The 138,147-nt window shown below is 44.3% G+C and overlaps 2 protein-coding genes and 1 long non-coding RNA gene across 4 annotated transcripts; all 3 read left to right on the top strand.

The window, feature by feature from the left end:
- The first annotated feature begins 4,627 nt into the window (after positions 1-4,627).
- Positions 4,628-44,305, top strand: LOC110492633 (plasma membrane calcium-transporting ATPase 1-like). 2 transcript variants are annotated; one of them, XM_036951841.1, is made up of 21 exons: positions 4,628-4,713; positions 22,117-22,556; positions 26,585-26,782; positions 27,527-27,784; positions 27,996-28,121; positions 29,211-29,447; positions 32,551-32,577; positions 34,389-34,535; positions 34,669-34,883; positions 35,028-35,270; positions 35,569-35,810; positions 35,920-36,157; positions 36,380-36,559; positions 36,652-36,739; positions 36,846-36,952; positions 37,090-37,281; positions 37,465-37,678; positions 40,634-40,845; positions 40,949-41,056; positions 41,178-41,366; positions 41,519-41,890. In XM_036951841.1, exons 2-21 carry the CDS (start codon positions 22,358-22,360, stop codon positions 41,888-41,890), a joined length of 3,792 nt encoding a protein of 1,263 aa, XP_036807736.1. In that variant the 5' UTR covers positions 4,628-4,713; positions 22,117-22,357. The 2 variants fall into 2 exon arrangements, with proteins under 2 accessions (XP_036807736.1, XP_021422738.2); XM_021567063.2 differs by lacking the exon at positions 4,628-4,713 and adding an exon at positions 17,406-17,877 and having other exon boundaries at positions 41,519-44,305.
- Positions 44,306-52,156: 7,851 nt separating this feature from the next.
- LOC110492612 (cadherin EGF LAG seven-pass G-type receptor 1) lies at positions 52,157-133,814 on the top strand. Its single transcript, XM_036951766.1, has 35 exons — positions 52,157-56,011; positions 101,936-102,607; positions 105,841-106,063; positions 107,122-107,237; positions 107,840-107,928; positions 114,757-114,914; positions 115,539-115,702; positions 115,812-115,937; positions 117,212-117,378; positions 117,635-117,820; positions 117,973-118,086; positions 118,228-118,402; positions 118,531-118,672; positions 119,102-119,222; positions 119,344-119,527; positions 119,631-119,732; positions 119,975-120,069; positions 120,179-120,388; positions 121,375-121,558; positions 121,854-122,003; positions 122,210-122,450; positions 123,300-123,467; positions 126,125-126,251; positions 126,358-126,558; positions 127,037-127,211; positions 129,678-129,790; positions 129,882-129,961; positions 130,054-130,180; positions 130,388-130,513; positions 131,464-131,591; positions 131,883-131,989; positions 132,125-132,268; positions 132,426-132,641; positions 132,894-133,233; positions 133,342-133,814. Exons 1-35 carry the CDS (start codon positions 52,492-52,494, stop codon positions 133,364-133,366), a joined length of 9,216 nt encoding a protein of 3,071 aa, XP_036807661.1. The 5' UTR covers positions 52,157-52,491; the 3' UTR covers positions 133,367-133,814.
- On the top strand, positions 57,879-66,518 carry LOC110492624. Its single transcript, XR_005037374.1, has 5 exons — positions 57,879-61,164; positions 61,356-61,590; positions 63,512-63,785; positions 63,889-63,951; positions 64,068-66,518. It is a non-coding gene; the product is annotated as an uncharacterized LOC110492624 (long non-coding RNA).
- Positions 133,815-138,147: the final 4,333 nt, after the last annotated feature.

Here is a 138,147-nt window from a genome sequence, read left to right as displayed (position 1 = left end):
CAACTGTGTTTACCACTAACTGAAGTCTATTTAGTTCTTTATCTGGTAGCCGGAAAGTAGAGCATTGCAGTAGTCTACTCTTGAAGTGACAAAAGCATGAATTTACTTTGCTGCATCATTTTTGGACAGAAATGTTCAGATTTTTGCAATGTTACAAAGATGGAAAAAAGCTGTCCTTGTAACAGCCTTGATATGTTCAGGGTCCAGAGTAACACAGAGGTCCTTCACAGTTTTATTTGAGATGACTGTACAACCATCAAGATGAATTGTTCAGATCCAACAGAAAATATTTTTGTTTCTTTGTACTTAGAACTAGCATCTCTGTTTTGTCCGAGTTTAAAAGTAAAACATTTACCGCCATCCACTTCCTTATATCTGAAACAGTCTTCCAGGTAGGGCAGTTTTGGGGCTTCACCATGTTTCATTAAAATGTACAGCTGTTAACATTATGTTTCCGAATGACATCACCAAGAGATAAAATATATAGTGAAAACAATAGTGGTCCTAAAACAGAACCTTGAGGAACACCGAAACTTACAGTTGATTTGTCAGAGGACAAACCATCCACAGAGACAAACTTTTCAACAAAGAAATTGAGCGGAATGGGAGATTCGATATAGGCCGATAGTTTTTTTTCTTGGTCAAGGTTTATCTTTTTTATGAGAGGCTTTATTACTGCCACTTTTAGTGAGTTTGGTACACATCTGGTGGATAGGGAGACATGTATTATGTTCAACATAGGAGCGCCAAGCAAAGGAAGCAGCTCTTTCAGTAGTTTTGTTGGAATAGGGTTCAGGATGCAGGTTGAAGGTTTAGAGGCCATTACTATTTTCATTAATGTGTCAAAATGTATAGAATTAAAAACCTTGAGTGTCTCCCTTGATGCTAGGTCCTGGCAGTGTTGTGCAGACTCGGGACAACTGAGCTTTGGAGAAATACGCAGATTTAAAGAGGAGTCCGTAATTTGCTTTCTAATAATCATGATCTTTTCTTCAAAGAAGTTCATGGATGTATCACTGCTGAAGTGAAAACCATCCTCTTGGGGAATGCTGCTTTTTAGTTAGCTTTGCGACAGTATCAAAAATACATGTTGGATTGTTTTTATTCTCCTCAATTAAGTTGGAAAAATAGGATTATTGAGCAGCAGTGAGGGCTCTTCGATACTGCACGGTACTGTCTTTCCAAGCCAATTCGGAAGACTTCCAATTTGGTGTAGCACTATTTACGTTCTAATTTTCTGGAAGCTTGCTTCAGGACTCTGGTATTTTCTGTATACCAGGGAGCTAGTTCCTCATGACAAATGTTTTTTGTTTTTAGGGGTGCAACTGCATCTAGGGTATTACGCAAGGTTACATTTAGTTTCTCAGTTCGGTGGTTAACCGATTTTTGTACTCTGACGTCCTTGGGTAGGCGGAGGGAGTCTAGAAGGGCATCAAGGAATATTTGGGTTGCCCAAGAATTTATAGCATGGTTTTTGATGATCCTTTGGGATTGGGTCGGAGCAGATTATTTGTTGTGATTCCAAACTTAATAAAATGGTGGTCCGATTGTCCAGGATTATGAGGAAAAACATTAAGATTCACAATATTTATTCCACGGGACAAAACTAGGTCCATAGTATGACTGTGGCAGTGAGTAGGTCCGGAGACATGTTGGACAAGGAGAGGCCTCATTTAACACAATAAATTCATCAGGCTTAAGCCATGTTTCAGTCAGGCCAATCACATCAAGATTAAGATCAGTGATTAGTTCATTGACTATAACTGCCTTGGAAGTGAGGGATCTAACATTAAGTAGCCCTATTTTGAGATGTGAGATATCAAAATCTCTTTCAATAATGACAGGAATGGAGGAGGTCTTCATTCCAGTGAGATTGCTAAAGCGAACACCGCCATGTTTAGTTTTGCCCAACCTAGATCGAGGCACAGACAAGGTTTCAATGGGGATAGCTGAGCTGACTACACTGACTGCTAGTGTCAGATCCCACTAAGACTCCACTAAGCTGTCAGGCTGGCTAACAGCCTGTTGCCTGGCCTGCACCCTGGCAGCCTGGCCTGTAACCTGGCAGCCTGGCAGCCTGCAATCAACGTAAGCTAAATATGATGTGCCTGTCCATGGTTCTGATTTCTGTGTGCGTGTGTGTGCAAGTAGAACATATGTTGACTCACCCTACTTGTAGAGATATTCCAATGCCATCCTCCTCACTTTCATGTTGACGAAACAGTCTATCACTCTGTCATACAGTACACACTTGTATTTTTTGTTGTCATAGGTTAAAATGGCTCAAATGCTTGCTCGCTAGCCTAACTTCCATTCATGAGCAATGCTAGCTAGTTAACATTAGTATTTTACATCAAAGTACATATTGAACTTCCATCCTCTCAGGCCAGGGGCACAATGTATGAATGTATGGTTGGATCAGAATCGGCGTTATAATCATTGGCTAGTACAGAGAATTAAGTAAAACCAGAAGTCCAAACCCCTATCTTCCTCCATGGCTAATTTAGGAAAGGACCAATTTTAGCTAGCTGGCAGGCCACCGGAGGACAACAACACAAGGAGATGCAACAATTCAAGTTTCTATCAATGACGTACAGTATGCTCTCAATGCGGTTATATAGGAGTGACACCAAAAATTGTCAACTTAACTCTATTTCATGAACTGCATTGTTGGTTAAGGGCTTGTAAGTATGGTCTACATCTGTTTTATTCGGCTCATGTGACAAATAACATTTGATTTGACATCCAAGCTGGCTTCCCTTGACACTTTTTTTGGGTGCACCAGGACCATTCACAGTTGAGTTCGCTCAGTTTTTGGCAATTTATTTTGGATACTTTTTTCGTCAAGGGAAGCCAAATGCTTGTGCTTCCCTTGTATTGCATTCAACGCTACGGGCGGCAACAATGTCATACTCGTTTGGGCCAGACGGTATGAAATAGATGGCCTACACGTAGAGAGAGGGCGCTGTATTGCTTGCTAGGATGCCTTATCCTGTAACGGTTCTCTTCGGGTGAAGTAGAGGCGGACCAAAATGCAGCGTGGTGGTTATTCATGGTTTTTAATGAAGACGCTACACATGAACAAACTAACGAAAACAATAAACGTGAGAACTCAAAACAGCCCTATCTGGTGCAAACACAAAGACAGGAACAATCACCCACAAACACAGTGAAACCCAGGCTATCTAAATATGGTTTCCAATCAGAGACAATGACTAACACCTGCCTCTGATTGAGAACCATCAGGCCAGACATAGAAATAGACAAACAAGACAAACAACATAGAATGCCCACTCAGATCACACCCTGACCAACCAAAACATAGAAACATACAAAGCAAACTATGGTCAGGGTGTGACAGTACCCCCCCCCCCCCCCCCCCCCCCCCCCCCCCAAGGTGCGGACTCCGGACGCAAAACATGACATATGTGACATATCCGGTGAGATGCATTCAGCCTCTTGCGAATTGAAGGAAAATTATGAAACATAGAGAGGCAAAAGATCAAATATTTGATGTCTAAAAAATATTGGTCAATTTTTTGGGGGAAGCCTGGCTTCTCTTGGCATCCATGAATACACACCACTGGTGATGGGGTTGGCGACGGCAGTGATGAGGACCCAGGCCCAGCGAGTGCATAGGTCAAAAGGTGGTGTACCCTGAGGTGAGAGCCCAGATTTTATGCATTTCCTTCATTTGCTGTTATTACCTTCAGGCAAATCTTGAAATGACCTCAATGTATCCGAATAGGAGCAGGGGCATTTTTAATCGACACCAGATCGATCGTCAGCCATTTTCAGTCCTTTTCTTCTTCGTCTGTCATCTAACTAAAAAGGTGAAAAAGTTATGAAACGGTATGAACATTTCATATCACGATTATAGTGACCAAAATTATCCCGGTTATCAGTATTATCGCAGTATTGTTAAAATGTGCTGGGAATGTTCAAAAAGTACTGATACACACACTGAAATCATTTAGTCACGTTTACTATTGAAAATCAACAACCATCAAATTAAATTATTAGCACTATGCACTTTGTGTGCATTAACATTAAATTAATAACATTAACAATGAAGATGACACCATGTGGCCATGAGAGGTAAAAGTTTCCCTAGTGCAGCTTTAATACACTATAAGTGAATTGGTCAGAATACGTGTGACTTATTCAAATAGGGGGATTAGATACATGAAGTGCTTTCACTTCTAAACGGTGAAACAGATATGTATGGAAATAAAGGTGACATTATCTACTGTCACCTCATATGAAACAGTTGATCTGAAATCCAAAATGCTGGAGTACAGAGTCACATTTAAAATGTTAGCTTCACTGTCAAAATAGATATGGTGTGGACTGTATACTCAATACAATCTAAATCTGATACCTCACTGTCTGTCTTTTGACTGATACTGCTTTTTAAACTGGTCTGGTCAGTCTACTCAGATATTTGTACTATACATGTTTCTATCATCAAGCAATTCTTCAATCATTTGTCATCATTAATAATGATACACCAATTATGTATATATATGGCAGGCTTCAGGACACTGATGTATCTGAAAATGTTGAAAGAATATATATTTTCACCACCAAAAGAATAGCAGTGTGGTTTTAATATGATTTTACTCTTTGCAGGCTGTCTAGTCACAGAGGAAGGCTGTGCTTCTCTGGTCTCAGCTCTGACGTCAAAATCGCTTACACCTGAGAGAGTTGGATGTGAGTAACAATGACCTGAAAGATTCAGGAGTCAGACTGCTTTCTGCTGGACTGGGGAATCCCCACTGCAGACAGGAGAAACTCAAGTATGTAGAGTTGTGTCCAGTGTGTGTGTGTGTGTGTGTGTGTGTGTGTGTGTGGACACAAACACACACAGGACACAGTGGAAAACACACATCGGACATACACACACTGGACACACAGGACACACACTCAGGACACACACACACACACTGCGGTACAGGTACAGGATGGCAACAACAACTGCCCGAGTTACACCAGGACTGCACAATCCCTCCATCAGTGCTCAGACTGTCCGCAATAGGCTGAGGGAGGCTGGACTGAAGGCTTGTGGGCCTGTTGTAAGGCAGGTTCACACCAGACATCACCGGCAACAACGTCGCCTATGGGCACAAACCCACCGTCGCTGGACCAGACAGGACTGGCAAAAAGTGTTCTTCACTCACGAGTCGCGGTTTTTCCTCACCAGGGGTGATGGTTGAATTCGCATTTATCGTTGAAGGAATGAGCGTTACACCGAGGCCTGTACTCTGGAGTGGGATTGATTTGGAGGTGGAGGATCCGTCATGGTCTGGGGCAGTGTGTCACAGCATCATCGGACTGAGCTTGTTGTCATTGCAGGTAATCTCAACGCTGTGCGTTACAGGGAAGACATCCTCCTCCCTCATGTGGTACCCTTCATGCAGGCTCATCCTGACATGACCCTCCAGCAATGCCACCAGCCATACTGCTTGTTCTGTGCGTGATTTCCTGCAAGACAGGAATGTCAGTGTTCTGCCATGGCCAGCGAGGTAATCTTTCTCAACAACCCAGCCTTTCCGATACCGCTGTGGGGGTGTTGGTGGTGGAGGTGCTGCTGGTGCTTTGTGGTTCTTCCCTGACTTGTGCAGCTGCCAGCTTCAAGGCCTCCTGGACACAGCTGTCAGTGTTAACTTTTGCAGCCTCAGGCTCATCTGAAAAGCTCCTTTTGACATAGGGGTCAATGTAACAAGCCATGTGCATGACTCTCTTTGCCTTCTCTGTTAAGGTCTTCTCTCATTACCCTTTTTATCTCCTTGGTCAGGGATGGCTCCGTATCCTTCTCCACCAGAACATCACGGGTGATGTGGTCCAGAACAGGCTTGATGGCTGACAGTGTCACTCGTGTCTCTGAGGCAAGTGCATCTGTAAACTTCAGAGGTTCAAGTAGCTGGCACAGTTGCTCCATGACACTTATGTCGGAGTCCTTGGGCATCAGCCATGTTCCTCTTTCTCCAGCCAGTGTCGCACAGACTGGCTGCTGTTGGCTGAGGAAACACTCAAGCATCTTGTGTGTAGATCCCCCATTGGGTTCCCACATCATGGATCAGAGCTTTCTGTGGCATGTTGAGGGTAGCTTGCTTTTCTCTCAGTTCCCTCCTTCTCTTCCAGCTCCGTAAGAAGCCTTGGACCAGATGATGGCAGGCCTTGACTTAATTTTCAGAGCCTTTGAGATGGCCAGGTTCAAATGATAGCCAAAGCACCCAAGAGCACCCACAGATCGAAGAACTCTTCAAAAGCCTTGATCATGTTTGTTGCGTTGTCTGTGGTAACGCAGACCAGGTCATTCTTGCAGGTCATATTCTCAAAAAACTCTGATGTTGTGAGCTGAGTGATTCTGGGAAGAACTGTGTTTTCTAGGCAGTTTGATTCCAGTTGCCAGTCTGGGGTGAGGTGATGGATAGTGAAGCTGATGTAGGGTTGACCAGCCCTGCTTTCACTGGTCCAGAGGTCAGTAGTTGCAGCAAACCATGTGCCTTGAGCCAAACTTTTCCCAACATCAGCTTTAGCCTGGTTGTACAGGTTTGGGATTTCAGTCTTGGAAAATAATGTCCATAATGGCACTTTGTAGTGAGGCACGGCAACCTTCATCAGCCTCAGAAAGCCAGGACTCAACCATTTGAAATGGCATCATGTCCTTTGCAATGTAATATGAAAGGGCTGCAGTGAGGTCTTGAGCATTTTTTTGATGTGGGTGCATAAGCAGCCTACCTTTTAAATTCTTGCTTCGGTGCCTGTGTCACAACTGTAGATGAGGGACCAGTAGCATCACTGGGTTTGTCTGCTGCACACCCAGTCTGTAAACAAGGGAATAGCGACTGTATTATTATTATCATCATTATTATTGGTGTTGTTACATTATAATTATTATTAACTCACTTCTGTGTTGCATTCGAGTATATGCAATGGCTCCATGCACAATTTACATAAATACAAATGAGTCTTAAGTAGACAGTGATAGTAATTTAAAATGAGCCCAACAATTGACATAAATACAGGAGTCTATAGTGTTTCTCCTGTTGGATCACTTTTACAACCAAGTCGAGGACTGCCGGATTTTAAATGAACAAAATATGTTGGTTGGGTGGATTAACTACATAAACGTGTTATCGTGTGCAATGAGCGAATAGAGTCTGCAGACACACAGGACACATACAGCAGCAGCAGAACAACGCTTCGTGTTTTTACAAGAGTAGGTAACACTGAACGCTTCAGTTTACATTATTGACAAGCTATTAGCAAGTTAGACAGACAAACCATGACGTTTTCCACCCATTCCAAAGTCCACACATCATGCATTGAGCTAAAAGATAACTTACCTTGCATTCGCTATAAAGTAGTGGTTTGTGGTCACGAAGATGACTTGAGAGATTTGAAGTGTTGCCCCCTTTCGCAGCAATTTACTTTTGCATGTTCTGCAGACAGGGTGGCCATCTTCGATTAAGTTTCTCTCAGCACTCTTGTAAAACCCCAAATACGACCACACTTCAGATTTAGTCTTTTTAGAAGGCAAAAATCTCCCATGTTTTCACACCTGCGACAGACTGTTGCTAACTTTGGTTGATGCTGGACAGTACTTACCGTGAGTTTTTCAAACCGTGGTCATCAAACACGGTTTCAATGATAATTAAAATTTGAAACGGTAATACTTACCGTCCGGTAACCGTTTCATCCCTAGATATCACAACAAAAGTTACTAGGCTATATGACCCTTCCCGCCCTATATGACCCTTCCCGTCAAGAGAAGTGTCCACTAATGCTGTTCGGGACACACGTTTCAAAGCAACCCTCATTCCAAGTATTAAAGGGAAATAATATTTTAAATAACAATTTTTCAACTTCCTCATCTCCAGCACCACTCCAATATCAACATACAGTATGTGAAAATGGTGCATTTCTATGTTTTGTAGTAAAAACAATTGAGGAAGATAAGTTTTTCCATTGACATCATCAGTATTATTTTGGTTATTTTAACCAATTGTGAGTAGGCATTGCCTACTAATTGGCTGCAAATTGTCTACTAATTGGTTGATGATCGAAACACTTATCTTTATCTTTTTTTACTACAGAACATAGAAACACATTTTCACATATGTTGATGTTGGGGTGGTTTTGGAGATGATGAATATGAAGTGGAAAATTGGTGAAGTTTCCCTTTAACGTTGAACTCCAGCAGTGGCGGCTGGTGGGAGGCGCTATAGGAGGACGGGCTCATTTTAATGGCTGGAATGGAACGAATGGAACATTATCAAACATATGGAAACCGCATGTTTGACTCCGTTCCATCAATTCCAATCAAGCCATTACAATGAACCCATCCTCCTATTGCCCATCCCCACCAACCTCCACTGAACCCCAATAAATAACATTATCTTATGGCAAACGATGCAGGAATTCCATACACAAAAGGGGCAAAAAACTTTGAAGTAGGGAAACAATTTACCACGCCAGTAAAGTTAATGGCTCTCTTTGTTGTGATGAATGTTACTGTTTTCCTCTAGGTTTAGGAAATATTCAGAGCCTCATATGTATTCCATTGCAACATAAATTGTGGCCTAGGCACTTCTCGCGAAAATGTTTTACAATTTTAGAGAAACATTCCAGGTGTTCAACCATGGCCACAAGTAGGCAGTATCACATAATATTTGCCAGTATTTTGTGAGGTCAATGTATTTGATTTCTCCCAACACTGCATGCAGATTGCATTTGATTTGAGAAAGGATGATTGAAAGTAAATGAAATCGATATATTCTCCCTAAAACACAGTGCAACAATTGGATGCAGACACTTCTTCTCTAGTAGCCTACGGTGTACTATGTAAACAGAAGCAGTAAGTACCCTTCGTCAAAAGTCATTTAGCAGACTCTCTCATCCAGAGTCCCTTTAAAGACTGTGGTGTAGACATTAAAAAGCTGTAGTGAGTGCATGCATTTTTATACTGGTCCCCCATTAGAACTGAACCCACTACCCTGGCATTGCAATCACCATGCCCTACCAACTGAGCTACACAGATTATAATGTGTTAAGGGTGAAACATCCCTTTAAAGACTGTGGTCCAGACATTAAAAAGCTGTTCCTCTCAAAATACAAACAAACATGATTTGTCCACTTACCTTGGCTAAAATGTATTGGGAAATTCTCATTTAGATCCTGATGGAGTGATTTTCAATACATTTGCTGAATGACAGAATTAGAGTGAATTGAACCCCCCCAAACCTGGTGATAAACCATCAAATCCATTTGACCGTTGATCTTTGCTCTCCCTTCAGCACATTAGTTATTCAGCTCCACATTTTGTCAGTTTGAACAGCAACAGTTTGAACATGTACAATAACGTCAGAAACGCGATCCTGTTCTCCTGTTACCTGATGAAACATTGGCTTTCACTGAATGTTAATGAGACGTTTCTAATGCCTTTCACACCCTCTAGTCATTACCTGGACTGCAAAACTGGACGGCAAACATGTGTCCATGACCAGTTCCTTTGATTAGCAGACAGGTTGAGTGGGTAAGGTGTGGATTCATTTGATGCCATGGTTGCCACCATACAATGTGTGTTGCCTAGTGATGCTGTGTGGGGGCTAATTTGTGTGCATATGTCCCTAAAAGTACTGATGCTGTTTTCCTCTAAAATTATTAATCTTCTTCAATGGCTTTGTGTGTGCGTGTGTGTGTGTGTGTGTGTGTGTGTGTGTGTGTGTGTGTGTGTGTGTGTGTGTGTGTGTGTGTGTGTGTGTGTGTGTGTGTGTGTGTGTGTGTTAGTAGTGCTTCTGGGGCAGACATGAGTGCTGCAGCTTTGTGCCAGAATATTTACTTTAACTTAAAGACAAGCTATGGATTTGTAATTGCTAACAATCCTTAGTTTTAAGCTAACAACAGCTTTAGGCTTCCACAAGCTCCATGTCCGATGCACGGACAAAGATTGGTTGACTGGCAAGGTAGGGGAGGTGCGTCTGTTAGATTTAATGACATGCTTGCTTACCCACATATGACCATGTTTCGTGTACACAGACATACTCCACACTGACCAGCAGGCCATGAATTCTGCATGCCTAAAAAAGCATGCATCTTCAGTCAGTCACTTGGTATAACACAATATGGGGAGCCAACAACCAATTATATTCACCTGAAGAAAACTGAAATCACTCCCAATGGGCCAATGAATACCTAGTATGCCCTTGAAAGTAACGCTTTCCTGGCTATAATACCGGGGCTCGCATCCATTTCCTAAATGCTTCTCTCTTTAGCTCACCTGAAGGAAGTAGGTGTTACGAAATCACTAACTAATTTACTAAACATATGAAGACTAAGGGATTCGTCTCTGACTTAGGCGTCTGTTAGTGGGGAGAGAGTACTCGTCCCCCTAGATGTTGCAAGTTTGGGTCTTGTTATCGGTTTTTGTGTTTGCTAAAAGCTAACTACTTTCTGCTCTGCTTGTGTAGCTAATGTTTCCTTGCTTGGGTAAAACCCCACTACTTTCTGCTCTGTGTGTGTAGCTAATGCTTCCTTGCTTGGGTACAATTTGTGTTTGCTAAAACCCCACTACTTTCTGCTCTGTGTGTGTACCCAAGATGGCCAGTGGTAAGAGTAATTTCAAAAAGCAGAGTTTGAACCTCTGACGTGCCCTATTTTTAGGAAAATTAAAGATGGCTTTGAGTGCTGTGCTGTTTGTCCTGAAAACATGCTAAGGAGGCTTTCGCTCATGAGCCAGTTTCGCCAACAAGGTTGTTTGGCTCAGCTATGAAGTCCTTACAGGCCTGTTTCGAGGAGAAACAAAAACAGGACGCAGCTCTTCGGGTCCTTTTTCTCATGAAAACCCTTTACGGGGGCTGCCCGGCAGTTCCTATTGTGCGAAGGGTCCAAGCCAGAGGCGGGTTGGGGTTGGCCAAGGGGGCGGCTTCAAGGAGAGTTTTTGACCATCTTGGTGCTTCTGGGCAGCGGGGGACTTCTTGGCACGGACACTGTGCTGGGTCAAAGGAGCGCGAGGTGAAAGCTGATTCTGTGCACCGCGGGGTAAAGACCAGACCTTTGCATACATAGCAAGAGGCCGGGAGAGTGGGCGTGTTCTCAGGGTGCAGTTACACCATGGGAGATGAGGACGCTGACGAGGGTGTATGGTCTGCAGTTCGCTGTGCATCCTCTTCCTGCTTTTTGTGGCGTGATTACATCAATGGTCTTCCTGAGTGACGTAGCGGTCTAAGGCACTGCATTGCAGTGCTAGAGGTGTCACTACAGACCCAGGTTTGATCCCTGGCTGTATCATAATGGGCCGTGATTCGGGAGTCCCATAGGGCGGCACACAATTGGCCCAACATCATCTGGGTTTGGCCAAGGTAGGCCGTCATTGTAAATAAGAATATCCCTGTTGTGCCTACAGGTGTTGTCTCCTTGAAAGGACCCGTGACTGCTGTTGCAGGGGGTTCTCATGGTCTGAGAAGTGTCCCGCTGGTTGAACACGACAGATGCTTCCTTACTGGGATAGGGAGTGCTGTGTGTGGGTTACTTGGAAAAGGGGTGCTGAATATCAATTACCTAAAGCAGTGGTCACCTACCGGTCGACCGCGCGGCGTTTCTAGTCAATGAACAAAAATGTCTGTAAAAATCCACCAATAAAGCCTTGTGTTCCAATTTTTTTTATCATCTCGCACTATTGTTGGTAGGTGCAACCGATTCAGCTGCCGTTTGCACCAGGTAGGGGAAGTGTTCGGATTTTGAAAAATGTCATGTACCTGAACAAACTTTGCCTCCCTGGTTGGCCTTAGAGCAAATCGAGTGCACTTACCGCTGGCCAATCGGATGGCTCAGATTACCGTGTCTGCAGTAACATAGCTATGAGATTTAAAAAATGTTCAACCATGACAAGAGACAGTTAACGAATACAGAAAAGAGCTGCTGGTTTTATGAGTGAGTTCAAATTTGTCAACACTTTTTATTTGTAACAAATGTGCTGAGAGTCGGGAAGCAAGTACAGGGAGTGAGTGTTTAATAAATAAATGGAACATAAAACCATAAACACGAACAACACACTGACATAGAACAGTTACTAACACCTGAGTAAAAAACCAAGGAGAGTGACAGATATATGAAAGGTAATCAAGGAGGTGATGGAGTCCAGGTGAGTGTCATGAAGTGCTGGTGTGTGTGGCGATGGTGACAGGCGTGTGTAATAATCAGCAGCCTGGTGACCTAGAGGCCGGAGAGGGAGTATACGTGACTCCCTCCCTGATGCGCGACTCCAGCCGCAGGACACTGACAAAAGGGACAATCCCGGGGATCAGGAGCGGACTGGTCACCTCTGCTGAAGCGCGGGAACCTGCTGAGCCGGCTGGGGCGTGGGAGCCCGGCGACCTAGAGCGCCGAAGAAGGAGCAAACGAAACAGTACCCCCTCTGCGATGCGCGACTCCAGTCGCAGGACGCCGACCAAAGGCACGATCCCGGGGATCAAGAGTGGACCAGTCGCCTACACCGAGACACAGAAACCTGACAAGCAGCCTGAAGCGCCGGAGCCTGGCGAGCCAGCTGTGGCATGGGAGCCTGCCGAGCACACCGAGTCTTGAGAACCTGACGAGCTAGCTAAGGCATGAAAGCCTGACGAGCTAGCTGAGGCATCCTCGGTAGACTCGGAAACAGACGCTTGAACTGCCAACTGAGTCTAGACACCTCGAAGTACTGGCTGAGGCATGAAAGCCTGGTGAGCTGGCTGAGGCATCCTCATTTGCTCCGGCAGCAGAACCCAGACCAGACATGTGCTGGAGTCCAGGTGTGTGTCATGAAGTGCTGGTGCGGTGACGATGGTGACAGGTGTGCGTAATAATCAGCAGCCTGGTGACCTAGAGGCCGGAGAGGGAGTATTCGTGACATTATTCAACACTTTTATAAGACAAAATGCACATTCTCAGGTTAAACGAGTTTCACCTTTTCAGAGGTCTTTGGATTTTGATGTTCTTGCAAGAGCTTTTTAAGCAGGGCCTTTCTTTTCCACATTAAAAGGTTTATATGGCAGCCATCTTGGCGTGTCATGTAGGGATTGACGGCTCTCTCGGGTGCTCCCGAGTGGCACAGTGGTCTAAGGCACTGCATCTCAGTGCTGGAGGCATCACCACGTACCCTGGTTTGATTCCAGGCTATAGCACAACCGACCGTGATTGGGTGTCCCATAGTGCGGCACACACTTGGCCAAGCGTCTTCCGGGTTTGGCCGGGGTAGGCCGTCATTGTGAATAAGAACATTGTTCTTAACTGACTTCCCTATTTAAATAAGGTTAAATAAATAAAATAAAATACCCTGGGGTCTCATCTTCTGGTGGAGCGGTTCCTGAAAGGTTGCGTCGTCTCAGACCAGTGTCTAAGCCTATGCTACTGACCTAGGACCTTGGATTTGGTCCTGGACACTGTGTGAGCCTCCGTTTTAACCATTGGAGTCTGTGGACCTGAAGATCCTTTCCTACAAGACTGGGCTACTCATGGCCTTGGCGTCGCCCAAACGCATTGGGGATCTCCGCATTATCAGTACACCCTTCCTATTTGGAGTTTGCACCTGGCGACTCCAAGGTGATGCTATGTCCTAATGCAGCGTTTGCTCCCAAGGTTATGCCTATGTCTTACAGGTTCCTGGCATTCAAGCTGTTCCCTTTCTAACCTACTCCATTTGTTCCAGTAAACAACGGAGGTTGCATGGCCTGTGTCCGGTGCGCGCTTTATGCACGTGTTTGGATAGGTCCAAGGATATCTGCATTTGTGACCAGCTTTGTGTCTATTTCACTAATCTAGATAGGGGTAGGGCTCTTTCTAAGCAGCGTGTTTCTCATTGGATTGTGGAGGTTATCTCCCTGGGGTATGAAAGCAAAGGACAAGGGTTCTCACTCCACTAGGGGTGTGGCAGCTGCTTGGGCATTTTGCAGGAGTATGGCAATGGGTGATATCTTTGCTGCAGTTGTATCACTTGGATGTAACTGCTCCCACGGTGTCTCATAGTGTTTTTATTGCTGGGTTCGGGAGTGGGTGTTAGGCAGCCCGCAGGTTGCACATTTATTTATTTATTATTTTATTTATTAAAAAAAGAAAATGGTACCCCTTTTTCTCCCCAATTTTGTGGTATCCAATTGGTAGTTACAGTCTTGTCTCATCACTGCAACTCCTGCACGGATTCGGGAGAGGCGAAGGTCGAGAGCCGTGCGTCCTCTGAAACATTACCCAACCAAGTCGCACTGCTTCTTGACACAATGCCCACTTAACCCAGAAGCCAGCCGCACCAATGTGTCGGATGAAACGCAGTGCACCTGGCGACCATGTCAGTGTGCACTGCGCCCGGCCCGCCACAGGATTCGCTAGTGCATGATGGAACAAGGACATCCCTGCCGGCCAAGCCCTTCCCTATCCTGGACGGCGCTGGGCCAATTATGCGCTGCCCCATGGGTCTCCCAGTCGCAGCCGGCTGCGTCAGAGCCTGGACTCGAACCCAGAATATCTAGTGGCACAGCTAGCACTGCGATGCAATGCCTTAGACCACTGTGCAGCCTCCGCATTTAACCCGGGTTACCACAATTCCCCGACTCTGATCGATGCTATGCAGTGCCTTAGACCGCTGTGCAGCCTCCGCATTTAACCCGGGTTACCACAATTCCCCGACTCTGATCGATGCTATGCAGTGCCTTAGACCACTGTGCAGCCTCCGCATTTAACCCGGGTTACCACAATTCCCCGACTCTGATCGATGCTATGCAGTGCCTTAGACCACTGTACAGCCTTCGCATTTAACCCGGGTTACCACAGTTTTCCGACTCTGATCGATGCTATGCAGTGCCTTAGACCACTGTGCAGCCTCCGCATTTAACCCGGGTTACCACAGTTTCCCGACTCTGATCGATGCTATGCAGTGCCTTAGACCACTGTGCAGCCTCCGCATTTAACCCGGGTTACCACAGTTTCCTGACTCTGATCGATGCTATGCAGTGCCTTAGACCACTGTGCAGCCTCCGCATTTAACCCGGGTTAACACAGTTTCCTGACTCTGATCGATGCTATGCAGTGCTTTAGACCACTGTGCAGCCTCTGCATTTAACCCGGGTTACCACAGTTTCCTGATTCTGATCGATGCTATGCAGTGCCTTAGACCACCGTGCAGCTTCTGCATTTAACCTGGGTTACCACAATTCCCCGACTCTGATCGATGCTATGCAGTGCCTTAGACCACTGTGCAGCCTCCGCATTTAACCCGGGTTACCACAGTTTCCTGACTCTGATCGATGCTATGCAGTGCGCGTGCGTGCTTTACTAATTCACGACAGGTGTTCCGTCGTTTTAGACTTGGGGTTCCTTGTACGAGTTCTGACATTTCAGACTCTCAAGGTAAGTATTGTTCTTGGAACTGTGGGGTCTATGGACTTGGACCCTATGGTCAGGGCGCATAGCCAATTTGCAGCAGGTTCTGGTTCCCTATATGGGGGTCTGACAGTTCAGGCTTCTCGGTAAGTATTAGGGGGAAAAGGTGGCTTCTGTAACTCGTTTTTGGAGCCAGTGGAACCTGTGTGTGCTTGGGCTGCCACGGGCCTCCTAGATTGGTACCGTCTGAGCCCGCCTGGGGTGGGATTGTATTTCCCCATCGTATGTTATGCCGACTGAAAGGAAACGTACAGTTATGAATATAACTACTGTTCCCTGAATGAAGTTACATTTTTCAACCATTTTCCATTTTCAAAATTATTGAGGTGAACAGATGGAAACGGGGTCTTAGAAAACATCTACCAGAAAAAGTCTTAAAAGGTATCAGAAATACATCAAAACACAATAATGTTGACATAAAGACCCCTGCCAACATATCAAAATGTTGTTTTGGAGAAAATTAATTGTAAGTTTAAGTAATATTGCCTTGTTGCTTGTAACTCTGTTATCAAAAACCGCATGAGGAGGAAGGATAATGAAAGTTCATAGAGGTAACAAGTAATGGTATCAATTAGTTATAGTGATTTAATTTATAGCAATTTTGATTATTAATAATGAAGTGATTCAAACTCATAATTCCATTAGCAAATCTGAACCTATCACAGACATTTGTTTCACAAGTTTGGGTAGCGCAGTACAGTACAGTACAGTACAATACAATACAGTGAGTAGAGCACAGTAGAGTACAGTATAAAACAAGTACAATACAGTACTGAGTACTGTACAGCACAGTGTGTAGAGCACAATATATTGTACTCTACTCTGCTGTGCTGTATTGTACTGCACTGTACTCTACTGTGCTGTGCTTTGATGTCCAAACGTGAAACATGAGGAGAATGACATTCGTATCCATAATAATGCATTTCTGTGTGGTAGAGATCAGGGGCCCATGAGGTAAATCTGTTACCGTAACTCAGTTATCAGGTGTAAATCTACTTCACTTGCTGTAGTTCAATAACCGAAAGAGATTTTTCTTTTCAAACTCAAGGTGCCATGTCATAGCTGATACCCCATTCTTTATGCAGACATCATCTAATCAGAATTCGGAGCAGGTATTTAACGTTTTTGGAAAACGTGGTCACATAAAAATGACCAAAGTTTGCATCTGGACAGTTCTCCCACTAAATTAGTTTTTGTGTATAGACTTGCATGGTTTGTTGAACTTTGAAATCAATGTTTTTTGTTTGGTATGCATTTTCACGTGAAAAACTGAGGCAAAGCGGCATTCCGTTACTGTGGAATTGCCCTTTGTCTAAAGGATCGAATACCTAGGAGCCACAAGCAACAAACAATCCTCTCAGAAAGAAGCTGACATGGTAGAGAAACGCAGCCTGGTCGCTATGCTTTTCAATGGCTCGTCACTCTTTGTGGTTGCCCTGGGCGAATGTCAAGTTAGGGTAGCTTTCAAACAGGGTCACTCACTGGCAGGGAGGGTATGGTATTATTTGGAGAGATTGCATTAAATAATGTCCTCTTCCTCTGCTGCCCTACATATCAGATCTGCACATTCTGCAGAGGCAACCGGGTCTGAACTGCATTGTAATCTCTCTCTCTATCTGTCTCTTTCTGTGTGTGTACTTGTGTGTGCCTCTAATCCTGCTGTCTAGCTGCAGTGTATGTGTGGGTGTGTGCATTTGTGTATAATCCTTCTGTGCCGTGTGTATATGTGCGTCTGTAATCTGGCTGTGTGTGTGCATGTGCGTAGGTGCAGTGTAGTTTAATCCTCCTCTGAATGTGGGCATCTGTGCACGGAAGGGTGTGTGCATGCATGTGTGACATGTGCACTGCATTTCAGTATGTGTAAAACACAGCAGTAGTGAGGTGAAATGAGGCCTTGATCATGGGATACTTGGCTTGATCTCTTAATTGGGGAGTTGGGGGCGTAGTGAGAGGCAGGACTCTGTAGAACAAAGGGGACGGGAAAGGAGTCTGATTAACATAATCCCCTGCCCATCACTCCCAAAATCCCTTGGAGCTATAGCTAACCCAATGACTGGTGGGTGAAGTAGGGTGGGGTTGAGTGAGGGTACACAGGTTTAGTCGTTTACTCCACAAGTGTTTAGCGTTCTAGTGCTACAGAGTACCACACAGGCAAAGACTGAGCCACTGCCACGCAGCAGCCCCTGGACGGATATGCATGCCTATTTATAGCTAATCCTGTTTCGGTGAGGTCGTGCTCTCTACTGTCCCTGAGACGGAGCAATCGGAGTTAAGCGCCGCTGGCGTGCTGTCGTCGTGCAAGAGAGGGCTGGCAAAGGATGCAGCAGACCGGGCTCCATTTGTGTGTGTGACCGTTGATGGACAGATAGACAGGGCTCTTCTGGATGTTTCTGACATGGCGGATTCCCTTCACCTCGGCACACGAGCCCTGCCCCACCGGCGGGCTCCCTCTGTGGCTCACCTGTAAGTGACTCCGCCTTGACATGAACTATCACATCAAACCAACATAAACAATCATGTGTGGGCTCTTGGGTGATTTCTTGGATCTCATTGGATTTGCAGATCATTTTATTAGAACGACTTGTTTTTTAGTAGAATTCTGAAATTATTCACTTTTTTGTTGGTCAAAATAAGACATTTGCATTACCAGTTGTGAGAGCTTTTTAGAGTTAGAATAGAATTTTAACAGCTTTACCAATTGTTTATTTATCCTTTTGTTGCATGTTATTTGCTCTGTCACGCTAACAACCCACGCACATGCTCACACTGTGTCGTAGCAACACATACAACCTTATTAATATATTCTCTGTCTGAGAATGCATTTACGGGAGGATAGGTAGGTACCACCATAATAAGATTAGGCATCTATGTAGCTGGAAGCAACATGACATGGCTTAAAATGTTGCCATGTCACCAGCTGTTTGAATCGACGTGTTTCCGTGAACCTTAACGCTGTTTTTTACGGAATTTAAAATCAAAACATTTCCATTTGATGACGTATCGACGTGGGAATTGTTGTCTTTTTAAGTATTTTTTTATTTATTTTTACAAATGTATTGTAGTGAAGTCATCAAATAAAGAAGGGAGATACAGATAGAGGGGCATGCAGACAGAAAGGGCTCTAGTGAGAATTTAACCCCTGCCCAAAGGGGCTGGATGTGTGATCGGAAGTCATTAGCGGTGCCATTAGACCCGACTCAGGACTATAATTTCAAATAGACTTCAGGATTGTGCCTGTTGTTGTAGTATTGATGGCCTCAGCCGAGAAGGAAAGCTGTCCAAATGAATGACTTAATAACCTCCCCAACTTTGACCTTTACAGCAGAAATCCATTGACTCATTTTCTCCTGTTGTCTTTGTTGTTATGGAGCGCTTTACTTCTTCATCCCTTTTCCCTTTGATGTGTCATCGATTCATCATACTTTAATGCACACACACACACACACACACACACAAACCCGAGAGCACACACTACGAATGCACATCGCACACATTGCATCCAGGCACGCACATCGCGCACACACAAACACACACACATTTGTGTTTATCCAGCCTCCATTCAGCATTAAGACAACAGAAAAAGATCATTGACGAGAGAGTCGGGTTTTTTTTGTGCTTGCCTTTACAAGGTCTTTCAATCATTTTCATAGTAACTGAGATTCACAAAGACAAACGTGTAATGGATGGAAGAGAAAAACATGCATGCTCATCAGCGGGGTCATGAGGCTACTTTCATTCTGTTGAAATGCAACTAACATCCGCACATGTTTATGGCTGAATTCTTTCTGCGGGCAGTGTATGAATTCAAAGGCAGAGAACGCCATAGACAGAGATCCTGGGGGAAGGTCCAAACTGATATAAAAGGTCCTGACATTAAAGAGCAGAATGCTTCCAGCCAAAATATATCTTAGGTCAATGCTCTGTATCCTGTGAGTCATTTTTATAGAAATATTCATATTTTATATTGTTCACATTATTGCCTAGGTACGACACACATTTTCTAATGACTTGCTCCCTGAAGTTGTAGCGTGTCCCGAAGTTGATGAATATAACTTAATCAGCTTCGGTCCGCGATTTGGCATTATTACACTTGCAGTGTCACTAGATCAAGTGGAAGGGGGTCTCATCCCGCAGGACTACATTGCAGACCGATGCTAGATCTTACAACGCCTGGATAGGTATTTAACACATACGTTTACCACATCTTATCATATAGCAATCTGATGCCTAACTGCACAGTTGATGACGTGGCACGCAACAATTGGTTGCCGCAATGCAACGCCTGCCCATCTAGACGGGCAGGAACTAATCCATCACTGTATGTTACAGGTGACCCTGTGACGTTATGTTTGTTGTTGTATTGTGGCCCAATTAATCTAGGCTATTTAGGCTAGAATGTGCTCAAACCATTTGGTTATAACTCCACGGCTCTAGTTTGTCTTGTAGTGAGATCTACATAATCAAAACGTTTCACCAAAAACAAACCTTTCACCGGTACGAGGCTGTGAAAGAGTATTTAGTGGTGCAATTTCCTTAATTGAAAAGAAAGTGCAAACCTGTTTGTGCTTGAGGGCATAAAGTAGACCTCAGAAAATAATCAAAATTGTCAAGAGAAGATTGTGTTCCACGGCCATTCGGTGTCAAACAGAAGTGAACAAAAAACACCTGGTGGCCTGTGTTATCTATCCAGTGTACCTCCCTTGAGTAGGAAGCTCAGTCTACCTGTAAAGGTTTCAACCAAGGACGGGTACATTCCAGAACACGGTACATTCCCTGGTTGTGATTGTAAGATATTCATCCTAATTCAGTGCTTTTTAATTGTTCTCTAGTCCGCATTTTGACAGATGTAATTCACCACAGGCAAAGTAGAGCTGAATGGACAGTGGTAGTGAAAACGCTCGTGAAAAATATGGGGTGGCTGTGTCTTCACTTTTCCACAGTGTCTCCCCATCACAGTGTTAGTGGCTCTCTCGGGGAAGGCAAGCAGTGACTGTAGAGCGCACCGATGCCACAGATTGTCTAATTAGATTAAGGAAGAAGCTTTCCTGAGATAATCATTGAGCGAGCCTTTTTCCCTCTAATGAAGCCTGCGTCGGTCGAGCGTGTGCACTGAAGGTCAAACCTTGATTTTCAAAGGAAGAGTTGCAATTTGGACGTAACCCTGAGAAGGGTAACTATCTGGATACCCTCTGAGAAGTGCTGGTAGATGTTCCTAAGGGGATTATGGGGATGTTTCTGGAGTTCTATGAAAGACACTGCCTTCCCTAATCGGACCTGTGGTCTTACCGTCATATACCTCCTGTTGCTATGACGATAGGAAAAGGGTGGATTTCTAGTAAGTACAGTCAATCTTTTGGTCAACGCAGAGGCAATCTCTAAAATTAATAGTGAGTGTCAGTATTAATTGTTGTACGGAAAATGTGTCATGTCTCTTTAATAATGCTCAAACTGGTTCCATCTGCTACCGTTGTAAGGCGTCGTCCAGTGTCACTTGTTAGCCATGCTTGCACGGTGTCATTCCCCGAAGGGGTTATACTTCTTATTGCTCCGTGTGGATACAAATAAGAGAGGCCTGATGTCTGGTGTTTGAGTCTGGGCCTGCTAATCTGGTCTCCCTCCGTCACAGACACTGTCTGATCAGCTGTAAATTACAAGACTTTCTCGACCACCAAATTGACTGCAAGGATCGATGTTTTCAGGCGTCACAGTTTTCATTGCAAGGCACACCCCATCGTGCTGACAATTAGTTGCACCCTGTGTGTTATTATTAGCCCCACTAGGCTTAGATGTGTCAGTAAGGATGAGCAGATAGGTCCTCAACATCTTTGGGTCCTTTTTCCAGCGTTTCTTTCCAAATTTCACAAAATCACAAAAGTACACAAAATCAAGTACACTTTGCCCAAAGCTGATCATTTCAGGGCCAACGTGTCAGTTTTTTTTTTTATGTAACTGAACTAATTTGTGCCTTTCCGGTCTTAAATAGATTTCGCAGGGCCTTGTGTTTAAAGCCGGCTGTCGCTTTGTGTACTGGCCAGTGGGTGTGAGTGTCAGACAGGCTCACCCCTAACAGAACTCTCACTTCAAGTTGATTGAGTCAAAAAAACGATTGATTGATTGACTGAGATGGGATGGGATGTCTAGAGCTATACCAGAGACCATCAAAATGTCCTCATCATTTCAGGAGAAGGGGAATGATTTGATGGTCATGTCATCGTAGAATTCTGGGTGAATTCTTCCTCAAATAGCTTTTCTATACAGAGGCTGTGCAGAAGCTTGGCATAAACATTGCTAACATTGCTTTAACAGACGTGTGTTTCAAATGGTAGATTCCATATGTGGCTGGGAGATCCTGTGTGGCTCATTTGCTAGAGCATGGCACTTGCAAAGGCAGGGTTGTGGGTTTGATTCCCACAGGGGACCAGGATAAAACAAATATGAAAATGTCTGCACTCACTACTGTAAGTTGCTCTGGATAAGAGCATCTGCTAAATGACTGACATGAAAATGCAATATAAGATGTTTACTGCAAATGTATTGATTAGTGTACCTAAATGATTTGGGGTTCAATGTTATTCTTTATTAGTGTGACATTACTAGATAGCATTTCAGCCATATGCGGGATCAGGTTCCTCATGTCAACATGAATGACTTCAGAGATAAACAGAAAGACCTTTAATCAATATTTTTTTTTTGTCTTTTCAGATGTAGCCTTGTGAGGACTTAAGTCAACATCAACAGCCAAGATGAGAGAGTGGGCTTACAGGAATCAAATTAAAATGGCTTTCTACATGTCCAAGTCATGCTCTAAGGAGTCAAGCGACGTACACCCCTGAGAAATAACAGCAGTTTATGGGAAATACCGTATTTTGCCTCTGAGGATTTTACTTGCCTTTTTGGGAAAGCCTCTCTCCACCACCCTTGAGTGGTGCGCTGTAGAGGAGACATGGCCAGCAACTCGTTCCGTGGGTCAAAGCGTGGTCGACATGCACAGGCCAATCATGATGTTGGAGACTTCAACTGCTCTCTCAAGGAGCTGCGGTCTCTCATGGAACTCAGGGGACCTGAGGGAATAGCTAGAATCCAGGAATGTTACGGAGATGTCGAAGGACTATGTACCAGACTAAGAACATCACCTATCCATGGTAAATATGCTGCTGAGCATCTTGCTTTGTATTTTTGTTCTTTTTTTCATGTCTGGTGCTTCAGACACCAATTCTCCTATTACTCATTGGGGATAGGCTTAACTCCAATCAGCCTTTTGGGGGCCATACGCCTTTTGGGGGCCCTAAGTGAGATTTGGTTGGGCCCCCCTGCAGCGAATTGTAATAATTTACAAATTGAAAACCCCTAATTGAAGTAATGGACGTATTCAATTTATGAGTAGATTGCCAATTCATCTGGTGGCTGAAATTGACGTCAACCCGACCACCCCCCCCCCCCCCCCCCCATTACAAGTTTGTGGTTACATTTTGAATACAATAACAATTCAAAATAGCATCTACAACTGCCATGCAGAATGATTCTAGATACTGCATTCCATTGGAGTTGTCATGAGTTGCTCCTCCTACGCCAATCTCAAGCCTTTTAGCACAATGTCTTGTTGAGTTTATTGAGGGGAACTGGTGTGGGCTACGGTTTGGGCTCTGAGTGGAAGGCACTCTGCAGGGCCCGGCTGTCACTTCTCTACACATGGGGATAACTCACACTTTTCACGCAGCACCGATGACAGCTGTGAGTCTCTCTGGGTAAGGTTCTAACAGATTTCCCCACCTGGTTTGTGCAACATTTGCCCATTTTATTATTTTCAAATTTTTTCAAGCGCTTTCAAATTGGTTGTTGATCATTGTTAGACAAATATTTTCAGGTCTTGCCATAGACTTTCAAGTAGATTCAAGTCAAAACTGTAACTTGGCCACTCAGGAGCATTCGCTGTCTTCTTGGTAAGGAACTGCAGTGTAGATTTGGCCTTGTGTTTGGCCTAGGTTATTGTCCTTCTGAAAGGTGAATTCATCTCCAAGTGTCTGGTGGAAAGCAGACTGAACCGGATTCTCCTCTAGGATTTTGCCTGTGCTTAGCTGCATTCCGTTTTCTTTTTTATCCTGAAAAACCTTCCAGCCCTTAATGATTACAAGCATACCCATTACATGATGCAGCCACCACTATGCTTGAAAATATGGAGAGTTGTACTCAGTAATGTGTTGTATTGAATTTGCCCTAAACACAACACTTTGTATTCAGGACAAAAAGTGAATTGCTTTGCAGAATAGATTTTTTTCTGCACAAACTTCCTTCTTTTCACTCTGTCAATTAAGTTAGTATTGTGGAGCAACTACAATGTTGTTGATCCATCATCAGTTTCCTCCTCTCACAGCCATTAAACTGTTTTAAAATCACTATTGACCTCATGGTGAAATCCCTAAGCGGTTTCCTTCCTTTCCGGCAACTGAGTTAGGAAGGACCTTTGTAGTATCTTTGTAGTGACTGGGTGTATTGCTACACCATCCAAAGTGTAATTAATACCTTCACCATGATCAAAGGTATTATTTTTACCCACCTACCAATAGGTGCCCTTCTTTGTGAGGTATTGAAAACCTCCCTGGTCTTTGAGGTTGAATCTGTGCTTGAAATTCAATGATCGACTGAGGGACCTTACAGATAATTGTATGTGTGGGGTACAGAGATGAAGAAGTAATTCCGCTTTGACATTATGGGGTATTGTGTGTTGGCCAGTGACCAAAAATCTCAAATGCATCCATTTTAAATTCCGGTTGTAACACAACAACATGTGGGAACTGTCAAGGTGTGCTAGTAATTTCTGTTGGCACTGTACATAAAATTAATACATTAATTTGTATACATGTATAAGCATTAAAAGCATTACAACTAAAATCCTTTTTATAATTCAGAAATATGCATTGATACACATTTACTTGCAATTATAATGGCTTTTTCATGTATGTTTTTGCTAGTTGTAGGCTGTTGGGAAACAGGAACCAGCTTTACTCAGACCAAGCCGTTTTATAAATCCCTATGTGGATGGAATGATGTTAGATGTTGTTTGGCTAACATGTTGTTTGGCTAACATTCATTGGCCATGAACCTTTTCCCATGTCGATACTGCTATGCTTGTGATGATGCCCTGTTCTGCTCCAATCTATACCTGAATTTGTCAGTCAAGAGCACACATAGCGTACACAGGCCAAATTGTGACAAGCCTTTCAGTGCTGCTTCTCCATTGTCCTTCTGCATAATCCCGTTGGTGACCTTTTGGTGAACTCTTAGGGAATGGGATTTGAATGGGATTCTCAGATTACAAAAAACATTTCTAATCCTGCCGCATACATGATTCCCAATTTAAGACTATATAAGAAAAGGAGTACAGTTACAAATCTATGTGACACACACACACATACATTTTTCACTATAAAATGCAAATGGCAGGTGCTCGTATAAAGGCACCCACATACTAGGTTTGGTTTGCTCCTGGCAGAACTCGGCTAGGCGAAGGGAACGTCTGTGCCTCGCATTCTCCCTTAAATGAGAAAAGAGTGGCAATATAACTGTTTGTCCTTCTTGAGACGCCATAGCAACAAGTGCACCTCCTCAAAATAGTCCAAATGAATCGAAGATAACTCCAGAAATCCGTAATTCGGTGATAGGGTGAAGAATCACGGCAGGGTTTTTTTTTTCTCCCTGAGTTGGAATCTAACCTTAAAGCGTCAGAAGAAGCAGCATTGCTTACAGGGATTTAGAGGGAATAGGCATACTAACCCAACTCAGGTCAGAGAAGGCCAATGCTGTGCTGCATGGAGTCACAAAAGCAGCCATTTGACCCCTACTGCAGTGACAACAATGACGTCATCAGCTCTCCAGGGGGAACGTAAGATAGGTCACGTCTCATGATATTAGTTCAAAGAGCTGCACCCTTACTCTTTGATTACAATTAAAGTTCAGTCTAATTTAGTTACATCTACCAGTCTCCTGGAGCATAAACAACAACATATAATATACATATATATATTACTCCTTTTCTCCTCAATTTCATGGTATCCAATTTGTTACTTTTAATTGTTTTGTCCAGACCTGTTTTGTGCGGCTCATATGATCAATTGTAGACCATCTCTCCTCACTCGATGAACTTTCCCGGTTTGTTACTCTTCATTCCTTGATTGATGCTTTGTGCCCGCAAACAGCAATGCTTGTCATCTGGAACTGCTAAAAAAAAACATTTAATCCAGATGTTTGCCACAACAGAGAGCAACGTCTCTGTTACGCACACCTCGTTGGTGGCTCTGACCGTTTTACTCTTTAGGTACGTTAAATACATACACACTCAGGGCAGAGTTGTGACTTCTATGTTCATGTGTAACTCACATGATCGCAAGGCTTTCTTCTCTTGTCTCTCTGATGTGTTGTTATCGTAGAGCCACTAGTCATCTCTGTTAGATGGAATGAGAATATACGAGGAACACACGCTGCTCGTGGTGGGACGTCTTTTGCCGGGTTGCCTGTCCACATAGCTCAGAGATTCATTTGGCTTGCTTTCTGAATCAGAGCGGCTCAGAGGCTGAGTCACATAATGGAAATGTAGCTGTTTGTTATTCATAACTTTGTCAGTGATTAAATGTAAAGAAAAGTACAGTGTCACACAGTGAGGAATTCATCGATGAAATCCTTTCAGCGAGAATACATGTCCAACAAAAAGGTTTTGGTGTGGTTTTGGGGTCGTTTTCTTATGACACGTGCTATTTACGGACTGTCGAGTATGCTGTCTGAGGGAAGATGAAGGCTTGTGCATTTTGAAAGTCATTGATTCCCTGCTGTTGACCTCGAATGCCTGTGCTGACGACCCTCGTGGCAACGCTTCACGGGCTATATTCACGGCCCTCTTTTGTCATGAACACAGCCCCATGCAGAGCCACCTCAAAGGTCTGAAGCGTCAAGTTGGAAAGCCTCCAAAAACAAGCCAAACTTACCATTCTCGACAGGTTCTGTCTCTGCCGTTCCGTCTGTGAACGTAGAACAAATCTAAACACAGGTCTGCACTGCGTTGCTCTAAAAAGGGAGCTCAGACAGGAGAGAGTCATGCATGCATTTGCTCATGTTTGAATTATAGACAATGCAAATGCCTTACAGTTGTTCCTGATCCCTTTCCCTCTTTTGTCTCTAGGTTTAGGAGGCCATGCCGACGACATTGCCAGGAGGAAAGAGGAGTTTGGGCAAAACGTTATACCTCCAAAAAAGCCAAAAACATTTCTTCAGTTAGTGTGGGAAGCGTTGCAAGATGTGACACTAATCATCCTCGAAGTGGCAGCCATCATTTCATTAGGCCTTTCTTTTTATAGACCTCCAGATGCCGAAAGGGAAAGTAAGTATCTCCTCTCATTTGAAATGCCATGTATTCTAATTGATTTATCACCAGATCATGAATATTTACTCAGTCAAATACAAAATGATCAGATTGTTGCTACTTTGCACCTGTAAACTTCATGCATGCAGTCATACAGTTTCCACGTGTCTGGTTTGTGCACTTCACTTTCTGGCGATTGTTTATTGGACAGATACTTTGGAATTCGTCGGAGGCCAAAACAAGTAGCCTAGATCTAATTTCAGATGTTTTACTGCGTCTTCCCGAGGATGTTCACAAAGTTTTGTTTGATCTCATGTCTCTGACTTTATTGGCACAAAGAGATATCAATTGGTACAAAATGTGAGTAGCCTGCCCATTGAATAATCACACAGGGATTTAGTCTGATACTCTTGATACACTTCAATCAATCCATAGTCCCATTCTTCAAAGGACTCTTTAGAGGCATAGTGGGTAGCCAGTTTTACTTCCTGCGATCAAGACCGTGATACTTCCTGTCTTATAATCATGGTAGGTTACTTTTGTAGGCTACTTTCTGTGGAACTCACTGTAGCTGTCCCTTTGGGTAATCACTAGATGGCCATGCTACCAACGACAACATTGGCAATGTCGTCAGAATGAATTAGCCATTTGTCCTCGATTTAGGGTTAAGGCCTAGGCTTAAAAACACAATTCTGGAGGGATTGCATTGTACTTCTGTTCTTTGTAGCATGTCCAGAAGGTGACAACTGTCCATCTTTTCAGATTGTGGAAAGGCAGCTGGAGGGGTGGAGGATGAGGGGGAGGCAGACGCAGGCTGGATTGAGGGTGCAGCCATCCTCCTGTCCGTCGTCTGTGTGGTCCTGGTGACAGCGTTCAATGACTGGAGCAAAGAGAAGCAGTTCCGCGGGCTACAGAGCCGCATCGAACAGGAGCAGAAGTTCACGGTGGTCCGCGGAGGCCAAGTCGTCCAGGTCCACGTGGCTGAGATCGTAGTCGGCGACGTTGCACAAGTGAAATACGGTATTGGTCCTGAAGGAAGAGTGACCTGCGTATGTATGTGTGTGTGTGTGTCCGTGAGAGCTTGCCTTAAAACCAAAGAGCATCTACCATCCTACGTTTGATATAACTTTCTACCCGACTTTTTCCACTACTCTGAATCTGGGTTAAATGAGCTAACTCACCCAGCTGGGCTGTCTGATGTTCATGTATGGTGTGTATGTTTTTTTCCCAGGTGACCTTCTTCCTGCTGATGGTGTGCTGATCCAGGGAAATGATTTGAAAATCGATGAAAGCTCTCTCACCGGGGAATCCGACCATGTCAAGAAGACTTTGGACAACGATCCAATGCTGCTGTCAGGTAATGATGATGAGCCTTCCTCTCTTCATATAACATGGCTGATGTCTAGATGCAGAGCCAGTTTGGATCGAGCTGGGCATCGCCCAGAGGCATCGCTTCGTTTGTTCTTTCCACTATGAATTAAGGTGGTGGTAGTGGTGGAAAAAGTACCCAATTGTCATACTTGAATGAAAGTACAAAATACCTTAATAGAAAATGACTCAGAAAATGATACTACTTCAGTAAAAGTCTAAAGTATCAAAAGTAAATTGAATTGCTAAAATATACTTAAGTATCAAAGTAAAAGTATAAATCATTTCAAATTCTTTATATTAAGCAAACCAGTCTGCACAATTTTCTTGTTTTTTTAAATTACAGATAGCCAGGGGCACTCTCCAAAACTCCGACATAATTTACAAACAAAGCATTCGTGTTTAGTGAGTCCGTCAGATCAGAGGCAATACGGATGACCAGAGATGTTCTCTTGATACGTGCGTGAATTGGACAATTTTCCTGTCCTGCTAAGCATTCAAAATGTAATGAGTACTTTTGGGTGTCAGGGAAAATGTAAGGAGTAAAGAGTACATTATGTTCTTTAGGAATGTAGTGAAGTAAAAGTAAAATATGTCAAAATATAAATAGTGAAGTGAAGTACAGATTCCCCCCAAAACTACTTAAGTAAAAAATACTTTAAAGTACTATTGAAGTACTGTACACCACTGGGTCCCTTTTCTTTTCCATTGTTGTTTTCATTTGCTGTTTAGCCTGGCATCTTATTACTGTCAATCAATCTTCATAAGAGCGCCTTGGAGTTAACAACTACTTGAAACAGCATGATCTTGCTATTCCTGCATAAATACTGTTAGGCCATACTCATGTAATTAAATATTTAACGCATACCCCTCTTCACTTTTCAAAAAAATATAATCAAATTTTATTAGCTTGCTCCCCTCACAAAATGTTTATCCGTTAAACATTTAAATGCATTTGTATGGCCTTACTTGTAAAAGAAAGAAATATATTTTACTGTACCATTTTAGTTGGAGAAATTATATTTGTCAGGTTCCTATGACCATGTCTCAATGGCTGTCCATGTTTGTCTTCTGTCAGGTACCCATGTCATGGAGGGTTCTGGGAAGATATTGATCACAGCAGTAGGTGTCAACTCCCAGACCGGCATCATTTTCACCCTGCTCGGAGCCGGCGAAGACGAAGACGACGACGAGGAGGAGAAAGCAGAGAAGGAAAGGAAAAAGAGGGAAAGGGAGGAGAAGAAGAAGGAGAAAGAGAGGAGAAAGAAAGAGAAGAAAGAAAAGAAGGACAAGAAGGACAAACTGGACAAGAAAAGTATGTGGAACTAGATTAAACTTTTAGTCATCTGTTACACAACATTTGTAAAAAACTCACCTCATCTCTATTGTATTTGGTTGAGACTCACCATCATAGGAGTAAACGTAGAATCTAATTGTTTTGAAAAACCCTTTCCAACAATATGTGTTATAAGATATTCCATGATGCTATCCTATAGGGCCTACAGATGCTATTACATTACAATTTGCCAGTGGCATGACATAAAGCTATTTGCCACCATAGACGGTGTCAGACAAGGTTATTAAAATGAAATAAAATGTTATTTGTCACATGCTTTCGTAAACAACCGGTGTAGACTAACAGTGAAATGCTTACTTACGGGTCCTTTTCCAACAATGCAGAGTTAAAGATAAAGATACAAAATACACAGGGAATAACAATAACGAGTAAAAAATAACATGGCTATATACAGGGAGTAGAAAATAACAGGGCTATATACAGGGAGTACCAGTACCCAGTCGATGTGCCGGGGTACGAGGTAATTGAGCTAACTATGTACATATAGGTAGGGGTAAAGTGACTAGGCAACAGGATAGATAATAGACAATAACAGCAGCTATTGTGTTGTGTAAGTATGCATATAGTGAGTTGGGGTGTCAGTGTAAGCATGTGTGAGTGTGTACAGTTAAGTGTGTGTGTGCATGGAGTCAGTGCAAGAGAGCTAGTGCTGAGCAATTAGTGCTTTTTGAGGTCGTTTCGGTGGTTGACTTGACAAACGCTGGTTGACTTGACAAACAATACAAACTGGCAACAGACAAACAGAGGACACAGGTATAGGTACCCAGGGGATAATGGGGAAGATGAGCGACACCTGGTGGGGGGTACAGACAAGCACAAGGACAGGTGAAACAGATCATGGCGTGACAATTACTGCTTACTAACCGTAATTTATTCACATTACTTTACTTTAATAAAATATTTCAGTTGTTGTGTATATTACATTTGTTTTATTTGGTGACTTTATTATTTCATTCCAAGTCAACATCTCATCTCCATTGAGCTGCTGTTCTTCAAAGTAAATAAGGCATACTTTTATGAATGCTGAAATACCAACTATCACTTAGATCATACATTTTCAGGTAGAGATACCTCGTGAAGGAACTGCTCTCTATCCCTCTCGATCGTACATTATTTTGGCTCCTCTCTCTCTCTCTCTCTCTCTCTCTCTCTCGACAAGTACGAATGGATTGTGGTCATTGTAGTTAATTAGCACGTTTTCTGCGCTAAACTGATTTATCTCAGAAACTGAGCTCACAGAAGAAAAGAAAATAAAGGAAATGGAATTAAAATAATGTAACCGATGTTGGTCAATCAGTTGTTTAACTGAAATGTTATGTTTTATCTTCTTTTTTTTATCGCTCAGCACTAGTTAGTGCAAAAAGGATCAATGCAGATAGTCTGGGTAGCCATTTCATTAGCTATTTAGCAGTCTTGTTTGTCAGTCTTATGGCTTGGGGGTAGAAGCTGTTCGGGGTCCTGTTGGTTCCAGATTTGGTGCACTGGTACCGCTTGCCATGTGGTAGCAGAGAGAACAGTCTATAGCTCAGGTGGCTGGAGTCTGACATTTTTTGGGGCCTGCCTCGCCTGGTATAGTGGTCGTGTATGACAGGGAGCTCACCACCCTCTGTTGCGCCTTCCGGTCGGGTGGCTTGCAGTTGCCATGCCAAGCAGTGATGCAGCCAGTCAAGATACTCTCAATGGTGCAGCTGTAGAACTTTGAGGATCTCTGGCCCATGCCAAATCTTTTCAGCGTCCTGAGGGGGAAGATGCACTGTCGTGCCTTCTTCACAACTATGTGGGTGTGTGTGGACCATGTTAATTCCTTAGTGGTGTGGACACTGAGGAACTTGAAGCTCTCAACCCACTCCACTATAGCCCTATTGATGTGGAAACGGATGCTCACCCCTCCGTTTCCTGTAGTCCACGATCAGCTCCTTTGTCTTGCTGACATTGAGGGAGTGGTTGTTGTCCTGGCGCCACACTGATCTCCTCCCAAGAGGCTGCCTCATTGTTGTTAGTGATCAGTCATACCATCATCGTGTCGTCAGTAAACATGATGATGGTGTTTGTCAAACTTGCTGAGCTGTACTCAATGAAAAGCATTCTTACATAAGTATTCCTTTTGTCCAGGTGGGAGAGTGCAGTTGGAGTGAAACAGAGATTGCGTCATCTGTGGATCTGTTGGGGCGGTATGGAATTTGGAGTGGGTACAGGGTGTCTGGAATGATGGTGTTGATGTGCTATGGAGGACTGTTGCTTGGTTCAGTGTTGCTTGCCTTGGAGTACGCATCGAAGGAATTTAGCTCGTCTGCTAGGCTAGCATCGGTGGACATTTCGCGGCTGGGTTTCCCTTTTGTAATCTGTGACAGCTTGAAAGCCCTGCAACATTAGCTCCGTATTAACTGAAGGGTTCAAAGAATAATTCCTGAAAGTAGTCAAATGAAATGATGCTTTTTGTTCAACGATCTTGAGTTGTATGATGTGTCTGCCAGTGGCGTGAGAGGGACATGCACTTTCAACACTCCCACTCAGATGCTGTGCCAAATAGAGGAAGTTCCCACCTTACACCACAATACACATAGAGTATCTGCAGCTGAATCTTGGTGCAGGTTAATTACGGCATGTAAGAGCGCTATAGAGGTTGCTGACTTATAGACACAGTTGGTTAACATCTCAGTTAGTTAACTGACTGCAGATGGGTCCGTTGGACTAAGGACGTTACTTCTCCTGACATACCAGGGCTACAAAAAAACGTTACCGCCTGTGAATTAACCAACCTGGTGCATAGCCGCTAATTGTGTTAGGGGAGTGTTTTGTTTACATTTGTCGTCGCAATATCATTGATCAGGGGATTCTCAGAGTGAGTGAGGACTGTATTAGGAAGTTAAGACAGAAATGTCAGAGCATTCACGCCTCATAGTTTCCACTTCAGTGTCTAAGGGCTAGCCGTCAAGGGAACTCACATCCAAGGGAACATATTAGAACTAAAAGTGTTTTGCCACTCTGCAATAGTGAGATGCTCTTTGCTGATGTGTAAATGGACAAATGATTAACTGCAGTCGTTTATTTTTTTCCACAGATAAAAGAGATGAGAAAAACAAGAAAGGTAAGTTTGTCAATGAGTGCGTTTAAATCCACAGTAATGATTTGATATTAAACGGATTATGGCAGTAGGCAGATTATGCAATAGTCATGTAAAACGCCTTACTTTGCTGATCTTAGAGCGGCCAAAGGTCAAAATCGCAGTAAGTATACGCCAATTTAAAACACCTGGTTTTCCGAGTTATCTTTCAAATTATTGTGACATGAAAACAGCTTAATTGGCGTTCCAGCGGTGTGTTTGATCTGAAAAAACACATGCTTTTTTATACATGCTTTAAATGCTTTGCAAAAATAACGATTTCCTTAATAATATAAAGTTTGTATGTGAAAACTACTTCTAAGACCAAACATTCAGTATGTTCCTAGGAAAGACGCCAGTATCTTTGTAGTGACTGTGTGTATAGAGACACCATCCAAAGGGAAAATAATAATTTCACCATGATGAAAAGGATATTAAATGTCTCCTTTTTTTTTTTAAATGTTTTTTTAAATCCACCAATAGGTGTCCTTCTTTATGAAGCGTTGAAAAACCTCCCTGGTCTTTGTGGATGAATCTCTGTTTGAAATCCACTGCTCGCCTGAGGGACCGTAGACATATTTGTATATGCGGGGTACAGAGATGAGGTAGTCATTCAAAAATCATGTTGAACATTATTGTTGCACACAGAGTGAGTCCATGCAACTTATTGTGTGACTTGTCAGGCACATTTTTACTCCCGAACGTATTTAGGCTTGCCATAACAAAGGGGATGAATACTTATTGACTCAAGACATTTCAGCTTTTCATGTTTAGTTAATTGGTAAATATTTCTAAAAACACAATTCCACTTTGACATTATAAAGGTTTCGTGTGGAGGCCAGTGACAAAACAAATCTTAAATTGAATCCATTTAAAGGCCGTAACACAACAAAATGTGGAAAAAGTCAAGGGGTGTGAATACATTCTGAAAGTGCTGTACCCCACTAAGTCCTCAAACTAGATTTGTAGTATATGGCTCAGGTTAGATCTGAAGGGTTGACCAAACTAAATTCATAGTATAGGGCTCCGGTTTGTGCATGAAGTGTGTATAGTCTGAATGTGGCCCTGTGTGTCCCTGACGCCATATGGTCATGTGTGTGTTCCTGTGGTCCGAGCAGCAGGTGCTCTTGACTCCGTTCATGGTGATTAGGACCAAGGAGATTACAGCTCTTAAGCTCAGCAGCTGATTCTTCCCCGTGCCTTTCTTCCCTTAGCTAACAACCTTTATGTACTGTTTTTGGATCAACACACTTACAGACACACATACTGTACACACTTACAGACACACATACTGTACACACTTACAGACATACATACTGTACACATTTACACATACTGTTCACATTTACAGACACACATACTGTACACACTTACAGACACACACACACTCACTCACACATTTGCCTGGATGAACAATGTCCCTTTACTTCACTTTTAAAAGTTTTGAGCATATAGGGTTCTGGTGCGTGTGTGTTTGTGCTATTACAGAACGTGGGCATGTTTTGGGATGATGGTGGAAGAATTTGTTTGTAAAGAATCTCAGCCTAGAAGGAGCCATAATCCCCAGTCTCGGATTAAGGACTGTCAACCAAACACCACAGCGTCGTGCGGTGTATCACACAGAACAGCACCCCCTATCTGTTTCCAAGCAGTAGCAGTGCCATCTCACGATGAACCCTTACACACCAATGTACTATTTTCCCGACTATTTTTCCCATTTCATGCTTTTTTTTTATTCGGCTGCATCAACAATCCTTGTTTAAATGTCTTTGGACTCGTCCTCTCCTCTCCCTCAGGTAAGTCTCAGGATGGTGCAGGCGTGGAGATGCAGGCCCTCAACAGTGACGACGAAGGGGAGGAGAAGAAGAAAGCCCACCCGAAGAAGGAGAAGTCTGTGCTCCAGGGGAAATTGACCAAATTAGCGGTGCAGATCGGCAAAGCGGGTAAGACCATCACAAGGGAATTCTGAATGTTGAAAAGTGTGTTTGATTTCCGCAGCAGCTTGTCCCAGCTTGTCATTATTGCAAATATTTATCTCATTGTGTACAGTGCACTACTATCTTTTCCTCTGTCCAGGCCTGTTCATGTCAGGGTTGACAGTCATCATCCTGATAACTCTGTTTATGGTGGACACCTTCTGGATCCAGGGCCTACCGTGGATCGCGGACTGCACGCCCATCTACATTCAGTTCTGCGTCAAGTTCTTCATCATTGGTGTTACCGTGCTTGTGGTGGCCGTACCCGAAGGTCTCCCCCTGGCCGTCACCATCTCACTTGCGTATTCTGTCAAAGTAGGTATCACTACTTTGTCACTACTATATTACTATAGTATATATATATATATATATATATATATATATATATATATATTACAGACAAGAGCAATTAGGAAAATCATTGCCAGATCCCAAATCATAGCCTCCTCTCTTCCTCAGAAAATGATGAAAGACAACAACCTGGTGAGGCACCTGGATGCCTGTGAAACCATGGGCAACGCCACAGCCATCTGCTCTGACAAAACGGGGACGTTAACCATGAACAGGATGACCGTGGTCCAGGCTTATCTGGGAGATAGGCACTACAGGGTGGTTCCTGAGTCTGACCTCATCCCAGGCAAAGTCTTGGACCTGCTCATTATGGGCATCGGAGTCAACTGTGCGTACACATCCAAGATCATGGTAAGTGAACATACTTCACTTGAGACTACGAGTTGAGGTTTTCACCTCTGTCAAACAGAACACAAAGAGATGTGCAATACAGCTCTTTTCATAGCAATCGTTCATTGACATCTGAGCAAATACGTTGAGTGCCAGGTCAGGGATTTCAAGCCAGGGCCAAATCCTCTTGAAATCTGAGAACTCAGACTTTCATTTAAATCATGCATTGATATAATGGGACATTGTCGTACAAAGTATCAGTTATGTTAGTTGATTTGAAGTTTGGAACTGACCTTAACGTGTAAATGGTTTGTCTCAGTCTCCTGAGAAGGAGGGCGGGCTGCCACGCCAGGTGGGCAACAAGACCGAATGTGCCTTGCTGGGCTTTGTCTTGGAACTGAGACGTGACTATATGACCATCCGCAATGAGATCCCAGAGGAGAAGCTCTTCAAGGTCTACACTTTCAACTCAGTCAGGAAGTCCATGAGCACAGTGCTGAAGAACGCAGATGGGAGCTACAGGATGTTCAGCAAAGGAGCCTCCGAGATCCTCCTAAAGAAGTAGGCTGGCACTTTCAGTTTCTTGCTTTCCTGCAAATTAACTCGGTGAACTCTCCCAGTATTATTTGTCCCGAAACCTAATATAGATTTCCTCTTTGTCTCATCGCAGGTGTTGTAAGATCATGACAGCAAGCGGGGAGGCTAAGGTCTTCAAGCCCAGGGACAGAGACTATGTGGTGAAGAATGTGATCGAGCCCATGGCCTCCGAGGGCCTGAGGACCATATGCCTGGCCTACAGGGACTTCCCCCCGGTCGACGGCGAGCCTGACTGGGAAAACGAAACTGACATCCTCACCGGCCTCACCTGTTTGTGTGTGGTGGGCATCGAGGACCCTGTGCGGCCAGAGGTAAAAGGGCAAGCGGGATATGCCCAATCAAGGTCCTTGTTGCAAAGGTCCAATTAATTCAAGGAGGTAGATGTTTGTGGTGATATAACCCTCAACAATGTACATGTATAATTCCCCTGAAGGGGAGAGCAGGTCTTTCTGAGTGTGTCTTGGGGTGTTAGATTATAAACAAAACACACATTTCCATAATCGGAAAAATAAAGTATTTTTCTTCCACACTAGGTTCCTGACGCCATTAAGAGGTGTCAGCGCGCTGGCATCACGGTGCGCATGGTCACAGGGGACAACATCGACACGGCTCGCGCCATTGCCAGTAAGTGTGGCATAGTGCACCCCGGAGATGACTTCCTCTGTATAGACGGCAAAGAGTTCAACCGACGGATAAGAAACCAACTGGGAGAGGTAATATTCCTATCTTTCGCTCACAAAATGAATCTGTTTCTGTGAAAAAAAATGGTGATGATAGAGTGACCCAAGAAACAATCTACTTCCAGATTGAGCAAGAACGCATTGATAAGATTTGGCCTAAACTCCGTGTGCTTGCAAGATCCTCACCCACTGACAAACATACTTTAGTAAAAGGTATGTTTGGGGGGTATTTTTTCATTTATCACTACAGATACATTTTTAGGTCTTACATATTATTATTATTATTATCTATCTAGATGATGCTTGCCTCCGTTCACAGGTATAATGGATAGCACTGTACTAGAACCAAGACAAGTTGTTGCTGTAACAGGAGATGGCACTAATGACGGCCCTGCCTTGAAGAAAGCGGATGTTGGATTTGCCATGGTATGGTGTTTTTATACTTCAAGATCTGGCGTATGTTATACCCCATCAATATTTCATGAGTATGTTGTCTCTCTGATTTGACCAGACGGGTACTTTTGGTCCTGCGACTAATGCGCTGTGACATGCTGTGCCCACAGGGCATTGCAGGCACGGACGTAGCCAAAGAGGCCTCAGACATCATCCTGACAGACGACAACTTCAGCAGCATCGTCAAGGCGGTGATGTGGGGGCGGAACGTCTACGACAGCATCTCCAAGTTCCTCCAGTTCCAGTTGACAGTCAACGTGGTGGCTGTCATCGTGGCCTTCACAGGAGCATGCATCACACAGGTGAGACACTGTATTGCTGTCATGTCCATCCTTCCCATCTTCTTTCTGCGTGAAAAGGGGACGCATCGGTCAACTAGAGAGCGGCTGACTCACTATAGGGAGTTTTTCTAATCAACTCTACAAGTTACAACGGTCTTTGAAAAGTGGGGGGCTATACATAAACCAAACTACATCTCCCCCCAGGACTCTCCTCTCAAAGCTGTCCAGATGCTGTGGGTGAACCTGATCATGGACACCTTTGCCTCCCTGGCCCTGGCCACTGAGCCCCCCACCGAGTCTCTGCTGCTGAGGAAACCGTATGGCCGGAACAAGCCCCTCATCTCCCGCACCATGATGAAGAACATCCTGGGCCATGCTGTCTACCAGCTCACTGTCATCTTCACCCTGCTCTTCACTGGTGAGTAGTGTTGCAAAGGGAGGGTATATTACTGGAAAGTTTCAAAGTGGCCCTTTTGGGTAATTCAGATTATCACAGGTGTCTGTAATTATGTCTGGCCCTATCTGTGGCCTAATATATATAAAATAATACAATTAATGAAAACATTATCCTAAGAATAAATAGTGAATACAATTGGTGTTTAAAATGAAGGTTTCAGCAAGCCTGTTCCTGGAGAGCTACCGTCCTGTAGGTTTTCACTCCAACCATCATTTTGCACACCTGATTCTAATAATTAGCTGGTTGATAAGGTAAATCAGGTTAGTTACAGCTGGGGTTGGAGCGAAAACCTACAGAAGAGCAGCTCTCCGTGAACAGGGTTGGAAAGACCTGGGCTATAGGCTAGTCCTGGAGCAAGAGTTTTTGGCCTAGGCCAAATAAATAAGTAAAATATTCGGAAGAAGCCTTTGACTCTCCTCCTGAACTGCCACTTTAGGCCTACACAGCACCGCCATTGGTTAGGCAGCACACAAAAATGTTTTTGATCAGCCAGAACAGAGCAAGCCCGGGCTCAGGGAGTAATGGGCATAATGCAGCCTAGTTGTATTTGTACCATCCCAGCAGCTATATTAGAAATATAACTTTGCTCTGTGCCTCTCAGAGGATGCACTTCGTAGCCTATAGCCTATTGATATTGCCCGCCCAGCAGAGAATCAGAGATAAGGGGCAGCATCAAGCACACAAAGATAAACAACTCAAACACTGAGAAATATTGAGATTTTATCAATGACAAATTACATGACCATCCCCTTGACTAGATAAAAAAATAATATTAATGGATTTCCTTGATTGAAATTCAAAAAGCATGACCCTCCCCCATTTTCCTCCAGGTAACCTTTCTCTATATTTCGATCCATCCCTAGACAGTGGTTTAAAGTACTTAATTAAATATGGCGGACTCACTAAACACAAATGCTTTGTTTGTAAATTATGTGTTTTAGTAGGCCCCTGGCTAACCGTTAAAACATAAAAAAAATATTGTGCTGTCTGGTTTGCTTAATAAGCTCAGCAAAAAAAGAAACGTCCCTTTTTCAGGACCCTGTCTTTCAAAGATAATTAGGTAAAACACATAACTCCATAGATCTTCATTGTAAAGGATTTAAACACTGTTTCCCATGCTTGTTCAACGAACCATAAACAATTCATTAACATGCACCTGTGGAACGGTCTTTAAGACACTAACAGCTTACAGACGGTAGGCAATTAAGGTAACAGTTATGAAAACGTAGGACACTAAAGAGGCCTTTATACTGACTCTGAAAAACACCAAAAGAAAGATGCCCAGGGTCCCTCCTCATCTGTGTGAACGTGCCTTAGGCATGCTGAAAGGAGGCATAAGGACTGCAGATGTGGCCAGGGCAATAAATTGCAATGTCCGTACCTTGAGACGCCTAAGACAGCACTACAGGGAGACAGGGCGGACAGCTGATTGTACATGCAGTGGCAGACCACGTGTAACAACGCCTGCACAGGATCGGTACATCCGAACATCACACCTGCGCGGGACAGGTACAGGATGGCAACAACAACTGCCCAAGTTACACCAGGAACGCACAATCCCTCCATCATTGCTCAGACTGTCCACAATAGGCTGAGAGAGGCTGGACCGAGGGCTTGTAAGCCTGTTGTAAGGCAGGTCCTCAATAGACATCACCGGCAACAACGTTGCCTTTGGGCACTGTCCACTGTCGCTGGACCAGACAGGACTGGCAAAAAGTGCTCTTCACTGACGAGTGAAGGAATGAGCCTTACACCGAAGCCTGTACTCTGGAGTGGATTGATTTGGAGGTGGAGTGTCCGTCATGGTCTGGGGTGGTGTGTCACAGCATCATCGGACTGAGCTTGTTGTCATTGCATGCAATCTCAATGCTGTGCGTTACAGGGAAGACATCCTCCTCCCTCATGTGGTACCCTTACTGCAGGTGCATCCAGACATGACCCTCCAGCATGACAATGCCACCAGCCATATTGTTCGTCTGTGTGTGATTTCCTGCAAGACAGGAATGTCAGTGTTCTGCCGTCACCAGCGAAGAGCCCAGATCTCAATCCCTTTTAGCACGTCTGGGACCTGTTGGATCGGAGGGTGAGGGCTAGGGCCATTCCCCCAAGAAATGTCCGGGAACTTGCAGGTGCCAAGGTGGAAGAGTTGAGTAACATCTCAGAACAAGAACTGGCAAATCTGCTGCAGTCCATGAGGACGAGATGCACTGCAGTACTTAATGCAGCTGGTGGCCACACCAGATACTGACTGTTACTTTTGATTTTGACCCCCCCTTTGTTCAGGGACACATTATTCAATTTCTGTTAGTCACATGTCTGAGGAACTTGTTCAGTTTATGTTTCAGTTGTTGAATTTTATGTTCATACAAATATTTACACATGTAAGTTTGCTGAAAATAAACGCAGTTGACAGTGAGTGGACGTTTCTTTTTTTGCTGAGTTTATAAGGAATTTATACTTTTACTTTTGATACTGAAGTACATTTTAGCAATTCCATTTACTTTTGATACTTAAGTATATTTAAAACCAAATACTTTTAGACTTTTACTCAAGTAGTATTTTACTGGGTGACTCACTTTTAACAATTGAGTACTTTTTCCACCACTGCCCTTTGATATAAAAAGTGTATACTATATATGAATACATTTTTTATACTCAAGTATAAATTACCATAGTTAGCATAGATTTCCATAGATTGCCAAAGATTCCGGTAACTTTGGTAAATTACCAATAGCTTTGCAACCCTACCAGGTGAGTACCGCCTGGGTTCAAATTAGTTAGTCGTGCCAATTGGACATCTAACTTTGTCCTTTATGAAGATATGAAAGCAAATGTATTGATCTAATAAATGACTTGATCCGTATTGCTTGTCTCCAGTGGGCCTTGTTATTATGTACCTGTATGTTGCCACCACAGGAGAGCAGATTTTCGACATTGACAGTGGGAGGTATGCGCCTCTCCATGCACCTCCCTCGGAACATTACACCATTGTTTTCAACACCTTCGTCATGATGCAGCTCTTCAATGAAATCAACGCTCGCAAGATCCACGGCGAGCGCAACGTCTTTGACGGCATCTTCAAAAACATGATCTTCTGCTCCATTGTGTTCGGAACGTTCATCATCCAGGTGAGCTAGCCTTCGGATCCATACAGGATATCCACACAGAGGAGATTTCATATTGGACAGAAAATAACATTGCTCTTGAATCACCCTGTGTTTTGTTGTTCAGATTGTGATCGTTCAGTTTGGAGGGAAACCTTTCAGCTGTGTGGGCCTCAGCATCGACCAGTGGCTCTGGTGTGTGTTCTTGGGCTTTGGATGTCTTCTATGGGGCCAGGTGAGATTCTCACAGGTTTCTAATGTCTTCCAATGATCTACTTGGCTGTTATGAAGCTTTGTCACAAATGTTTTGTCACAAATTAGTGACAACATTTGAGTTCCTGTCTGTTCATTTCTAGGTGGTCACCACTGTCCCCACTAGTCGGCTGAAGTTCCTGAAGTCTGCAGGTCATGGTACGCAGCAGGAGGAGATCCCTGAGGATGAGCTGGAGGAGATGGATGACCTGGACGAGATCGACCATGGTGAAATGGAGATGAGAAGGGGGCAGGTGCTCTGGTGCAGAGGCCTAGGCAGGATCCAGACTCAGGTTTGTTTGATCAACTCTAAGTTATACATCTCAGCTTACAATCATCCCTCAGCTTTACACCAAACCAAGGATTCAAACTCAGGATTGTGCTTTAACTTTCGATGGGGACTCAATACTAAAATTTTGACTGTCTTCATCCCCAAACCATCCAGATCCGTGTAGTGAATGCCTTCCAAGACACTTTGTCCCCCTACGAAGGCCTGGAGACCCCTGAGTCCCGCAACTCGATCCACAACTTCATGACCACCCCGGAGTTCCGGATAGAAGACTCGGAGCCGCAGATCCCCCTCATCGACGACACAGAGGGGGAGGACGATGCTCCCACCAAGCGCAACGCTACACAGACCCTGCCCCCACCCTCGACGCTGGCAACCCTTCCGTCCACGCCCAACCAGAACAATAATGCTGTGGACAGGATCATCCCCTTATACAAAGAGAGCCCAAAGACTGGCGGGATCCACCAGAGTGCTGCGCTGCCGCCGCGCCCTGGGAGCCCGCTGCACAGCCTGGAGACCTCCCTCTGAGCTGGGCTCTAATACCAGTAATTACCCACTCACCTCAGCCCACTTAACAATATGTGGAGAGAGAGGGCTTCTGGAAGCCTCATGGGTTTCTGTTTTTACTTATATGTTTGGTTCCTAAAGCATTTTTGGGTCTTGTATCGAGGAGAGGTGCACATTTTGCGTGGTGCACATTTTCATTTTTATTAAATGAACAGGGAGACTGGTATGCATTGCTGTACATCAGCAGTACTTGTAAAGAATTCACGCATTGGCTATTTATATTTTTATGATTTCATTCATGTTGTGAAAGCAACCCTGTTTACACGTTTGTGAAACTTTGACTGTCCGTGAAAAACCAACGTTATAATATGTACAAAGTGGGGCTGCATACTGCAAAATGAAAAAATAAATAACGTATTTTAGATATTTCTGTCTTTTAGGAGAAAAGTAAGGTTTCTGTTGAAACTGAACTAACATGCCTGCAGGTACTATTTGGTGTGTTTTTGTCTAGGTACATAGAAATATCTAGCGAAGTAATAAGAAATTGGTTTTAAATGTTTATAAGAAGACAGGAAAATAACTGGGAAAATGTCCTCAAATATCCATGTTCACACTTCCACACTGTAAATATTAAAAGACACGCTCCGGTACTTTGGTGACTAAGAAATAGTTTTTTAAACCTCCAGCTTTGGGCTGGATGTGTCAATATGTAGTACATACCTGCATAATCTATGAGCATAATTACTGTCTTATCTCAATTAGCCAAGAAATCCTTATTTTGAAAGTGGTTGTTTTCTTGAAGTTTTGCACTGCAATTTTCCCAACATCCCCCCCCCCCCCCCCCCACGTGGGTCACCCCCATAGCAATTCAAGTTCTAGCCAATGAGCTTCAACATTTGAGTGACAGCTAGCAGGACGCCTGCCCAGTGTTATCCAATGAAGTTGCAGGGAAGGCCCAACAGCTCAGTGGACACGGGGGAGAGAGAGAGGGAGAGAGAGAAATGACATGGTGCACATTTCCATACATATGTGACGTAGTAAGCAATCTTCAGGGACCACTTTCGGCTCGTGAGTGCTGCTACTTTCAGAACTACTGGCTAAAAAAGTATACAAAAGTACCGGGGAATCTCTTTAACGTTGTTCCAAAACTCAATTTCATGACTACTGGAATGTGGTGGAGCTCCTATTTGTGTCCTTAGTGCTTTCAATCTAGACCACTGATCATAAGCACTGACCACTGATCCATTGAAAAGGCTCCTTATGAATCCAGAATAAGACCCATACGTTACAGAAAAAGAAAGGAGAAACCTGTTGCTGTTTCAGATGTTTCCCTAGAGAACATTTTGTAAAGCGAGTAGATTGTTATTTTTAGGATTTTGAAATCAAGAGAAAGTTGTTGTTTGATCAAAAATAACCTAATTCAAATTATTGAACGGTTTTAAGGACCTGAGTGGTATTTCACCAAATAGTATCAATGGGTTTGTCCAGCTAACTGAAATAACTTGATTCTCCGTATCGTTAACATGTACAGTACGAGTTGATTTAGTGATAGTCGTTTCCAGCTTCGTTTGACTAACATATCGAAACTGCTTTGTGAAATGACCCTCCAGGAAACAGAAAATACTCAAGACACAAAAGATTTTCGACTCTCAGCACAGAGTACTTTATTGCACTAAACCTCCTTTAGGGAGACTTACATTTTGTAAAATATAGCCTAGCTTTGTATCTTCTTAGAGAGAGCTAAGTAGCTTTCATCTGTCACAAAAGTCAAGGTATCATCAGTTGGGAGAGGATTGAAAATGATTCAAAACATTTTGCAAGCCTAAAGTCAAAATACCCTCATACTGTCATTGGAAATAGCCTACATGTTTACCAAGTGCTATAAAAAAAAAGCTGAAACCTAAAAAAAAAAACAGGAACGCTAAAACAAAAAAAAGAGGTCCTGAGCAGTGGAGAACTGTATTTCAAAAAATAGTTTTGTTACATTACGGTCTAAAAATGATTAACTTCGTTACACTTTTTTTTATGCAACTTTTCACAGTACAGGACCAATTTTATGTTTGTGGAATCCATGTCAGGGTCACAGTTAATTTGACTACATATTTACTTTGGATTTCTTCCTTGTGTTGCAATTACAAACTGCATGTGAAGATGGGTACAAATCCAAAGAAAGTGCTTAGGTGGTAAAAATGGGAGAACGTTTCCGTAGGTCACTTTTGTGTTTCTCTGTAGTTTCATTCCACAAATGGGAATGAATGCTTATCAATCTCTTTATGGATTAAACATTTTTATATCTCAATATTTGGTTTTAAAAAAAAGTACTTAATGTCTGTTTAATTTGAGCAGTGTAAATGGTTCTTGTGGTTGATATTTATTTTTGAAACTTATTGAGTACTGTGTATGGTTTTTGAAAATAAAGGATTCATATTTAGCTTACCTAAAAATGGTATTGAATCTGTTCTCTATTTTCTCAACTGTCAGTCATTGTTGCAACATACACAATGGATTGAAGAATGCTGTTGAATTTGGTCATCAGTGTCATAAGAAATGTAGGTGCAGCAAGACATGTCACTGAAAAAACCCACACCACATGTCTGCCTACTGGTATGTGGTCCTCCCAGTTGTTTGCAATGCCAGTATAACAATACCATATTATAAAAAAAAAAAACATGAGTAAAAGTACAAAAATATATATTTTTTAATGTAGTCTAAATAAAGTTGAATGCTGTAAATCAAAAAACCTGTATAATACAATGGAATCTTTGTTGGTCCATATACACGTACAAAATACATTGGTTCATTTTTGGTGTCACAGCACCACACAACTATACACGACAAAGTGGAGCAGCATGGTCAGAGCAGCGCCCCTGGAGCATGTTAAGTGCCTTGCTCAAGGGATGATCGGCAGTTACTGGCACGGGTGATTGATGCCATCTTAATTGGGGAGGACTGGCTTGTGGTAATGGCTAGAGTGGAATAAGTGGAATGGTATCAAATACCATGGTATCAAAAGCATTCGGAAAGTATTCAGACCTCTTGACATTTTCCACATTTTGTTACGTTACAGCCTTATTCTAAAATGGATTTAATATTTTTTTTATTCTCATCAATCTATACACAATACCCCATAATGACAAAGTAAAAACAGGTTTTTAGATTTTTTTTGCAAATATTTAAAAAAAAATTGGGGAATATATAACATTTACATAAGTATTCAGACCATTTACTCAGTACTTTGTTGAAGTACATTTGGCAGCGATTACAGTCTCAAGTCTTCTTGGGTCTGACGTTACAAGCTTGGCACACCTGCATTTGGGGAGATTCTTCCATTCTTCTCTGCAGCCCCATTCAAGCTCTGTCAGGTTGGATGGGGAGCATCTCTGCAGAGCTGTTTTCAGGTCTCTCCAGAGATGTTCAATCGGGTTCAAGTCTGAGCTCTGGCTGGGCCACTCAAGGACATTTAGAGACTTGTCTTGAAGCCACTCCTGCGTTGTCTTGGCTGTGTGCTTAGGGTCGTTCTCCTGTTGGAAGGTGAACCTTTGCCCCAGTCTGAGGTCCTGGGCACTCTGGAGCAGGTTTTCATCAAGGATCTCTCTGTACTCTCTGTACTTTGCCCCCACCTTTCCCTCAATCCTGACTGGTCTCCCAGTCCCTGCCAGGTTTCCTCCATGCGTGACGCTTGGCATTCAGGCCAAAGAGTTCAATCTTGGTTTCATCAGTGTCACGACTTCTGCCGAAGTCGGTTCCTCTCCTTGTTCGGGTAGTGTTCGGCTGTCGACGTCACCGGTCTTCTAGCCATCACCAATCCATTTTTCATGTTTTATTTGTTTTGTTTTGTTTTCACACTCACCTGGTTTCAAATCCCTAATTACATGTTGTATATATTCCCTCTGTTTCCCCATGTCCTTGTCGGGAATTGTTTATTGTAAGTACTCGTGCTACTGGTGCGCTATGGGTTTTGTACCCATGTGTTTGTTGTTTTATATGCCGTTAGTTTTATATATTAAACTGCTCCGGCTATTCACCAAGTCCTGCTTTCCTGCGTTTGACTTCCCTGCCACCAGTTACACACCCCTTACAATCAGACCAGATAATCTTGTTTCTCATGGTGTTAGAGTCCTTTAGGTGCCTTTTGGCAAACTCCAAGCAGGCTGTCATGTGCCTTTTAAATGAGGGGTGTCTTCCGACTGGTCACTCTACCATAAAGGCCTGATTGGTAGAGTGCTGCAGAGATGGTGGTCCTTCTGGAAGGTGCTCCCATTTCCACAGAGGAACTCTAGAGCTCTGTCAGAGTGATCAATGGGTTCTTGGTCACCTCCCTGACCAAGGTCCTTCTCTCCCGATTGCTCAGTTTTGCCGGGCGGGTCATGGTGGTTCCAAACAATGATGGATGCCACTGTGTTCTTTGGGACCTTCAATGCCGGATACGTTTTTTTGTACACTTCCTCAGATCTGTGCCTGGACACAATCCTGTCTCGGAGCTCTACAGACAATTCCTTCGACCTCATGGCTTGGTTTTTGATCTGACATGGACTGTCAACTGTGGGACCTTATATAGACAGGTGTGTGCCTTTCCAAATCATGTCCAATCAATTTAATTTGCCACAAGTGGACTCCAATCAAGTTGTAGAAACATTTCAAGGATGATCAATGAAAACAGGATGCACGTGAGCTCCATTTTGAGTCTCATAGCAAAAGGTCTGAATACTTATGTAAAAAAGATATTTCAGTTTTTAATTTTTTCAAAATTTGCAAACATTTCTAAAAACCTGTTTTCGCTTTGTTATTATTGGGCATTGTGTGTAGATTGATGAAGACATTTTATTATTTAATCAATTTTAGAATAAGGTTGTAACGTAACAAAATGTGGAAAAAGTCAAGGGGTCTGAAAACTTTCCGAAGGCACTGTATTCTTTTGTAAATATATATAGATTTTAAAAATATACATTTTCCTTTATTATTTTCCCCTAACCCTACCATACCTCCCCTTGGAGACTAATGGACAACAACACTTAGGCTTATACTTCCAGCGTATGCATAGTATATACAGTGGAAAAGAAAAACAAATCCAGAAAATCACATTGTATGATTTTTAATGAATTTATTTGCAAATTATGGTGGAAAATAAGTATTTGGTCACCTACAAACAAGCAAGATTTCTGGCTCTCACAGACCTGTAACTTCTAATTTAAGAGGCTCCTCTGTCCTCCACTCTTTACCTGTATTAATGGCACCTGTTTGAACTTGTTATCAGTATAAAAGACACCTGTCCACAACCTCAAACAGTCACACTCCAAACTCCACTATGGCCAAGACCAAACAGCTGTCAAAGGACACCAGAAACAAAATTTTAGACCTGCACCAGGCTGGGAAGACTGAATCTGCAATAGGTAAGCAGCTTGATTTGAAGAAATCAACTGTGGGAGCAATTATTAGGAAATGGAAGACATACAAGACCGCTGGTAATCTCCCTCGATCTGGGGCTCCACGCAAGATCTCACCCCGTGGGGTCAAAATGATCTCAAGAACAGTGAGCAAAAATTCCAGAACCACACGGGGGGACCTAGTGAATGACCTGCAGAGAGCTGGGACCAAAGTAACAAAGCCTACCGGCAGTAACACACTACGCTGCCAGGGACTCAAATCCTGCAGTGCCAGACGTGTCCCCCTGCTTAAGCCAGTACATGTCCAAGCCCATCTGACGTTTGCTAGAGAGCATTTGGATGATCCAGAAGAAGATTGGGAGAATATCATATGGTCAGATGAAACCAAAATATAACTTTTTGGTAAAAACTCAACTCGTTGTGTTTGGAGGACAAAGAATGCTGAGTTGCATCCAAAGAACACCATACCTACTGTGAAGCATGGGGGTGGAAACATCATGCTTTGGGGCTGTTTTTCTGCAAAGGGACCAGGACGACTGATCCATGTAAAGGAAAGAATGAATGGGGCCATGTATCGTGAGATTTTGAGTGAAAACCTCCTTCCATCAGCAAGGGCATTGAAGATGAAACGTGGCTGGGTCTTTCAGCATGACAATGATCCCAAACACACCGCCCGGGCAACGAAGGAGTGGCTTCGGAAGAAGCATTTCAAGGTCCTGGAGTGGCCTAGCCAGTCTCCAGATCTCAACCCCATAGAAAATCTTTGGAGGGAGTTGAAAGTCCGTGTTGCCCAGCAACAGCCCCAAAACATCACTGCTCTAGAGGAGATCTGCATGGAGGAATGGGCCAAAATACCAGCAATAGTGTGTGAAAACCTTGTGAAGACTTACAGAAAACGTTTAACCTCTGTCATTACCAACAAAGGGTACAAAGTATTGAGATAAACTTTTGTTATTGACCAAATACTTATTTTCCACCATAATTTGCAAATAAATTAATTAAAAATCCTACAATGTGATTTTCTGGATTTTTTAAATTAATTTTGTCTGTCATAGTTGAAGTGTACCTATGATGTACCTCTCTCATCTTTTTAAGTGGGAGAACTTGCACAATTGGTGGCTGACTAAATACTTTTTTGCCCCACTGTACATTTTAAGGACACAGTATATTTTACAATATTTTGTTTGACATAACTTGGCAGTGGTCTGGGGGTCCTCCCATTTTTTGGGTGGCATCTAAAGCACATTTGCTGCATTTCTACACAATCTAATATGACCCATGGCCCTTCTAGCTATCTCTATTTAAAACAACAAAAAGTAGGCAAAAAGGCACACACTCATCAAGCTAGGTAAGAGATTATGAAATATGTTTAAGTGATTGATAAGACTGAACTAGATCCATGATAATAGAATAATCAATATTGTGTGGCACCTTTAACTAATAGCCTAACAAATGAACAACTGAAAAGTAGGGAATTAGCTTGGGAAACTGACAGATCAATACCGTTACACTGACATACTGACTAATACACAGTGGCATGCCATCAAAGCCACTACACAACACAACACTAAGCAATACATTACAACAAGAAGGTGGCGCAGTGTTCCTTCATGGGCAAATTTGGTCATCAAACTTTGTCATCAAAGTCTGGCATTCACTGGATTTGTGGTGCTTTCAAGACAACTGGAAACTCGGAAACAAACGTCAGTGATTTTCAGGTCGTAGCTCTAGAGGTTCCCTGAGTTCCTGACTTACAATTCCGAGTTGGATGACCATTCAAAACGTATTTTGAGCGCGGCAGAAATCATGCTGAATTGACAGCATGGTCAATGTTAATCATTTTAAGCTTGGAAAAGAGACCCTTAAACCCAGAATTGGGACCACACACCCACTCCAGTGAATAGCAGGCTAGTGATTGCTTTGTAATGCTTGCAGTTAGCCACTGATTCCTTCCAAACCACTTGAATTTGCAATTTCCAACTTGTTGTGTAATGTTTAGGTCCAATGGCCAATGAGCACTGATGCGTTTTATCTATAATTTCTCTTCATTTGACAAGGATTAAACAGGATTTGCAAGTACTGTAGATTGTCGACTTGATTCAGAATGATAACTGCTAGCTAAGATTTTGAAAGTATGGTATTGACAGTCCAATCAGAGCTACTGTAGGTATAACGTGATTTGAAGTCATTTTATCTGTGGCCAGTGACCTTGAGCCTTCTTGTCATGAGGTCTCATGAGATATGCATGTATGCATGTTATATTTTCGACAGGTCTTTGATGGTGCGTCCAAGCAGATCAGAGTGTATGAGTCAAAAGGCTCTTGCCAAGGCATCGGGTCAGAGGGTCTAGACTTGCTGGGGTACCTCAACCCTCTCCATGCTTCAATTCCAAAACACATGGGTGATCATGGTTGTAGTATATTAACCTTTTACCCTCCTGGGAATTGGCCTATATGGATAGGGCTAAATGTTTATGTTTCTTACAGAAGAAATATGAAATGCATAGGCACAACCATGGCAGCAATTGAAAGGTAACGGTTTGGAGATTATGGGAAAATGATTAGACCAAAGGTTAGGACACAACAATAGCAGAAGCAGAAATATTAACGAAATCTGAAAATACTCTGGATACAATCAGTAACATGATAAGAATATTCCTGGAAAATATGAGGTAAGTGCAACATAAGACAAAAACAATTACAGACAACAAAACATTTGCAGAAATTTCTAGGTAGGAGTGTAAAGGGCAACATAACAAAATCCTGTATTGTGACAACTGGAGTCGTTGCCTGCTCCGTAAGTCATTGCCTTATTTAAATATCAATCTGTGTGTTCCAGGTTCTGAACAAAGGGTCTGAATGAAGATGTTCAACTCAATCATATTGTTTCTTATGTATTACAGATGGCAGAACTCGAGGTTCACGACCTTGTGGTGGAGACAGGAACTTGATGAGTCAGCGTTGTGGCACCTTCTTCGATACCATGCTGCGTCTCTGGCAGAGCATGCGTGACGAAGATTACATACGACAGGTCAGTCAATTCGAAAAATGTCAAGAACTTTGAAAGTTTCTTCAAGTGCAGTCACAAAATCAATTGAGCGTTATGTTGAAACTGGCTCTCATGAGGACCGCCACAGGAAAGGAGTACCCAGAGTTATCTCTGCTGCAGAGGATAAGTTCATTCGAGTTACCAGCCTCAGAAATTGCAGCCCAAATAAATGCTTCACAGAGTAACAGACGCATCTGAACATTAACTGTTCAGAAGAGACTGCGTAAATCAGGCCTTCATGGTCAAATTGCTGCAAAAAAACACTACTAAAGGACACCAGTACGACTAAGAGACGTGCTTGGGCCAAGAAGATGAGCAATGGACATCAGGCAGGTGGAAATCTGTCCTTTGGTCTGATGAGTCCAAATTTGAGATTTTTGGTTCCAACCGCTGTGTCTTTGTGAGATGCAGAGTAGGTGAACGGATGATCTCCGCATTCAACTCACACTTAACCAGCATGGCTACCACAGCATTCTGCAGCGATACGCCATCCAATCTAGTTTGGGCTTAGTGGGACTATCATTTGTTTTTCAACAGGATAATGACCCAACACACCTCCAGGCTGTGTAAGGGCTATTCGACCAAGAAGGAGAGTGATGGAGTACTGCATCAGATGACCTGGCCTCCACAATCACCCGACCCCAACCCAATTGAGATGGTTTGGGATGAGTTGGACCACAGATTGAAGGAAAGCATGAATTAATATGATACTTTTTAGATTGTTACATACAGGTTTGAAAATGGAATATATGAATGCAAATGGATTACATCAACTGGTATGTGAATTCAATACTGTTCAGTGGATATGTTGTCAGGATCGAAATGAACACACGTCATTTTATGTATCTTTTTTTCTGCTTACAGTTGATTGACCTGAGCTGTCCCCTGATCAAATGGAGTCTGGAAGACAAGAAGATAAATGCCTTAAAGGATGCACTCCTGATCAATTTATCCTTTTCAAAAATATCATTATAGGGCTACATTTGAATATTTTCTGTACGTGTACATTGATTCAACTAGCCTTCCTGCTCTCTCTTGTGCCTATACCACACACTAGTGTCATGTATACGGGTACAACTCGTTGTTGATGATCAAGGATCAAGGATCATTAGAAAAGGAGATAGTGATTTACATCCAGACAGTTCATATAAATACTATGCAAGAAACCAATCTGATTTATATAATAGAATGGCACTGTACCTTTTACTTTTTGTTTGTTGCCATCTTGCTGCTCTTTGTGATGATTTAAAATGTTGAAATAAACGTTCTTAATTTAAGTTATTGTAATGCCGAGTCTTGTAAATGTACTACTGGTCTGGTAAAACGGCCAGAGAGTTGACCTGTCTGCTCACTGCTATCAGAGAAGGTATAGCCCACTATTGTCTCGCCACCCAGAAGTTTGACCTCAACTGAAGAGCATCTCCTGCCAACAGACATACACACACAGTCAGAGATTTTCTCGTGCTCTCATAATAAGGTATCATACACTTGTACATTTGAGCAAATACTTGGTATAAGTTTATTGAAAATGTTAATTAATGTGCTCTGTCAAATGTGAGGTATATTAAAGTACCCTTGTGTATTTTGGTAGAGCATCTGATGGTAAATACGTGTGATCTATCTACTTGTCTGCACCAAGAATGATCAAATGTATAAAGTTATATCAAATGATAATGTCTAAAGTTAGATCGTTTGGAGTGGATGGATACTTAGGCCACATGATTCTAGACACTTCCTATAGTTAAGTTTGTCCACTAGGTGACAGCATTTAATGAAGTTGACATTTTCTGAGGATTTTGTGGGGATTTTGATACAATGAGGACAGGCTTTAAATGTTCATGTAATTGGCAAACCTAAGTCTGAGTCGCCCCAAAAACAATAGCATTGCGCAAATAAGAGGTTTTTGGAGATTTTTGGGAGAATCACTTCATGGTACATTGTGGTCAGCTGCTGAGATTTTGGGAATCTGCATTTGCCTGACAAACAATCCCCGGGGAGAAGGGTTGCTATCTGAGGAAGGGCAGTGAAAGAGCGAGACCACTTTGAACTATTTCATGTGCACGCTGTACAGCACTCCGCAACATTTTAACTAATCATGGAACGGGACAGGACAGCGAGCACCCGGGAAAAACTTCAGTGGACTTTATAGGTGTTTTTGACCGATTTGTTGGATGCCATGCGTTTTAAACCATGGAATTACAAATTATTTGGCTATGGACATGTTTTCTATCACACATTCCAGTGTTTGCATTTTTTGATGTACACGTTTCTGATCATTTTCAGCCTGGAGTAGTGCTCGGAAATGTCTCTCTTGGACGGGGTTGGATCTATCAAATAGACAGGACTTTAACTCCTAAATACGTGAGACACATTTTCAATATTGAAAGACAACATGGAATTGTATATTTCTCAGGAAAAGTGAATTGTGCGAAGTTGCCGAAGAACCCAGCGCCGCTTTACATTCAGATCCAATCCATTACCTCGGAAAACTTTATTTTAATTAACTTCAATACTTTTGTGCATGGGCAAAATTGTTTAATTAAATATAGGAGTAAGAGCGCCGAAGGTAAGCCCGAGATTTACATGAACGTTCTCTCAAAAGTGTCGACTTCGCCATGCGTCTCTACCAGTATTTTGCTTTTGAACATTTATGAACATTTACCACTATTTACTCGACAACCTCACTCTTATCGTTCATCATGTACGGGAGGGAACTGGAAAGCCGTGTTTGATAACGGGAGTTTTTCTCCAAACTGTCTGCAATTCAATGAGCGGAACGAGTTGGATTTACTCTGCAAGGTGCAAAATCTATGGAATTACACCACTGTCCGTGTAAAATTGCGATTTAATTCTCTACGTAGTCATGCCATGTTTACAGACAGGGATTTGGGGAGACTGGATTCATTGACCAAACGTAAAAAGAGAAATGTGAATACCGCTCCCCAGTTTCAACTGCCCAACTATCAGGTGTCTGTCCCGGAGAACGAACCCGCGGGAACTCGCGTAATTACGCTCAAAGCACTGGATACCGACAATGGAGATGCTGGTGAGGTTGTATATGATATGGAAGCGCTGTTCGATAGCAGATCCAATAATTATTTCCAAATCAACTTGCAGACCGGCAGCATCACAACTTTGCAGCCTTTGGACAGGGAGGTCAAGGATACACATGTATTCAAAGTTATTGCTACAGACAATGGCATCCCTAAAAGGTCGGCCACTGCTTACCTCACCGTCACTATTAGTGACACTAATGATCATGGGCCTGTGTTTGAGCAGACAGAGTACAGGGTCAGCATTAGGGAGAACGTCGAGGTAGGCTTTGAAGTGTTGACTATAAGGGCGACAGATGGGGATGCCCCATCAAATGCCAATATGATCTATAAGATTGTGAATGAGGAAGAAGATAATGCTGGTTTTGAAATCGACCCTAGAAATGGATTAGTCAAGATTAGGGTTCGGCCTGACAGAGAAACCTTGACCCAGTATCTGCTGATAGTGGAGGCCAATGACCAGGGTAAAGACCCAGGCCCCCGCAGTGCCACGGCTACAGTGTATATCTCTGTGGAGGATGAGAACGATAACTACCCCCAGTTCAGTGAGAAAAGGTATGTAGTCCAGGTGCTTGAGAGCGTGGCAGTGAACACCAAAGTGGCCCAGGTGAAGGCCACAGACAAAGACGAGGGCAACAATGCAAAAGTCCACTACAGCATCGTCAGTGGTAACGTGAAGGGCCAGTTCTACATCCATTCCCCTACAGGTGACATTGAAATAATCAACCCTCTAGATTATGAGATCATCAGGGAATACAATCTGAGAATAAAGGCACAGGATGGGGGAAGACCACCTCTGATTAATGGCACAGGGATAGTTGTAGTGCAAGTTGTGGATGTCAACGATAACGCCCCTATGTTTGTTAGCACACCCTTTCAAGCCACAGTATTGGAAAATGTGGCTATTGGTTATTCTGTGATTCATATTCAGGCTATTGATGCAGACTCCGGTGACAACTCTCATTTGGAGTACAGACTAACAGACATGGCTCCAGGCTTCCCCTTCACCATAAACAACAGCACAGGGTGGATTACAGTCAGTGTAGAGCTGGACAGGGAGACCACTGACTTTTACACTTTTGGCGTAGAAGCAGTGGATCATGGGTTTCCTGCCATGTCTTCCACGGCCAGTGTCAGTGTGACGGTGCTTGACGTGAATGACAATGTCCCCACTTTCACTCAGAGATTGTATAGCCTTAAAATTAATGAGGATGCTGTGGTGGGTACCAGTGTACTAGCACTCTCTGCCATAGATCGGGACTCCAACAGTGTGGTAACATACCAGATCTCCAGCGGCAATACGCGGAACAGGTTCGCCATCACCAGTCAGACTGCTGGGGGAGTTATCACCCTGGCACTGCTGCTGGACTACAAACAGGAGCGTCAGTTTGTCCTGACGGTGACCGCCTCAGATGGCACACGCTATGACACAGCACAGGTCTTTATCAACGTCACCGATGCCAACACCCACCGGCCCGTGTTCCAGAGTGCCAACTACCAGGTGATGATCAGCGAGGACCAACCGGTGGGCTCCACCGTGGTGGTAATCAGTGCCACAGATGAGGACACTGGAGAGAACGCCCGCATCAGCTACGTCATGGAGGATAACGTGCCACAGTTCAAGATCAACCCTGACACAGGTGGCATAACCACGCAGATAGAAATCGACTATGAGGATCAGGCCTCCTACACGCTGGCTATCATTGCCTGCGACAACGGCATCCCTCAGAAATCTGACACCACATATGTGGAGATCATCATTCTGGATGCTAACGATAATGCGCCACAGTTCCTCAGGGACATATACCAGGGGACTGTGTTTGAGGACGCAGCTGTGTACACCAGCGTCCTCCAGATCTCTGCCTCTGACAGGGACTCCGGGTCTAATGGGAGGCTTAGTTACACCTTTCAGGGTGGGGATGATGGAGAGGGGGACTTCATCATTGAGCCGTACTCTGGCATCATTAGAACAGCCAGGAAACTGGACAGGGAGAATGTGCCTGTGTACAACCTGAAGGCCTTTGCTGTGGATAAGGGGGTTCCGCCTCTTAAGGCAGCCGTGGACGTCCATGTGTCCATCCTGGACATCAACGACAATGCTCCTGTGTTTGAAAAGGACGAACTGTACGTCTGTGTAGTGGAGAACAGTCCTGTGGGTTCTGTCGTAGCCCGCATCACCGCTACAGATCCCGACGAGGGAACAAACGCGCAGATCCTGTTCCAAATAGTGGAAGGAAACGTCCCAGAGGTCTTCCAATTAGACATCTTCAATGGGGATCTTATCGCCCTTACTGATTTAGACTACGAGTCGAAGATGGAGTACACAATCGTCGTCCAGGCAACCTCTGCACCGTTAGTCAGCCGCGCCATCGTGCACATCCGCCTGCTGGATGTCAATGACAATTCCCCTGTCCTACGTGACTTTGAGATCATCTTCAACAACTACATCACCAACAGGTCCAACAGCTTTCCGGCTGGGGTGATTGGGAAGGTTCCAGCCCAGGACCCAGATGTGTCAGATAAACTCCACTACAGTTTTGTGGAAGGCAACGAGCTGAGTCTACTCATCCTGAACCAGGACACAGGGGACTTGAGGCTGAGCAGAGACCTGGACAACAACCGGCCCCTTGAGGCCACCATGAAGATATCAGTCACAGGTAATGAAACTGTGTTAATTTGAATGCAATAGCCTTTTATATGCACCTCCATATGCATGGCAGATATTTTTATATTTATTTTGTCCTTTATTTTGTACTTTATATTTATTTTGTCCTTTCCACCTCCTCTCTCTCCATTCTTCTATGCGTTTGATGTGGTTGCTGTTGTCTTGCAATGAGACCTCTACTAATTGTGCTAGTTGTAAATCAGTTTTATTGCTGGTACTTGCCTCTGCTTAGAAAAGGGAGTCTGTTGCATGTTTATTACGGTAAGACTGGTGTTTGAGCCTAAATCACCACATTGCCCATTACTGGCTGGCTGTCTACTAAAAGATCCACAAAATGTTATCCAACAGCATTGTTGCCATGACAACTACCCCCCTTTGTTCCCATTGGTGTGATTTGCACCCCTACTCTTTGTAACCCCTCTGTCCAAAAAAAGGAGTCACGACAGCATACTCGAGATGAGACCAGGCTTAGCTGGATTCTGTCTGTCTTCTCGTTCAACTTTTAAACATATGGCTTGACTTGAGGTTTTCACCATCAGTGCTCTGTGCTGTGCTTGTAGCAGAAATACAACGGCATTGCATGAAGTTGTCCAAAGACCATCCTCAGTCACAGTGCTCTTTGATCTCATGCTATTTCATATCTTGTGACAGTAGTTACCATGTTATTGTTTGCGTCTCTTCTAGAGAAATGGCTTTCCTGAAGCAGTTGACACTAGTTTTTGTTATTCATTCGTTAATTTATTGTCAATTTTGGCAACTTGTTTGTTGTTTTCCCAGAGAGCCCCATGCTATTTATTACTTGAGCGTGTTGTATTGGTACATTTGCAATCTGAAGAACTAAGATGGGACTCTTTCAAAGTTGAGGCACTTGTTACCAGTAGCAGTGCATGTGTAAAATCACTGGGGAAGCCAAGCCTATGTGTTGTGATAATTTGTTGTTTGCTCTTTAACCTGTTAATTCATATGCCTTGCGACCTTTTATATACTGTATAGGCCTAAAGGCCGAGTTACCACCAGTCGCAAAGTAAACTTCCATTCATGGGCAACGTTAGCTAGTTAACATTAGCCTTCTACATCTGGCTACATATTGAACTTCCATCCTCTCAGGCCAGGGGCACAATAATGTATGAATTAATGGTTGGATCAGAATCGTCATTATAGTATTTGGCCAGTACGGAGAATTAAGTAAAACCACAAGTCCAAATCCCTATCTCCATCCATGGCTAATTCAGGAAAGGGCCGGTTTTAGCTAGATGGCTAACCACTAGAGGACAACAGCACAACAAGATGCAACAATTTCTGTTTTTCTGTCAATTACTTATGCTCTCAATGGGATTTGATAGGAGTGATGCCAAATCCAAGCTTTTCATGAGCCAGGACCATTCACAGTTGAGCTCTCTCAGTTTAGGTCAAAGCTGATTGGAATTTTTTTATACTTTTTTTGTCAAGGGAGGCCAGATGCTCGCCGTCTTCCCTCGCCTTTAATGCTACTGGCGGTAACAATGTCATACTCGTTTGGACCATACAGCATCAGATAGATGGCCTACACGTAGAGAGATATAGGGGAGGTGTTTGGCTCACTCTGATGCTTTCTCCTGTGAGATACATTCAGCTTCTTGTGAATTGAAGGACAATTCTGAAACACAGAGAGACGGAAGATAAATAATTGTATGTTTTCATATATAATTAAAAAAAAAAATGTTTGGTGAAGCCTGGCTTCCCTTGGCATCCATGAATATGTAACGGATGTGAAACGCTAGCTTAGTTAGCGGTGGTGCGCGCTAAATAGTGTTTCAATCAGTGTTGTCACTTGCTCTGAGACCTTGAAGTAGTAGTTCCCCTTGCTCTGCAAGGGCCGTGGCTTTTGTGGAGCGATGGGTAACAATGCTTCGTGGGTGACTGTTGTTGATGTGTGCAGAGGGTCCCTGGTTCGCGCCCGGGTATGGGCGAGGGGACGGTCTAAAGTTATACTGTTACAAATGCACATGACTGCTTGTACCACAATTCTGTTTTAAAAAGCAAACCTAAAAGTTAATTTAACTATTTTATGATAAAGACAGGCGTTGAAGCACATTAGAGTGACTACCCCTAAAAACCATTGAATGGGGTTCTGCTGTTTCATCACCCCCAACGCGTTTAAAGGATCACAGACGTTTTAGACTGAAAAGCCCTATACGGACTGACCATGCAATGCATGCTTCCAGCAGGATGCACAGCCAACTGGTTTGCATGCCCTGCCGAAGGACTAGGTGGTTGGAGTTCGTTGGTGAGTATACCGGTAGCTAGGTGATAGACTGCTGGTTATGTATCAGGTTATGTATATTTTGATCATCGTTATCGCTAGCATAGTAGATGCTAGTTACCCTAACTAGCTAGATGGCTGGCTAACATTAGCCTACCTCAATACAACTTAGTCGAAGAAACACGAGAACATTTCAGATGTACGCAAATCCTTTATAGGAAAAACTTTTTTCAGAATTGTGATGTCACCAGATTAACTGTGGATGCAGTATAACTTTAGCCAGGTAACTAAGATTGAGGGGACCACCATATTTTAGTTAGCTAACTTTAGCATTGCTAGCTATTTTTTACTTACATTGCTAGTAACAGTAATTGCTATCTCTCTAAAGTCAATTGACAACATCATAATATGTGACTCGTTTCAGGAAACTAGGGGTATACGTCACTATTTCACAGGAGAGCCAATTGAATTTAAACGTTGTTTTTTTTAGCAAAATGTGTTTTATGGCAGAAATGAACTTTCATGTGCCTTAATAACAGACTTGTATGCCATCTGTAAATATGAATCAAATTGTTAAATTATGAGCCTAATTGGTTTAACCACAGAAAAAGAAAGGATCCTTACCTCTAGCCATGATTGGCTCAGATAATGGATGGGCTGGACATGCCGAGCCATGAGTTCTGATTTTTCTGCCATGTAGGACGCTTCTGTCTATAACATGAGCTGGTCAGTATGTGTAGGTATTCCTTTATAACGCTGCTTTTTTGAAAGATATTACGTAGTAGAACTGCAAAAGTGTTGCTCTCCACTTTCTGGAGGGCCAAGATTTGAAATCAGTGGAATGCCCGGTGGAATTAGAGTATGATAGCTAAGGAGATGGAGAAAATGCTGGCATTTGATGGCAAATATGCAAAGGGATCGAAAAGAGAACACCTATCTCCGGATTACATCTTCAAACTAAGGGCAACCATGGGATCCGTGACAGAGAGGGAGAAGCGTCCATCCATGTATACGGGTAAGAGAGTCTAGCTAGCTACATTTTCAGATATTATATGTTTCTAATTTAGTCAGAAAGTAGTTTTCATTTCACGTTAAAGCATACTTTTAGCTAGCTAGCCAACGTTAGCTGGCTGACTCGTCAACTAACGTTATGCTTATGATCTGGGTAGTAATATTATTCATATTTGAGCCATTTGCATTACTAGTTATAGCCTAATGTTAACTAGATAGCTAACATGTAACTTGGTTGGTTAGCTACCTGCAGATTCATGCGGGGTAGTAATGTTATGAGTTCGGATAATTGTTGAGCTAGCTATGAGCTATGTGTCTAAACAAAATGATATCACTGCGACAACTGTCGATACACATAGTATAAACCACCTTCTAGTCTTGAAATCGCCTCATGTGAATATTTAAAGAGATGGGTGGGGCTAAGGCTTAAGAAGGTGTGAACGATGCTGAATGGGTGTAGAAAAATGAAAGCTCTCTAGGTTTCTAGGTTTACCAAAACATTCAAGGGAAATTTTCTCAAAAGTTTATCAATTTTCAAAGCAGAATTACTTTCCCATTGTTCCTCAACTGTAGTGTATAATATACAATTTTCTAGCTCGGAGTTTCTACTTTTATCCAATGTAAAAAACACAATTTCAAGTTTTGCTACATAAGATCGAGCCAGTTGGTCACATATGGCAAAGTTGTTTCCTACTAATTATTTGCCAACTTTTGCATGTCAACATATATCCATGCCACTCTAAATTAGTGTCATTTAGACAACAGTCACATTAGCCTCTGAAGTGCAACCCATGTTTAGGGCACACATAAATATTGGATGCAACTATGGTGGTACCATCTAACTTATGTATGTACTAACTAGCAGTAACAAACCAACCCAGGGCCATAGCAAAACATATGACAGTTGGTTGCATACTGTAACGGCGTCACCGGCCTTAATCTAATCTGGGTACCAGACTGATCCCCTGGTCATGAACAGATGCCGGGACCTTCCAGAAGGAGTGAAGGTGGGTATCATATAGTGCTGAGCGATTAGTGCTTTTTGAGGTCATTTCGGTTTGATTATAAAAAAAAATGTTTTATCATGAACTGTTGACATGAAATGCAGTATGCATTATGTGGGTTGAAAGCTGTAACAACACAGAATACAACTATTAATAAAAGTCCCATGATGGTAGTGACTGCCCATTACTGTAAATCACTTATTAACCATTCATATTGCACATTACTTAAACATTTGTTTAATTTGATGACTTTATTATTTCATTCCAAGTCATCATATCATCTCTATAGAGCTGCTCCCTATGCCATCTGACAAAATCACAATTTTAGTAGCTCTTCAAAGTAAATAAGGCATACTTCTATGACTGCTGAAAACCAACTATCAATCACTTGGATCATGTATTTCAGGTAGACATACTTTGCGAAGCAACTGCTTTCTATCCCTCTTGATTGCACATTCTCTGTTCTGTCAATTTCTGTGGGTCTCAGTGCTCCACACAGACCAGTCAAGTAGGTGGGCACGCAATGGATTATCGTCATTGTAGTTAATTACCACGTTTTCTGCGCTAAACTATGTAGAATTTTGGCCTGTTGAAAACTACAACTCCGTTAATTGCTCAGCACTAGTATCATAACATGTCCAGCAATGTGATTCAAATGGTTTAGCAATCTCCAAAAAGTATTTTATTCACTGTTCACTTGCTATTTTCACAGCTTGTCAAACATTTTTTAAAAACTGTGTCATGTGACACAAGTACCCTTCTGACACCTCCTCCGTTGTTGCCAGAGTCTCCCTCGATTGCTATGAAAAGGACACGCCATCATGAAGCCTCTGATAGTAACCCGAGTTACTACCCTGATGACACAGATAGCTTCATCAACAACGACAGGTAATGTCTGTTATGTGAAAAGTACTATTAAAAAATACCTAGCTTGATAAACTAGTAAGCTAATTCCCCAGCCAAACAAATACAGCTAGTTTTCATTTTGGTTGCGAAGTGCATTAGCAAAAAACTTTGTCATTTCTTTAGAACAAAATGCAATTCGCCACTTGGCAGTCAATTATATCACCCTGTCACAGGCTCTTTCAGTCAACACCACCTCATAAGATTGCCTGCTGCAGTTGTTCGAGAGCTATCTAGTTTGCCGCCAAAAATGCAGCATCGAAAAGACCAGCAAGTGGGCTGTCATCAGCATCATGCAGACATGACCTCGCTGTGAGCATTCCTATGAATGTTGACAAGTATCCGGCCAGCAACATTCACCTGTCAGCAGCAACAGCTTTCACAGGCTCATCATTTGTACAAATGCAGAAGGTAACCCACTTCATTACATTGACACGTTTGATAACCCAATTGTGAAACATAATTTATTGAAACTGACATTATTTGTTGCTTATTTTCTACTTAGATGCATATAATGTCCAGAGCATAACCTAGTGGAACCAACTTGATTCCTGTTCTATTTCACTGTACATTTTATGATAACTGAAGTGAAATAGAAAGGTGAACGCAGCAATCAGATTGTTTCCATCAGGCTATCCATAACCACCATCATTAATAATGTACAGTGCCTTGCGAAAGTATTCGGCCCCCTTGAACTTTGCGACCTTTTGCCACATTTCAGGCTTCAAACATAAAGATATAAAACTGTATTTTGTTGTGAAGAATCAACAACAAGTGGGACACAATCATGAAGTGGAACGACATTTATTGGATATTTCAAACTTTTTTAACAAATCAAAAACTGAAAAATTGGGCGTGCAAAATTATTCAGCCCCCTTAAGTTAATACTTTGTAGCGCCACCTTTTGCTGCGATTACAGCTGTAAGTCGCTTGGGGTATGTCTCTATCAGTTTTGCACATCGAGAGACTGACATTTTTTCCCATTCCTCCTTGCAAAACAGCTCGAGCTCAGTGAGGTTGGATGGAGAGCATTTGTGAACAGCAGTTTTCAGTTCTTTCCACAGATTCTCGATTGGATTCAGGTCTGGACTTTGACTTGGCCATTCTAACACCTGGATATGTTTATTTTTGAACCATTCCATTGTAGATTTTGCTTTATGTTTTGGATCATTGTCTTGTTGGAAGACAAATCTCCGTCCCAGTCTCAGGTCTTTTGCAGAATCCATCAGGTTTTCTTCCAGAATGGTCCTGTATTTGGCTCCATCCATCTTCCCATCAATTTTAACCATCTTCCCTGTCCCTGCTGAAGAAAAGCAGGCCCAAACCATGATGCTGCCACCACCATGTTTGACAGTGGGGATGGTGTATTCAGCTGTGTTGCTTTTATGCCAAACATAACATTTTGCATTGCTGCCAAAAAGTTCAATTTTGGTTTCATCTGACCAGAGCACCTTCTTCCACATGTTTGGTGTGTCTCCCAGGTGTCTTGTGGCACATTTTAAACAACACTTTTTATGGATATCTTTAAGAAATGGCTTTCTTCTTGCCACTCTTCCATAAAGGCCAGATTTGTGCAATATACGACTGATTGTTGTCCTATGGACAGAGTCTCCCACCTCAGCTGTAGATCTCTGCAGTTCATCCAGAGTGATCATGGGCCTCTTGGCTGCATCTCTGATCAGTCTTCTCCTTGTATGAGCTGAAAGTTTAGAGGGACGGCCAGGTCTTGGTAGATTTGCAGTGGTCTGATACTCCTTCCATTTCAATATTATCGCTTGCACAGTGCTCCTTGGGATGTTTAAAGCTTGGGAAATATTTTTGTATCCAAATCCGGCTTTAAACTTCTTCACAACAGCATCTCGGACCTGCCTGGTGTGTTCCTTGTTCTTCATGATGCTCTCTGCGCTTTTAACGGACCTCTGAGACTATCACAGTGCAGGTGCATTTATACGGAGACTTGATTACACACAGGTGGATTGTATTTATCATCATTAGTCATTTAGGTCAACATTGGATCATTCAGAGATCCTCACTGAACTTCTGGAGAGAGTTTTCTGCACTGAAAGTAAAGGGGCTGAATAATTTTGCACGCCCAATTTTTCAGTTTTTGATTTGTTAAAAAAGTTTGAAATATCCAATAAATGTCGTTCCACTTCATGATTGTGTCCCACTTGTTGTTGATTCTTCACAAAAAAATACAGTTTTATATCTTTATGTTTGAAGCCTGAAATGTGGCAAAAGGTCGCAAAGTTCAAGGGGGCCGAATACTTTCGCAAGGCACTGTAATCAGTGCTGTGTGTGTGTGTGTGTGTGTGTGTGTGTGACCGAACAGTAACTTTGATGAGGGGCCAGGGACTGATCTACGCTGCCATGCCCATCAATGGGGTGCTGGCAAAGACCTCACCCCAGCCTCACATCTTGCCTGCTCACCAACGGGCGTCGATATGGAGAACAGACTTCAACGTAGTATATATTTGTGTGTCAGATATCACCTATCCCTAACTCACGTAGGTAATAGAACAGTGACTGTGTGTGTGTGTTCACAGATGCATGAGATGCAGAGAGATCTGGCGCTCAACACAACCACTCAACACATCCACAATAAGGTGATCACTAATAATACAATGCAGCACAAATGTCTAGTAATAGCAACACCCTTTTCATTCCATGTGCCACTGAACTCTGCCTCAATTCTGCCTATTTCTACAGATGGACTGGAGATGCTTTTGCCAGACGGCAGCCTCAGGTGTTTGATCGGGAGACCATCATTGGGTAGGTTTGATCTGACCTGTTCGAACTTCAACATATTACCTGTTTGTATGTCAGATATCACCTATCCGAACTGCCATTGGTAATAGAACAGCGACTATGTGTGTATGTGTTCCCAGAAACATATATGGAGCCAGCACATGGAGACTTGCAAGATGATGTGATGAAGTCCAGACTGACAGACGGGCTTGTTACTGATGTCTCTGAATGAAGAGAGATTTGGTATAAAAGTTTTACTAGACACAACTTTTACTTGTATTGTCTTTTTTCAAGTTTTTTATTGAATTGAATGGTATCAGTCGATATGGGGAGGTAGAAACCCTTTGTATTCTGCACCAGGGTCAGGCAACTCCTGTTGTATACGGGACGCCACACAGGAAGGTATGACCACTCTTGACATGTTTGCCAAGGTAGCCTCATTACCACTAGACCGGATCCGTATCGGCTGGGAATGACAATGAAAGAGGAAAGATTGTTATATTAGTAGAACACTGCTTCTGTGGTATTATGGAAAGGGTTGTTTATTCTACATGGGCCTGTTTCTACATTTGAAAGTTATTAAAACCCTGTAAAAACAACACATTTCCCTGCACCTATTTGGTGTATGTGACAATAAAACAAGGGCACACCCAATTAACACCCACATCAAACCACACCCCTCAGCCAACTCACATTTGGCTTCCGTAATGGCTGCCAGTATTTCTTGAGGAGGATGCCCAAAAAAAAAAAAAGAGGCCAAATCAGCGGGTGCAGTTCCTCTTTAAAACCAGCATAAACAAGTAATAGCAATGTAGAGAAAATCTGTGAACTCTTTTCAGCTAACCAGACGTTCCTTTGAGGCCTACATTGTAGGCATGCTCCCTACACATTCTGGCTTGCAAGTCCTGCTACTACTATATAGAAACAAACAATTCTGTCCACTTTTTGCTCATGTACTCTGTTCTCTTCCAAAAATGTGGGCTTAGTTATCTTGAATCTGTGGGCATTGCTTCTCTAACCATGAGAATTGGATTAGCCGTCCATGCCTAGCCTAGAATACTTGGCAGGTCTTAGTGTCTGGGTTCACTGGACCTCTCTCTATTAGACCCAATGCCCCCCCCCCAATTCAATTTGGGGAAATTACCAACAGCATGCTCTGCTGCTTAGGACATGGTCCTAATGCAAATCAATGGCCTTCATTTCTAAAAGTGGGTTTGACAGCGATGTGGCAGACAAATGTATTTTTCCAGAGTTTGTTTTGCAGACTGAGACAAACCTCACGCAACCTCATGTTGACTTTTAAACTAATTGGTGATTATGTTTTGTCCTGCGATGTGATTTGAGAAAGGGAGCATTGCGATTGTAGGACCATAAGCAAGGGAAACATCAAGGGTTCTTGCAGTGGCTCTGAGTACTCATTAAAAAAAATGTGGTTATTGAACTGTTTTCAGCTTGCTGTGGCGTTTGATAACATAGCCTTGTGGATGCATGATGCCCACTCAGCCAGCAAGTAGGGACTTAAACTCAGACTGGGTTGTGCTAATTTTGTCCACTCTACAAAATGTGTTATTGGACGTTAGGATGTTACCTCGGGTGAAATCTTGAGAAGGTCGCTGTCAGCTACACATTTATCCTCTGACTTCACACTGAGTGGCAAAGGAAATGTGCCATAGAGAATGAACAATCATGACTGTGTCACTGTTGAAACATTTGTTTACAGTGGAGATTTAAGATTTCCTTGATCTTTTTTGACAATCCCTGAAGTGAGCCAATGCCGAAAAGCAGGTCATTGCATATTCGCACAATTTGTCATGCGCTCGCTGTAATATGAACAATGGTGGTGTACATGTACTAGCCAACAAAAGCATGTCTGTTTGGAATGTACAGATGTCGCCACAGAGGTTACCTCATTTTGTGGGTGTCATTATGCTGTATATCATTCTATGTTGGAATTTGTTTAATGTGATGTTGGCTGCCCAGCGCTTCGGTCATATTTTATTCTCACTGGGATCATTAGCCTAAGTAGAGAACAGTGTCTCCATGTCTTGTTTGTATGCATATCCTGCCTGCAAACCACATTTCCGGGTCACCTAAATCCAAACAGTGTAATTATTATTATACATTTTTGGGGGATGGAAAAATGATTAAAGTGAAAACTAAAACAACTAAACTCAGATATAAATGTAGAAAACATAATGGACTTGTACACTGAGTGTACAAAATATGTGCTCTATGATCCCTTATTGATGTAACTTGTTAAATCCATTTCAAACCAGTGTAGATGAAGGGGAGGAGACAGGTTACAGAAGGATTTTTAATCCTTGAGACAACTGAGACATGGATTGTGTGTGTGTGTGTACCATTCAGAAGGTGAATGGGCAAGACAAAATATTTAAGTGCCTTTGAAAGGAGTATGGTAGCTGGTGATAGGCACACCAGTTTGTGTCAAAAACTTCAACGCTGCTTGGTTTTTCACGCACAACAGTTTCCCGTGTGTATCAAGAATGGTCCACCACCCAAAGGACATCCAGCCAACTTGACACAACCGTGGGAAGCATTGGAGTCGACATGGGCCAGCATCCCTGTGGAACGCTTTCGACACCTTGTAGAGTCCATGTCCCGACGAATTGAGGCTGTTCTGAGGGTAAAAAGGGATGCAACTCAATATTATTAAGGTGTTCTTAATGTTTTGGACACTCAGTGTATATTTCTTAATAATATAATCTTTAAGAACTAACAATCACCAAAATAAAAGCTAGACTGGGAGAATTGAAATTCCAAAAAACAATGAATTAAGCAGTTTTCATATATTTGTATTACACAGGATACAAGTAGAGACTCATGGTAGCTCATACACTGCAGATGAGGAACAATGGGAAAGTGATTCTGCTTTGAAAGTTAATACACTTGTAACCCCACTTTTGAGAAAATGTGACTTGAATGTTTTGGTACGCCTACTGGAGAGCTCTTCTTTGTCTACACCCATTGAGCTTTGTTCACACCCTCTTAATTAAGCCTTAGCCCCTTTAAAGATTCGCATGAGGCCATGTGCTAAACAACCAAAGATTAGAAAACTAAATTATGGTTTATACTAAATCTATCTAAAAATATCATAACTGGTGTATTTTAACACCAACCAACCCATCTGTTTAAAAATGAATTTAGGGCCTCCCGTGTGGTGCAGCGGTCACTACAGATCCTGGTTCGATTCCAGGCTGTGTCGCAGCGATGGGACGATGGGACAAGACTGTAACTACCAATTTTATACCATTACATTTGGGAGAAAAAGAGGGTGAAAAAGATCTAATAAATAATGTCAATCTAGCAAACCAGGCAACTAAAAACAACGTTCTAAACAATGTTTTGGTTAGTTTCTAGCTTGTTAGCTAACGTTAAGTTAGATGGCTAGCCAGTTCAAATAATGACCATATCATGCAAAGTTTTGAAACACATAATATCTGAAAATGTAACTAGCTAGATAGACTCTCTTACTGTCACGTGTGCTCCCTCTCCGGCTTCTAGATCACCAGGCTGCTCATTATGGCGTACACCTGTCACCATCGTTACGCGCATTATGACACTCAGCTGGACTCCATCACCCCCTTGATTACCTTCCCTATATATGTCACACCCTTTAGTTCCTTCCCCAGGCGGTATTGTTTCTGTTTCATGTCTGTGTGCTGTTCAAGTTTCTTGTTTTGTATTATGTTTCGTTTATTTATTAAAACACTGACACTTTGAACTTGCTTCCCGACTCTCAGTGCACATCTTTAAACTACAGTCATGGCCAAAAGTTTTGAGAATGACACAAATATGAATTTTTCACAAAGTCTGCTGCCTCAGTTTGTATGATGGCAATTTGCATATACTCCAGAATGTTATGAAGAGTGATCAGATGAATAGCAATTAATTGAAAAGTCCCTCTTTTCCATGCAAATTAACTGAATCCCCCCCCAAAACATTTCCACTGCATTTCAGCCCTGCCACAAAAGGACCAGCTGACATCATGTCAGTGTTTCTCTCGTTAACACAGGTGTGAGTGTTGACGAGGACAAGGCTGGAGATCACTCTGTCATGCTGATTGAGTTTGAATAACAGACTGGAAGCTTCAAAAGAAGGGTGGTGCTTGGAATCATTGTTCTTCCTCTGTTAACCATGTTTACCTGCAAGGAAACATGTGCCGTCATCATTGCTTTGCACAAAAGGGCTTCACAGGCAAGGATATTGCTGCCAGTAAGATTGCACCTAAATCAACCATTTTCCGGATCATCCAGAACTTCAAAGAGAGCGGTTCAATTGTTGTGAAGAAGGCTTCCGGGTGCCCAAGAAAGTCCAGCAAGCGCCAGGACCGTCTCCTAAAGTTGATTCAGCTGCGGGATCGGGGCACCACCAGTACAGAGCTTGCTCAGGAATGGCAGCAGGCAGGTGTGAGTGCATCTGCACGCACAGACTTTTGGAGGATGGCCTGGTGTCAAGAAGGGCAGCAAAGAAGCCACTTCTCTCCAGGAAAAACATCAGGGACAGACTGATATTCTGCAAAAGGTACAGGGATTGGACTGCTGAGGACTGGGGTAAAGTAATTTTCTCTGATGAATCCCCTTTCTGCTTGTTTGGGGCATCCGGGAAAGAGCGCTACCATCAGTACTGTGTAATACCAACAGTAAAGCATCCTGAGACCATTCATGAGTGGGCTCACTCACAATTTTGCCTAAAAACACTGCCACGAATAAAGAATGGTACCAACACATCCTCCGAGAGCAACTTCTCCCAACCATCCAGGAACAGTTTGGTGACAAACAATGCCTTTTACAGCATGATGGAGCACCTTGCCATAAGGCAAACGTGATAACTAATTGGCTCGGGGAACAAAACATTGATATTTTGGGTCCATGGCCAGGCAACTCCCCAGACCTTAATCCCATTGAGAACTTGTGGTCAATCCTCAAGAGGCGGGTGGACAAACAAAACCCCACAAATTCTGACAAACTCCAAGCATTGATTATGCAAGAATGGGCTGCCATCAGTCAGGATGTGGCCCAGAAGTTAATTGACAGCATGCCAGGGCGGATTGCAGAAGTCTTGAAAAAAAAGGGTCAACACTGCAAATATTGACTCTTTGCATCAACTTCATGTAAATGTCAATAAAAGCCTTTGACACTTTTGAAATGCTTGTAATTGTACATCTGTATTCCATAGTAACATCTGACAAAAATATCTAAAGACACTGAAGCAGCAAATGTTGTAGAAAAATGAATGTGTGTCATTCTCAAAACTTTTGGCCACGACTGTACATTGATAAACACTTCTCCCTCTCTGTCACTGATGGCATGCATGGTTGCACTTAGTTTAAAGATGTAATCCAGAGGCAGGCGTTCTCTTTTTGACTCCCTCCGTGTAATGTTTGCAATCAAACGCCAGAATTTTCTCCAGCTCCTTAGCTATCATACTCCGCTTCCACTGGGCATTCCATTGATTTCATAAGTCGGTCAACTTCTTTGTTGCAGTTCTTCGTGATATCTTTAAAAATCTGCGTTAGAAAGGATTACCTATACATACTGAGCAGCTCATGTTAAAGACAGAAGCATGCTACATGGCAGAACAATCTGAACTCATCTCTCGGCATGTCCAGCCCATCCAATCCATTATCTCAGCCAATCATGCATAGCGGGACAGTTCCAGTCTTTTTCCATGACTAAACCAACTATGCTCAGAATTTAACAATTGTATTTGTATTTACAGATGGCATACATGTTTGTTATTAAGGCACATGAAAGTTCACATGTTCCAGAAGGCATTTCTGCCAAAAAGAAAGGCCTTCTGATAAAACATTTATGATGAAGTAAATTTGCCTCTCCTTTAAAGTAGTGATGAGTGACATAGGCCTAGTTTCCTGAAACTACTCACAAATGTGTAGAATTGCAAGAAATTTACTTTAAAACAGCAACAAACCAAAAAAAGTTCCATGAAGAAATGTGTAGAATTGCAGAAAATTGGCTTAAAAATTCCCCCCCAAAATTATACAATGCCAAGATGAGGGAGTCTCAAATGTAGCTGCGCCAACGACTGGTGGCTGCTACGTCAACCACCTAAGACCCTTTTTGATCCAGAAAAAAAAAACTGGACTGTAGGCCTATATCATCAAGCATAGGCTACATTACACATCTACAAGCACAACATATACATGACATATTGGCTTAAGCTTAATGAGTGTGTGAATAAGAGACTCAGTCACATACTCAGAACTAACTGGACTTGTTTAATGTGAAATGTATTGTATTCAGAGCATTCAGATTTCAAAGCTTGCTTGTTGTAGCTATAGGAATAAATGTGAGTTGGCTTTTCATAGCCGATCATTAAGAGTATCTCTACCGCTCCTGCTGTCTCTAGAGAGTTGAAAACAGCAGGTCTGGGACAGGAAGCACGTCCGGTGAACAGGTCAGGGTTCCATAGCCGCAGGCAGAACAGTTGAAACTGGAGCAGCAGCACGGCCAGGTGGACTGGGGACAGCAAGGAGTTAACATGCCAGGTAGTCCTGAGGCATGGTCCTAGGGCTCAGGTCCTCCGAGAGAGAGAAAGAAAGAGAGAATTAGAGAGAGCATACTTAAATTCACACAGGACACCGGATAAGACAGGAGAAGTACTCCAGATATAGCAGACTGACCCTAGCCCCCCGACACATAAGCTACTGCAGCATAAATACTGGAGGCTGAGACAGGAGGGGTCAGGAGACACTGTGGCCCCATACCATCAGCCAACGTGCAATCATTGGATAACAAAATAGATGAGCTCTGATCAAAACTATCCTACCAACTGGACATTAAAATCTGTAATATCTTATGTTTCACCGAAATCTAATATTAAGGAAGTCTCAAGGTTTTGCTCACCCGAGGTAAAGGATCTCATGAAAAGCTGGAGACCACACTACTTACCAAGAGAATTTTCATCTATATTTTTCATAGCTGTCTATTTACCATCCCAAACCGATGCTGGCCCTAAGACCGCACTCATCAAGCTGTATAAGGCCATAAGCAAACAATAAAATGCTCATCCAAGGGTGGCTCTCCTAGTGGCCGAGAGCTTTAATGAAGGGAAACTTAAATCCATTTTACCAAATTTTTCCCAGCATGTTACATTTGCAACCAGAGGAAAAAAAACTTTATACCACCTTTAATCCACACACAGACACATACAAACCTCTCCCTCGTCCTCCATTTGTCCAATCTGACCATAACTCTATCCTGTTGATTCCCGCTTACAAGAAAAACTAAAGCCGGAAGTACCAGTGACTCGCTCAATAAGGAAGTGGTCAGATGATGCAGATACGAAGCTACAGGACTGTTTTGCTAGCACAGACTAGAATATATTCCCGGGATTCTTCCGATGGCATTGCGGAGTACACCACATCAGTCACTGGCTTCATCGATAAGTTAATCGATGACGTCGTCCCCACAGTGACCGTAAGTACATACTCCAACCAGAAGCCATGGATTACAGGCAACATCCATACTGAGCTAAAAATGGTAGAGCTTCCGCTTTCAAGGAGCGGGACTCTAACTGGGACGCTTATAAGAAATCCCGAATAATACACTACACCGGCTCCGAAGCTCGTCGGATGTGGCAGGGCTTGCAAACTATTATTGACTACAAAGGTCAAGTGTCCAGTGAAACAAGCCTACCTGTTATGGTGCGTGAATGAGGACCCAAAAGCGAATTAACAAACAGAGTACTTTAATGACGAACATACGTGGGCTCAGATGGACAGGTAGATTCCGACAGGACAGGACAAGGTTGCAGCACACACGATGATAGTCTGGTTCAGGCATGAGACACACAAACAAACAAACAAGAATCCGACAAGGACAGGAGCAGAAACAGAGAGAGATATAGGGACCTAATCAGAGGGAAAAAGGGAACAGGTGGGGAACGGGGTGAATGGGTAATTAGGAGGAGACAAGGCACAGCTGGGGAAAAGAGGGGGAGAAAAGGTAACATAACAACGACCAGCAGAGGGAGACAGGGTGAAGGGAAAGGACAGAGACAAGACAACATGACAGTACCCCCCCACTCACCGAGCGCCTCCTGGCGCACTCGAGGAGGAAGCCTGGCGGCAACGGAGGAAATCATCGATCAGCGCACGGTCCAGCACGTCCCGAGAGGGAACCCAACTCCTCTCCTCAGGACCGTACCCCTCCCAATCTACTAGGTACTGATGACCACGGCCCCGAGGACGCATGTCCAAAATCCTACGGACCCTGTAGATGGGTGCGCCCTCGACAAGGATGGGGGGGGGGGGGGGGAAGACGAGCGGGGGCGCGAAGAACGGGCTTGACACAGGAGACATGGAAGACCGGGTGGACGCGACGAAGATATCGCGGCAGAAGAAGTCGCACTGCGACAGGGTTAATGATTTGAGAAATACGGAACGGACCAATGAACCGCGGGGTCAACTTGCGAGAAGCGGTCTTAAGGGGAAGGTTCTGAGTGGAGAGCCAAACTCTCTGACCGCGACAATATCTAGGACTCTTAGTTCTACGCTTATTAGCAGCTCTCACAGTCTGCGCCCTATAACGGCAAAGTGCAGACCTGACCCTCTTCCAGGTGCGCTCGCAACGTTGGACAAAAGCCTGAGCGGAGGGGACGCTGGACTCGGCGAACTGAGATGAGAACAGCGGAGGCTGGTACCCGAGGCTACTCTGAAAAGGAGATAGCCCTGTCGCAGACGAAGGAAGCGAGTTGTGGGCGTATTCTGCCCAGGGGAGCTGTTCTGACCAAGACGCAGGGTTGCGAAAAGAAAGACTGCGTAAGATGCGACCAATAGTCTGATTGGCCCGTTCTGCTTGACCGTTAGACTGGGGGTGAAAGCCGGAAGAGAGACTGACGGAAGCCCTAATCAAACGGCAAAACTCCCTCCAAAATTGAGACGTGAATTGCGGACCTCTGTCCGAAACGACGTCTGACGGAAGGCCATGAATTCTGAAAACATTCTCGATGATGATTTGTGCCGTCTCTTTAGCAGAAGGAAGCTTAGCAAGGGGAATAAAATGAGCCGCCTTAGAGAACCTGTCGACAACCGTAAGAATAACAGTCTTCCCCGCTGACGAAGGCAGTCCGGTGACAAAATCTAAGGCGATGTGAGACCACGGTCGAGAGGGAATGGGAAGCGGCCTGAGACGGCCGGCAGGAGGGGAGTTACCGGACTTAGTCTGCGCGCAGACCGAACAAGCAGCCACGAAACGACGCGTGTCATGCTCCCGGGTGGGCCACCAAAAACGCTGGCGAATGGAAGCAAGCGTACCCCGAACGCCAGGGTGGCCGGCTAACTTGGCAGAGTGAGCCCACTGAAGAACGGCCAGACGAGTAGGAACGGGAACGAAAAGAAGGTTCCTAGGACAAGCGCGCGGCGACGGAGTGTGAGTGAGCGCTTGCTTTACCTGCCTCTCAATTCCCCAGACAGTCAACCCGACAACACGCCCCTCAGGGAGAATCCCCTCGGGGTCAGTGGAGGCTACTGAAGAACTGAAGAGACGAGATAAAGCATCAGGCTTGGTGTTCTTAGAGCCCGGACGATAAGAAATCACGAACTCGAAACGAGCGAAAAACAGCGCCCAACGCGCCTGACGCGCATTAAGTCGTTTGGCAGAACGGATGTACTCAAGGTTCCTATGGTCAGTCCAAACGACAAAAGGAACGGTCGCCCCCTCCAACCACTGTCGCCATTCGCCTAGGGCTAACCGGATGGCGAGCAGTTCGCGGTTTCCCACATCATAGTTACGTTCCGACGGGGACAGGCGATGAGAAAAATACGCGCATGGGTGGACCTTGTCGTCAGAGAGGGAGCGCTGAGAAAGAATGGCTCCCACGCCCACCTCTGACGCGTCAACCTCGACAACGAACTGTCTAGAGACGTCAGGTGTAACAAGGATAGGAGCGGATGTAAAACGATTCTTGAGGAGATCAAAAGCTCCCTGGGCGGAAACGGACCACTTAAAGCACGTCTTGACAGAAGTAAGGGCTGTGAGAGGAGCTGCCACCTGACCGAAATTACGAATGAAACGACGATAGAAGTTCGCGAAGCCGAGAAAGCGCTGCAGCTCGACGCGTGACTTAGGAGCGGGCCAATCAATGACAGCTTGGACCTTAGCGGGATCCATCTTAATGCCTTCAGCGGAAATAACAGAACCAAGAAATGTGACGGAGGAGGCATGAAAAGTGCACTTCTCAGCCTTCACAAAAAGACAATTCTCTAAAAGGCGCTGGAGGACACGTCGAACGTGCTGAAGATGAATCTGGAGTGACGGTGAAAAAATCAGGATATCGTCAAGGTAAACGAAAACAAAGATGTTCAGCATGTCTCTCAGGACATCATTGACTAATGCCTGAAAGACAGCTGGAGCGTTAGCGAGGCCGAAAGGAAGAACCCGGTATTCAAAGTGCCCTAACGGAGTGTTAAACGCCGTCTTCCACTCGTCCCCCTCCCTGATGCGCACGAGATGGTAAGCGTTACGAAGGTCCAACTTAGTGAAAAACCTGGCTCCCTGCAGGATCTCGAAGGCTGAAGACATAAGAGGAAGCGGATAACGATTCTTAACTGTTATGTCATTCAGCCCTCGATAATCTATGCAGGGGCGCAGAGACCCGTCCTTCTTCTTGACAAAAAAAAACCCCGCTCCGGCGGGAGAGGAGGAGGGGACTATGGTACCGGCGTCAAGAGCTACAGACAAATAATCCTCGAGAGCCTTACGTTCGGGAGCCGACAGAGAGTATAGTCTACCCCGGGGGGGAGTGGTTCCCGGAAGGAGATCAATACTACAATCATACGACCGGTGTGGAGGAAGAGAGGTGGCCCTGGACCGACTGAACACCGTGCGCAGATCGTGATATTCCTCCGGCACCCCTGTCAAATCACCAGGCTCCTCCTGTGAAGAAGAGACAGAGGAAACAGGAGGGATAGCAGACATTAAACATTTCACATGACAAGAGACGTTCCAGGAGAGGATAGAATTACTAGACCAATTAATGGAAGGATTATGACAAACTAGCCAGGGATGGCCCAAAACAACAGGTGTAAAAGGTGAACGAAAAATCAAAAAAGAAATGGTTTCGCTATGATTACCAGAAACAGTGAGGGTTAAAGGTAGCGTCTCACGCTGAATCCTGGGGAGAGGACTACCATCCAGGGCGAACAAGGCCGTGGACTCCCTTAACTGTCTGAGAGGAATGTCATGTTCCCGAGCCCAGGTCTCGTCCATAAAACAGCCCTCCGCCCCAGAGTCTATTAAGGCACTGCAGGAAGCTGACGAACCGGTCCAGCGTAGATGGACCGACAAGGTAGTGCAGGATCTTGAAGGAGAGACAGGAGTAGTAGCGCTCACCAGTAGCCCTCCGCTTACTGATGAGCTCTGGCTTTTACTGGACATGAAGTGACAAAATGACCAGCAGAACCGCAATAGAGACAGAGGCGGTTGGTGATTCTCCGTTCCCTCTCCTTAGTCGAGATGCGGATACCTCCCAGCTGCATAGGCTCAGCTCCCGAGCCGGCAGAGGAAGATGGTAGTGATGCGGAGAGGGGGGCAACGGAGAACGCGAGCTCCTTTCCACGAGCTCGGTGACGAAGATCAACCCGTCGCTCAATGCGAATAGCGAGTTCAATCAAGGAATCCACGCTGGAAGGAACCTCCCGGGAGAGAATCTCATCCTTTACCTCTGCGCGGAGACCCTCCAGAAGACGAGCGAGCAAAGCCGGCTCGTTCCAGCCACTGGAGGCAGCAAGAGTGCGAAACTCAATAGAGTAGTCTGTTATGGATCGATTGCCTTGACATAGGGAAGACAGGGCCCTGGAAGCCTCCTCCCCAAAAACAGATCGATCAAAAACCCGTATCATCTCCTCCTTAAAGTCCTGATACTGGTTAGTACACTCAGCCCTTGCCTCCCAGATTGCCGTGCCCCACTCACGAGCCCGTCCAGTAAGGAGAGATATGACGTAGGCGACACGAGCAGTGCTCCTGGCGTAAGTGTTGGGCTGGAGAGAAAACACAATATCACACTGGGTGAGGAACGAGCGGCATTCAGTGGGCTCCCCAGAGTAACACGGCGGGTTATTGATTCTGGGCTCCGGAGATTCGAAAGCCCTGGAAGTGGCCGGTGGATCGAGGCGGAGATGGTGAACCTGTTCTGTGAGGTTGGAGACTTGGGTGGCCAGGGTCTCAACGGCATGTCGAGCAGCAGACAATTCCTGCTCGTGTCTGCCTAGCATCGCTCCCTGGATCTCGACGGCTGAGTGGAGAGGATCCGAAGTCGCTGGGTCCATTCTTGGTCGGATTCTTCTGTTATGGTGCGTGAATGAGGACCCAAAAGCGAATTAACAAACAGAGTACTTTAATGACGAACATACGTGGGCTCAGATGGACAGGTAGATTCCGACAGGACAGGACAAGGTTGCAGCACACACGATGATAGTCTGGTTCAGGCATGAGACACACAAACAAACAAACAAGAATCCGACAAGGACAGGAGCAGAAACAGAGAGAGATATAGGGACCTAATCAGAGGGAAAAAGGGAACAGGTGGGGAACGGGGTGAATGGGTAATTAGGAGGAGACAAGGCACAGCTGGGGAAAAGAGGGGGAGAAAAGGTAACATAACAACGACCAGCAGAGGGAGACAGGGTGAAGGGAAAGGACAGAGACAAGACAACATGACACTACCAGATGAGCTAAATAACTTCTATGCTCGCAACACTGAAGCATGCATGAGATCATCAGCTGTTCCAGATGAATGTGTGATCACGCTCTCCGTAGCCGATGTGAGTAAGACCTTTAAACAGGTCAACATTCACAAGGCCGTAGGGCCAGACGGATTACCAGGACGTGTACTCCGAGCATTTTCAACCTGTCCATGAATGAGTCTGTAATACCAACATGTTTCAAGCAGACCACCATAGTCCCTCTGCCCAAGAACACCATGGTAACCTGCTTAAATGACTACCGACCCGTTTCACTGACGTCTGTAGCCATGAAGTGCTTTGAAAGGCTAGTCATGGCTCACATTAACACCATTTGCCCAGAAACCCTAGAACCACTCCAATTTGCATACCGCCCCAACAGATCCACAGATGATGCAATCTCTATTGCACTTCACACTGCCCTTTCCTACCTGGACAAAAGGAACACCTATGTGAGAATGTTATTCATTGACTACAGCTCAGCATTCAACACCATATTGCACCCAAAGTTCATCACTAAGTTATGGACAAAGGAGATGATTGAAAATGGAGGACCGAGCACGCCCCCATGCTCATAGACGGGGCTGTAGTGGAGCAGGTTGAGAGCTTCAAATTCCTTGGTGTCCACATCACCAACAAACTATCATGGTCCAAACACACCAAGACAGTCATGAAGAGGGCACGACAATGCCTATTCCTCCTCAGGAGACTGAAAAGATTTGGCATGGGTCCTCAGATGCTCAAAAAGATCAACAGCGGCACCATCGAGAGCATCAAAACCAAATCAAATCAAATATTATTTGTCACTTGCGCCGAATGCAGCAAGTGTAGTGTGTACGGCCCAGTACATTGGTCCAGGCCAAGCATCCTGCCATCCAGGACCTTTATACCAGACGGTGTAAGTGGAAGGCCCTAAAAATTGTAATAGACTCCAGCCAGCCTAGTCATAGACGGTTTTCTCTGCTACCGAACGCAAAGCGGTCCTGGAGTGCCAAGTCTAGGTCCAAAAGACTTCTTAGCAGCTTCTACCCCCCAAGCCATAAGACTCCTGAACAGCTAATCAAATGTCTACCTGGACTATTTTCATTGTCCCCATCCCACCCCCCATTTTAACGCTGCTGCTACTCTCTGTTTACTACCCATGCATAGTCACTTCACCCTGACTCTGTACTGGTACCCCATGTATATAGCCTCCACATTGACTCTGTACTGGTACCCCATGTATATAGCCTCCACATTAACTCTGTACTGGTACCCCCTGTATATAGCCTCCACATTGACTCTGTACAGGTACCCCCTGTATATAGCCTCCACATTGACTCTGTACCGGTACCCCCTGTATATAGCCTCCACATTGACTCTGTGCTGGTACCCCCTGTATATAGTCTCCACATTGACTCTGTACCGTAACACCCTGTATATAGCCTCCACATTGACTCTGTACTGGTATCCCTGTATATAGTCTCCACATTGACTCTGTACTGGTACCCCCTGTATATAGCCTCCACATTGACTCTGTACTGGTACCCCCTGTATATAGCCTCCACATTGACTCTGTACCGGTACCCCTGTATATAGCCTCCACATTGACTCTGTGCTGGTACCCCCTGTATATAGTCTCCACATTGACTCTGTACCGTAACACCCTGTATATAGCCTCCACATTGACTCTGTACCGGTACCCCTGTATATAGTCTCCACATTGACTCTGTACTGGTACCCCCTGTATATAGCCTCCACATTGACTCTGTACCGGTACCCCTGTATATAGCCTCCACATTGACTCTGTACTGGTACCCCCTGTATATAGCCTCCACATTGACTCTGTACCGGTACCCCTGTATATAGCCTCCACATTGACTCTGTACCGGTACCCCTGTATATAGTCTCCACATTGACTCTGTACCGGTACCCCCTGTATATAGCCTCCACATTGACTCTGTACCGGTACCCCTGTATATAGCCTCCACATTGACTCTGTACTGGTACCCCCTGTATATAGCCTCCACATTGACTCTGTACCGGTACCCCTGTATATAGCCTCCACATTGACTCTGTACTGGTACCCCCTGTATATAGCCTCCACATTGACTCTGTACCGGTACCCCCTGTACATAGCCTCCACATTGACTCTGTACTGGTACCCCCTGTATATAGCCTCCACATTGACTCTGTACTGGTACCCCCTGTATATAGCCTCCACATTGACTCTGTACTGGTACCCCCTGTATATAGCCTCCACATTGACTCTGTACTGGTATCCCCTGTATATAGCCTCCACATTGACTCTGTACCGGTACCCCCTGTACATAGCCTCCACATTGACTCTGTACTGGTACCCCCTGTATATAGCCTCCACATTGACTCTGTACCGGTACCCCTGTATATAGCCTCCACATTGACTCTGTACTGGTACCCCCTGTATATAGCATCACTGCTGTTATTTTATTGTTGCAACTTAATTATTAGTTATTTTCTATTTGTCTTATTTTATTTAAAAAATATATGGTTTTTTTTTTCCAATTTTTTTTACTTCAGTTTATTTTCTAAATACTTTAACACTTTTTTTCTTTAAACTGCGTCGTTGATTAAGGGCTTGTATTCGGCACATGTGACAAATATGTTTATTTTATTTGTATGCCAAAACATTCAGTCACATATTTTCCACTCATACTTAATTTACTGCCACCTGGATGAGTTGTGTCACAAACATACTCAGTGCTCCCGTGTGGAGCAGCAGTCTAAGGCACTGCATCTCAGCGCAAGAGGCATCACTACAATCCCTGGTTCGAAACAAGGCTGTGTCACATCTGGCTGTGACCAGGGTAGGCCGTCATTGTAAATAAGAATTTGTTCTTAACCGACTTGCCTAGTTAAATAAAAGTTTGTGGTTTTGGTGTGTTCTCCCTTAACTTTGTTAGTCCCAAAATGCCCTCTCAGTTAAGCATGGGGAGAGAGTGGCGTGGAGGGAATTCGCTATAATCAGATCTGCATTCCAATGGGGAGCCAAATAGTTCAATGTTTAACTTGATGTTATTGAACCATTCTGTCATTTTATAAAATAAGAGTGGGGTGTTGGATTGACAAAGCTTTTGGGACCATACTGTTTCAATCTAAGTTTAATTCATGTCAATTGAATTGCAGAAGGATATATTTATATTGCACCTTTATTAAATGAAATATACATATGATTTAGAATATGCATGGAGGTATAAATATTTTCCTTACAATGTTCAACTTGTAAGCTATTCTGGGTTGGAGTGATTTTACATGATAATGGTGATGGCCAATGTAAGAGGCCGATGTGTCACTTCCTAGCCACAAAAACTGTCATGATAATCCTCCAAAGCTTCCGCTAAGACCACTAAATATTCTCAGATCACTCTCCCGTTACAATTCAGGATTTTCCAAAGTTTTCTTTAAGGCATTCCCATTCCCTCGGGAAAAGGCCTACTTTATTTGAGCAAGTTTTAGTCAAATCCTAGACTTTTATTGTAGTGAATGGTACTATGGGATAGCATCACACACTACAGCATGCCAGACTTAGCATATAGGAAGGATGACATCATCGTGACTTCAAGTGCCTCAAGTGTTGACAGTTGGTGATTGGGGGAGAATCTTTGTTGCATTTCCTTGATTCGTTGCATCCTCTAATTTTAGGACGTGACTCACCTTATATTTATGGAGCTTTCTATGGCGAAACAACTTACAGACAACCTTTTTTTTTTACTGTAGTTAATGGCCCTTTTTAAACTATCTGGAATACCCCTGTGCAAGTATTGCTTAACCTGGCCGTCCCGCCTAAAGAAACTGTGGGGGAGGTTTCTATCTCCCACTAGACCCAAAGTGGTTCAACCTTGGAGAAAGGGGCAAAGGGGGAATTTGGAGGCTGTGAGGCTTTGGCAATTCATAGGGTGTCACTATAGCAACCCGGAAGCATTCTCACTCCTTGGGATATTCTTAAGGAGGGGTGGGGGATCTAAAACGGGTCCCTTTTTTGGTAGTTACAGAGAGGGGGACTTCTCAGACCCTTTAGAAGCAGGGCATTGGGAGCTATTGTCCTTATGCAGATTTCTGTCATGCTCACACAAAGCAGTTTGTGGGACAGCAACTCGGAGGAAAGACAATCGCTGAAAGAAGGGATTTGTTTTTTTCCTCTTCGTGTCTGGGTCTCAGTCAGACCAGGATCAGACAGTGGGCATGTCAAAACAGGTGTTTCATCTAACTACCTCACATTTGCTCATATAAGCTAATTCACACCTGGCTTCAAAATAAAAGTTCCACTTTTTCGTGGGAGATGCTGAACAGCATTGATTTTGGGGTTGGCAGTTCTATTTTGTATTTGGATGGAGTTGGATGCTTTTTCAAATAGCTGCCAATTTGACAGGAACATTCTGCATTTGGTTTCACTGTTCATCACAAAACTGCAATGTATTGACACCATTGATTCAGAATTTATTTTATAGGCATTGGTTTCCATTTTCAGTTGAGTTGCACCTATTGTTCCCCTTTTCCTCAGCTACCCATTTACCGAAGAGGGGCTTTATTTTCAAATCGAAAAAGGATTCTGCGAGATACAAAAGGAATTGTTGAAATCTGAGACTTAAGCATGAGTTCTATGAAGGTATTTCCTATGAGATTACACAAATACACTGTGGCCAGTAGGGCATCACCCACTGCTGGAACTAAGCTCTAATCTCTGAATTCCTCAAACAAAACATAATTGTGGGAAACAATTACAAAACATTTCAATTAAACATTTTGGTTGAGCATTTCTGACATTCCACAGTAAATGACTGAATGTTATTTTACCTCAGAGATAGACAAGAGAAAAACAAAATGCTGATGGTTAACACCCACTGACCTCTCAGCGTTTTCTGTTCAAGTTCAATTCCCTTTCAGTTGTGGAAAAACCCCATGCATTTTATTCAACTTTTGGCCATTTGTCATAACCATATGCCAAGTTATACAGTGTACATGCTAACCTAGTCATTTGTAGTAATATGTCTGGATTCTTGACATTTGGTTAGTTAAACTGAAATTGGAGGACTGATGCACTGATGCAAATTTGAAATCCTTTCTCATTGATGCAAATTGAAATCGCATGTGGCTGTTTGCAAGTCTGGATTAATGCTGGGGTTTACACGGGCTCAACGCCCTGGGCCCAAGCCAATAGGGGGCCAGAGGCAGAGATAAAACATTTTGTAAGTAAAAATATTGTATTTTCAGCTGTTTGAAGCTGGTGTACAAAACCGAAAGTTGAAGATGCAAAAACGAAACTTAACAACGGGAAGCCTAGAAATAGCGCACAGAGAACCGATTTAGACTTGATTTCAATGAGAATAACATATCTATAACTCACATTTCTATGTGAATTTGGTCAGGTTGCCCAAAAAGTTACATATTGCAGCTTTAAGTTTTATCATAAGCACATACAAGTAACTGCTAAAATAAAAGAAAACACCAACATGAAGAGTCTTAATAGGGTGTTGGGCCACCACGAGCCATCAGAACAGATCCAATACGCCAATGAGTGGACCTAAACCATGCCAGGAAAATGCACCCCACACCATAACATCTACAGGGCCTTCAGAAAGTATTCATACCCCTTGACTTATTCCACATTATGTTGAGTTACATACAGTCTGAATTCAAAATGGATTATATTTACACACAATACCCCATAATGACGGATCATTTTTTTTAGACATCTTTGCTAATTTAATAAAAATGAAAATCAGAAATATTTAGTATATAAGTAGTAGTATACAAATATAAGTATTTGGCCTTGTGTTTTAGGTTATTCTCCTGCTGAAACTGGATTTTGCCTGTGCTTAGCTCTATTCTGTTTCTTTTTATCCCAAAAAATTCCCTTTCCATGACAAGCATTCCCATAACATGATGCAGCCACCACCATGCTTAAAAAAAGTAAGCATGGTACTCAGTGATGTGTTGTGTTGGATTTTCCCCAAACATAACGCTTTGTATTACTTTCTTTGCCATATTTTTTGCAGTTTTACTTTAGTGCCTTGTTGCAAACAGGATGCATGTTTTTGAATATTTTTTATTCTGTACAGTCTTCCTTCTTTTCACTCTGTCATTTGGGTTAGTGTTGTGGAGTGACTACACTGTAGTTGATCCATCCTCCTATCACAGCCATTAAACTCTAACTGTTTTGAAGTCACCATTGGCCTCATGGTGAAATCCCTGAGCAGTTTCCTTCCTCTGCGTCAACTGAGTTACAGTAGGAAGGACACATGTATCTCTGTTGTGACTGAGTGTATTGATACACCATCCAAAGTGTAATTAATAACTTTACCATGCTCAAAGGGATATTCCATTTCTACGTATTTACCCATCTAGGTGCCCTTCTTTGCGAGGCATTGGAAAACCTCTCTGGTCTTTGTGGTTGGATCTGAGTTTGAATTTCACTGGTTGTCTGAGGGACCTTACAGATAATTGTATTGATAGGGTACAGAGATGATGTAGTCATTCAAAAATCAAGATTGCACACAGACTGAGTACATGGAACTTATTTTGTGACTTGTTAAGCACATTTTTACTCCTGAACGTATTTAGACTTGCCATATCAGAGGGGTTGAATACTTATTTACTCAAGACATTTCAGCTTTTCTTTTTTTTTTATGGCTACAAACATAATTCCACTTTGACATTAAGGGGTAATGTGTGTAGGCTGTAACACAACAACATGTGGAAAAAGTCGAGGGGTGTGAATACTTTCTGAAGGCACCGTACAGTGTATCCGTCATTTACTCAAGTGTTTCCTGTATTTTGAGAGTTACCGGTATGCCTACAGTCCAGAAGGCCACAATTTGGCAAGCATGCTAGACAAATGTAGAGAACAATTTGTTGCGTTGTAGCCATAGACATGTAATCTGAAGGGATTGAAACCTCGTAATGTGGCAATTTGACTGTTAAATTCATGGGTACACTAGCAATGGCTCCCAGTCCGTTGTTGAAAGGAAACGGCCATCTAGGGATTATATTTCTAAGGTTTGTTGAGGCTGTCATTTTGCCTTTTGCAAATTTCAAAATACAGTCACGGGAAAAACGTACAGTTTGGAAAGCAAATGTAGTTTATCTAGGCTATTGCCACAACGAGCGCATCGGCCATCGTCAGTGAGTAGCCTATTCGCTCCATCTTCATCATTGGGTGAGTCAGTGTGCCACTGGGAAGTTTATTTAGTAGCCTACTGTAGCCAATTCATATGTTTCCTCTAGAGGTCGACCGATTAATCCGAATGGCCGATTAATTAGGGCCGATCTCAAGTTTTCATAACAATTGGTAATTTTCATTTTTGGACATAGATCATGGCCGATTACATTGCACTCCACGAGGAGACTGCATGGCAGGCTGACTACCTGTTATGCAGTGCTGCAAGGAGCCAAGGTAAGGTGCTAGCTAGCATTAAATGTATCTTAATCTTCTTTTAATTAGGGAAATTGTGTCACTTCTCTTGCGTTCTGTGCAACAGAGTCAGGGTATATACAGCGGTTTGGGCCGCCTGGCTCATTGCAAACTGTGTGAAGACCATTTCTTCCTAACAAAGACAGCCAACTTCGCCAAACGGGGGATGATTTAACAAAAGCGCATTTGCGATAAAAAGCACAATCGTTGCACAAATGTACCTAAACATAAACATCAATGCCTTTCTTAAAATCAATACACAGAAGTACATATTTTTAAACCTGCATATTTAGTTAAAATAAATTCAGAATAACAGGCAGTATTAAACTAGGGAAATTGTGTCACTTCTCCTGCGTTCATTGCACGCAGAGTCAGGGTATATGCATCAGTTTGGGCCGCCTGGCTCATTGCGAACTAATTTGCCTGAATTTTACTTAATTATGACATAACATTGAAGGTTGTGCAATGTAACAGCAATATTTAGACTTATGGATGCCACCCGTTAGATAAAATACGGAACGGTTCCGTATTTCACTGAAAGAATAAACGTTTTGTTTTCGAAATTATAGTTTGACCATATTAATGACCTAAGGCTCGTATTTCTGTGTGTTATTATACTATAATTAAGTCTATGATTTGATAGAGCAGTCTGACTGAGCGGTGGTAGGCAGCAGCGGGCTCGTAAGCGTTCATTCAAACAGCACAGCACTTTACTGCGTTTGCCATATCCAGAAGCTGATTAAACAGCATGATTATTACACAGGTGCACCTTATGCTGGGGACAATAAAAGGCCACTCTAAAATGTGCAGTTTTGTCACACAACACAATGCTACAGATGTCTCAAGTTTTGAGGGAACGTGAAATTGGCAAGCTGACTGCAGGAATGTCCACCAGAGCTGTTACCAGAGAATTGAATACTCATCATAAGCTGCCTCCAATGTCGTTTTAGAGAATTTGGCAGTACGTCCAACCAGCCACACAACTGCAGACCACGTGTAACCACTCCTGCCCAGGACCTCCACATCTGTCTTCTTCATCTGCGGGATCGTCTGAAACCAGCCACCCGGACAGCTGATGAAAATGTGGGTTTGCACAACCGAAGCATTTCTACACAAACTGTCTCAAAGATGCTCATCTGCATGCTTGTCATCCTCACCAGTGTCTTGACCTGACTGCAGTTCGGTGTTGTAACCGACTTCAGTGGGGAAATCCTCCCCTTCGATGGCCGCTGGCATGCTGGAGAAGTGTGCTCTTCATGAATGAATCCCGGTTTCAACTGTCCTGGGCAGATGGAAGACAGTGTGTATTGCGTTGTGTGGGATGTTTGGGATGCTCTAGAACGACGTGTTGCAGTTCCCGCAAATATCCATCAACTTCACATAGCCATTGAAGTGGGGTGGGACAACATTCCACAGGCCATAATCAACTCGATGCGAAGGAGATGTTTTGCGCTGCATGAGGCAAATGGTGGTCACACCAGACGGATCTTCTGATCCACACCCCTATTTTTTTTCAAACCATCTGTGACCAACAGATGCATATCTGTATTCCCAGTCATGTGAAATCCATCGATTAGGGCCTAATTAATTTATTTCAACTGACTGATTTCCCTATATGAACTGTAAAATCTTTGAAAATGTTGCATTTTGCGTTTATATTTTTGTTCAGTGCACATTTGAAACCTCAGAACGTTGATCTGGTTACTGTTACTTCCTGTATATAGCTCAATTCTTGTGTATTTTATTTGATTCCTCTTATAATACTATTTTTTTTTAAAATTTTAACAGCATTGTTGGGAAGGTCTCGTTAACAAGCATTTCGTGAAGTCTACACCAGTGGTATTCTGTGGATGTGACAAATAAGATTTGATTTGGTTGATGAGCTGAATCACGTTACTTACTGCCGGGGGTTGCAGTGAAAATGTACAGGAGGGTAGCTCTGCACGGATAGAGTTGGAGAGCCCCGATCTAGCATAAATTACTAAAACTATGCTAATGAGTTTAACCCAGTAATCATGAGGTCCAATACTGTTTTCTATCTCTACCCCTATTCACGTTATTCCATATAGGCCTATTGGTTATCCCATATAGGCCTATTGGTTTTATTCTGCAGTAGCATCTTCTTATGACAATGTTGAACAGACACGCCCATAAACTAAAATACCATGGTTAGTAGAGAGCCACCCCATGCTGTTCTATCCTGGTGTTTTATACCTTTGCCATGATCAAAGCCTTTGACGTTCCCCACCAACGTTGTTTAGAGCCAGAAGCAGATGAGTAGAGAAAGGCTTTGGCACGCTATGTGGTGCTCAGTCTTTTCCCCTCTCTCCACACATCTTTCTCTCCTCTCAGTCATCTCTCTTTTGTTCCTTTCTCCCTCCTCTCCTTTTAACGTACGGCTCTCTAACCCTTTTCCTGGAGAGTTACCCTTCTGTAGGTTTTTACACCAACCCCAGTTGTAACTAACCAGATTCAACTTATCAACCAGCTAATTATTAGAATCAGGTGCGCTAGATTGGGGTTGGAGCAAAAACCTACAGGACGGTCACTCTCCAGGAACAGGAGAGCCCTGCTTTAATGTGTAGCCTTCAGTTTTGACCTATTACCTTCTTATTTCCCCACCCTCCTTCTTTTCCCACTCTTTTCTCTCAGATTTGAATGAAAAGCAGTCGACTTGGACAGGTTGACTTCCAATGTGAGCTTCACCCATTCCTGAGTGCTTATCATGAGCTCCTTTCACAGGGCTTTTACGGCACAATATGGACACTTTTACTGCTACAGGCTTCATTAATTAACCTAGCGGTGCCTCTCACTGCTTTTATGGCATTCTTCTGGGGTTTTGTTGGGGCGGGTATGACTGTGTAAAGTCAGTATTGAGACAATAGAACTCAGCCCAAACATGTAAGGGAAAATAATGGCGTAACCACCAGTAGTGTGTCAGCAAATGAACGGAGCTACCTTAAGTTAGCCATATTCCATCAAAGCTGATAGTCCTGTTTCCAGGACACGGCTAAATGCATGTTAGAGCTCTGACGAAAGCCATGGGGGCTGAAGGGTTGGCACAAAATAAGAACATACTTTATAAGCTCAGTGTGTGCAAGTTTCTTTTTATGGAACTACTGTATGTGTCAACATATCCAAAACATCTCCTGCAATCCCTAGATGTTCTTGATTTGTAGTCTTCAAGTAAGGTGTTATTACTTGTCTCCACCATGTGCTGCTGAAGAAAAGTTGCCACATTTCTCTCTGACAGGCTGGGAAAGGGCCCATGTTTGGGTGCTGCTCTACACTAAGTGAAATGTGCACTTGGGGAGGCAGATTGGCACACTGACTGTTCTCTTTGCATTTACATTTTAGTAATTTAGCAGACATCTTATCCAGGGCGATTTACAGTTAGCGAATTCGTCTTTAGATAGCTAGGTGGGACAACCACGTAACACAGTCATAGTAAATACATTTTCCCTCAAAGTAGCTATCAGCAAAGTCAGAGCTAGTAAAGGGGGAGAAAGTCAAGTGCAAGTGTTATTTCATGAAAGTTTCTTGGGGGGGAGGGGAGGAGGTGCTGTGGGATTATTTATTATTTGAAGAGATAGGGTTTCAGATGTTTTCTGAAGATGGGCAGGGACTCTGCTGTCCTAGCTTCAAGGGGAAGCTGGTTTTACCATTAGAGTGACAGGACAGAGAAGAGCTTGGAATAGGCTAAGCAGGAGCTGCCCTCCTGTATGGGTGGTAGGACCAAAGAGACCAGAGGCGGCAGAACGGAGTGCTCGGGTTGGGTTGTAGGGTTTGAGCATAGCCTGAAGGTGGGGAGGGGCTGTTCCTCTTGCTGCTCCATAGGCAAGTACCATGGTCTTGTAGTGGATGCAAGCTTCGACTGGAAGTTCTGGATAAGTTCCCGGGGTTTGATGGCGCAAGCAGGGAGCCCAGCCAACAGTGAGTTGCAGTAGTCCAGACGGGAGATGACAAGTGCCTGGATTAGGACCTGCGCTGCTTCCTGTGTGAGGTAGGGTCATACTCTACGGATGTTGTAAGAGCGAGTCACTGCTTTTATGTTCACAGAGAACGACATGGTGTTGTTCAGGGTCACGCCAAGGTTCTTTGCAGTCTGTGAGGGGGACATCGTGGAGTTGTCAACCGTGATGATGGAGGAGCAGCTCCATCTTGTCGAGATTGAGCTTGAGGTGGTGGGATGACATCCAAGCTGTGTCAGAAGGGGGGGGGGGTGAGAAAAGTAGGTCAGTTTCATCCGAATAGCAATGATAGGAGAAGCCATGTCAGGATATGACGGAGCCGAGTGATTTGGTGTATAGAGAGAAAGAGGAGAGGGCCTAGAACCAAACCCTGGGGGACACCAGTAGTGAGAGTATGTGGTGCAGACGCATATCCTCTCCATGTCACCTGGTAGAAGTGGCCTGCCAGGTAGGATGTAATCCAAGAGTGTGCAGAGCCTGAGACGGCCAGCCCTGAGAGTTTGGAGAGGAGGATCTTATGGTTCTTGGTGTCGAAGGCAGCGGATAGATCTAGGAGGATGAAAACAGAGAATAGAGTTTAGCTCAAGAAGATTTTTCTGAGAGAGTTGGTCAGAGACGGCACACTCAAGTGTTTTGGAAAGAAAATAAAGAAGGGATACTGGTCTGTAGGTTTTGATGTCAGAGGAGTCGAGAGTTGGTTTCTTGAGGAGGGGAGTGACGGGCCATTTTGAAGTCAGAGGGGACACAGCAAATGGTCAGGGATGCCTTAATCAACTACCTTGTCATTAGTGCACTGGGGGAGCAATTGTTGTCGAGGGTTAACTGCCTTGCTCACAAGCAGATTTTTCCACCTTGCCGGCTCGAAGATTCGAACCAGCATCCTTTCGGTTACTGGCCCAACACTATTAAATCGCTGGGCTACCTGCCTACCTGGATAGAAATTAAGCCAAGGCAGATGTTGGGAAGTTGAAGTCACTGGGAAATGAGCTTATCAAGCTGTCGAACTCATTGAGCGAACTCTCTAAGGACACCTGGTGGGCGATAGATGACCACAACGATAAGCTTGAGTGGACAAGTGACAGTGACAGCATGGAATTCAAATGAGATGGACCGGTAAGGGAGGCAGAAAAGAGAATCTCCACTTAGGAGAAATGAGTCGCCCTGTGCCACCCCCGCGACGATCAGATGCTCTCGGAATTTGAGAGAAAACGGAGTCAGATGAAGAGAGAGACACTGGAGTAGAAGTGTTCTCTGGGTCTCTGTCAGGGCCAAAAAGTCAAGGGGCAGCATAGGCAGCTCTGAATGCTGCCAGAGACAGGAATTACACATGGGTTGTGTGCGCAGGGTAGATTAAATTAGAAGGCTTGCAGCCAAGGGATGGGGAGCATCTGTAAAACCTACAGGGATAGGGGTGAACAGGTATAGAAAACACACACATAGTTGCCAAAGCTACAAAAGAGGAACATGAGATCATCTGAAAATAATTAGGTAAGATACTAAAGTGAGAGAGTGGTGTGGAGCCTTCCTCTTTTTTCCTTCCTCGATTAACTCAAATAATTATTTGTGTCAGCGAAGAGACCGCTGCTGAGAAAACAGGGAAGGCTGAAGTACTAATTCTAATTGCTAATTGCCTTGCAAAGGTGAAGAGCAGCTGGTACTAATTGCTGATTGCCTAGGAGAGGAGAAACCACTCCCCCTCCAATACAGCCACTGATTACCAAAATAACAATAGTCACAAAGTGCCCTGCACCTTAATCCTGGTTGAATGAGTCAACAATTATCTGCAAGTTCTGAGCAGTCAGCAGTTCACACACCAAGTCAACTACTGGGAAGACAGGCAGCACTTAAAGTAGATGGCCCTAGCTAGCAACAAAAAAACAGTACTAGACAACAACAGATAAAGACACAAATTATACGCATCACTCCTGGAGATATCAGGAGTCCTCTAGCTTCCCAGTGCTCTTTGTGCGATGACGCAAAATCTCTTGCTCCAAGCAGCAAGAGATTATTTGGGTCAGCCACCAGAAATGCTGTTGCTAATGGCTTTTTGGGGGGAGGTAAAGCATCTAGTATGCTGTGCTACTGATCCAGTGGACATCGTCTTTCCTCAAAAAGAGAGATTGACCGCAATGGGAGACACCTGGATGTGTGGAACATTGACAATGTTATGATGGGGAGTGAATAGATATCGTTTGATTATCTCCAATCAAGATGCAGAAGGGTCCAATGCAGAGACAATCTATTAAGCTGAAAGAGGTCTTTGATTTGTCACCGTATTATTTATATCAACCGTCTTGCCTGCATGACAGACCACAGCTAAAAGCTACGTGACGTAGCTAGCCTCAAGTCTCCCAAGAGTAATTCAATATTGTAGTTAGCCCCTCTGTGCAATAGCTTGTTGTTTTGGTGTAACAGTGCCCTGCCTGGCTATAACAGTGGCCCTATTCTTCCTTTCATCGCTAAAAGATGGCACGGACACTTAGGACCGCTTCCCGTATGCCTAAATGCAATGCCTAAGCCTGTGAAGGGGAGTAATGGAGTTGAGTGTCTCTTAATTTGGTTTTTAGACCCTGATGAAAAACGTACCAAATGATCAGGTTGTTGTATTTGAAAAATATTGAACTGTCACTGGCTGTTGTAAAGACAGGCTTGATGACAAAAAAGCAAATAGGATGTCAAATACATCCAAAAATCCCTGTACCATTGAAGATGAATTGATTTGTGTTGGTGAATCAAATTCTGTTGTGTCTGATGTTTGTCATTGGAAGCAGAGTCACCTTCTTCCAAAGGACATTTCTGTGTGCTAAATTCCATGTTCGCAAGGAGTAACCCTATTTGTAAGGAGGGAGGATGTCTTGTCAGAGAAGAGCTAATGGCAGTGTTCCCCTTGCCTGTGGAACTCTCTCGGGTCACTCCCCATTCCATAGCGCATAGTAGTCTCTCAATCCCACACACATATCACCTTGACCATGGGAGTATGATGACACACAATCTGTTTTAATCCTAGCTTGGGAAATGAAGATGTCGGGCATCAATTGATCAATGTATTTCTTTATTAGCTTAACCTCCAAGACACTTGATTCTTAAAAGTCTAAGCAGTTGGGTATCAAACAAAATATTGAATTTGGCCTTTACTACTATAGCCCAGAGATACACATTGAATGTGCAAAGCTGTCATCAAGACAAAGGGTGGCTACTTTGAAGAATCTCAAATATATTTTGATTTGTTTAACACTTTATTTGGTACCTACATGATTCCATACGCTGGGCCAATTGTGCGCAGCCCTATGGGACTCCCAATCAAGGCCAGTTGTCATACAGCCTGGATTCAAACCAGGGTGTCTGTAGTGACTCCTCTAGCACTGAGATGCAGTGTCTTAGACTGCTGCGCCACTCGGGAGCTGTATATCTATTTTATTTTAATTTTTTTACACATACAGTATTTAACCCCTTCTGTGTCTAGGCACAAAACTACCTTCATCCTTCCATTAATTATTTGAAGCCGGTAGCGGTTACCTTCAGATGACACCTCCCGTGACACTTGTGGGGAGAGCACTATTATGTTCGTGAGAATCTCCCCTTTCCACAGTGGGTTTACATTTATTTACCTTTATTTAACTAGGCAAGTCCGTGAAGAACAAGTTCTTATTTACAATGACGGCCTACTCCGGCCAAACCCGAACAGCGCTGGGCTAATTGTGCGCTGCCCTATGGGACTCCCATGTGATACAGCCTGGATACGAACCAGGGTGTCTGTAGTGCCGCCTCTAGCACTGAGATCCAGTGCCTTTAGACCGCTGAACCAGAGTGTCTGTAGTGCCGCCTCTAGCACTGAGATCCAGTGCCTTTAGACCGCTGAACCAGGGTGTCTGTAGTGCCGCCTCTAGCACTGAGATCCAGTGCCTTTAGACCGCTGAACCAGGGTGTCTGTAGTGCCGCCTCTAGCACTGAGATCCAGTGCCTTTAGACCGCTGAACCAGGGTGTCTGTAGTTCCGCCTCTAGCACTGAGATCCAGTGCCTTTAGACAGCTGAACCAGGGTGTCTGTAGTGCCGCCTCTAGCACTGAGATCCAGTGCCTTTAGACAGCTGAACCAGGGTGTCTGTAGTGCCGCCTCTAGCACTGAGATCCAGTGCCTTTAGACCGCTGAACCAGGGTGTCTGTAGTTCCGCCTCTAGCACTGAGATCCAGTGCCTTTAGACAGCTGAACCAGGGTGTCTGTAGTTCCGCCTCTAGCACTGAGATCCAGTGCCTTTAGACAGCTGAACCAGGGTGTCTGTAGTGCCGCCTCTAGCACTGAGATCCAGTGCCTTTAGACCGCTGAACCAGGGTGTCTGTAGTGCCGCCTCTAGCACTGAGATCCAGTGCCTTTAGACCGCTGAACCAGGGTGTCTGTAGTGCCGCCTCTAGCACTGAGATCCAGTGCCTTTAGACCGCTGAACCAGGGTGTCTGTAGTGCCGCCTCTAGCACTGAGATCCAGTGCCTTTAGACCGCTGCGCCACTCGGGAGCAAATTGACGGATTTTGATGGGGATTTTTTTATTGTGTTACTTAGATTGACGCACCGGTGCATCAATCGACTATAGGGGGTTAATTACGGCATTTGATATCTACCAATTAGCTTTTTCAGCGTATTATTTGAGAGAATGGTCTTGTTATCGAGGAGATTACGTGCTGATACTCTCATGCCAAGGCAAACAGGACACCCTGGTGTGTGTCTGTCGAGCACTGATATGCCTGTCGCTAGAGTTGGCAAACACAGCCATAGAGGTGCTCTTTCTGATCGGCTGCCAAGCAGAGCCGCTCTCAGAATTCATGACTTGGATTTATTGTGTCAGGCTGAGATTTAAATGCACTATTTGCTACCAAAACGCAGCCTGTGTAAACGTTTAATTCTAGAGCCTGCACCACTGCTTCCCACTAATTAGTTCTCGCAGACCAGACTATTCAGTTTAACTTAAATAATCTTGAACTATAATCACAACAGAGGTTTGAAGGCACTGTGTGTGACTGAAGACAAATAGGGTGGTACACAACCAACAACTTGCTAATGGCAAGAAAGGGGCTGCATTCCAAACACGTGAAAGACACCCTCTCCCCTCAGCCCTCAAATTAAGCGGACACTTGGGCGAGGGAAGAATGATTGAATTTTAAATGGACCGCCCTTGCCCGCAATTTTGCCACTCGTTCGTCCCACGGTTATGTCAGTCAATTATGATTGCATTTCATATCTTGGCTAGAAGACAATGCATCCGCAGACATTAAATGCTAGCCGTCCGGCGCTATCAGGTATATACAAAAATGACAATATATAAGTGTGATGTCAGGGAAAGTTGTATGCGCAAGCTAATGTTTCCAAAAGATAAACAAACAAAAACATCATTACTTTTACAATTAGGTTGATGCTGTCGTGTGCAGTAGTAGCACCATTTCTAACTGATTTACATTCGATTTTACTTACACTTGTATGTTGACTCCATATTGATGTTGGTTTTGAGTTTTGGCTGAATTTTCTTTGCGGATGTACAGTCATCTTGAATTGAATTACGGGGCGTTTCAGGCCCCAGAGTGAACAGAATTGCAAGCTCGATCACAAATGAGTGCTGAGGGGCTTACGTTGACAACTTCCCTTGCTTGGCTAATTGTTTGGACCGACGGCAAAGATGGCTTCGGGGATTCCCCCAAGGGCATAAGGCGAGAGTAAGTGGAAGAGGGTGTGTCTTTTATATGTTTGGAACACAGCCACTGTACATTTGGTAAGTAGTCTGCACCCTGTTCCCTGCTTTAGCATTTATTTGTGGTTAGGTGGGGTAGGAACAACAATTGATTTGGACTGAGGAAGCGTTTCCCAGATGTGAGATCCTTAATGTACACAGACACATTCATTGTAATTATGTGGTGCATATCAAGGCCATAAGCACTAGAAATCTCTCTTTTGTCTACAATCCTTTCTGTGCGTCTTGGCATCCTGCTGTCTTTGTATAACCAGCTGCTACTTGAGACCTTTCTCGCTCTTTGTGTGTGTGTGTGTGTGTGTGTGTGTGTGTGTGTGTGTGTGTGTGTGTGTGTGTGTGTGTGTGTGTGTGTGTGTGTGTGTGTGTGTGTGTGTGTACATATTTTATACGTGCATGTATGTGCATATCAATTATGTGTGAATATATTAATGAGAAAGTGTGTGTGCGTGAGGAGGAGTGGGAGACCGTTGTGTCTTCCCCTGTGTGTCTGGCTGAGTTGACAGTATGTGAGAGGACAGTGTAACAGAGTGTAAACCTTGTCCTCTTTGTTTGGTAATTATAACACACTGCATTCACATGATAGAGGGGCCAAACGGGTAGAGCCATCAGGGGAGAGAGAGAAGAGCATACCAAACAAAGGAAAGAATTGTCTTGACCCTCTTCAACCCACTGGTTTGAGGAATAGTCCTTTATCTCTTAACAATAGGACTATGGTATATCTAGACATACCATCTGTCTGTCAGATACTCTGACAAAGAACACTACACCGTGTCATTTATTCATGCACTGTATTGTTCAAGTGCCACAGCAGTGGACTTGACAGTGCTTCCACCTACTTTGCTATATCCTAAATCCCCAAAACTCTCTGTATTAGAGTGAGACAGTGCTTTCAGTATTAAGCGGCAGTCGAACACTGTTTGTCAGGATATTGCATCTAATTAGCATAATACAAGATGGCCTCGGGACAAGTCTCTGAATGTCCTTGAGTGGCCCAGGCAGAGCGCGGACTCGAACCCGATCGAACGTCTCTGGAGAGACCTGAAAATAGCTGTGCTTCGACGCTCCCCATCCAACCTGACAGAGCTTGAGAGGATCTGCAGAGAAGAATGGGAGGAACTCCCCAAATACAGGTGTGCCAAGCTCGTAGCATCATACCCAAGAAGACTCTTGGCTGTAATTGCTGCCAAAGGTGCTTCAACAAAGCACTGAGTGAAGGGTCTGAATACTTATGTAAATGTATATATTTTTTAAACCTGTTTTTGCTTTGTCATTATGGGGTATTGTGTGTAGATTGATGAGGGGGGGAAAACTATGTAATACCTTTTAGAAAATAAAGCTGTAACGTAACAAAATGTGGAAAAAGTCAAAGGGTCTGAATACTTCCCGAAGGTACTGTATATGGAGACTGTTTAGTGCCAAAAATAAGAGGACAGACAAGTCAGAACAAACTTCCTTTTGTAGAACCCCCCCCTCGGCTTAGACAGAGTTTAGACTCTTATGGGGTTTTATGGAGAAAACACTGTCTGCTCCAATGTTCACACATTCCCTGGTGTTTAACCTTTGATTAGGGCACTGGATTATCAGGCTTCACAAATGTTCCATTACGCAACAAGTTTAACTGAACCTCAGTTTTATGTTGATGGGGAATTGGTCACAGTCGGTAGGAATCTCATTATGTAAGCTAGTAATATTTTTTTCCATAGCTAAAGATACAGGAGCTTCTGCGCATGTGCAAGATTTTTATTTTACGTAGCTGCTTCCAACTCCGCAATTGCTTCCCCCTCCTTCCATATTTGTATACATAGCTGAGCTCACTCCGCTGCCAATGTAGCTGCTGCTCGGTGCTCCTCTGCCGCTTCCCCCTCCTTCCATATTTGTATACATAGCTGAGTTCACTCCGCTGCCAATGTAGCTGCTGCTCGGTGCTCCTCTGCCGCTTCCCCCTCCTTCCATATTTGTATACATAGCTGAGCTCACTCCGCTGCCAATGTAGCTGCTGCTTGGTGCTCCTCTGCCGCTTCCCCCTCCTTCCATATTTGTATACTTAGCTGAGCTCACTCCGCTGCCAATGTAGCTGCTGCTCAGTGCTCCTCTGCCTCTTCCCCCTACTTGATCAGCGATGAACGCCTTTGTCAGGTGTAGTGTACAAGCTTCATGTTGTACACAAAAGACATGGTCGACATGTTCAAATTATTGCAGAAGAGTAGGCTGTTACGCATAAGCACAATTTTGTGTTCTTTTTTTCAGGGGATGCGAAGCAAAGCAAACTTGCCCATTGTCAGACTCTGGTTACCAGTCCAGATTTGAGTCCTGCACGAGCATGAATTTTAAACCCGAGCCCTACCCATGACCTCGAAGTTCAGGCCCTACCAAATGTATGTCCCGGCACTGCTAGAAACCCGAAATCAGAAATAAATGAAGAGATAAAGTAAACTATTAGCTTCTCCACTGTCTGTCACTCTCTCCCTGCTCTCCGCTCGGTCTGCATGCAATCTGCAAATGGCAGCTCTGGGTCTGTGAGTATCCATAGCAACAGCTCCGCTTGGGCGACTTTGCTCAATGACAAGACATGAGAGAGCAGTTAGCTGTTAGCTACTTTTTGTCACTCTAAACTCAATGAACATTATTATTTTCTGTGAAATAATCTCTCCTGTCTTGTACTTGACGAGGTTGAAGCACTTCTGATACCATGTTGTAATCTTAATCAGATAATGACTGTACTGTGCAGCAAAGAACGGGCAAATGGCACAACTTCAAAATGTTAGTGATCAATTTAGTGATACCCAAGCCCCACCCGTACCCTAGTTATTGATGAAAAAACATGCCCTACCCAGCCCTAGCCCCATGCATAATGTCGGGGCCCGTTGGGCTCGGGTCGAGTAGCAGAGCTCTAGTCCAGATAAACGCTCAACACCCTAGACGTTCGGCTTCCCAGAGGTGGAACAGCTAGGTAGCATACTCGTGCAGTACTTGCATGATCATTAAGAAGCAAAATAGCAGTTGAGGGGCCTGTATGTTGTTGAAACGCAGATTGTCTTCCGCCCCAATGCAAAACGTGAGTGGGGAGTTAGTATGCAACTATTTAGGCAGCATGTCAAACCAACTCAAGACACAGACACGCAGTCTAATTAGCAATTGAATTAAATGTCTTCATCATCATTGCAAACATTGGCTAAGCAGGAGGCAGACAGGCAAAGTAGTGGTGTTCTTTTTTCAGGAACTGTAGCTAGTGGCTACGATATGGCAGCAACCATAAAGATTAGCCTACATCATCACACAAAATGCAGATTGTTCTAATACAACGCATCCTGCTTGCGCAACTGCAAAATCCAATTACAACAGACAGAGAAGTTTGTGAGGAGAAATATGAGGCTGAGACATAGGCTACCTTATCATTGTTCAGAAGAGGGTGAGTAAAAAGAGAAACATGAAGGAAGGGGGAGTGTGAGCAGCAGCTACATAGAAAAAAAGTGTGCGTAAAATAACACATGCACAGGATGTGATACAGATGGGAAGAATGGCGCTGGAGGGGATGGCTGCTGTTTTGCGGGCTCCTAACCAATTGTGCTATTTTGTGTGTTTTTTCACATTGTTTGTAACTCATTTTGTACGTAATGTTTATGCTACCGTCTCTTATGACCGACAAGAGCTTCTGGATATCAGAACAGCGTTTACTCACCTCAAACTAGACAAAGATTTTTCTTTAATGAGTCGGGCGCAAAGGATATAATGTTGCTTCCAGACTAGGCCCAAATCTCTGTCATTCACATGAAGAAAATAAGAAAATACAGGCGACAGAGATCAGGGTGCCTTGTGAGACTTCGTCGGTGAGTGGGTAACCACCTCTACCATCCGCTCTATTAGCCAACGTCTAATCACTGGAGAATAAACTGGATGAGCTCCGTTCGAGGCTATCCAACAAAATGGGACATTAAAAACTGTAATATCTTATGTTTCACCGAGTCATAGCTCATGGATAATATACAGTTGGGTTTTCCATCCATCGACAGGACAGAACAGCTACGTCTGGTAAGACGAGGGGTAGGGGGTGGTGTCTTTTTGGTGCGTGATGTCTAATATTAAGGTAGTCTCTAGGTACAGTGCCTTGCAAAAGTATTCACCCCCCTTGGCGTTTTTTCCTATTTTGTTGCATTACAACCTGTAATTGAAATATATCTTTCGTCTTCATGTAATGGACATACACAAAATAGTCCAAATTGGTGAAGTGAAATGAAAAATAAATAAAAAACAGAAAAGTGGTGCGTGCATATGTATTCACCCCATTTGCTCTGAAGTCCCTATATAAGATCTGGTGCAACCAATTACCTTCAGAAGTCACATAATGAGTTAAATAAAGTCCACCTGTGTGCAATCTAAGTGTCACATGATCTCAGTAGATATATATATATATATATATATATATATATATATATATATATATATATATATATATATATATATATATATATATATATACCTTTTCTGAAAGGCCCCAGAGTCTGCAACACCATTAAGAAAGTGGCACCACCAAGCAAGCGGCACCATGAAGACCAAGGAGCTCTCCAAACAGGTCAGGGACAAAGTTGTGGAGAAGTACAGATCAGGGTCGGGTTCTAAAAAAATATCAGAAACTTTGAACATCCCACGGAGCCATTAAATCCATTATTCAAAAATGGAAAAAATATGTCACTACAACAAACCTGCCAAGAGAGGGCCGCCCACCAAATCTCATGGACCAGGCAAGGAGGGCATTAATCAGAGAGGCAACAAAGAGACCAAAGATAAGAAAACACGTTTGGTGTTCGCCAAAAGACATGTGGGAGACTCCCCAAACATATGGAAGAAGGTACTTTGGTCAGATGAGACTAAAATTGAGCTTTTTGGTCATCAAGGAAAATGCTATGTCTGGCGCAAACTCAACATATCCCATCACCCTGAGAACACCACCCCCACAATGAAGCATGGTGGTGGCAGCATCATGCTGTGGGGATGTTTTTCATCAGCTGGGACTCAAAACTGGTCAGAATTGAAGAAATGATGGATGGCAGTAAATACAAGGAAATCCTTGAGGGAAACCTTTTTCAGTCTTCCAGAGATTTGAGACTGGGATGGAGGTTCAGCTTCCAGCAGGACAATGACACTAAGAATACTGCTAAAGCAACACTTGAGTGGTTTAAGGGGAAACATTTAAATGTCTTGGAATGGCCTTGTCAAAGTCCAGACCTCAATCCAATTGAGAATATGTGGTATGACTTAAAGATTAATGTACACCAACTTGAAAGAGCTGAAGCAGTTTTGCCTTGAAGAATTGGCAAAAATCCCAGTGGCTAGATGTGCCAAGCTTATAGAGACATACCCCAAAATACTTTTTGTAATTGCCGATAAAGGTGGCTCGACAAAGTATTGATTTTGGGGTGTGAGTAGTTATGCACGCTCAAGTTTTCTGTTTTTTTTGTCTTATTTCTTGTTCTTCTTCACAATAAAAACTATATTCAAAGTGGTAGGCATGTTATGTAAACCAAATGATACAAACCCCCCCAAAAAAATGTAATTCCAGGTTGTATGGCAGCAAAATAGGAAAAACTAAAGCAGGAAGTACCAGTGACTCGCTCAATAAGAAAGTGGTCAGATGACGCGGATGCTACGCTACAGGACTGTATACTTCCTCAGTTACCGGCTTCATCAGTAAGTGCATTGATTACATTGTCCCCACAGTGACCGTATGTTCATATCCCAACCAGAAGCCATGGATTACAGGCAACATCCGCTCTGAGCTAAAGGCTATAGCTGCAGCTTTCAAGGAGGAGGACACGAATCCGGAGGCTTATAAGAAATCCAGCTATGCCCTCAGACAAACTGTCAAACAGGCAAAGCGTCAATACAGGACTAAGATTGAATCCTACTACACTGGCTCTGACACTCGTCGGATGTGTTAGACCTTGCAAACTATTACGGACTACAAAGGGAAACCCAGCCGCGAGCTTCCCAGTGACAGGAGCCTACCAGATGGGTTAAATGCCTTTTATGCTTGTGTGATAACACTCTCCGTAGCCGATGTGAGCCAGATCTTTAAACAGGTCAACATTCACAGGGCCGCAGGGACAGACGGATTAGCAGGACGTGTAATCAGAGCATGCGCAGACCAACTGGTAAGTGTCTTCAATTACATTTTCAACCTCTCCCTGACCAAGTCTGTAAATCAAACATGTTTCAGGCAGACCACCATAGTCCATGTGCCCAATAAAGTGAAGGTAACCTGCCTAAATGACTACCACCCAGTAGCACTCATGTCGGTAGCCACGAAGTGCTTTGAAAGGCTGGTCGTGTATCACATCAACACAATCATCTCGGAAACACAGATAATGCGATCTCAGTGGCACTCCACACTGCCCTTCCTCACCTGGACAAAAGTAAGACCTATGTGAGAATGCAGTTAATTGACTACAGCTCAGTGTTTAACACCATAGTGCCCACAAAGCTCATCACTAAGCTAAAGACCTGGGACTGAACACTTCCCTCTGCAACTGGATCCTGCACTTCCTGACGGGACGCTCCCAGGTGTTAAGGGTAGACAATAACACACTGATCTCCAACATGGGGGCCCCTCAGGGGTGAATGCTTAGTCCCCTCCTGTTCTCACCAACGACTGCGTGGCCAAGCATGAAACCAACACCATCATTAAGTTTAGTGACGACACAAAGGTGGTAGGCCTGATCACCGACAATGATGAGACAGCCTAAAGGGAGGAGGTCGGAGACCTGGCAGTGTGGTGCCAGGATAACAACCTCTCCCTCAACGTGAGCAAGACAAAGGAGATGATCGTGGACTACAGGAAAAGGAGGGCCGAACACGACCCAATTCACATCGACGGGGCTGTAGTGGAGCGGGTCGAGAGTTTCAGGTTCCTTGGTGTACACATCACCAACCAACAAACGATCATAGTACAAACACACCAAGGCAGTCGTGAAGAGGGTACAACAATGCTTTTTCCCCCTCAGGAGACTGAAAAGATTTGGCATGGGTCTCCAAATCCTCAAAAAGTTATACAACTGCACCATCAAGAGCATCACCTGGTATGGCAACTGCTCTGCATCTGACCGTAAGGTGCTACAGCGGGTAGTGTGTACAGCCCAGTACATCGCTGTGGCTAAGCTTCCTGACATCCGGGACCAATATACTAGGCGGTGTCAGAGGAAGGCCCCAGAAATTGTCAAGGAGTCCAGTCACCGTCATAGACTGTTGTCTCTGCTACCACACAGGAAGCGGTACCATCGCGCCAAGTCTAGCTCCAAAAGGCTCCTTAACAGCTTCTACACCCAAGCCATAAGACTGCTAAATAATAATAAATAATGAATCAAATGTCTACCCGGACAATTTTCATTGACACCCCCCCCACCCCCTTTTGATTTTACACTGCTACAACTCTCTGTTTATTATCTATGCATAGTCACTTTACCCCTACCTACATGTACATATTACCTCGACTAACCTGTACCGCCGCACATTGACTTGGTACCGGTACCCCGTGTATATAGCCTCATTATTGTTATTTTATTGTGTTACTTTTTTACTTACATTTTTTTTACTCTGGTTTATTTAGTAAACATTTTCTTATCTCTATTTTTTTACTGCATTGTTGGTTAAGGGCTTGTAAGTAAGCATTTCACGGTAAGGTTGTATTCGGCGTATGTGACAAATTTAATTTAATTTGGTTTGACCCTTAGCTTTGAGAAAGAGGTTTCCGGAGGGGCGGGCGGGGCGGGCGGGGGTGAAAACTCCGTATTCGCTGCCACAGCCTTACTTTCAAGTGGAAGAAACCAGCAGAAGTTAAAAGCAGTGCTTTGTTTCTAATTAGGTTAACGGGGTGTGTTTTTAGAGGTTAGAGCATTGGGCCAATAACTGAAAGGTTAGTGGATCGAATCCCTCGAAGACGTGGATGTCTATTAAGGCATCTCCCCGCACCTCTCTGATGCAGAGGGGTTGGATTAAATGCGGAAGACACATTTCAGTTGAAGGCATTCAGTTGGACAACTGACTAGATGTCCCCCTTTCCCTTTCCCTTTAAAATGTTGACTGACATGACCTTTGTGTCTAATGCATCTTGCAAGTGTTATTCTATTACCCTGGTTAACCCTGTTTGTCTCTGATTCCAGACGGTGTCCATCGCGTCATGGCCCTCTGCACCCTGCGTGTCACCATCATCACAGATGAGATGCTGACCAACAGCATCACAGTGCGCCTGGAGAACATGTCCCAGGAGCGCTTCCTGTCCCCGCTCCTCTCCCACTTCATGGAGGGCGTGGCGGCCGTCCTATCCACCAGCCGCACCGGTGTCTTCGTCTTCAACATCCAGAACGACACGCACGTCCAGGGGAGCATCCTCAACGTCACCTTCTCTGCCCTGCGCCCTTCTGGGGGAAACGAACTTGGGGGGTCCGGGGGCACCATCCCCACTGGAAGATTTTTCCCCTCAGATGCGCTGCAGGAGCAGATTTACCTGAACCGGACTCTGCTCACCCTGGTGTCCAGCCAGCGTGTGCTGCCCTTCGACGATAACATCTGCCTCCGTGAGCCCTGTGAGAACTACATGAAGTGTGTGTCAGTGCTGAGGTTCGACAGCTCGGCACCTTTCGTGTCCTCGGATACGGTGCTGTTCAGGCCAATCGAACCGGTGACGGGGCTGCGTTGCCGATGCCCAGCAGGCTTCACTGGGGACTACTGTGAGACGGAGATTGACCTGTGCTACTCAGGGCCCTGCCAGAACAACGGCAAGTGCCGGAGCAGGGAAGGCGGGTACACTTGCGAGTGTCCAGAGGACTTCACAGGTGAGTGTTATTATATACTTTTTGGTATCTTATTTGACTCTTTCTTTCACGCCATTCTCAATCTTCTATTTTTTACTCTTTCTTCAACTTTTTTCTTTCTCCATGTCATTAGTACTTACAGTTGAAGTCGGAGGTTTACATACACCTTAGCCAAATACATTTAAACTCAGTTTTTCACAATTTCTGATATTTAACCGAAGTAAAAATTCCCTGTCTTAGGTCAGTTAGGATCACCACTTTATTTTAAGAATGTGAAATGTCAGAATAATAGTAGAGAGAATGATTTCTTTCAGATTTGATTTATTTCATCACATTCCCAGTGGGTCAGAAGTTTACATACACTCAATTAGTATTTGGTAGCATTGCCTTTAAATTGTTTAATTTGGGTCAAACATTTCAGGTAGCCTTCCACAAGCTTCCCAAAATAAGTTGGGTGAATTTTGGCCCATTCCTCCTGACAGAGCTGGTGTAACTGAGTCCAGTTTGTAGGCCTCCTTGCACGCACACACTTTTTCAGTTCTGCCCACAAATTTTCTATGGGATTGAGGTCGGGGCTTTGTAATGGCCACTCCAATACCGTGACTTTGTTGTCCTTAAGCCTTAAGCAAAATTGCCACAACTTTGGAAGTATGCTTGGGGTCATTGTCCATTTAGAAGACCCATTTGCGACCAAGCTTTAACTTCTTGACTGATGTCTTGAGATGTTGCTTCAATATATCCGCATAATTCTCCTACCTCATGATGCCATCTATTTTGTGAAGTGCACCAGTCTCCCCTGCAGCACCCGCACAAAATGATGCTGCCACCCCTGTGCTTCACGGTTGGGATGGTGTTCTTTGGCTTGCAAGCCTCCCCCTTTTTCCTCCAAACATAACGATGGTCATTATGGCCCAACAGTTCTATTTTTGTTTCATCAGACCAGAGGACATTTCTCCAAAAAGTATGATCTTTGTCCCCATGTGCAGTTGCAAACCGTAGTCTGGCTTTTTTATGGCGGTTTTGGAGCAATGGCTTCTTCCTTATTGAGCGGCCTTTCAGGATAGGTCGATATAGGACTCGTTTTACAGTGGATATAGATACTTTTTTACCTGTTTCCTCCAGCATCTTCACATGGTCCTTTGCTGTTGTTCTGGGATTGATTTGCACTTTTTGCAACAAGATACTTTCATCTCTAGGGGACAGAACGCGTCTCCTTCCTGAACGGTATGACAGCTGCATGGTCCCATGGTGTTTATACTTGCATACTATTGTTTGTACAGATGAACGTGGTACCTTCAGGCATTTTGAAATTGCTCCCAAGGATGAGCCAGACTTGTGGATGTCAAGCAAAGAGGCACTGAGTTTGAAGGTAGACCTTGAATTACATCCACAGGTACACCTCCAATTGACTCAAATGATGTCAATTAGCCTATCAGAAGCTTCTAAAACAATGACATCATTTTCTGGAATTTTCCAAGCTGTTTAAAGGCACAGTCAACTTAGTGTATGTAAATTTCTGACCCACTGGAATTGCGATACAGTGAATTATACGTGAAATAATCTGTCTGTAAACAATTGTTGGAAACATTCTTGTGTCCAACTTGATAAAACCATAGTTTGTTAACAAGAAATTTGTGGAGTGGTTGAAAAACGAGTTTTAATGACTCCAACCTAAGTGTATGTAAACCTCCGACTTCAACTGTATATTATATTTGAGATTCTTCAAAGTAGCCACCCTTTGCCTTGATGAAAGCGTTGCATTCTCTTGGCATTCTCTCAACCAGCTTCCTGAGATAGAAATATGCCTACCCCCATCAGTACCTTTCATCTGCTTTCACAGACCCTATAGGGCTAAATGTTCCCACTATATTAAAGACATGGCCCACAGCCAAAACCCTGATTCTGCAGAGAGACTATTACTTGTTAATCAAACTCTAGCCGTCTATGCTTTGAAGGCTCTTGACCAGCTCCAGGTAGTCTCAAGTCATAATGGAGGTGATGATGGTTGACCTGACAGTGCTGGTCTCAGGTTTCTCACACTTTCGGGAAAAAGATCCCTCGTAATTCCCTCCAAACCGGAGATGATCTGTCTTGCAGTTGGGTCATTACCCGCTGGAATTCCTGGCGCTGTAAATCATAGGTGCTCTCTTTATCCAGATCTTGTCAGTGTCATTTGCGACACACAACACCCCACACTATGAGCTGGACATAGATATGATCGTGGCACATTCCTTTTGACCAGTGGGAAAATCATCCCTTGACTCATTCGTGTTCTCTTTCATAACATGTATGGTGGCTCTTAAAGGGTGATATAATCCCGCCACACTTTCCACAGACAGTTCTCTAGTCTTCCTGTCTATCTTCTCTGTCTCTTCAATATAAAAGCCTGATCATGCAATACATTATGTGACCACACATCACCCTTTCCTTATTTTTTAATTGACAGCTTTCTTTCTGCTCAGTATGTGACCCTTAATGGTCACCCCAAGCTGTTAGGGAAAGCACCCCTGAGTTAAAATCACTACTGACATCAGCGTCCATTTGAAAGCTGTCATCACCGGAAAACGTCTCAGGTCGAGTTAACGAGACAAGACTGTATCAGGGTGGATGGCTGGTGGGTCGTGACAGGTGTCTTACAGACCACCGAGGTGGCCTGCTGCTTGAGCCAAAGACACTCCATTGTCCTGTTGTCATTATGCCACAAACCGTTTGGTTCCTTTGGAAGAGCCAGTGTCAGTGTGGGTCACAGAGCATAGCTGTTACAATCCACAGTGTTTTGACATGCTTGTGAAAGGGGGGGGGGGGGGGGGGGGGGGGGGGTTGAGCCTCCGCTGCCACTCTTTCTGTCCATGCAGACTAGCTTGTAGGTTGTGTGGTAAAGGATTTGAACTTGTGAGAGGGATTGTGTCCCCTGTGAACATTCCTGGTTTCAGCTTGTTCACAAAAAAAAACATATTTGGAGGGCTTCGTCCTGGACACTTCATTACATACAAATCTGAATGGAGGATTTAAAGGAGAACAGGTGCAACTGCTTTCACACCTACCCCAACTTTTGTCTTTCTCCAGACAGTTTTTTCCCCCCTCTCTCTCTCTCTCTCTCTCTCTCTCTCTCTCTCTCTCTCTCTCTCTCTCTCTCTCGCTCTCTCTCGCTCTCTCTCGGTCTCTCTCGCTCTCTCTCTCTCTCTCTCTCTCTCTCTCGAGGATATACCCAGCAGATATTTCTGCCCACCTGTACTGTTCTTCCCTTCCTACAGGTGAGCATTGTGAGGTGAACTCCCGATCTGGCCGATGCATCCCGGGGGTGTGTCAGAACGGGGCCAGGTGTGTGGATCTCCTGGTGGGGGGGTTCGTGTGCCAGTGCCCCCCGGGGGAGTACCAGAAGCCTTACTGTGAAATGAGCACCCGCAGCTTCCCCGGCCTGTCCTTCATCACGTTCAGAGGGCTACGACAGAGGTTCCACTTCACAGTGTCCTTCATGTGAGTACACCTATGTATCTTATAACGTCTCCATAATAACGTGTGTACGCGTGACTTTTTCCGGTGGGTGTACATTTGTGTCTTCCTCTGGTTCTCTCACGAACACCTGGAGTTTTTTTTTGGGACATAGTACTGAGCCATCTATCCACACCCAAGTGATACACATCGAACGCCATGTCTGGATACATATACAACACCTTTGTAATAAGCAGTAATGGCTGTATCCATGGCAATACAAATAAGCAACGCCCCGTCGTCTTTGTCTCACCGGCAGGACATGTCTGAACCTGAAATCACAGAAGTGTTGAATCACAGGGCTGCTACATCAGCCATGACATTTGTGTTCTGCATCGCGAAGGAAGAGCAAGCCGTTTGATCCAGTGGTTAGATGTGGATCTGGGTTCAAAGAGTGTACATTTTCTTTCAAATACTTTGAGAGTTTGATTGCGCCTGCCTGGGGTGATGTGGGATATGTAAAGGCTGTAGTGAAACATCTCTTTCTCGTGCCCAGCTCACGTTCCCTGGCAAAGGTAAAAACAGGAAGGGATGCATGGAGCCAGAGTGACCTTTGGCTTTGTTGATCATGGTTTCCTGTCACGATGCCCTGTGCCATGTGGATTCTGACTCCTGTGCCCATACCCGCTAAGTGCCATAGGGTTAATGACACACAGCAGCATGGCTCCTAGTACTTGCCCTGGTTCTATGTCTGTCCACACCAGTCCTCCTTTCCTCCGTCATTTTCCAAATCCCTTTGCTCCTCTCATTGTCCATAGTCCAATATGATTATTCTTTCCATTTTCCCTTTTGCTCTCTTATTGTCCCTCATTTCCTAGGTTAATTTGTCTCTCAATGTCTCCCCCCTCCCCGCACACAACTGATATTGTTCTCGCGTTACCTCAAGAGACATAACCACACTTTGAGGACTAATTAAATGGCCATTAAATGGCTCCATTAAATAGCTCTCCTGTACATGTTCCCCTCCTCTTCATAGCCTTCATCTGCTGAGAAAATACTGTACTGTACAATCAAAGTGACCTTTGGTCCTGAATGACCTGCAGGTTTGCCACCAGAGAGAGGAATGTCCTACTACTTTATAACGGAAGGTTTAACGAGAAGCACGACTTCATCGCCTTAGAGATCATCGAGGAACAAATCCAGCTCACCTTCTCAGCAGGTGAGGACATAAAGGGTCCAGAGAAGAGATGGCCAGACTTCAATTTCCTCTGTTCCCTTTGTTTCTCTTCGCTTCACTTCTCTCTCCTACCCCCCTCTCTGTGAAATACAAAATCTCATTAACAGGGAGGTTCTAACCAGCTGAGGGAGGGGTCAAAGTTTATGCAGCCAACCCTCAGATACCTGGGAAAATTGAGGGTAAACAGTGATCGTGCAGTTCACCTAGTGTTAGTGTGTTGAGTTTGGCAGGGAATTCATGCCATAGAGGTATTATCCTAAAAAAACAATCATTAACCATTAAACTATAATTGTGTTCTGGATGAGTAGCATCAATATTGAAAGACCTCTTCAGAGGTCCAAAAGGTTGTGTTTTTCTTAGTCTTCCCCAGCCCAATCCCTCAGCTTTATACCAAACCAAGTGACAGGGCTGCCATTTTGTAAAACACAGACTCAGGTTTGTGACTTTAAAGAAAGAATGAGAAGTGAGAGAGAGTTCCTCTCAGGAAGTTCACTATCTATGAAAATGGCCAAACTCAGTTGGAGTGGGATTCCATGTCGATTAAACGCTTTCCTGTTTCTTATATCCTATTTCCTTCCCTGTAGGAGAAGTCAAAACCACAGTATCACCCTTTGTCCTAGGTGGGGTCAGTGATGGCCAGTGGCATAGAGTACAGCTACACTACTACAACAAGGTAAGCGCACTTCCTGGATATGTGGAGCCTCTCTTCAGAACGTAATAGAATGCATGTCCCTGTCCGAAGGGTAAGTGATGAGGCGTGTGGTGGGGTAGGGTAAAGAGATAGGGAGGGGTCAATAGTTTTGGAACCAGTAGGATACTAGGGCACCAGTAGGATAAGGATATTATGAACCCAAATGAAGTGCTCTCATAAGCCTACAGGCCTCAATCTAACAGGTCAAAGGTCATTCAAGTAGGGAACCCATACTATCCCCCCCCCCCCCCAACTCCATACAGAGTTTAGATTTTTAAAGGATTGTCATGGGAACAGACACACTAGTCTTTGTTTGGGGCGTTTTGAAGCTCAGGGATGAGTTAAGTTGAGGCCGTCGTATTCACAAAGACAAGAGAAGGGATTATTGAGATTCTATTTGAGCATTGTACTATTGTTTTGAAAGACAATCTGGTTTAGGCCTGTGTAATGAAACAGGAAGATCTCAACATATAATTATTTCTGGACCCAGGGCTTTCTATGCAGGGATTTCTTTTTAAAAACAACACAGTTATGTGAGAATGCACTAGGGTACCCCTACTACTACCCCTAGCCTTGTTCTAAAATGTATTAAATCGTTTTTGTCCCCTCATCAATCTATAAACAATACCCCATAATGACAAAGCAAAAACAGGTTTTTATAAATGTTTGCACAATTGTTACCAATAAACAATAGAAATATGTCATTTACATAAGTATTCAGACCATTTACTCTGTACTTTGTTGAAGCACCTTTGGCAGCAATTACAGCCTCGGGTACAACGCTACAAGCTTGGCACGCCTGTATTTGGGGAGTTTCTCCCATTCTTCTATGCTGATCCTCTCAAGCTCTGACAGGTTGGATGGGGAGCGTCGCTGCTTTTTTGGGGGGTACTACATGCATTTGCTTGTTCCTCAAGCGAAAGTCTTGGTGGTTCCAAACTTATTCCATTTAAGAATGATGGAGGCCACTCTGTTCTTGGGGACCTTCAATGCTGCAAACATTTTTTGGTACCCTTCCCCAGATCTGTGTTTCGTCACAGTCCTGTCTAGGAGCTCTACAGACAATTCCTTCATCCTCATGGCTTTGTTTTTGCTCTGACATGCACTGTCAACTGTGGGACCTTATATAGACAGATGTGTGCCTTTCCAAATCATGTCCAATCAATTGAATTTACCACAGGTGGACTCCAATCAAGTTGTCGAAACATCTCAAGGATGATCAATGGAGACAGAAAGCACCTGAGCTCAATTTTGAGTCTCATAGCAAAGCGTCTGAATACTTATGTAAATAAGTTATTTCGTTTTTTTATATAAATGAGTACAAAAATGTATATTTTAAACTGTTTTCGCTTTGTCATTATGGGGTATTGTGTGTAGACTGATGAGGGAAAACATGTATTTAATCCATTTTAGAATAAGGCTGTAACGTAACAACATGTGGAAAAAGGGAAGTGGTCTGAATACTTCCCGAATGCACTGCACATAATGTATCTGTAAGAGCATTAGCCTGAACCTAGGCAAACCCTGTGGCACAGTATCTCAGTAGGGGTTTCAATCAACTTTACAGATATATATGAATATCTTTCTACAAACAAATGGCTCAATGTTCGAAGCAGAAGTTAAACTTGCCTAACTAGAGCAGTCTGTAGATAACTACCTGATAAAAGGCTGTTTGAGTGTGAGTTGATGTATTGAAATGATTAATTAACACCCTTCCCCCCTAGCCTGTTTTCTTTCCGTGTTATCCTGTGACAATGAAGGCAGCTGAGGGAGTACTTTACCCCTCTCCTCAATTCATATTCACCCCCCGTGGAGCCACATAAACACTGTCCGGTCCTCCCCTGTGGGGTCATTCTCCTACTGACAATGAATGGCTTGGGGTCCCACTACGACACCAGCCATCACCTATTTACTCTGTCATACACCACCAAGTCCTGGCTGGGTCAATCTACTGCTAGAACTGATATTGTCCCCTGTAGGATTTTGAAATATCATTGATCGGGAAAGAGGACTAAATGTGGGTTGGTTTGAAACTTCCGTTGAGCACCTTGATTCAGAGTTTTCTTTGTGACTATCCAGCAGAATGTGAAATATTTGCCCTATACCCAACACCCCTTCCTCTCCACATACAGTGCATTCAGAAAGTATTCAGACCCCTTCAATTTTTACACATTTTTTAAAGTTTTACAGCCTTATTCCAAAATGGATGAATTGTTCCCCCTGATCAATCTACACAAAATGCCCCATAATGACAAAGAGAAAACCGTTTTTTTAGAAATGATAGCAAATGTATACAAACATAAAAATGCATACCTTATTTACATAAGTATTCAGACCCTTTGCTATGAGACTCGAAACTAAGCTCAGGTGCATCCTGTTTCCAGTGATCATCCTTGAGATGATTCTAAAACTTAATTGGAGTCGGCCTTTGGTAAATTCAATTGATTGGACATAATTTGGAAAGGCACACACCTGTTGAATTGTTAGATATTACTTGTTAGATATTGCTGCAGTGTTGGATACTAGAAGCACAAGCATTTCGCTACACTCGCAGTAACATCTGCTAACCATTTGCTAACCATTTGTATATGACCAATAACATTGGATTTGGTTTGATTTTGATTTGACAGTGCATGTCAAGTTAACCTTGACTTAACCTTTCACTCTTAGTACTAGAGTGGAATATAGCAGCTAGTTGTTTTGTCTAGTTCATCCTGGCCTTCACGACCTTGGCGTGCACCATCTGCATTACCAGCACATACATGAGCGCACACATGCAGACACGCGCACGCACACACGTACATACACACGCGGTTTAGAATTTCCTTATCACCTCATTTGGCACATTTTGGAGAAGACATGGTCAAATATTTGTTTTGGACTATGGCTTTCCTAGAGAACAGGAACTTGGAACACACTTGAATTATCCCTGTGGATTTATGAGTGTTCCGAATGTGTGGAAAAGAGAGACGGAACAAGTGTCACTGTGTTCCTGTTGTTGACCTTGATATGGTGTAACGGGGTGCGTACTGGCGGCAGAGAGGTCAGGCGCAGGAGAACGAAAACTCATTTACAACTGTGTCGTTTAATAAACACAAAAACCACCGTAAACAGAACAATCAATCAATCAATGAATGGTTCAAACAAAACCCGGTGTCCACCAGCACAACATGCACAAGCACTACAAGAAACAATTCCGGACAAGGACATGGGGGGAACAGATGGTTAAATACACAACATGCACAAGCACTACAAGAAACGATTCCGGACAAGGACATGGGGGGAACAGAGGGTTAAATACACAACATGCACAAGCACTACAAGAAACGATTCCGGACAAGGACATGGGGGGAACAGAGGGTTAAATACACAACATGCACAAGCACTACAAGAAACGATTCCGGACAAGGACATGGGGGGAACAGAGGGTTAAATACACAACATGTAATTGATGGAATTGAAACCATGTGTGAGGGAAGACGAGACAAAACCAATGGAAAATGTAAATTGGATCGGCGATGGCTAGAAGGCCGGTGACGTCGACCGCCGAACGCCGCCCGAACTAGGAGGGGGACCGACTTCGGCGGAAGTCGTGACATATGGTGGCATAATGTGAATAGAACACGGCCTAAATATGGCAATATCAAGGAGTATCTCGTAATACTATTTTGGTAGTTTTTATACACACTATATACAAAAGTATGTGTATACTCCTTCAAATAAGTAGATTTGCTACTGTATATCAGCCACATCAATTGCTGACAGATGTATAAAATCAAGCACAAAGCCATGGAATCTCCATAGACAAACATTGGCAGTAGAATGACCTTCCTGAAGAGCTCAGTGATTTTCAACTTGGCACTGTCATAGGATGCCACTTTTCCAACAAGTCAGTTCATAAAATTTCTGCCCTGCTAGAGCTGCCCCAGTCAACTGTAAGTGCTGTTATTGAAGTGGAAACGTCTAGGAGCAACAAAGGCTCACCGGTGAAGTGGTAGGCCACACAAGCTCACAGAACGGGACCGGAGAGTGCTGAAGCGCGTAGCGCATAAAAATCATCTGTCCTCGGTTGCAGCACTCACTTCCATGTTCCAAACTGCCTCTGGAAGCAATGTCAATGTTCATCGGAAGCTTCATGAAATGGGTTTCCATGGCTGAGCATGCAATACCAAGCGTCGGCTGGTGTGGTGTAAAGCTCACGTCCATTGCTCTCTGGAGCAGTGGGAACGTGTTCTCTGGAGTTATGAATCACGCTTCACCATCTGGCAGTCCGACGGACTAATCTGGGTTCGGCGGATGCCAGGAAAACGCTACCTGCCCCAATGCATAGTGCCAACTGGAAAGTTTGGTAGAGGAGAAATAATGGTCTGGGGCTGTTTTTCATGGTTCGGGCTAGGCCCCTTAGTTCCAGTGAAGGGAAATCTTAACGCTACAGCATACAATGACATTCTAGACAATTCTGTTGGTTCCAACTTTGTGGCAACAATTTGGGGAAAGCCCTATGCTGTATCAGCATGACAATGCACCCGTGCACAAATCGAGGTCCATACAGAAATGGTTTGTTCCACTATCTCTGCTCCCACAACGTTGTACCTCTTCCTGTTGTCACACCTGCAGTGGCATCCACTGGTCATCCTCCCATGCACTATCACATCCCCACAGGAAGGAGATCAAAGGTCCAGACACACACATTCAAACACCTATGTACACACTGACAGATACACACTCATACAGATGTATTCGCATAGGAGCCAATTCCGACCCGAGTTAAGCTGGCGTAAAATAACGTAATTCCCTTTTTTTTTATGCACTTTTCTCTCTATGAGTATTCTGACCTTGAAGTGACCTTGAATTTAAGCATGAGAATAGCATGCTATTCGCCCGCTATTAGCTTGAGCTGGAGATGGAATAAATGAATGTGTGGTGGTGTGTCTGCAAATGCGCCGTATTCTGACCTTCTGACTTCGTTCCCTAATAAATCCACCCGCTTTTATGCACGAGGAAACCATGAATAGTGGAAAAAGCTTCGACTTAATTTTTTTCTCCCCCCGATTAGAAATAACATCGTTCTTCATGCACTGTAATGTACAACTTGATAAGAGCTATCGATAAGAGCTAGTTAAATGGACATCCGTTTGGGTAATTAGAATTGTAAATATACATGACACTTTTTTTGTTGTTGATCTATTTCACCTTATAATCGCTGGAGACAAATGTGAAACCAGTCATACGGCAGCAAACTGAGCGTTTCAACTTTCCCACAGTCAAGTTTCTGAAACGCTGTGCCGTTATGCAGAATGCATATTGTACAGCCTTTTAACTTGCAGGGATGGGCACTCTCTGTTTCCTATTTCTATCACGTTAAACATTAGCCAATCAGCATCGACCGTCAGTAAGGTCAAATAACCGCACATATTCAGCTGCCAATTTACCGTTAGTTCCCTTCAGTTGGCATAGCTTACATTATCATTCCGTGTCATAACATGGTTTAGTTGACCTTCGTTTGCTTCCTCTGTAAACGCCGTCACGGCCGGGCGGTTGTTGCTGAGGATCATTAGTGACAGTTGATAATATCGCTATGGTGCGGAGCGCAGGCCAAGGCGTAACAGTTTGAACCCGACGCATGGCTCAATACTTGGCCGTGTCATCCCACAGCTCCATGGTGAGTGCAGGCAACAGACGAGGGTATAGCCTACTATTGAACGATCTTCTCGTGATTATAATTCCGTGTGCATTAATCTTCCAACATCAAATTGTGGTTGTCTCATGCGCCGAATACAACAGTGAAATGCTTACTCACAAGCCCTTAACCAACAATGCAGTTTTAAGAAAAAAAATCAAGTGTTTAGAAAATATTTACTAAATCAACTGAAGCTTATTTTCTTGCTACTTACAACCTCATGCTAATCGCATTAGCCTACGTTAGCTCAACCGTCCCACGGTGGGGGGGGGGGGGGGGGGGGGGGGGTGGCACACTGATCCTGAAGAAGTTTTAAAAGGATGGCGTAAGATACATGTACTGAAAACCCTATAGAATGTTGGCCAGCAAGTGGGAGGGTTTCAGCCATTGAATGTAGCCACACATTCAGAGCACTTTACGTGACTGAATGGGTCAGTCTAAATACCAAATACTGAGAAGTGTGTAGTAATAACGTGCGTAGGAAAGGCATAAATTCTCAAGTCGAATCGACCCCATACAGATTCTGTATCTGCACGCACAGATCCACACTGAGGGGAGAGAAGGTCACAGAACGTGACACCGTTTGGGGACAACTAGGTGGAACATGCGAATGTGGTGTTAATAGCTTGGAAAAGGGCAGAGCCGTGAGATGAGTTGCAGTGGGGTTAACACTGACAGTTGCTGACAAGATCTACAATTGTTATTGCCACTTGGTGGAAACTGTGGTCCCGGGGGAGGGTTTGACACGAAATGCCGTTCTCAGTCTATGGTATCTCTTCACCCACCAGTGTCCCGCTCCCATAATTCAATTTGGCACAGACAATCAATGGTACATCAGTTTCACTGAGCGATAGCATCCTCTTCACACTGGGTTTTAGCTCACAGGTCTGCTATCCCCAGTCATGCGCTTAAAATAAATAAGAAACCTGAACAACAGATTTGTATCTTGTCAGCTCGGGGATTCGATTTTGCAACCTTTTGGTTACAAGTCCAAAGCTCTAACCACATACGCTGCCGTATGGTACCTCAAGTGTATGGCTGAAAGCCCAAATTTTCTCTCTGGATATTCGTGCCTTAGTTTAGTAGCTTCTGTCACCTTAAATGTCATGTGACCTCCCTTCTCTTTCCAGCCCAACATTGGACGCCTTGGCTTTCCTCACGGACCATCAGATGAGAAGGTGGCAGTCGTTGCCGTGGACGACTGCGACATCGCCATGGCGATTCGCTTTGGTGGCCAGATCGGCAACTACTCTTGTGCCGCTCAGGGCATGCAGACAGGACAGAAGAAGTGAGTGCAGAGTCTCAACGGGTATATCCAGCCACCTGTCAAGCCAAGCTTAGCTTTTCACCCATCATGCCACCCTGCACTGCAAGTAGAAAGTTGTGACAGCAATTTGCCATTTGTTTTTCCTATACAGCAGACACAAAAACCTACATCTGTATAAGTATTTTTTAAACGTGTTTAAAAACATATTTATTCTTATGCAAATCATATCTAAATCTGTTTTTTATTCAAATGTAAGTCTGTCCCCTGCTTTGGACAAGTTTGTATATCACAAGACTTCCCAATAGAGAGCAGTTTATTATATGGCTGTGGTGCATTTTTCACAACTTGTGTTGAGTGTCAGTTACGCCAGCATAGGTCACACTAAACAGTAAAGGTTTTAATGCAAAGGGTTAAGTAGTTGTAAGTGGCTTGACCAGCCTCTCTCTCTCTCTCTGCGTTTGGTTTTGTGTGTTTATTTTGTGTGGCGGCATATTGTTACAATACGATGTTACAATGTTCATTTCAATGTTCTAGTGTGGCTGGTGCACTGCAGTGTCACTCAAATCACGCTCATACCCAATGTCCTTGACTCTGGATCCAGAATCATACACAAGGTGATAGTTGTTCTATGTTGTCCATCTCTAGGTCCCTGGACCTCACTGGCCCCCTACTCCTGGGTGGCGTTCCCAACCTGCCGGAGGATTTCCCTGTCCGGAACCGAGACTTTGTGGGCTGCATGAGAGACCTAACCATAGACAGCAAGACTGTGGACATGGCCAGTTTTGTGGCAAACAACGGCACGGCCCCAGGTCTGTGCTATTCCTCACATGTGTGACATAATATTGATGTTTCAACATCTTTTTTTTTCAACTTTTTGGCCTCTATTGATGCCTCTGATTATTACATGCCTGTATTCAGGGTGCACAGCGAAGAAGGACTTCTGCACTGAAAGTGTGTGTCTGAACGGAGGAATGTGTGTGAACAAGTGGAGCACGTACTCCTGTGGCTGTCCCCTAGGCTACGGAGGGAAGAACTGTGAACAAGGTAATTGATTTTAGGGAAAGTGCGTGTTTTGGATATATATTGTTTTGGGGGGGGGGGGATTCCCTGTACGCGTGTGTATGCATGTGCCCTGTGAGTATGTGTTTTACTGTGTGTCTCATCATTAATTGAGTTCAAAATGAAATGTCGCAGCCACGCTCCAAGTTTCCTGTCAATCTCGACATTCCTACATTCCACACACACACTGACCCTAACACTGGCCATGTTGGAATACTGCATTCTTCTGTCCCGGCCGGCTTGAGGTAATCACAGATCTCAATTGGCCTGATTGATAGAAGTAGCTATCCTCAAGGAAACAAGGATGGAAGGAAGGAAGGATGCATTTCAAAATGACTGTATTTACACTTGGTCCAGGGCCACACCACATCTCATTGGTGAACTGATTATTACCCAGAAGCATATGGGGCAGTGGTACAGTTCTAGTTTAGCGCCTGGCTACGCAGACACGCGCGAGCAGTGTGGGTGCAGCGATTGAATAACATGTATGTATACATTTATTTTTGCAAAGCTCGCACACGCGACGAGAGCGCTCGTGGTCAGAGCGTAAGGCACACTGTGAGCCAATGCTTTCCACTTTTCTGACGCAAATCCCGTTAGCAGGAAAAGGAAATCACATCTCTGATGGCTTTTAAGTTTTCAGAAAGCTTTGTTTGGCCTAATTCATAGAAGTACCTCAAAAAGGGCACAGTGGGTGTTAAACACTGTTGTAACCCGGGTTTGCCTCTATATGTCTCAGGCTTTAAAATACAGCTAATTACTGAGTGTTGGGTGTTTCTCAATCCCAACTAAATCTGTGTTCTTATGAGACTGATACTGATGATCTGCGTGTATGTACAGCATGTGTAATGAACAATAGCATGAATGTGAATCACACCCATATTAATCCCCATTTAAGCACACACACGCACACAGTATTAATCACCATTTCCTGTAGAAGCTGTGGTTGTAGGGGAAGCAATAAACAAGTACAGACTCTATCCACAACTTTTACTTCTGAGCTCATCCTCTACAAGACCAAACACACAGAATAGCTACCTGTATGGTAATGATAGCCCCCTGGATATGTTACAATGGCTTTGTGGTCAGGGTTTATCCAGATTTTTTGGAACAAGGCCTAGAACGGGCCTAGTCATTCTGGCCTCTCATGTGCTATTACCGATGTCCTTTTGTGATTTAAGTCAAAATTGTACTTGTATTCTTCTTAATCTATTTGGTTCTCCAACTGAAGTCTCCCTATCTGTTCACCCTTCCTCCAGTCATGCCCTCCCCTCAGCACTTTGACGGCCAAGCCCTGGTGTGGTGGCGCGAGCCAGAGGTAACCATCGCCGTGCCCTGGTACATGGGTCTGATGTTCAGGACCAGGCAGAGCTCTGGCACCCTGCTGCAGGCCAACGCTGGAGACTTCTCCAAGATACACATCCTGGTGAGTGGAGCGGGGCAGTACAGAGTCCATACAGTGCCTCCATGTTGTCAAAGTAAAAGGCCAAGCTAATGCCCTAGTGACGTTAAGCTAATATGCTGCCGTTAAATGACTAAACATCGTGTTCTCTCTCTCTCGCTCTCTCTTTTCTCCCCTGATTTTCTCTCCTGCCATCCTGTCTTTCTCTCTCTCTCTCTCGGTTCTTTGCCTTCCATCTGTTTTTTCCCCCTCCACCATCTCCCTCTCTCCCTGACTCCAGATCAGCGGCAAACACGTGCGTTTCCAGGTGTTCCTGGGGGTGAAGCGGGTGGCCCTGCTGGACTTCCCTCAGGTCAGGGTGAACGACGGGGAGTGGCACCACGTCCTGGTGGAGCTGAAGAGTATCAAAGATGGGAAGGACATCAAATACATGGCCCTGGTGTCACTAAACTACGGCATGTTCCAGGTACGCGCTGACTGACTGGCTGCACGGTATTTGTGTGTAGTTTCCTGTTCTGTACTCGTTTGTGAATTGAATGTGTGTATTACCAAGTGTAATATGATACACAATACACGTGGTCTCTGTGGTAGTGTTTTATGGGTGGGTGCCTTTCACAGAGGTCAGTGGAGATAGGCAACGAGCTGCCAGGCCTGAGGCTGAGGAGTCTGTTTGTGGGGGGCCTGATGAAGAAGGATGGGACGGTCCAGAACGGACTCAAGGGCTGCATGCAGGTGAGCCTCACACCATTTGTCTATGATATACTCATTTTTGGAAAGCAAAATCGTTCTACGACAATACAACCCTGATGGTCCTTCCCTCTCCTGCGTCCCTCTCCTGCGTCCCTCTCCTGCGTCCCTCTCCTGCGTTGCCAGGGCGTGCGGATGGGCGAGACTTCCACTAACCTGGCTAATATTAACATGCGTCAGGGTCAGAAGATCCGGGTGGAGGAGGGTTGTAAGGTGGCTAACCCCTGCACCGCTAGCGCCTGCCCCGAGCACAGCCGCTGCACTGACAACTGGAGCTCACACACCTGTGTGTGCCACCCCGGTAAGCCCCCCCCCCCCTCCCCGGACAAGACCCTTTTCACTACCATTAAAAAATACCTTTAGAAAGCTGAAGCAAGCACACACATTTTCATCAGGAAATGTACCTATTCATGCCCCCTCCTCCCCCAGGATACTTCGGGAGTGACTGTGTGGACGCGTGCCTCCTGAACCCCTGTCAGCATGTGTCCACCTGCGTCCACCAGCCCAGCTCCCCCCATGGCTACGGTTGCCAGTGTGGCCACAATTCCTACGGGCAGTACTGCCAGAACAAGTGAGATTTGATTTGATTACTGAGATCCCTAGAAACTGATCTAAGGCCAGTTTCGTTTTTTTTTGTTTGGGGATTTTCTTAGTTTCTGTTTTTTTAACTCGCCTGAGATGTGAATTGGTGCTGGTTCTGCTGTTTGTGCCATGTTCTTGAAGCGGTTCACATAGTTTCCAAGCTTATCGCAGTAACTCCACTTAACCCCTACTGTACCACTCAGCACCTTCCATCAACATCTGCAGTAATCTGGTTTTGTTAATTGTTGCCCCTTGGCTTTGGTATTGGTTGGTGTCAAACAGCTTTATAGAAAGTTTTGGCATTGGCTTAGCATTCCAAGTCCCTTGTGATTTGCTCACGGTTTCCATTCATCCGTCCATACTTGCTATGATAAGCTGGGTTCTAAGGGGAATAACACCTTGTTCTGTTGTTCTCCAGAGCCAACCTACCCTGTGCTCGCGGCTGGTGGGGGAACCCTATCTGTGGCCCATGTAGCTGTGATGTCAGCAAAGGGTTCTACCGAGACTGCAACAAGACCACTGGGGAGTGCCGCTGTAAGGTACTGAAAAGTGTTTAACATACTCAGTCGCTTCTGTCAAAGTCCAATTTGGGCATGTTGGCTAGCTATCCCCATTTCCTCCTGAGTTGTATGCTTAGTTTATGCTCTCTCCTGCCCTCAGGATAACTACTACCGGCCCAGGGGAAGGGACACCTGCTACCCCTGCGAGTGTTTCCAGCTCGGCGCCATGTCACGCTCCTGCCACCCCCACACGGGCCAGTGTCAGTGCAGGACGGGCGTGATCGGGCGCCAGTGCAACCGTTGTGACAACCCCTTCGCTGAGGTCACCTCCAGCGGGTGCGTGGGTAAGGCAACCTAGGACCTGGAAGCTCTTGTAGCATCTCACTAACTCATTCATTCAATTTCGGATCTAAGATAGTTTCTGCTTGGTTGTTCTCTTTTCACTAGTTGTGTATGAGGGCTGTCCCAAAGCCTTTGATGCAGGGATCTGGTGGCCAACGACCCAGTTTGGACAACCCGCTGCAATGATGTGTCCCAGGGGATCCACTGGTAAGCACAACAAGCCTTTTCAGAATGTGAAAAAATGTATTGGAATTACATAGACTTCACTGGAATTTTTCCAGACTTTATAATGTTTATACTGTTGTTGTTGTTGATTTCCTCACCGTGTCAGCCGAGAGGCAAGAGGTCAACAGAGAATCTTCACGATCGGTCCTGTTCCTTACCCTTCTCTCCCCCCCTTTCTTTCTCCTCCCCTCCATCCCTGTTTCACCCTCGCTCCTCCCCATTAGGCACGGCCATCCGCCACTGCAGCGACGAGAATGGCTGGCTGCCTCCCGATCTCTTCAATTGCACCTCTCTCACCTTCTCTCAGCTGAAAATAGAGGTATGCCTTGGTTTAAACTTTTATTCAAACCGGGAAGTCCCATTGAGATTAAAACCCTCCTTTAACATCGAGACACCTGTCTGACGTCTCCCTGACCTCTCACCTTCAGGACGAGGAGCTGCATCTCAACAGCTCCAGGATGGACGGAGAGAGGTCAAAGGGCATGGCCAGCAGGCTGCGGAGCGCCACCAACCGCACAGCGGCCCTCCAGGGCAACGACGTGAAGACGGCCTACAGCATGCTGACCCGCCTGCTGCAGTACGAGAGCCAGCAGCTGGGCTTCGACATGGCCGCCACAAGAGACGTCCACTTCCATGAGGTGGGCCGCTAGAAACATGCTTCAACTAGTGTTGAATACGCAAGTGCCACGTAGTGCACTTCCTCAACTCTCAAAATGATGTTGGAGGTGAAATAAGAAGGTAGACAGGATTAGCGATTCTTTGGCATCTCTTTTCGTTGACATCAGGAACTCATATGAACTCATAGAAATATACCCTGACATGCCTTCAAGCTCTCTGTCATACTACATCCACCCCAATTTCCTCTCACAGCACAGTTTCGGGAGACTCGCTCAGGGTTGAAAGAATGACCCACATTGTTCGTTAAATAGCTCAACTGCTTAAGGATCCTGTTAGCTTTAAGTAACTAATAGTTTCCCCAAATCCTGCTTATAGCTGGTACCGGTTTCCTAAGAGCCTGTTTCCCCGGTTGGATATTCCTCCCCCTATAGGGAATGTGATCCGGAGCCTATTATGTGGAAGTAATACAGTGCAATGATTAGCATGTTCTCTATGAGCTTTATTAAGGCCATGACCATGCTGGGCGCTAACGGCTAACTGTGTGCATTCTTGGCACCAGCCCCAGCGCTTTAGGGTGTGTTAGATACCAGAAGGTGCAGCTGGAACGGTTTAGGGGGTCAAGGACCAATCAGAGTGGAGTTTATTGAGTGATTGGACCAATGGGCGACTTGGGAGTAGTAGTTCCCCAGGGGGGGTTGGGCGTGGGGCCAGATTGCACAGGTGATGGTATGAGATGATGTCTGTATATTGACCCCCCCTTCCTGTATAGGGCAGCTCGCCTTTCCTTCTTTTGTTTTCTTTCGTCCTTTCTCTCTGTTCTGTTGGCATTGATTTCACATGCTTCATTTGGGATATATGATACAGATTATGGATTCTGTTTGTCGCTGATGTATGCAGGAATGATACCATACTAATCAGTATGGCACAGTATGACATTGGTGAATGCAGAGTATTGCATAGTATAGATATGCCGTAGGTGGATGACAAATGTGTGTAAATATTCTAGAACATGGTCCAAGCGGGCAGTGCCATCCTGGACCCTGCTAACAAGGGGCACTGGGAGCAGATCCAGCGTTTCGAAGATGGCACGGCCCTACTTCTGCATAGCTTTGAGGAGTACGCCCAAACCCTGGCCCAAAACATGAGGAAGACCTACCTGAAACCCTTCACTGTTGTCACGGACAACATGAGTGAGTCCACCTGCAGTGCAACGACACAATTATTTTCTTGCAGTAACCTGATTTGCATGGCTAATTCATGCAAAGTGATGTTACATAACCTAAAATAGTCTACTGTACCACCAATACCTCTGGTGTGTGACAAGCATAATTAACAACCTCTCTCTTTCTCTCTCTCTCTCTCTCTCTCTCTCTCTGTCTCTCTCTCTCTCTCTCTGTCTCTCTCTCTCTCTCTCTCTCTCTCTCTCTCTCTCTCTCTCTCTCTCTCTCTCTCTCTCTCTCTCTCTCTCTCTCTCTGTGCTCACAGTTGTTTCTGCGGATTACTTGGACTCGTCCAATCCAGAACAGGCAAACATCCCGCGTTTCCAAGAGATCCAGGCCTATCCAAAAGAGATGGAGTCCTCCGTCCACTTCCCAGAGTTCCCAACACAGCACGAGCAGCCGGTGGGGGTTAAAGGTGGGCTTAAAGGGGTGGATACGGCATGGACTTTTTGGGTTTCACCATGCAGCCTTCATAACGTAATAGTCCATGAATTAAGTCTGAGCTGTTGCACTGCGTCAACCGTTTGTCAAGTTCTTCAACCAGTCTTGGTAGTGTTTTTTTATATGTGTGTGTGATTGATTGATTTCATTCATTCATTTATTGTCATAATATCATTACAGCAGTCTCCACGGCACCAGCCAGAGACTCAACAGCCACAGACGACCCCATAGCAACAGCCACAGACGCCTCTCCTGTCCAGACTGAGTCCACTGACTCCTCCACTGTCGGTCACCAGGCGTCTGCCAAGAAGAAGCGTCACGCTGAGGTCCCAGGCCCTCTCCCTGTTGCCGTGGTGATCATCTATAGGACCCTGGGACAGCTCTTGCCTGAAAACTACGACATTGATCGTAGGAGCCTGAGGTACTTCTTACATTTCCTCCTCAGTCTTACCACATAAAACACGTTGGTTGTCTTTAAAATATGCTGTCTAGTGTATAATTCAAAGATCTTACACAGTGCCGTGTGTACGACATGCGACGTGCTTCGCCGCACACAGAACACATAAACAACTGTTCTCTCCTTGACAGTTACCTTGTATAGAATGTGTGCGCGTTTCTGCAGTTGTGTGTGTGTGTACAAGGAGGTTCAATTCTATCATGCTTTTAGTGCTGTTAGTCAAATCAAATCAAACTTTATTTGTCACATGCGCCAAATACAAGTGTAGACCTTACCGTGAAATGCTTACTTACAAGCTCTTAACCAACAGTGCAGTTCCAAAAAATATATTTACCAAGTAGACTAAAGTTTTAAAAAAAAAATACAAAAAATAAAAGTAACACAATAAGAATAACAATAATGAGGCTATATACAGGGTGTACCGGTACCGAGTCAGTGTGTGTGGGTTAGTTGAGGTAATTTGTACATGTAGGTAGGGGTGAAGTGATTATGCATAGATAATAAACAGTGAGTGGCAGCAGTGTACAAAAAGGAGAGGGAGGGGGTGTTACTGTGTGTCCTTTTGTTTTGGACTAGTTTTCATTGTGGTAGATGTTTTTACTGCTGTGGTCCTGCCTCTGTAACCAGAACCTTACGGTGAGTCATTCTCGATAAGAATGTATTTTGGAATACTACAGTCAATGTAAACACACGTCACCTGTGTGTGTGTGTGTGTGTGTGTGTTTGTGTGTGTGTGTGTGTGTGTGTGTGTGTGTGTGTGTGTGTGTGTGTGTGTGTGTGTGTGTGTGTGTGTGTGTGTGTGTGTGTGTTTAGACTCCCCAACCGGCCCATCATCAACACCCCAATTGTGAGCACGGTGGTTCACAGTGAGAGGGTACCCTTCACCATTCCTCTTGCACAACCCATCACCCTGGAATATAGACTACTGGAGACAGAGGAGAGGACCAAACCTGTCTGTGTCTACTGGAATCATTCCATGGCGTGAGGATGAGTATACCTATCAATGCTCTTATTTATAAAGTGGTTCCTCAATTAGAAGTTTTGACACTTCGAGGTCATTTGTGGTTTAGTACGGTACCCTGCGTTACTGCTTCATTGCTCCAGACCACCACAAGGGGGAGTTAGAGCACTGATGATGCTTTTGGGTCCCAAGGTGCTAAATGTGTCTCTATCTGACAATGAACGGGCGATATAAACCTAAATAGAAAATTGTGCACGGACTTCGAAATTGAATTTCAATGAACTGAATGATGAGGATGAAGAAAGTGATTGAATTTAGAACAATGTTTTAAGAATTGCTATTCCTCTGTCCTGCAGCGCACACCCATAAAAAAGACACTTGTTTTTTTGGGGGGGTGTCAGAAGAAACTGTAGCTGGACTGTTAGCATATTCCTTACTAAAACAGTGCTGTTGTGCAAATGGAATAGACAACAGGTGGAAATTATAGGCAATTAGCAAGACACCCCCAATAAAGGAGTGGTTCTGCAGGTGGTGACCACAGACCACTTCTCAGTTCCTATCCTTCCTGGCTGATGTTTTGGTCACTTTTGAATGGTGGCAGTGCTTTCACTCTAGTGGTAGCATGAGACGGAGTCTACAACCCACACAAGTGGCTCAGGTAGTGCAGCTCATCCAGGATGGCACATCAATGCGAGCTGTGGCAAGAAGGTTTGCTGTGTCTGTCAGCGTAGTGTCCAGAGCATGGAGGCGCTACCAGGAGACAGGCCAGTACATCAGGAGACGTGGAGGAGGCCGTAGGAGGGAAACAACCCAGCAGCAGGACCGCTACCTCCGCCTTTGTGCAAGGAGGAGCAGGAGGAGCACTGCCAGAGCCCTGCAAAATGACCTCCAGCAGGCCACAAATGTGCATGTGTCTGCTCAAACGGTCAGAAACAGACTCCATGAGGGTGGTATGAGGGCCCGACGTCCACAGGTGGGGGTTTTGCTTACAGCCCAACACCGTGCAGTACGTTTGGCATTTGCCAGAGAACACCAAGATTGGCAGATTCGCCACTGTGCTCTTCACAGATGAAAGCAGGTTCAGCAGGTTCCACCAACGCCACGTTGCACCACAGACTGTCCAGGAGTTGGCGGATGCTTTAGTCCAGGTCTGGGAGGAGATCCCTCAGGAGACCATCCGCCACCTCATCAGGAGCATGCCCAGGCGTTGTAGGGAGGTCATACAGGCATGTGGAGGCCACACACACAACTGAGCCTCATTGTGACTTGTTTTAAGGACATTACATCAAAGTTGGATCAGCCTGTAGTATGGTTTTCCACTTAATTTTGAGTGTGACTCCAAATCCAGACCTCCATGGGTTGATAAATTTGATTTCCATTGATCATTTTTGTGTGATTTTGTTGTCGGCACATTCAACTATGTAAAGAAAAAAGTATTTAATAAGAATATTTCATTCATTCAGATCTAGGATGTGTTATTTTAGTGTTCCCTTTATTTTTTTGAGCAGTGTATAAGCAAGTTATGTCTGCTAAGTAATCAAGTTGATGGCACAGTCATATAACCTACATAAAACTGAGTGACTCACTCCTTCATGGCTTTGGATCAAAATAAATAAGTAGCAACAGTCTTTCTGATAGACTTTAATAAAGAAATGTTTTGGTTATCCTGACCTGGATGCCATGTAGTTTATTCTCTAAAAGTACAGATATTACCATGGTCTCTTGCGCATGTCATTTTCCAGATTTGCCCTAACCTAAAATGCCCCTTAGATATTCATTTAGAATCCCCCAATCCTATACATGTAATTATTGGCCAAGAGCCATGTAGATTGCAAAATAGTTGGGAAGAGATTTTCGATGGCACATGGTTTATGAATTGACACGCAATGTTCCGTTCCTCCTGAAATCCTCCTGAAACAGTCAAATGCGTTCTCTCCGTCGCCCACGCGCACTTTAAACATTTGGATAATAAAGCGTTTGAAGGCTGACATTGGTTGTTTTTATGCATTCGTGAATTAAAGCGCTCTAGCTGACACGCTGTGGTTCATCTGATGAAGGTGCACATGGGCCTATTTATATAATGAATATGAATTCGGAAGGCAGAAATGATTAAATAATAAAGCATTAGACCTCTCACTGAAGGTGCCAGTCATACAAAGTTAAACTTAAATCCGAACTGGTTGGAGATAAGAGTACATGGCCATAAAGCCTAGATCATTTTTCAAGTTGTTCAAACATTCATAGATGACCAGCAGGGTCAATAATATAAACAGTGGTTATAGGAGGGTGCAAACCGGTAAGCACCTTGGGAGTAAATGCCAGTTGGCTTTTCATAGCCGAGCATTGAGAGAGAGAGAGAGAGATCAAGTGAATTAAGCTAAATTTCTTAAAATCAATCCCATTTACCATGTTCTTGCAAAAAAACGTTTTAAATTCTCTAGCACAGCCAATATTAAATACTGTTAAATGCTTCTCAAATATGCCCCCTGGTGGTCAAACTAGCACTAACTAGCATTAATAGCAACAATGGCTGACAATGAAAGCTCGCAAGGTGTCCTGCAGTACAACGCAACTTTTACTGGAAGAACCACTGTAGGTTTTACAATGGAGTTTAGCTAGATTCTGTTGAAAAATGGAGAAAAAAAATCATACCCAACAATCTCTGTTTTGTGTCCAGGGTTCAAGGAACGGGAGGCTGGTCTGCCAAGGGGTGTGAGCTGGTGTTCAGGAACAGCACTCACATCAGCTGCCAGTGCAGTCACATGTCCAGCTCTGCTGTGCTCATGGACATCTCCAAAAGAGAGGTACTGCCCTGAGCCCTCTACCCCACACACTAGGTCAGCTTTAATGTTATTATTTTATAACTTGGATTATTTGATCTGACCTCCTATTCTGTGTTTACCTCCTCAGCATGGGGAGGTCCTACCCCTGAAGATCATCACCTACACCACTGTGTCAGCATCGCTATTGGCCCTCCTCATCACCTTCCTCCTCCTGGCCATCCTCCGGAAGCTCCGCTCCAACCTCCACAGCATCCACAAAAACCTGGTGGTGTCCATCTTCCTCTCTGAGCTCGTCTTCCTCTTCGGAATCAACCAGACTGAGAATGTGGTGAGGGCCTAGCACGTGACCCTGAGGCACACCCCAAAGAACACTCTCTCTTTGTCTTATTTCTTTATTATAGACTCTCCACTTATTGATATACCTGCAGGATAAAACGTAGTCTCTACTGTAAATATATTGGTTTACAGCATTGTGTGGAGGGGAACTCCAAGAGGAAGGCTACAGAGCTAGCCTTGGGTCTCCTCTCCCCTCCACAACTTTGAAATGCATTTGTCTTTTAATGGTAGTGAGTTGTGACTGTATTGGCTGTGCCTGATCATCTTAGTGGCTTTATCTTGGATAATAATAGTTCTGTTTCTGTCTGGCAATGTGTAGAGTTGGCCTTAGCGATCGCATTGTGTTCTGTTGTTATAGATTAGAAGTTACTGAACCCGACTTATTTCACAGAGGGCCCAACAGACATTTGGCACAGATTTATTTTAAAACGGGGTCTTTAATCATCTTTCCCAACCACTCTGTCCCTCAGTTCACGTGTACAGTGGTAGCCATCCTGCTGCACTACTCCTACATGTGTACATTTGCCTGGATGTTCGTGGAGGGACTTCACATCTACCGCATGCTGACTGAGGTCCGCAACATCAACCATGGCCACATGAGATTCTACTATGCCATTGGCTGGGGCATTCCTGCCATTATCACCAGTGAGTGAGACGCATACACTCTCTCTCTCACACACACTCCCCACCGACACACACACACAGACAGACACACAGACACGCATGCAAACAAATACATTCCCGCTCATTTTATGCACACAAAGACAGAGGGGGACACAGATGCATGGAAAAAACATACCGAACGTAACCACACCCCTGGACTTTTCCCACATTGTTGTGTTACAGCCTGAATTTAAAATGGGTTACATTGAGATTTTGTGTCACTGGCCTACACACAATACCCCATAACGTCAAAGTGGAATTATGTTTCATTAGAATTTTTTTACAAATGAATTAAAAATGAAAGCCTGAAATGTCTTGAGAGACAATAAGTATTCAACCCCTTTGTTATGGCAAGCCTAACTTAGTTTGGGAGTAAAAATGTGCTTAACTAGTCACAGAATAAGTTTAACATGATTTTTGAATGACTACCTCATCTCTGTACTCCAGATAACAATTATATAATGTAAGGTCCCTCAGTCGAGAAGGGAATTTCAAACACAGATTCAACCACAAAGACCAGGGAGGTCTTCAAATGCCTCACAAAGGGGACCTAATGGTAGATTGAAAAAAATATATATTAAAAAAACAGACATTGACATTCCCATTTGAGCATGGTTAAGTTATTAATTACACTATCAATAAATCCAGTCACAGCAAAGATACAGGCGTCCTTCCTAACTCAGTTGCCGTAGAAGATGACAACCGCTCAGGGATGTCACCATGAGGCCAATGGTGACTTTAAAACAGTTCCAGTTCAATCGCTGTGATAGGAGAAAACTGAGGATGGATCAACAACACTGTAGTTACTCCACAATACTAACTAAACTACAGTGCCTTGCGAAAGTATTCGGCCCCCTTGAACTTTGCGACCTTTTGCCACATTTCAGGCTTCAAACATAAAGATATAAAACTGTATTTTTTTGTGAAGAATCAACAACAAGTGGGACACAATCATGAAGTGGAACGACATTTATTGGATATTTCAAACTTTTTTAACAAATCAAAAACTGAAAAATTGGGCGTGCAAAATTATTCAGCCCCCTTAAGTTAATACTTTGTAGCGCCACCTTTTGCTGCGATTGCAGCTGTAAGTCGCTTGGGGTATGTCTCTATCAGTTTTGCACATCGAGAGACTGACATTTTTTCCCATTCCTCCTTGCAAAACAGCTCGAGCTCAGTGAGGTTGGATGGAGAGCATTTGTGAACAGCAGTTTTCAGTTCTTTCCACAGATTCTCGATTGGATTCAGGTCTGGACTTTGACTTGGCCATTCTAACACCTGGATATGTTTATTTTTGAACCATTCCATTGTAGATTTTGCTTTAGATTTTGCTTTATGTTTTTTTATGTTCATTGTCTTGTTGGAAGTTAAAAAAGTTTGAAATATCCAATAAATGTCGTTCCACTTCATGATTGTGTCCCACTTGTTGTTGATTCTTCACAAAAAATACAGTTTTATATCTTTATGTTTGAAGCCTGAAATGTGGCAAAAGGTCGCAAAGTTCAAGGGGGCCGAATACTTTCGCAAGGCACTGTAAAAGCCTCTACAGAATAACAAATATTCCAATTCATGCATCCTGTTTGCAACAAGGTACTAAAGTAAAACGGACAAAAATGTAACAAAGGAATCATCTCTATGTCCTGAACACAAAGTATTATGTTTGGGGCAAATCCAACACAACGTTCCACATATTTTCAAGCATGGTGGTGGCTGCATCATGTTATGGGCATGCTTGTCATCGGTAAGGACGAGGGAGTTTTTTTAGGATAAAAAGAAACGGAATAGAGCTAAGCACAGACCAAATCCTAGAGGAAAACCTGGTTCAGTCTGCTTTCCAACAGACACTGGGAGAGAAATTCATCTTTCAGCAGGACAATAACCTAAAGCAAATGGCCAAAACTACACTGGAGTTGCTTACCAAGATGACATTGAATGTTCCTGAGTGGTCTAGTTACAGTTTTGACTTAAATCGGCTTGAAAATCTATGGCAAGACTTGAAAATGGCTCTCTAGCAATGATCAACTTGACAGAAGTTGAATAATTTTTTGCAAATATTGTACAATCCAGGTGTGGAAATCTCTTAGAGACTTACCCAGAAAGACTCCCAGCTGTAATCCTTGATGATTCTAACATTTATTGATAAATCTGCAAAAATGTATGAAAATATGTTTTCGCTGTCTTTGGGGTATTGTGTGTAAAATCTATAACACAACAAAATGTGGAATAAGTCAAGGGGTATGAATACTTTCTGAAGGCACTGTACTCTTCAAGCCAGGGATGGGGTCAATTCCCCCCCCAAATTCCTGTCAGTTCGGGAAACTAAACCAAATTCGAATCCCGCATTTTCCTAATTGAAAAGCATTGAAGGGAATTGGAATTTCAGTGTAGTTCCTGAATTGACAAAAGGAATTGGAATTGACTAACTGTATGTGTTTTCCTGTCTTGTAGGCCTGGCAGTAGGGTTGGATCCTCAGGGTTATGGTAACCCAGACTTCTGTTGGCTTTCTGTCCACGACACACTCATCTGGAGCATCGCTGGGCCCATCGCTGTCATAGTACTGGTGAGTGTGTGTTTCGGCCACTCTTTATTTGTTGTACTATACTGTATTGGTTATGGCTGTTATTCATCTCCATCTCATGTATCTCCCTTAGGTCAACATGACTTTATTCTTCCTGGCCGCCAAGGCCTCGTGCGGAAAGAGACAGTGGACATTTGAGAAGTCTGGAGCAATGTGAGTACTTCGAAACAGGATAGGGTTTAGAAAATAGTTGGCACAACGTGTCGGCTGGATTCCATTCAAAAATAACAACCTCTCCTCTCCAGCTGTTCTCTACGCATAGCCTTCGTCCTCCTGTTGCTCATCAGTGCTACCTGGCTCCTGGGCCTCATGGCAGTCAATAGTGATGTACTCTCCTTCCACTACCTCTTTGCCATCTTCAGCTGCCTCCAGGTATTTGTCTTTTTGCCTTGTCATAAAAAAAGTACTTCAAAATCCCTGAAATACATTGGCTCTGTTTATCTGACATGCAATTCTCTCGCTCTTGCGCTCTCTTGCGCTTTCTCTCTCTTTCTCTCTCTCTCTCTCTCTCTCTCTCTCTCTCTCTCTCTCTCTCTCTCTCTCTCTCTCTCTCTCTCTCTCTCTCTCTCTCTCTCTCAGGGTGTGTGCATCTTCTTCTTCCTCTGTATTTTCAACAAGGAGGTGAGGATCAACCTGAAGAACGTCCTGACAGGGAAAAAGTCCATCGTGGAAGATTCTACTGCCACCCGCACCACTTTACTCACAGTATGTACACATCAGTCAATATCTAAGTGTACTAAACCTGTCTACATTCAAATCCCCTAGAGTCGATAATCGAATTAGCATAATACACATTTCCCTAATACCGGAAAGGTGAGACTTCCATGAAAACAGACCGGTCGGTTGTTTTTCTCTAGGACGCCCACAAGCCTCACAAGACTCATCTGAAGGTAGCCCAGTATCAGTTTGAAAAATGATTGGAAGCATACACTGAGTGTACAAAACATTAAGAAAACCTGCTCTTGCCATGACATAGAAATGATCAGGTGAATCCAATTTGAAGCTATGGTCCCTTATTGATGTCACTTTCAATCAGTGTAGATGAAGGGTAGGAGACACGTTAAAGAAGGATTTTTATGCCTTGGGACAATTGAGAAATGGATTGTGAATGTGTGCCTTTCAGAGGGTGAATGGTCAAGACAAGATTTAAGTGCCTTTTGAATGGGGTATGTTACACAGGAGTAGGTGCCAGGCGCACCGGTTTGTTTCAAGAACTGCAACCCTGGTGTGTTTTTCACACTCAACAACAGTTTCCTGTGTGTCTCAAGAATGGTCCACCACCCAATGGACATCCAGCCAACTTGACAGAACTGTGGGAAGAATTGGAGTCAACATGGGCCAGCATCCCTGTGGAACGCTTTCGAACACCTTGTAGGGTCCTTCCCCCGATGAATTGAGGCTTTTCTCAGGGCAACCATTTTTTTGATGATCATTCTTTCATACTTACAGGGGTCCTACATTTCTAAATGGTATGACCTTGGTGTGACCTTCTTAAAACAATGGCATATGTTAGCTCAGTAGAAACCCAGCCACGGACCCTTTGATCTTATGGAGATAAATACTAGATATTCAACATAAAGGGGATCACATAAACATTACCTGATGCTGCTGATGGTGACGATTCAACCCACATTCTACCTCTTTGATGCCCCCAGCGTTCTTTAAACGGTAAGTACTCGTTCACGGAGGAGGACGGTTTGTACCGCACGGCCATTGGAGAGTCCACTGCCTCCCTGGAAAGCACGATCAGATCAGCCCACAGCCTCAGCAGCAGCCAGGCCAGGTAACTCACTGGGTGGCAGTTGGGTTGTACTGAAACTGGGTTTTAATTAGGGTTGCAAAACTCCAGTAACCTTCCCATATTCCCAGCTTTCTAAGAAAGCCCTATTGGAGGATTCTGGATTTCCTGCTTATTCCCCCCTGATTCCAGGAATGTTCCAACCAGTATTTCGGGAAAACCTGGGAATTTTGGGAAGGTTACCGGAATGTTGCAACCCTAGTTCGACTGGAACAAAATTGTTGTTCATGTTCAAATGATTATTTCTGTACTCATCATGTTTCTTTCTTCCTACAGGAATGGCTCGGAGCAAAAGCATACTACATCCTCCCGCTCAGCCAAAAAGAGTTACAGTGGGGAGGGAGACTCCTCCATCTTCATCCGCAAGCGTTCCAAGAAAGATAGTACGAGTCTTATGCACAAACTGCATGTCATCTGTTTTTAGTCTGATCCCGATACTTGTCATGCCATTGGCTGCTTGGGCCTACATTTCAGATGTCCGATAGTAAGTAATAGCTCGTGTGTTTCCGTGGTGACAGATTCGGACTCGGACAGCGAGCTCTCGGTGGATGAGCACAGTAGCTCCTACGCCTCGTCCCACTCCTCAGACAGTGATAATGACAGAGGGAGCCGCAAACATAGGTGGAACAACGAGAGACCGCCCCAGCACAGTACACCCAAAGGTAACGGGACTCAAGTTCAAACACACGCACGCACGCACGCACACACACACACACACACACACACACAAATGGATTTCAATAGAACTATATGACATAAAATCTCAGATTCATTTTTAGGCGAATCTCATATAAACAGTTTATTTTGATACTTTTGTAGTGGATACGGCGGCCAATCACATGAAACCTCACCGGCCAGTTGAGCCGCCGACAGTCAGTGAGAGCGAGGAGCCCTGCGGGTTGGAGACGCTGCGTATGGAGACCAAGGTCAACGTGAAGCTCCACCAGGACAGAAAAGGCAATGGGGAGTCACCCTCCCAGAACGGTAGCGCCCCTCCCAGCTCACCTGACAGCAACCAGACAGAGAAGAGAAGGGGTGAGAGAGAGAGAGACAGACTCCGATCTGACCATTCAGGCCCTTTATAATTGACCTTTTTCAAGAATGTTCCAAATCAAATGAATTGTGCGACTGAATCCCCATGTCAACGTTCTGTGTTATGTTTTGCTATCCAAATAAGTTGTGTGTGTGTGTGTGTGTGTGTGTGTGCCTCTGTGTGTGTTTACTTGCATGACTGACTGTGGTCTGTACACTCACCCTTTGTGTGCGCGTGTTTGCATCCTCTGTCAGGCATTCTGAAAAACAAGATCACTTACCCTCCCCCGCTGACTGACAAGAACATGAAGAATCGCCTGCGGGAGAAATTGAGCGACTACAACCCCCCCACCATCTCCCCCAGAACTACCCCAGTCCCTATCCCCCCATCTCCCGTCTCCCCCCGTCTTTGCGCTGTGACCGGGGGAAACCGGGTCCTCATCAAACCCCCACCTCGCCCACCCGTGCCTCCATGCCCTCCGTTGTCTCCACAGGACCTGCGCAACGGGTTTGTCATGACAACGACGAGGACGACAATGTCGCCATTGGTCAATGGTGTCAACGGGGTTCAATACGCCCAAGACTCAGACTCAGAGTGAGTGGTAACGAGATACTGGCAGCCATGTTGCATGTCTATCAGATATGTTGGATAATATGTCAATCACTTTCTGACTTTAAAAACTCTCTCTGTCTCTCTCAACAGTGGTAGCAACGAAACCTCAATCTGACCTGGATGGAGTTCCAGGTAGACAACCAAGGAAGAAGGGCTACTGCGCTAATACCATATGTGGGATTCAAGGGTCACTATGACCCATTCCAGTAGGCCACAGGACCCCTAAACTCATATGAAGATCAGTTGCCTGCCCGCAGACAGTTGCCTGCCCAAGGGAAAAAGGGAAGAAAGTGTTGGACTAAATCCCATAGGACAGCGTGAAACTACATGTCCCAGCATGCAGCAGTGAGTTGGAAAAACAAAATGATGCACTTCACAGCACGGCCACCAAGTGGCACTGTCTGTAGTTATTCAGTGCAGGCGGCATCAGACAGCAGGTTGGGATTGAAGACTTTTCTATCACCAGATGTGCCACGATGTGACGCTGACCTCATGAATCAGTAAGACTAAGTGCCCAGCTGTGTTTGCCCACAGAGGCAGAAACATAAAAAAAAACAAATCAATGCCTTTGGTCTGTGTTATTAACTTGTAGATATTTTTTCTTCTTCTTCTTTGCTACTTGTTTATAGGACAGGAAGAACTAATTTGTACATTGTAAGTGCCATTATTGTAATATGATATTTTTGGGACATCGTGTGTAAGATATGACACTCAACAAGTTTTTTTTTACAGATGTTTTATGAATTTGCCACCTTTTAAGAAAGGTGCCCCCAGTTTGAAAATACTCTGCTGATTAATAATGTGATTTTTAAAGTATTCAAACACTCACATAGTAAGTGCAGCTGAACAAAAGCCATCTTAAAGTAGTAATTGTAACATAGGGAGGTGCGTTCATCTCTGCATTAGAGTGTAAGGTCTTGTCCATTCCAATGGTATCTAAAATCAAGTTCTGGTCGATGAATGACTTTGAATGAGAACAATGCACTGAAACCTTAATACTTGCATTGCAAGCTCCAGTCAATATCAGAGTAATATGTAGAAATAAATTGCTACTCTAGAACGGTTAGTAGAAGCACTAAAGGTGTGCGCCTTCTGAGTGTTAACTTGGCATGTTGTGTCACTGCAACCCTTCTTTATATTCCCTATCGTTTTATCTTTCCATGTACGCATCTCCGGAGGTCCTCAAGCCGTAGAGCATTGTGAAGGTCAGCCAGTAGCATGTCTGTATTCTGATTTTCAACTCATTAGAATAGCAAGTTACAGTATTATTTCCAAGAGAACAGTAGTCCTTTTAAGTATCAACAGCGTGCCTTTCTCCCTGCCAGCGCAGAGCATAGTGTCTAAATGCAAGATAACCTCTACGGTCTACTGCAATGATACTTTCATCCCTCAGATCTCCTTCCGCTATTTCACGTTTTATACAGATGAGTCCGGTCTCTATAAATCTGTTCTCTTTCGAGTACTTGTTTTCCCGATGTATCACACGTGGGGATTCGCTGGAGGTGGATCCCGACGAAGAACCAATCACACAACGTCTGTCGGACACAGGTGTGAGCCCTCCTTCACAAGGCGCAACTCGCTGGCCACCGGTCAATCTGGTGTCTGAAGGATGCCGACGAGACGCCCGGTGTAAGAACGAGAAGAAGAAAGAGAGGGGAGAGGAAATGCGGAGAAGATGGCGGAAACTGAGGTTTTGTTTGAAACTGCTAGTGAGTCGGGAGAAGCTAATAGCACAGAAAGTGAGAATGAGTGGGTGACTGTGGCGAAGAAGATGAGAAGCAAGAGATGTAAAATAGGAAATGCCTAGACTAGTTTTTTGTCCGATTGAGGGTTTTAGGTCACCGCTACTTGGGAAATCCATGTAACGTCTCGAGGAAAATCTGGAATGTGTGAGAGGAACGTGTGGCGTTGGTGAGAGTCACAGGGAGTGGTTGTATTTCGATTTTCTTTGTGTGCCCACGGAACGTGTTTTAAGACTAAAACAGATAGTGGATTTTTGGTAGCAGGGCGCCTACCAAGGGGGTTATTTCTGCGGTGGAGCAAGAAAGAAATAAAAGCAGAGGATATTACCGACGACATCGATGGAGTGGTTGGTGCCCGTCGACTGACCTGTACGGTGGACGGAGAAAAGACATTCACTTCCTCCAGGCTACTGTTGTTACGGTGCGTGAATGAGGACCCAAAAGCGAATTAACGTAAACAGAGCTTCTTTAATAACAAAACAAAACGTAGGCTCAGATGGACCGGCAGGTTCCGACAGGACAGGACAAGGTTGCAGCAAACATGACGATAGTCTGGTTCAGGCATGAACAACACAAACAAGAATCCGACAAAGACAGGAGCAGAAACAGAGAGAGATATAGAGGACTAATCAGAGGGAAAAAGGGAACAGGTGGGAAAAGGGGTGACGAGGTAGTTAGGAGGAGACAAGGCACAGCTGGGGGAAAGAGGGGGAGAAAAGGTAACCTAACAACGACCAGCAGAGGGAGACAGGGTGAAGGGAAAGGACAGAAACAAGACACAACATGACAGTACATGACAGTACCCCCCCACTCACCGAGCGCCTCCTGGCGCACTCGAGGAGGAAACCTGGCGGCAACGGAGGAAATCATCGATCAGCGCACGGTCCAGCACGTCCCGAGAGGGAACCCAACTCCTCTCCTCAGGACCGTACCCCTCCCAATCTACGAGGTACTGGTGACCACGGCCCCGAGGACGCATGTCCAAAATCCTACGGACCCTGTAGATGGGTGCGCCCTCGACAAGGATGGGGGGGGGGGGGGGAAGACGAGCGGGGGCGCGAAGAACGGGCTTGATACAGGAGACATGGAAGACCGGGTGGACGCGACGAAGGTATCGTGGAAGAAGAAGTCGAACTGCGACAGGATTAATGACCCGAGAAATACGGAACGGACCAATGAACCGCGGGGTCAACTTGCGAGAAGCCGTCTTAAGGGGAAGGTTCTGAGTGGAGAGCCAAACTCTCTGACCGCGACAATATCTAGGACTCTTAGTTCTACGCTTATTAGCAGCCCTCACAGTCTGCGTCCTATAACGGCAAAGTGCAGACCTGACCCTCTTCCAGGTGCGCTCGCAACGTTGGACAAAAGCCTGAGCGGAGGGGACGCTGGACTCGGCGAACTGAGATGAGAACAGCGGAGGCTGGTACCCGAGGCTACTCTGAAAAGGAGATAGCCCGGTCGCAGACGAAGGAAGCGAGTTGTGGGCGTATTCTGCCCAGGGGAGCTGTTCTGACCAAGACGCAGGGTTGCGAAAAGAAAGACTGCGTAAGATGCGACCAATAGTCTGATTGGCCCGTTCTGCTTGACCGTTAGACTGGGGGTGAAAGCCGGAAGAGAGACTGACGGAAGCCCCAATCAAACGGCAAAACTCCCTCCAAAATTGAGACGTGAATTGCGGACCTCTGTCCGAAACGACGTCTGACGGAAGGCCATGAATTCTGAAAACATTCTCGATGATGATTTGTGCCGTCTCTTTAGCAGAAGGAAGCTTAGCAAGGGGAATGAAATGAGCCGCCTTAGAGAACCTATCGACAACCGTAAGAATAACAGTCTTCCCCGCTGACGAAGGCAGTCCGGTGACAAAATCTAAGGCGATGTGAGACCACGGTCGAGAGGGAATGGGAAGCGGCCTGAGACGGCCGGCAGGAGGAGAGTTACCGGACTTAGTCTGCGCGCAGACCGAACAAGCAGCCACGAAACGACGCGTGTCATGCTCCCGGGTGGGCCACCAAAAACGCTGGCGAATGGAAGCAAGCGTACCCCGAACGCCAGGGTGGCCGGCTAACTTGGCAGAGTGAGCCCACTGAAGAACGGCCAGACGAGTAGGAACGGGAACGAAAAGAAGGTTCCTAGGACAAGCGCGCGGCGACGGAGTGTGAATGAGCGCTTGCTTTACCTGCCTCTCAATTCCCCAGACAGTCAACCCGACAACACGCCCCTCAGGGAGAATCCCCTCGGGGTCAGTGGAGGCTAATGAAGAACTGAAGAGACGAGATAAAGCATCAGGCTTGGTGTTCTTAGAGCCCGGGCGATAAGAAATCACGAACTCGAAACGAGCGAAAAACAGCGCCCAACGCGCCTGACGCGCATTAAGTCGTTTGGCAGAACGGATGTACTCAAGGTTCCTATGGTCAGTCCAAACGACAAAAGGAACGGTCGCCCCCTCCAACCACTGTCGCCATTCGCCTAGGGCTAACCGGATGGCGAGCAGTTCGCGGTTTCCCACATCATAGTTACGTTCCGACGGCGACAGGCGATGAGAAAAAAACGCGCATGGGTGGACCTTGTCGTCAGAGAGGGAGCGCTGAGAAAGAATGGCTCCCACGCCCACCTCTGACGCGTCAACCTCGACAACGAACTGTCTAGTGACGTCAGGTGTAACAAGGATAGGTGCGGATGTAAAACGATTCTTGAGGAGATCAAAAGCTCCCTGGGCGGAAACGGACCACTTAAAGCACGTCTTGACAGAAGTAAGGGCTGTGAGAGGAGCTGCCACCTGACCGAAATTGCGGATGAAACGACGATAGAAGTTCGCGAAGCCGAGAAAGCGCTGCAGCTCGACGCGTGACTTAGGGACGGGCCAATCAATGACAGCTTGGACCTTAGCGGGATCCATCTTAATGCCTTCAGCGGAAATAACAGAACCGAGAAATGTGACGGAGGAGGCATGAAAAGAGCACTTCTCAGCCTTCACAAAAAGACAATTCTCTAAAAGGCGCTGGAGGACACGTCGAACGTGCTGAACATGAATCTGGAGTGACGGTGAAAAAATCAGGATATCGTCAAGGTAAACGAAAACAAAGATGTTCAGCATGTCTCTCAGGACATCATTGACTAATGCCTGAAAGACAGCTGGAGCGTTAGCGAGGCCGAA

The sequence above is a fragment of the Oncorhynchus mykiss genome, chromosome 2, assembly GCF_013265735.2.
Source record: "Oncorhynchus mykiss isolate Arlee chromosome 2, USDA_OmykA_1.1, whole genome shotgun sequence".
Taxonomy (NCBI): Eukaryota; Metazoa; Chordata; class Actinopteri; order Salmoniformes; family Salmonidae; genus Oncorhynchus; species Oncorhynchus mykiss.
The sequence above is the reverse complement of the archived record's forward strand: the minus strand, read 5'-3'. Positions and strand labels throughout refer to the sequence as shown.

Coding starts and splice junctions, on each gene's coding strand:
- LOC110492612 (XM_036951766.1), top strand. CDS start 52,492: ATGGAATTACAAATTATTTGGCTATGGACATGTTTTCTATCACACATT. Junction 118,087..118,227: donor GACTCAAGGGCTGCATGCAG/GTGAGCCTCACA, acceptor CTGCGTTGCCAG/GGCGTGCGGATGGGCGAGAC. Junction 119,223..119,343: donor CTGGGGAGTGCCGCTGTAAG/GTACTGAAAAGT, acceptor TCCTGCCCTCAG/GATAACTACTACCGGCCCAG.
- LOC110492633 (XM_021567063.2), top strand. CDS start 22,358: ATGGCCAGCAACTCGTTCCGTGGGTCAAAGCGTGGTCGACATGCACAG. Junction 26,783..27,526: donor TCCAGATGCCGAAAGGGAAA/GTAAGTATCTCC, acceptor CCATCTTTTCAG/ATTGTGGAAAGGCAGCTGGA. Junction 32,578..34,388: donor AGATGAGAAAAACAAGAAAG/GTAAGTTTGTCA, acceptor CCTCTCCCTCAG/GTAAGTCTCAGGATGGTGCA.